The 144,179-nt window shown below is 36.1% G+C and overlaps 4 protein-coding genes, 2 long non-coding RNA genes and 4 other non-coding genes across 11 annotated transcripts in view; 5 read left to right on the top strand and 5 right to left on the bottom strand.

Moving 5' to 3' along the window:
• Positions 1-41,189: 41,189 nt before the first annotated feature.
• Positions 41,190-45,569, top strand: LOC136206102 (F-box/LRR-repeat protein 3). The gene is made up of 7 exons (XM_065997025.1): positions 41,190-42,104; positions 42,491-42,616; positions 42,686-42,790; positions 42,892-43,291; positions 43,417-43,546; positions 43,641-43,932; positions 44,961-45,569. The coding sequence occupies exons 1-7, from the start codon at positions 41,445-41,447 to the stop codon at positions 45,204-45,206; spliced, it is 1,959 nt and encodes a 652-aa protein (XP_065853097.1). The 5' UTR covers positions 41,190-41,444; the 3' UTR covers positions 45,207-45,569.
• A 5,570-nt stretch (positions 45,570-51,139) lies between these two features.
• Positions 51,140-55,706, top strand: LOC136205170 (putative pectinesterase/pectinesterase inhibitor 22). Its single transcript, XM_065995662.1, has 3 exons — positions 51,140-51,542; positions 52,706-53,254; positions 54,876-55,706. The coding sequence occupies exons 1-3, from the start codon at positions 51,140-51,142 to the stop codon at positions 55,544-55,546; spliced, it is 1,623 nt and encodes a 540-aa protein (XP_065851734.1). The 3' UTR covers positions 55,547-55,706.
• A 36,032-nt stretch (positions 55,707-91,738) lies between these two features.
• On the bottom strand, positions 91,739-91,812 carry TRNAT-AGU (transfer RNA threonine (anticodon AGU)). The gene has a single exon. It is a non-coding gene; the product is annotated as a tRNA-Thr (tRNA).
• Positions 91,813-92,106: 294 nt separating this feature from the next.
• TRNAT-AGU (transfer RNA threonine (anticodon AGU)) lies at positions 92,107-92,180 on the bottom strand. The gene has a single exon. It is a non-coding gene; the product is annotated as a tRNA-Thr (tRNA).
• A 270-nt stretch (positions 92,181-92,450) lies between these two features.
• On the bottom strand, positions 92,451-92,524 carry TRNAT-AGU (transfer RNA threonine (anticodon AGU)). Its single transcript has one exon. It is a non-coding gene; the product is annotated as a tRNA-Thr (tRNA).
• Positions 92,525-92,699: 175 nt separating this feature from the next.
• TRNAT-AGU (transfer RNA threonine (anticodon AGU)) lies at positions 92,700-92,773 on the bottom strand. Its single transcript has one exon. It is a non-coding gene; the product is annotated as a tRNA-Thr (tRNA).
• A 233-nt stretch (positions 92,774-93,006) lies between these two features.
• Positions 93,007-97,175, top strand: LOC136206556 (pectinesterase-like). Its single transcript, XM_065997653.1, has 2 exons — positions 93,007-94,058; positions 96,317-97,175. Exons 1-2 carry the CDS (start codon positions 93,038-93,040, stop codon positions 97,015-97,017), a joined length of 1,722 nt encoding a protein of 573 aa, XP_065853725.1. The 5' UTR covers positions 93,007-93,037; the 3' UTR covers positions 97,018-97,175.
• A 26,394-nt stretch (positions 97,176-123,569) lies between these two features.
• LOC136205290 (uncharacterized) lies at positions 123,570-125,976 on the bottom strand. Of its 2 annotated transcripts, XR_010675885.1 has the most exons (6): positions 125,740-125,976; positions 125,327-125,402; positions 124,805-124,906; positions 124,527-124,626; positions 123,991-124,272; positions 123,570-123,853 (listed from the first exon to the last, which is right to left on the bottom strand). It is a non-coding gene; the product is annotated as an uncharacterized lncRNA (long non-coding RNA). The 2 variants fall into 2 exon arrangements; XR_010675884.1 differs by lacking the exon at positions 124,527-124,626 and having other exon boundaries at positions 125,740-125,971.
• Positions 125,977-134,819: 8,843 nt separating this feature from the next.
• Positions 134,820-137,743, top strand: LOC136206219 (probable pectinesterase/pectinesterase inhibitor 20). The gene is made up of 2 exons (XM_065997186.1): positions 134,820-135,611; positions 137,056-137,743. The coding sequence occupies exons 1-2, from the start codon at positions 134,915-134,917 to the stop codon at positions 137,733-137,735; spliced, it is 1,377 nt and encodes a 458-aa protein (XP_065853258.1). The 5' UTR covers positions 134,820-134,914; the 3' UTR covers positions 137,736-137,743.
• A 4,260-nt stretch (positions 137,744-142,003) lies between these two features.
• LOC136205575 (uncharacterized) overlaps positions 142,004-144,179 on the top strand; it is a 2,286-nt gene continuing 110 nt past the window's right edge. Inside the window, exons 1-3 of the long non-coding RNA XR_010675998.1 lie at positions 142,004-142,136; positions 142,309-142,355; positions 144,153-144,179. The exon at positions 144,153-144,179 is cut by the window's right edge and continues 110 nt beyond it. This is a non-coding gene — a long non-coding RNA (uncharacterized lncRNA). The remainder of the gene's footprint in view (positions 142,137-142,308; positions 142,356-144,152) is intronic.

Genomic DNA, 144,179 nt, shown 5'->3' with positions numbered 1-144,179 from the left:
ATGAGTCTGGCGATATGATCAGTGTTGAGAGGGTTCATGTGTTCTGGAGAACACTTTTGATTATTTATGGTCAGACTCATGAAACTGAAGGGTGTCATGAACAGACAGAGGATCAGAGATATTTTAAATCCTTAGTCGACCAGGTCTCTAAAGGTGACCCAACCTTGCTGCGAAACATTTCAATACTTATACATGATCAACTACACCCTGATCAAGCACATTACACCGAACCTGATGTGAAAATTAACGTTCGAGGACGACCGAAGGCGGGTAAATCTACAAAATGTATGCCTAGTGCCTGGGAGTACAACGAAACTCGGCGTGGACGTGCTCGTTCTAGTAGTTCGTCTATGAGCCGTGGTAGAAGTGGTAGGAAAAGCTCTTCATCATCTGTCCATAATTTTGCATCCTCAGGTAATACAGTTTTGCAATATCTAATTCATTTACACTTAACATAAGTTATGTGCGGTTTACAATATCTTATTTCACTCAATGCAGATGGAAATACGTATGAAGTTAATGATTTCGTTCATTCTAACAAAATAATTGGGATCATTAAGCCCTACATTGAAACATATTGCGACGTAGTCGGTGATGGAAATTGTGGCTTCCGTGTTGTTTCTTCCTACATTTTTGGCACCGAAGAGAAGTGGCAATCAGTTAGGCATCACCTTAGGAATGAAGTAATTGCTAACCGTTCTCGGTATGAATCTGTGTTAATTGACGGTGTTGATACAGCAATTAATAGAATCAGTTGGGACGGTGGAGCTTGTTCGCAGGAGCATTGGATGCTCGCTTATGATGACTTGTTTCTGATTGCTACATTGTACAATGCTGTTGTAATGTTTTTCGGTTACATGGGTGGAAATAACTCTAGTTTTTGTGGTATTGTTTTACAAGTGTATGCCCCTTCCACTGCTACGAGACCAGAACGAGAGATCTGCATAGCTCATTTGGGTACGCACTGTCGCCACTATATTCGTTTAAATTTATCTCCTAATTTTCCAGTCCCCCATGTACTAGAATGGTGGAAACAACACCATGAACGTAGCGTTGAAGGGTGGGATCGCATTTATGCAGCTAGGACAGCACAATGGACAAGACTGGTTCAACTTAGATCCATTTAGCTTTATATATCCAGCTAGGACAGTCACTGTTTTGACTCATTTTTGTTCATTCGAGTTACAGGTTGTGTCTGTATTATGTCTGTATTGATTCTGTATTGATTTGGATTGATCCAGTTAGCTTTATATATGTTTCAGGTTGATTCTGTATTGATCTGGATTGATCCAGTTAGCTTTATATATGTTTCTGATTGATTTCTGTTTGATTCTGGATAATAAACAGTCACTGTTTTGACTCAGTTTTGTTCATTCGAGTTACAGGTTGTGTCTGTATTGTGTCTGTATTGATTCTGTATTGATCTGGATTGATCCAGTTAGCTTTATATATGTTTCTGATTGATTTCTGTTTGATTCTGTTTAACAAATAGCAATTAACAACGTACTTATAAAATTAAAGTACTAAAATACCAAGTACATAATAAAAGATATTATCTGAATGCCAAAAAGTACTAAAATGCCAACGTCCATATACTTATAATAAAAAGTACTAAAAACACAACCACAAACCACTTGGCCGAATTCCAAGCATCCAAAATCTGGTCGTACGACTGTCTCCATTCAGCCGCAACATCCTCATCAAGAAGGTTCATCGCGTCCAATGCACCTTCTCCCCAGTTAACCCAACGGCTAACCCACTAGCAAAAGAAATAACCCAAAATGAATAAATATCACTTCATTTAATATAATTTGATAATTGTAAATAAATTGATTAAAAATTAAATTACTTACCACTTCGCTATTCGAGCGAGTATGAATAACCGGTCCGGGTGTAGGCATATCCGGTAGTAGCTGAGGGTGTGAATGCAGGCAATACCACGGCATGTCCTGCTCTTCACAGTCCGAAGGAGTCCGTGCAAGAGTGAACCGAGACAATATAAGCATGCAAGCCTCGGGAAACGAGGTCCAAAAATCCTCCGCCATATCGGCGGGCACTTCTACCCGATACTTCAAGCTGGACCAAGGACGTACGGACTTCAACGGCCTCAAGATCGGTCGGGGTATGTTCTGCACGTAACTTAGCTGGCGAAGGCATCTCCCCGGTATGTACGGCTCGATCACATCCCTATAACGTATCCATCCGGCGTATATCATCCCAGGGGTATGCGTAATGACATCAGGACCATACGGCATCCACATCACCTACAGACGTATACAACAACATTAACATACAAATAATACAAGTAAATGAATTTGGTTTTTTTAATTAAATTGAAATTGTACCGCATCAGCAGTCAATCTATCAAGTCGGACGCGATATGATTTCAGTCGATCCCCACTCTTCTCCAACGGTATAGATGGCCACATGCAAGCCCTCGGCATCACTGGATCCAATGTGACTCCCTCCCGTTGAGGCCTGAAGCACGGGAAGTACTCATAAATCCATGCCTGAAGCAGTGTCAGACAACCCGTGATCTGCCCGCAGTCTCCTCTGCTAGCAATACCTAGATGACGGTATAGATATGCTAGTGCAGTTGAGCCCCACGAGAGTCCAATGGCTCCAGATACAGAGTCCTGTACCTCCAACAGACAAGAAGGTCGAATGCGGTCCCCATTCTTGTCCACGAACAATGTGCAACCGAGCATTAAAAACGTCCAAGCAGTAGCCTGTGCATCAGCAATCCGATCTCCTTGACAATAATCCAGGACTGAAGCCGCTCGTATACCGCCATTATAGTAGTGACCCTTCAGCAACTCCTCCCGAGTCATACCAAACAACTCCATCACATAAGATTGAAGCTCCTCAACACTCGCATCAGCAGTCACCATAGCCCCATCGATCGGGATGCGTAAAATCTGCCACACATCATGCAACATAATGCTCATCTCACCAAACGGCATGTGAAATGATGACGTGTCTGGCTGCCACCGCTCCACAAAGGCCGCAATCAAGGGCGCATCGATGTGGCCATACATGATATTAGGTAAATGGGACAATCCAGTTGACTCTATACGCTTCTGGATCTGCTGAGAAGCACCACCGTACCATACACACAGCTTCCCACAATATACTGATCATGTCTGACACCTGAGGAGGCCCCTATCCTGCCCGCTCCAGATAGCATTGGCAATATGTCCCAGGAAGCTCGGGATCACAAGACCATCAAATGGACCCCCAGGAACCGGGGTCTTCACGATCCAGTCATCCTCTCCATCACTCCTCGAGCGCTTGCTGCTACCTGAAATTACAGTAAACTCATTTATTATATTCGTATATTTTATAATAATCATGAATAAATCACATAATAATAATTAAATTTAAATTTCTCACCCGAAGACGACACTGCTGTAGAAGCAAAACGTCCGTCACGACCCCTCGGTATGGTCTTAGTAGGTACTCGCACAGAGGATGAACTCTGAGGAGGCATAGAGTCATCTTCGTCCATCTCCACAGCATCCGTCATCTCCTCAGGCTGTGCCCTCTGGGCATCCCCATCAATATCTGCTCCGCCCGTTCCCTCCGGGCAGAGGCAGTCACAACACGTGACCTTGTATGTCTCTGTCCAGAACGGACCTCAGTATTATCAGCTTGTAAAACCAAAAACATTTTACACATATAAGCAAATAACGTATTTTTATTTAAATATACTCAATTTCTCGATTTTCGGTTTTTTTAATAATTTTGCATTACTATAGGCCGGGTCGAACGAAGTTATTTAAAAAAAACAAAATTCCGGGCCCATTTTTGCCTAAACAGAGCGGCATGTCATTTTAGGTAGAAAGATAGAGAGGATTTGAGAGTTTTGAGTTTTTGAGTTTTTGAGTTTAAATTATGAGGAGGGAAAAATTGTCAAAAAAGTGCGGTAGAAAGTATAACCATGGCGGTATATAGCAGCCCACTTAAGTTAAAGTCATTTACTCCTTGCAAGCTCTTGTAAAAATTATCACTTAGATGAGCATGCAATGAAACGACCCAGAGCATTGACCTTGTTGTTGAGCTTTTGAACGCCATTTACTTTTTTCAGGGGCTAAGTCGATGATGGCCTAGATTTTATCTGAATTGGCCTCAGTTCCCCTTTTTGAGATCATAAATCCTAAAAACTTGTCGGAGCTTACGTCGAAAGTACATTTCTCTAGGTTAAACTTAAGCTCGTAATCTTTCAGGATCTTGAAGACCTTGTTAAGTTCTGAAGCGTGTTTCTCTACAGTCCTACTCTTGACAATCATATTTTCCACATAAATCTCGATCTTGTTGTTGATGAACTCCTTGAAGATCTTGTTAACCAACCTCTAACATGGGGTGTCTATATTCTTAATATTAGACGTAAAGGTTCATGAACTTTGACCCTTTATTACTAACATAAAAGTTCAAATTACCATTAATAATCTCAAAATAGAAAACCCAAAAATTAAAATTATTTAGAACTATTTTTCATGAAATCATAATTCTTAATTTTTCAAATTATTATTTTCAGAGTTTTTTCTTTATTGTAACCAAATACTGTTGAAACACATTTCCACAAGATTTTGATTTGATAAAATCATTTAAGTTTAAACCATGATTAAGAGACAATTAAATTTAAGTGCTTTGATTTAATTGTACTAATCCGTTTGTTCAATATTGAGTATAAATGCAAAAGGAAATAAAGATTAAGACAGGACAAAGTCAGCATGAGAACACAATACAAGCTGAGTGAAGAGTGACTCAGCATAAGAGAAGATAAGTCATGTTCAAAACAACAGCTCAAGAAAGAAGCTGATCAAAGAAGCTGAGTGGAACGGAACTCAGCATAAAAGAAGGTTGCTTCAGAACTAGATCTTGCAGAACGAAGCTGACCATGGAAGCTGAGTGAAAAAGAACTCAGTATGAGAATTGGTGACAATCAAAGACAATGACTATCGAAGTGAAGCTGAGTGATCTTCAGGACAGCATGAATGATCCGTTAGCTAAAAGACAAATTCGACAACTGTCTGCACCAATAATAGAAGCCTTGGAATTACACAAAAGCCAAATTTTGAGGTGTATGGGTCAACTGTTCTTTGGTATAAGACAAACTGCCGCAAGAAGACAAAGCCTGTAGGAAGAAGACAAGCCTGACATCTGAGGAAATCAAAAAACATGATAGGCCTGCACATCTGAAGCTGACCAGAAGCTTGTCCCCCAAAAGAGCTGTTTTGGATTCAACGGACAAATCAAATTCAAATCATTTGATCCTCAAAGATCAACTATAAAAGGACAAGCAATCCTCTTGGATCATTGCCGAATTACAGAATATACAAGAGAGAAAAATACAAGTTCAAAGCACTCAAAAACAAGAAAGAAATCTTACACCAACTTTCTATTCCTGTGTAAATGCTAGATTGATTGTTTTGTAATCATCTAAAGTGTTCTTTATCCCAAAAAGAGCAAGTTGTATCAATTGAGAATTGAGGGTGTTGTGCTGAGTGTTTGGTTGTAAATACTCAGTGGTAGAGAAATCTAGGTGCTGGGTTGTAGCACTTAGTAGGAGTTGAGTAGACGAATAGAGGAAGGTACTCTTGCATATTCAACTGCCTTGTAACCGGTTTGTGCTCTACCTTTAAAGAGCTCAGTATTGGATTTCAAAAGCCCGGAGAAGTCTGGGGACTGGACGTAGGCGGAGAGGCCGAACCAGGATAAGTGATACTGAGTAATTTCTAACTCTCTTAATATATATATATATGTGCATGTGTTGCTTGTTGTATCTACTCAACATATAAACTGTTTAAAGCTGACACTGAGTAAATTAGAGTGTTGAGTTGGAAGCTGACCACTAACGTGTCAATTTGCAACTCACAAGTGAAACAGTCTTAGTCAACATCTGACTAAAGCTGTCTTACATTAAGATCGGCCAAGCTGACCAAAAAGCTGAGTTAATAAACTCACCAAATTAACAAGTCAGCAAGATTAATTAAAAAAAAAGTTATATTAGTTCCTAACCCCCCCCCCCCCCCTTGGAACTAATCACACGGGACCAACAAGTGCTATCAGAGCCTAAGCTCACTACTCAAAGATATGACTATCTTGAGCTGATCCCGATAAATGGCTGAGAACAGCACTCGTTTCCTTCTAGGGAACCAAACAACTCAGATACTCCCAGAGGGATTATCAATTAGTCGGCCTCCCCTATTCTTTGGATCCAATTATACATTCTGGAAGAATAGGATGAAGAACTTTATTCAAGCCACAAACATGAGTGCATGACTTGCAATAGTTCAAGGCCCATATGTGCCATATAAAACTGTTAACAATGAGAAAGTTGTTAAGAGTGAAACTGAGTGGTCAGAAGATGACCTTAAAAAATTACAAAACAATGCTTCGGCTATCAATATGCTTCACTGTGCGTTAGATGCTGCAGAATACAATAAGATTTCAGGTTGCGAGTCAGCACAGGAGATGTGGAAAAAGCTTGAAGTAACCTACGAAGGTACAAGCAAGGTCAAGGAGTCAAAGGTGAACCAACATATGAGATTATACGAGCTGTTCGAGATGAACGACAATGAGGACATCTCCGGAATGAACGCTAGATTCTCCAACATCATAAATGAGCTAAAAAGGCTCGGCAAGAACTTCACTGAAGAAGAGCAGGTGAAGAAAATCCTGAGAAGCTTACCAAAGAGTTGGCAAGCTAAGAAACTGCCGTGGAGGAAGCTAATCGGATCTCTGCTGACTCATGAGATCTCTATGAAAAATTTTGAAGCAAAAGAAAAGTCAAAAGACAAGAAACAAAAATCACTTGTCATGAAAGCTGACTCAACCGAAGCTGATTCATCGGACGATGAGGAAAAGGCCATGTTCACAAGGAAGATGAAGAAGCTGTTCAGAAAGAATGAAAAGAACAGCAAGAGGCCATTCAGAAGAGGCGACAGGTACAAAGCTGAGTCCAGTGATAAATACAAAAAGGACAGCTCCAAATCTGTCACATGCTTTGAGTGTCATCAAACTGGGCACATCAAGTCAAGCTGCCCTAATCTGAAGAAGGACAAGAAGGGAAGCAAAAAGGCAATGGTGGCCACATGGAGTGATAGTGATGAGTCAACCTCATCTGAAGCTGATGCAAATGAAACGGCAAATATATGTTTCATGGCCGATGATGCTGACCGCACTTATTCTGAGCAAGCTGACCTCTCTGATGAAACTGACTAGGAGGAACACAATAATGAGGTAACATCCTTACTTGTGCTTAGAACTGAGATGATAAATGCCCTGAGTGATTTATATGCGCTAACTAAAAAGTGCAATAAGAAAGTAAAGGCACTCAGCAGGCGGTGTGATGAGATTGAAGAGGTCAAGCTGAGTGACCTCCGATATCTCCTCCAAGACAACTCAACCTTGCATAGTAACTTAGAACTTATGCATAAGTTTGTCTCGGAGGTCCAATCAGATTCAAAGAAATTGAAAAAGGATGTCACTACCCTACAGAGCCAAATAAGAGGCTTAAATAAAAAAATCCAATGCTGAGTACTCAAGTACTAGTTAGCATAAACAGTTCACACAGTGTGACTGTTACGGGAAAAAGGGGCACACAAGAGAAGTGTGTTGGTACAATAAGCGGACTGTCCAATGTGACTTCTGCGGAAAGAAAGGACATACCACTAAGATATGTTGGCACGCTCAGCACAATAATGCTGACCACACTCAACATCACCCTCAAAGGGTAATTCATTGTGACTTCTGTGGTAAAAATGGCCACACGATAAAAGTATGTCGTCATAAATTGAAATATGACTTTGCACCTGTTTATGCTAACAAACAAGGACCCAAAAAGAATTGGGTACCTAAAGATGAATAGTCTAAAATGCAGGTGAGCCTGAGATGCGTGGAGAAATCAAAACTGTGGTATATAGACAGCGCATGCTCAAGGCACATGACTGGTGATGAAACTCAGTTCATCACACTAGAGCTTAAACGAGGTGGAAGTGTAAGCTTTGGAGACAATAAAAAGGGTAAGATAGTCGGCTCAGGTACTATCGGAGGTAACCAAACTATTGAGTCAGTCTCCTTAGTTAAAGGTCTCAAATACAATCTGCTGAGTGTAGCTCAGCTTTGCAAGAGTGGCAGAAAGGTTGTATTTGATGATACTCAGTGTCAAATACTCGAGGGAAAAACAAACGAAGTGATTTTAACTGCCCCTCGTGTAGACAATGTATACATGCTGAGTCTAGAAAAACAGTTTTCTAAAAATATATGCTTAGTGTCTAAAGAGGATAACTCCTGGCTATGGCATAGAAGACTTGGTCATGTAAGCATGGACCTTCTTGCCAAACTAGCTAGAAAGCAACTAGTTGAGGGATTGCCCAAACTTAAATTTGAAAAAGATCAATTGTGTAATGCTTGTCAGCAAGGCAAACAAACTAAGAAGTCATTTCAAAGTAAAAATACTGTCTCAACCAAAAGACCATTGGAATTACTACACTTGGATCTTTTCGGACCTGTCCAGCCACTCAGCTTGGGAGGTAAGAAATTTTCCTTAGTCATCATAGATGATTTCTCTCGGTACACTTGGATCATCTTGCTGAGTTGCAAGGATGAAACATTTGAGATGTTCACCACATTGATTAAGAAACTTGAAAATGACAAAGACCTAAGAGTAGCTCATATTAGAAGTGACAATGGTGGAGAATTCAAAAATCAACAGTTTGATGAATTCTGTGAAACTAGTGGTATTGACCACAATTTCTCTGCTCATAGAACATCTCAACAAAATAGAACATCTCAACAAAATGGGGTTGTTGAAAGGAAGAACAGAACAATTGTCGAAATAGCCAGGACAATGCTGAGTGAAAATAGGCTTCCAAAGTATTTATGGGGTGAAGTTGTCCACACAGCATGCTACATTCTCAATAGGGCTTTAGTTAGACCTATTCTTAAGAAAACCCCATATGAACTTTGGAAAGGACGAAAGCCCAACATTGGCTACTTTCGTGCCTTTGGGTGTAAATGTTTTATACTCAACACAAAAGACAATCTTGCAAAATTTGATGCCAAAGCTGACGAAGCGATATTTTTAGGGTACTCAACTAACAGCAAAGCATATAGGGTGTATAATAAACGAACTCAGGTTGTAGAAGAGTCTGTCCATATTGAGTTCGATGAAGCTGACCCTGCAGGAAAGTCAACTCAGCTCGTTGAAGATGAACCAAGCTCAGCTTCCGCTGATCAAAATGGAGCCTCTGAGTCATCAATACAAGGGCTGACTAAAGGTAAGCAAGAAATTGAAATAACCTTTGCTGACCAATCTATTCCTGCAGAGATTGTAGAAACACATGTTCCAAACAACTCAACATTGCCCAAAGAAATAAAAATTCCAAGAGGACATTCGGAGAAGTCTATTCTTGATGCTGCTGACAACAAGCTGATGACAAGAGATCAGCTTAGGAAGTATCTCAGCAACGTTGCCTTCGTCTCAGTGCATGAGCCAAAGAATTTTGCCGATGCTGAGCACGATGAATATTGGATCAATGCTATGCAAGAAGAGCTTGATCAATTCACAAGAAATGAGGTATGGGATTTAGTGCCTAAGCCGAGGAATCAAAAGACCATAGGAACTAAATGGGTCTTTAGAAATAAATTAGATGAGCAAGGCAACGTAGTCAGAAATAAAGCCCGACTTGTAGCCCAAGGCTATAGTCAGCAAGAGGGCATTGACTATGGTGAAACCTTTGCACCCATTGCTAGGTTAGAAGCTATACGTATACTGTGTGCCTATGCAAGTTTTATGAACTTTAAATTATATCAAATGGATGTTAAGAGTGCATTTCTTAATGGCTTTATAAACGAAGAGGTATATGTCAGTCAGCCTCCAGGGTTTGAAGATCCAAAATTTCCAAACCACGTTTATAAACTCAAAAAGGCCCTATATGGGCTAAAGCAAGCTCCAAGAGCTTGGTATGAAAGATTGACCAACTTCCTGCTGACCAGGAATTATGTCAGAGGCAAAGCTGACACAACCTTGTTCATTAAGAAAAAGGGTAAAAATACCCTACTTGCACAAATTTACGTGGATAACATAATTTTTGGTGCTACTGACGATTCTATGTGCAAAGAGTTTAGTAAACAGATACAGACTGAGTTCGAAATGTCTATGATGGGTGAACTCAACTTCTTCCTTGGACTTCAAATCAAGCAAGGTAAGAATGTCATCTTCATAAGTCAGTCTAAGTACGCCAAAGAAATGCTAAAGAAGTTTGATATGGAGGAATGTAAACCCATATCAACCCCAATGGGTACTGACACTGTCCTTTGAGCTGACGAAAAAGGTAAGTCTGTAGACAGCAGGTTATATCGAGGTATGATAGGCTCTCTACTTTATCGTACTGCCAGTAGACCTGACATTCAGTATTCAGTATGTTATTGCACAAGATATCAAGCTGATCCCAGAGAATCTCACTTAATAGCTGTAAAAAGAATTTTCAGATATTTGTAGAGCTCAGTTAATGCAGGTTTATGGTATCCAAATACAAGTGACTTCACACTAATTGGATATACTGATGCTGACTATGGATGAGATAAGCTAGAACGAAAAAGCACTTCAGGAGGATGTCAATTCCTAGGAAGCTGTCTGGTTTCGTGGTTTAGTAAGAAGCAGTCATCAGTAGCCCTGTCTACAACTGAAGCTGAGTACGTTGCTGCTGGAAGCTGTGTGGCCCAAGTCTTATGGATTAAGCAACAACTTGAGAATTATGGTGTCAAAACAGAAACAATAGAAGTCAAATGTGACAACAAGAGTGCCATTGACTTATCTAAGAATCCAATCCAACACAGCAGGATGAAGCATGTCAGTATAAGACATCACTTCATCAGAGATCATGTACTCAAGGGTGAGATCAAGTTGACCTACGTATCAACAAATGAACAGCTTGCGGATATCTTTACGAAGCCCTTGGCTCGTGAGCAATTTAACATATTAAGGGAAGCTATCGGTATGTCTAACCCTCTTCAATAATTCTATGTGCTTAATTGAATGTTGAGTGATTACCATGCTGAGTGATTTGTGATAAATTAGTAACTGTTGCATGCTGAGTTAAAAATGACATAATATCACCATATGCTGAGTAGACATATATGCTGAGTGATTTTCCTAAGCTGAGTTACTAAGTCCACAAACAACCATCCTGCGTAAAACTGACTACACAGAATCACAAACGTTTGATATTCCTAATGCTGAGTAAAACCCATTTAAAACATTAAATGCTAGCACACGCATTAATAGCCACCTAGGATAACGTAAGCAATAATGAGAAAACCCATGCGCCGAACGTGTCATAAATGCCAGAATCTTTGTCGGTTGATAGTCTCGAGGTTAAATGGCTAGTTCAACGAATAGGATCAATTAGCACCTCTATAAATAGTGGAAGTATCCCCACTTATCACTCTTTACACTCGAAACCCTTGGCATTCAAATCTTTCTCTCTGAATCTCAAAATCCTCTCAAAGAATTCATAATCATGACGAAATCCCAAAATCCTTCCGGTGGTGGTAACAACGACGACCACACCGACGCAAACCCTAAGTCTCCTCCTCAACAAGGTCAGCATGATCAAACTCCAAACAAGAACCCTAAAACTGACCTCGCAACCTCTTCAAAGAAGAAGAAGAAGGACAAGCAGCCGAATGAGAAATTCTTCGTTAAGGTGTACCCAAGTGTCAAGAATCATGAGGTGCTCAGATGTCGATGGTTCTCTCTAAGCTTCATAGCACATGAGCAACCATTCTGTGAGTGGATTGTGAAAAACGAATGGGCTGGACTCTTTTCGCTTGCTGGAAGAACCTATCCTAGGTTAGTACGTGAATTTTACTCCAACCTCTGTGTTGATGGAAGTGATGCTGACCATCTAGTAACTCACGTTAAAGGTAAGAAGCTCACCATTACCCCTTCCTATATCGCAACCTTACTAAACCTTCCAAACACCGGAACAGAATTCAGGACCACTAAAGAAAAGCTTGACCACACTGTATCATTCTGTAAACCAGAAAGTCACAAAGGGGAAATACCCAGTACATGTATGGGTCAAAACCAAAAGATGGCTCACTATCTCCTCACTAACTTCATCTTTCCAAAAATCAACTCAGCATCATCAGCTTCAAATTTCGAGCAGTGCTTCATTTGGCACATGCTGACCTACAGCCCTCTCAACATGCCCGTATTTCTGGTAGGAGCACTCCAACGGAGTACTATCAAGCTCAGGCTGGGTTCTCTTATTACCAGAATCCTTGAAGATCACCAAATCGACTTGATAAATGAAACAGAAACCATGGGAACTGAAATTACGGCTGCGTTGTTGTTTGGGTTAGTATATGACCAACCTATCAAGCCCAAGAAGGGAAAAGGGGTCATCGAGGAAGCTCAGGGGGAAGCTCAGGAGGAAGCTGATGATGAGCAACCTCAGGAAGAAAATATCGTTGTAGCCGAAGCTGCTGTCCAAACTAAGCGAGATAAGAAACGCAAAGCAATCCAAACTAGCTCAAAGGATGTTGATGCTGTCCCTAAGAAAATTCGGGTTGTCTCAAAGGGGAAGAAAGTTAATGCTGATCAGGGTAAGTCAGCAGAGAAAAGAAAGAGGCAAGATGAGCCTGATGAATTGGAAAGTGAGGAAACCCCTCTGAAGAAGAAGAAGAGAACTTATGAGCTGAGTCCAGTTGAAGCTGTCCCTCTTGGCTTTGCTGTTCCTGATGATTCTCACTTCATCAGAAGCAAATAGATTGACCTTGAGCAAATTCCTGCTGATCAAGAAGCATAAGAACAAAGCAACAATGAAGGTCAGCATGATCATGATGAGGATGTTGAGCAACATCAAGAAGCTTATGCTGAGCAAGAACAAACAGAGAATGTTGAGGAAGTTGAAAGTCCAGCTGTACAGAATGAGACAGTTGATGATGAGCTCTCAGAACAAGAAATGGTCAATGAAGGACTCAACACTGATCTCGGCGTAGAATCATCTCTTGATTCCATTCATGCTGACCCGTCTCCCCCAAAGACCAAAAAGTTAAAAAGGCTTAAGAAGAAGGCCTACATATCTCCAGTTATTGACCTCCTGGGAGATTCGCCTCTGAGGGATGAAATAACAAACCTTACAGATACTCAATTTAAGTTCTTCTCATCGCATCCTGAGCCCTCTACACAGGAAAACCAAGCCTCTGTTACTCATACCGAGCAACATGCCAAGACTCCAGAAAATCCAAAACAAGCCGAGCAAGAGCTCGAAGTCCTAGATGCTCAAGGAGACAAGCACGCTAAGGAAAATCCTGCTCAACCTGAGGTGCCTCTCCCTGGACCAACTCAAGTCCATATTGAGCAGGTAACTATCTCTGCAGATCCACCTCCTTCCCATCCTATTTCGAAGAACATTGAGCAGTCAGCTCCTGCTGCTCATCAACATCAAAGTCCAGCTGCTGACCATACTGGCACTTCTACTCAAGGACAGCACCAAACACCTCCTCAATCAGGTGCTACTAGAATTCCGGCCACTAAGTTAAATCCTGAGGCATAATTTGCCTATCTTCATACAACTGAGTCCGGACGTCGCATCATTGACTCGGCTCAACATCTTTTTCAGGACTTAAACAATTCTCATGCCGATGCTGCTGGGTCCGTAAATGCTGAATCACAAGAGTTTTCGTCTGTCACTCAGCTTCTCAATGAGATCAAGAATCTCAAAGATTTAGTAAGTGTCATGACCTCAGTCCAAACCCAGCAACCCAAGCAAGAATCCTTTGTCAAGCTGACTGAGCTGATATTGATGATGGTGAATCACATGAATTCACTTCAAGGACAGATCAATGCTTTACCTACAGTCAACATGGGCTACACTACATCTGTTGAGTTAGATCATTGTTTTACCAAGTTGTCTTCTGAGCTGACTGGTACTCGTGACCTTCTCTCTTCATCTTCCCAATGTACGATGGATGAAATTAGTGAAGCTGTCCGTCTTCTGAATCTGAGTAAAGAGGAGATGGAAACTGATGTGGTCAAAACCAATACTATCCTCCAAACCACTCAAATCCTATTTCGCCATGTGCGTCACACAAACGCTCAGCGTGACATTTACGACAAGGCTGTACTTAGAATGTACCATCAATCTTATGCCCAGCTAGCGGAAGCAATGTCATGGCTAGCTAAGCCACAGGAATACATGCTAAGCATGATCAGCTCATCTATTCGCGTCTCATGTACAATACTGGATGATGGAGTTCCAGTGCTTGATGGGTTATTTGAAAGCACGAAACGTCTCAAGGCATATTCGGTCAAACTGACTCGTGCTGCTCTCAATGATACCTTCATCCCTCCTCCGCCTGATGGTGGAAAAACGGGGGAGAAAGCACAAGCTGATGGAACTCAGCCAACAGCAGGAGAAACTTCAGGTAGTCAGCAAAAGAAAGCCAAAGACAAAGGCAAAGGGATAGCTCAAGTCAATAAGAAATAGATTAGCCTTTAGCTTTAAAGATTGACTTGTGTATTTTGTGCTGACCATTTATATCAACTTAAGCATTTTTCATTCATACTGCTTTGTTGATAAGTAATGCTTATTTTTATACTATATGCTGATCTGTCTAAAAATTTGAACAAACAAATAAATTCAAAATATATATTCAGTACACATCAACTCTGATACATCTACACATAAACTCTGATACCAAAACTATTCATATATCAGACTGAGTAAACATTGAACCCTTCTGAAAGTTGACCTAGGTTCATCTGAATTAGATCTTAGAAAGTCTAGGATTGAACTAAGTCAGTATAAACATGTCTTCCCTAATTACTCAATTAAATCTTGAGAAGGTTTAGAGTTAAGCCAAGACAATATATGCAACCCTTACGGGGGAGTAATTTCAGAAGAATAAAATGTAATTCAATCATGGGGAATTTCAATACTGAGTTCCATAAACTAAATATTTTGCCAACATCAAAATGGGGGAGTTTGTTGAAACACCTTTCCACAAGATTTTGATTTGACAAAATCATTTAAGTTTAAACCATGATTAAGAGACAATTAAATTTAAGTACTTTGATTTAATTGTACTAATCTGTTTGTTCAATATTGAGTATAAATGCAAAAGGAAATAAAGATTAAGACAAGACAAAGTCAGCATGAGAACACAATACAAGCTGAGTGAAGAGCGACTCAGCATAAGAGAAGATAAGTCATCTTTAAAACAACAGCTCAAGAAAGAAGCTGATCAAAGAAGCTGAGTGGAACGGAACTCAGCATAAAAGAAGGTTGCTTCAGAACTAGATCTTGCAGAACGAAGCTGACCATGGAAGCTGAGTGAAAAAGAACTCAGTATGAGAATTGGTGACAATCAAAGACAATGACTATCGAAGTGAAGCTGAGTGATCTTCAGGACAGCATGAATGATCCGTTAGCTAAAAGACAAATTCGACAACTGTCTGCACCAATAATAGAAGCCTTGGAATTACGCAAACGCCAAATTCCGAGGTGTATGGGTCAACTGTTCTTTGCTATAAGACAAACTGCCGCAAGAAGACAAAGCCTGTAGGAAGAAGACAAGCCTGACATCTGAGGAAATCAGAAAACATGATAGGCCTGCACATCTGAAGCTGACCAGAAGCTTGTCCCCCAAAAGAGCTGTTTTGGATTCAACGGACAAATCAAATTCAAATCATTTGATCCTCAAAGATCAACTATAAAAGGACAAGCAATCCTCTTGGATCATTGCCGAATTACAGAATATACAAGAGAGAAAAATACAAGTTCAAAGCACTCAAAAACAAGAAAGAAATCTTACACCAACTTTCTATTCCTGTGTAAATGCTAGATTGATTGTTTTGTAATCATCTAAAGTGTTCTTTATCCCAAAAAGAGCAAGTTGTATCAATTGAGAATTGAGGGTGTTGTGCTGAGTGTTTGGTTGTAAATACTCAGTGGTAGAGAAATCTAGGTGCTGGGTTGTAGCACTTAGTAGGAGTTGAGTAGACGAATAGAGGAAGGTACTCTTGCATATTCAACTGCCTTGTAACCGGTTTGTGCTCTACCTTTAAAGAGCTCAGTATTGGATTTCAAAAGCCCGGAGAAGTCTGGGGACTGGACGTAGGCGGAGAGGCCGAACCAGGATAAGTGATACTGAGTAATTTCTAACTCTCTTAAAATATATATATGTGCATGTGTTGCTTGTTGTATCTACTCAGCATATAAACTGTTTAAAGCTGACACTGAGTAAATTAGAGTGCTGAGTTGGAAACTGACCACTAACGTGTCAATTTGCAACTCACAAGTGAAACAGTCTTAGTCAACATCTGACTAAAGCTGTCTTACATTAAGATCGGCCAAGCTGACCAAAAAGCTGAGTTAATAAACTCACCAAATTAACAAGTCCGCAAGATTAATTAAAAAAAAGTTATTTTAGTTCCTAACCCCCCTCCCCTTGGAACTAATCACACGGGACCAACAAATACCACCTATATGACCTTAAAAAAATTCATGAACTAAAATTGTTTAATACAATATTTTCATTAACTTTATAATTAAGATAGTAATGTTGACCTGAATCCTGAATGTCAAATGAATTTAGTCATTCACCGTTTGATCTAGGCTTATTAAATCTAAACCTTAGAATGTTTTGAATATTCACCCTATAATTATAGAATACTTTGAATTTTCACCTTATGATTTTAATAAGTATATATCAACGGTGATTTCAGGACCAGATAAACATCATTTACTAAAACGTTATTGTGCATCCTCCATTTGGGCTTCGGTTTCTAGTAGCTTGAAATTTGTATTCACCATTCTTTTTGGATTATTGGGCGAGCATCAAAGCTCTGTTTTTGGATTGATCGCTGGATTGTTCCTTTGGTTGCAGAGCGTTTGAATGTTCCAGAATGTCAGTCGCACCGCCTAAATGAGTCTTTATCTAATTTTTTATCGGATACCGATTGGTCTGAAGTTCTGCCTGTCCCCTCTGCTATTGCGGATTTTGTTCGTTCAATCTCTCCCGGGGATATTGAAGAGGACCTCTGTTCTTGGCAGTTGGGTACTTCTAGCAATTTCTCTGTTAAAGAGTGTTATAATAACATTAGCTCTTCTAAATCTCGTTCCGAGTGGCTTCTTTTTTCTGGAAGGAATTTCTTCCCTCATCACGGTCGATCACAACTTGGAAGGCAATATTCCTAGGGCGTCTTCCAACTACTGATCATCTTCAACATAGGGGAATCGTCATGGCTTCTCGGTGCTCACTTTGCCTTGATGATGTTGAAAGCCAATGCCATTTATTTGTATTTTGTCCATTTGCAAAGGCTATTTGGCAAGCTCTTACTGACATTTTTCAAATAAGACTTAACGTTTCTTCCACACTTTTAGTCGTCATTAATTCTGTTGCAGATCTCGATAGCCAGTTATTTATCCTTTGGCAGAGTGTCATTAACACTGCCGTTTGGGTTATTTGGTATATACATAATGAATGCATTTTCAATGACTCTTATCCTTAAATCGACGCATCTCTTTGACTCATTTGGCACGTTATTAGAGCTGTGGGAGGTTTTAAGATCGGGACGATGGCGAATTCATGGAGAGAGAGAGAGATGTCTTGAATCTCTTCTCCATTTCGGGATTCCGCGGCGGCCTAGGAGGGTCTGCTATGTAGTCTGGCAACCCCTTCCCCCTAATTGGTTCAGAGTTAACACGGATGGAGTGACCTCGGGGGATCCAGTTAGGGCTGGGTCTAGAGGGGATTTTTTATAATTGTCGTGCTTTTTTCTTTGGCTTGCTTTGCTCTTCCATTGGGTCCGAACTATTTATGCTATTCTAAAAGCGGGTGAGTTCAATTGGTTTCCCCTATGGATTGAAAGCAATTCTAATATATGGTTCACCTAGTTCAATCTCGCTCCAAGTTAGTCCCATGAGAGTTAATAAAGGACTGGCTCACTTGTTTACATATTCTCAACAGACGCGAATTTCAGATCTCTCATATTTATAGGGAAGGAAACGCCACAGCAGACAGACTAGCTACTTTTGCGGTCACCACCACCGAAAACACTTGGTGGTCATTCTTTCCTCCTTTTTTATTTTCATTGGTTTATAAGGATTTTAATCATACTGTTTGTTTTCGGTTGATTCGGTAGTTGATTTTCTGTGTTTTTTTCTCCTCTCTTATAAACTCTCGGAGTTTTTTTATTTTTTTTTATTGATTTATAATATTTAGTTTCATGTTTTTGACTTACTTTGATCTTTATCCTTGGTTTGTCTTGGTTCAGTCAATTCACCTTTACTTTAAAAAAAATTGTGGCTATTACAGTGATCATTTTAATTGAAAGTTATTTAGACTTTATGACACATAAAAAAAGCAAAATTTATAGTTTTATTATATGCGTTTTTTAGTGTAATAAAGAATAAAATTAAAAATTGATTGGTTGTGAATATAGTTTACCAAAAATCTTGTTAGCATCTTTTTTTATGAAAAAAAAATCTTATTAGCATAATATAATTAAAAAAGTGGGGTCCACTATCCACCATCAATCCCAGGTCATTACCACGTTAACGTTTGAACGGATATAGGTACGGTGCGGTCCGGACCGGTCCCTTTGGCCTTACCTAATCGTACGGGTCCCACCGAAAGCACTCCACCGTACAACTGATTGTATTAAATATCTTACGGCTTTCGTAGCTAGTGCGCTCTTTTATTCCGTACTTCTCACACCACACACTTATCTTTCTCTTTGCTTGACACGTGTCCTCTTCTGTCTTTTTCATCTTGATGTGTTCTCATCATGGATCAGTTAAACAGTGGTGGATCGGCTTTCTGTGATTGGTCTTGACTTTCTGCTCGGGTTTTACTTTCTTAGTTCCCAAAATACCCCTTTCTCCTTATTTGTAGGTAAGTTCGTAAAAAGGGTAGGATTACAAAAAGAAAATTAAGGTAAACATATTAATAATCATAATATATTAAATCTTTAACTATAATTAAATATAATAAATTAATTTAATTAGAACAAATATTATAGATTAATTATATTAGTGAAAATAGTAATTATCTTTTATTATAATTATTTATACAATTTTTCTATAAAAATTTTATACGAATTATTTTTTATACATAGCACGACAAGGGTGAAGTGATGATATCTGTTAGCTATCTTTTATTATAATTATTTATATAACAGTGTTAATGATTTGTTGGCCGATTATACACACGAAGCTGCTAGCTATCTTAAACGGTGTCATCTTTATCGATGATTGTGGATTCAAGCGGATAATGGTGATTTTATACTTCAAGAATGTTATCGTAGGCATTTTGGAAGCCATGGATGTTAATTGCACTAACATTGTTAAAGCTATTCTTGAAGCGACTTGTTTCTTCTTATCCTCGAGTAATAAGCTTACAATAATTTGAATGAGATAAGAACCTTCTTATTGATTTCAACAATGCAATGAGTCCAAACTTAAATAGGAAAAAATAAAATTGCTGAGCTAAGAAAGAGAAAACTAGAAAGCCGTAAAATACGGTTACAGAAAATGAGTGTGACACAAAAGATCTGTGTGGTTTTTTGATGATCTAATGACTTATATGTGACTTGTGTAAGTGTACAGTGAGATAGTGATGTTTGATGTGATTGGTAATTATAGAATAGTGTGGATTGATGAACTCTCATTTTTGCATCTTCATGATGTGTGCTTTCTTCTTCTGTATTTAAATCTCCTTCTTCTTTTAATCAAAAGTGCACATATTATTGATAACATTCGAAAAAATACCCTCTGGAGCGAAATCTAAAGAATCCGTGGATACAGGGATCAAATGACATAAAGTCACAAACTTAAGACCATATCCGCCAAAGTCAAAGAACGTGGCGTACATTGGAAGCTGATCTCATAATAGATGGTCTTATGGATACGCTTCAAGGATCTGATATGATCTGCCATCCTAGATAGATACGCCTACGCCACCATAACCGTTTTCTAGAAAATGGCGGTAATCAAGTGGCATTAATCAGTCTATTAAATGCTCTAATAGCCGAACATAAAGAATCTATATTAAATTCATATATTGTTAGACTAATTAAATTTATAAACATAAACGTCCTAGTGTATCAATAATAATTTGTTATATATATATTATAAATAATCTATTATATTTATTTTTTTTTTTGGTAAGAAGGGAAGAAAAAAAACAAACAAACAAACAAAAATCTAACCCGGGATCAGTCTAGGAAGACTGACCCCAATCCTATCCTCAAGAAGAGAAGGTAACAGAAAAGAAGGAGGAACGGAAAGGGTAGAAACACCTAACATCCCCCCATGCCCAGCAGCTGCCAAGCGATCCGCCACGCGGTTTTGCTCCCTATAAATATGGGAGAAGGTAAGAGAATCGAAGGCAGGACGAAGCCTCAAGATGGCTTTAATGAGATTCTGACTCTTAAGACAAACAGCCTGTCTATCCGAAATCCTGTTGATAGCCTCCAAATTGTCAGACTCCACCGATCTATTATATTTATATAATATAATATAACTTTTATTAATTATATTAGTAAAAGTAGTAAACTTCACATCTTTAGGGAAGGAAATAGAGTTACTGATGCGTTGGCTAAGTTTGGAGTCTCTTCCTCAATGATCAATTGGTGGCCTTCAGCTCCTGCTTTTTACCACAAATTTATCAATGATGACATTTGTAGTATTTCTCACCTACGTTTTTCTTGACTTTCCTATATTTTTCTCCTTCCTCCTTCTTTTTGTTTGTTCTCCTTCTTCTTCTCTTGTTCAAACACTCAATTTTTTTATATATATATATATTTCGGGTTTGTCAGTTCTTGGACCATGGTTGCTCACCCCGCTCAAGTTCTGTCTCGTCTCAATTTCTATTAAAAAAAAAAGTAGTAAACTATTTTTATTAGAATGACTTATATACATTATTCATAGAGTTTTTATACCTTTATAATGATAGATCATTCTTTTTCTACATAGAAATTTAAATTATAAATCTCTTAATATAATTACATATACAATCCCATATTTGTAAACACTGAATTTAATATTTATTAATAGGCTTAATACATTAATCACTCTTTGAACTTGGCTAGAATAATAGATTGGCTCCCTAAACTTTAAGTGTGTTTCCCTAAAATTGCTTATACTATAATAAATAGACACAAAAATCCTACGTGGCCTCTAATTACAAATCAAGTGAGATCAAACATGTATTTGGCGCGTGGTGACTATACTTTCCTATAAAATCTTCCTTTTCTCCTACCTTTAATTTATTTTCCAATTGAATAACCATTTAACCTCAAAACTCTCTGAAATACTTCCCTGGAAAATCTTCCTCTGTTTCTCATGATTACTGTGCTTAGCCCTAACCTTTCCACTCCTAGAAAAAAGCTATGCTTTATGTGCCTCCACCGTAAAGGATGCTCGTGGGTCTCTAAATTTTGCTGGAGACAACCCATTTGACAGAGCTATTGTCATTACAATGATGTCAATCCTGCTTTGGGCACTAATTCCGGAGAAGTGAGAAGGAAGCATAAAGATGATGGTTGAATCATATGTGGATTTTTCTTTTTGGGGGGAAGGGGCATACATCTGTGTAACTTAATTTTAAAGAAGAAAATAGATAAATTGTAGTTGTATGGGTGTTGAGAAATATTTTTGTTCAAGTGGGTTGCAGAGAATGGAAAAGAAATTGATGAAAAATAAAAAGTTAATGAAGTAATCAGTTTTATGTTGAAGTGAATGTTGAGAAATCGACTTTTCAATTGTTGAAGTATTCTACAGGGCAGAGGTAAAGATGAAGAAGATGGATAACATTTAAGTTTTTAATTTTAGGAATTTTCACCCTTTTTTAATATATGTGTTGCCATCTCTCAAGTTTATATTTGACATTAGCGCAAATGTCTTTCACTTCCTACGTACAGATGTGGTTTATGAGTTTTTGTGTTTATTTGTTATAGGTAAGTTTAGGAAGCTATTGAGACACACGTCAAGTTTAGGGAGCCAATCTACTATTCTGGCCAAGTTCGGGGAGCAACTAATGTATTAAGCCTTAATATCAAAAAGCTTGGATGAAAAATAATATTAGACTTGGTTTGGCCTAGATCCATTTAAACTCAATAAACTCATATATTATTGGACTAAACTTAAAATTTATAAAAATAAAATGCATTAATGTATTAATATTATATTTATATACAAAAAATTATATTATTAGTTATATGTAATAAATGAGACTACGTAATTTGCAATCAATTGCAATTTTAGATGGGATTTACTTAATTCTTCTTCTAAAAAAAGTCACAACTTTCCTTTTAAAGTCATAACATAATTGGCCTTTTGATCGTTTAATGTCTCAAATTGAAATCGATTTGATTTCTTGCTAAAACCCCCTTCTAAAACGACATTGTTTTATCCATTCCTTCGTTATACTCTTTTCCCTAAGAGTCATCTCACGCTTTCTCTTCCATCTTCCCTCTTTCATCGACATATTGTTCTCTCTTTCTTCTCCGCTTCAACAATGGACACAATTTCGGTGATATTTCGTTCTGATCAGAATTACAAGAAGGTATACGAATTCCGGTGGATTACAATCCTCAAGTTTATTTTGTACTTATTTTATTTTTCTTGCTTTCTAACCTAGATATTTTGGTTTCTGAGATCAGTTTTCAATAAGTGATGTTGATATCCCTTTATTCCGGGTAGGAGTGGCATTGGAATAAGGATTTCTTGAAACCGTAGGTATCCGAACTGACGGGGGTGGAGAATCACTGAATTTTTGGAGGTAGGGTCAGGCCGGAGAAATTTCACCTCCAAAGGCTAAATTTTGGTGAGAGTAGGAGTTACTACACCCGAATCATGGGGATCCCTGCCCCGCCCCGAAAACACCTGCATTGGGTCTCCAAAAAACCCTTAAATTATATTTTTTATATATAATATGAATAACTTATATATATATATATACACATATATATTCTTTACTTAGAAAAATTCAATTAATTTAAATAAAAAACCTTATCTTAATTAAAAATTCAATACATAACCCTTACTTAATTAGAAACCATTTCTTTATCAATCATCATGATTATTTCATATATTTTCTTAGAGCATCCATAATAGTTGGTTACAACCATTGTGGTTTTTTTAGGGTAAAAGTAACAAAGATTAGTAACACCTCACTAGAAAGGGGTTGTTATTTAAAATTTGAAAGGGTAAAAAATTAAATTAATTACTAATAGTGACCAAAACTATAATTCATCACAAACCAAATATGTTATTATCCACTATTAGAAAAAGCAAATGTTGGCCTCCACAAAGGCGCCTCACTCACCAGATCAAGCGCATGTCATCCAGCGACAGATCTGACGGTTCTGGCGCCTGTGGAAAGTCAAAATCCTCAAACTTTCGGATTCACAAGAGAAATAATTGGTTGTAACCTAAATTGGTAAGAAATTAATATTGGTTACACCACCTAAATTGGTAAGAAATCAATTTTTTATTTTTGACCAAGGGAAAAAACATTTGCTTTTCAAGCTTATTAGTTAATAACAATCGTGCAAATAGAAACCATGTGCTTTCAATTAGATGTGGCAAAATGACACACGACATGATTACACGACAGGAACACGACACGGATTTTTAGTGTTAGTGTTGAGTTTAGTAGGTAATGGGTCATTTTCGGGTCGTGTTCGGGTCAACCCGAAAACACAAAAATGACACGAAAAAGGTGAAATTACTTCAGTACCCTTAGGGTTTCATATTTGATTGAGTATAAATAATAAAAACCTAATTTTCTTCTCTTTTTATCCAACCGACAGATACAGGTTCTTCTTCTCTTCTCTTCTCTTCTCTCCCATTTCTTATGCATCCAAGGGTGAGAGAGAGATTTGAGAGTGAGTTCGAAACGGTCGGCCACCACCACAAGCCAGCCACCGTCTGAGTTCAAATCGATCGGCCGCCACTCCTTTCTTTCCATTTTATTCTATTTTAGTAACTCTTCAACTCTTTAATTTCAGGAATTTTCACCCTTTTTTAATATATGTGTTGCCATCTGTCAAGTTTATATTTTACATTAGCGCAAATGTCTTTCACTTCCTACGTACAGATGTGGTTTATGAGTTTTTGTGTTTATTTGTTACACGCAAGTTTAGGGAGCTATTGAGACACATGTAAAGTTTAGGGAACCAATCTACTATTCTGGCCAAGTTTGGGGAGCAACTAATGTATTAAGCTTTAATATCAAAAAGCTTGGATGAAAAATAATATTAGACTTGGTTTGGCCTAGATCCATTTAAACTCATATATTATTGGACTAAACTTAAAATTTATAAAAATAAAATGCATTAATGTATTAATATTAATTTATTATATATATATATATATATATATATATATATATATATATATATATATTACATATTAATATTATATTTATATAAAATAAAATAATATTATTAGTTATATATAATAAATGAGGATGAAAGAAACTACGTAATTTGCAATCAATTGCAATTTTAGATGGGATTTACTTAATTCTCCTTCTAAAAAAGTCACAACTTTCCTTTTAAAGTCATAACATAATTGGCCTTTTGGTCTTTTAATGTTCAAATTGAAATCGATTTGTTTTCTTGCTAAAACCCCCTTCTAAAACGACATTGTTTTATCCATTCCTTCGTTATACTCTTTTCCCTAAGAGTCATCTCACGCTTTCTCTTCCATCTTCCCTCTTTCATCGACATCTTGTTCTCTCTTTCTTCTCCGCTTCAACAATGGGCACAATTTCGGTGATATTTCGTTCTGATCAGAATTACAAGAAGGTATACGAATTCCGGTGGATTACAATCCTCAAGTTTATTTTGTACTTATTTTATTTTTCTTGCTTTCTAACCTAGATATTTTGGTTTTTGAGATCAGTTTTCAATATGTGATGTTGGTATCTTTTTATTCCGGGTAGGAGTGGCATTGGAACAAGGATTTCTTGAAACCGTAGGTATCCGAACTGACGGGGGTGGAGAATCACTGAATTTTTTGGAGATAGGGTCAGGCCGGAGAAATTTCACCTCCAAAGGCTAAATTTTGGTGAGAGTGGGGGTTACTACACCCGAATCATGGGGATCCCTGCCCCGCCCCGAAAACACCTACATGGGGTCTCCAAAAAACCCTCAAATTATATTTTATATATATAATATGAATAACTATAATATATATATATATATATATATATATATATATATAAAAGTAATAATAAATATATATATATATATTCTTTATTTAGAAAAATTCAATTAATTTAAATAAAAAACTTTACCTTAATTAAAAATTCAATACATAGCCCTTACTTAATTAGAAACCAGTTCTTCATCAATCATCATGTTTATTTCATATATTTTCTTAGAGCATCCATAATAGTTGGTTACAACCATTGTGATTTTTTGAGGGTAAAAGTAACAAAGATTAGTAACACCTCACTAGAAAGGGGTTGTTATTTAAAATTTGATAGGGTAAAAAATTAAATTAATTACTAATAGTGACCAAAAGACTGACCTGCGGGAATCAGTCAAAAGACTGATTCCCGGCCCCACAAAGTCACGATCGACCCCACGTCTTCCCACCTGCAAAAGGACACGAATTAGGTCAGAAAGAGGGCCCGAACCGCGTCTATAAATAGGAATTTCCAATTGTAAATTTATCATCTTTCATTATTGTAAATTACCTTAGCTTTTCACCCTTGAAGAATTCTCTCCACCTTCTCCATCTCCTTCAACCTCCATTGAAGAAGCTCCGAAGCTCCGAAGCTCCATCCACCGAGGATTATTCAAGGTCCGTCCTTAAGACCTAGGAAGCCGACTGCAGGGTAGACGGGTTCCCTGAAAGGGATTTTCGTATCATCTTTTATCTTACTATGTTTGTACCCTTTGATACAGTCTATGAATCCTAGGCTAATTGTATCCCGTGACAATATTCTTCGCCTTTAATGATATTTTAGTTCTTGTTTTGTTCTATGATTCATTTATTTAATCTTTGTCTTACGCTTTATTCAATTGGTTTAACTCATTCAAAAGCCCTGATAGGGGTATTTTACCTCTATCTTTTAGCGTGATTTACGGGTTGATTTTGGATAAAATAAATAAGTTTAGTTACAAAAATAAAGTGCTTTTGATAAAATAAAGAAATAAAAATAAATCTCGTACTTTCAGTTTATTTTCCTCGTTTTGATTAGTTTTGGAAATAAAATCGTCAAGCTAACTCGGCTCTCAAGTTTTGTATTTCAGGTACGAGAAAGGAGCAAAAATCCACTCCATATGCGGGGCGTATAATCCCCTACGCGGGGCGTGAAACATGGTGTCGGTAATGATTGCCTTATCCGCAGAAGCCATGTGGAACTGACTCAGCATACGCAGGGCGTATGCCACTCTACGCGGGGCGTATGACACATGTCCGAAATGATTGGCCTAATCCTGAAAGTCAGACTGCATTGTCTCCCAGAGTCAACTCTCCTTACGCGGGGCGTAAAAGGCAGTTCTTCAACGTAAAAAGATCAGAGACTCTTTTACGCGGGGCGTACTTCAGCTACGCACGGCGTAAAAGCTCCAATTCAAGCAATAAAACTCCAGAGACTCAAACACGCGGGGCGTACAATCCTTTACGCAGGGCGTGCTTGAGACAACAAGACAACGAATTGGTCCACATGCAGGAGATTTCTGACGGAATGGGCATTTACGCGGGGCGTAGACCAATTTACGCGGGGCGTATCATGGGATTTCTGCACCAAATAATGTTGCTCCATACTTGTGCTTTGTGAAATTACAAACTTGCCCTTGCTTGATGTCTATAAATAAGAAGCTCTTGAACTTCATTAGACACCAATTACATACTAGAGAGCTACACTATACTCTTTTCTTTCCTTGTAATTTAGATTCAAATTTTGTAAGTTAAACTCTCCCCCTCGAGAGCTTGTTCGTTGTTCCGGCGTTCCATTGACGCTCCGTTCCACCATTCGTCACCAAGCTCGAGAGTTCCACCTCCATGACCTAGGAGACGGCTTTGAGTCCGGTTAGCTAGTTCCAAGGGCGGATTCTCCCTTTTTACTTGCTAATTAGCTTGTACTCTTCCTATGTACTAGGCTTGGTTGTATTTCATCTAATCACTTTCCATATTTATAATTTATGATTTATAATCTCTATTTCTCTTTATGTGTTAATGTTTATTGCTTGTTTTGATATTGATAATTGATTATTGTGTAGGAGAACGCGATTACCGCCGCCATTCGGGCTATCTTTAGGGAGTTATATAGGTGTTGCCTTACCGGAAGTGACAAACCGGAAACCGTAGGAATTGACAAGCCACGGAACTTACGGGCCCTAGTTTCTAATTCCCCCGCGTTAGACACGCCTTGACTAGGAATCACGTAGTCTAAGTGCTTCACGGGTCGGTTCTACTACACTTGGTCGTCTTTGCAAGAGTAAACTATTATCCGTATACATTTAGAGTCATTATTTATCATGGTTATAACTTATCATACTCATCGCACTTCATAGAGTTTTAGCTACATAAATCTGTGTCGCTAATAGTGAGGAATAGTGTGTAGTTGTGTCTTACTTAACCCAAAGTAATTACCGCTTAAATAACATACGAAACCGAGTCATCTAATACTTGTAACTATAAATCCCGTGGATTCGATACCCGATCTTAACCGGATTATTACTTGATACGACGGGGTACACTTGCCCCTAAGTAGTCGTGACGTCTAGTAGATATAAAGCACTTAGAAAGACCACATCCATATTCGTAGCGCAAACATCATAATATACATTTAGTCGTCGTAAGAAAAACTCACACTAGGCGCCGCGCTATCAAGTTTTTGGCGCCGTTGCCGGGGATTTATAATTTCCTACAATATTAGACAAAAACGTTTTATTGTTAGTTTAAGCATTTGTAAATATCATTTTCTTTTTGTGAATAATTTATTTTGTTTCGTACTAATAATCTTTTCCATGGTATTATAGTTGTCATCTGTGGGACGATCTCATGGGTGACGAATGTTCGCACCAACAATCGTCCTCGCAATTCGATGTGGTAATCTCTATGCTTAATGATATTCAAGTGAGATTATCTAACAATGAGGCATATTGTAGGGATTTGGGAAATCAAATCACTAGATTGATGTCTCGTCTCGATTCAACCGCGGACGAATCAACTCGAGACACCAATCCGGGTGATCAGCATGTAGAGGTCGAGTTAATTGAGCCCTCTCAAGAGGAATCCCCAAATCATGTAGGTTGTCTCAACTGCGAGGAGCCGGAAATCCTAATCGATAAGCCGGTTGTGTGCGGACCCATGGAAATGACTCCACAACTAGAAGAGTTTGAGGTTCCTTCTACCTCGGGTTATTTCACTCTCTTTGAGCTACCCAAGGAGTCAAAGAGGGAGCAAACTAAACTCTTCAATAATTTCTTTAAATATAGTTTTTGGTTTTCATTAAATTTCTTTGAATCTAACAATCCGTTTTGTAGGTACGGATTGTTCATTCAAGAATTTGCATTTCTAACGCGAGAGGAAGCATACACCTAGGAGGAAACGCTAAGTCAAGCTCACCGACTATAACGTAGCGCTTCTTGGGAGGCAACCCAAGCTCGAATAAGGGAGTTTTTCTTTCCCAGCTTTTATTTTCCGCATTTCGTTTTCCTACCGACTTATGCCATTTCTTTTAAATAAATAAAAAAAAAATCGAAAGAAAAAAAAATCCCACTTTTTCCAAAAATAAGCCGTGCGGGACGTACTCCATTTTTACGCCCCGCGTGCCCACCGTTTTTCTTGTATAAATGGCTCAGAGATATAAACACGCGAGGCGCCCCTCTTCATGCGCCTCGCGTATTTGAGCCTCTGTCCAAAAACGGCTCAACATGCACCTCCTACGCGGGGCGCCCCTTTGGGCACGCCTTGCGTAGGACCTAACTCTAAGAGTCCTATTTTGTCCTTCTTTATTTTTGTTTTTGTTTTGTTTTCTTTTTGCGACGCCCTTGGAATAGGCGTCATTTTAAATAACGCGGAGGGACGTGCAACCCCGCACTTAACGTTTGTTTTGCACTACCAAAAACCAAAATAAAAATTTAATAACAACAAACTAATTTATTTACTCTTTTAAATTTTCCCGACATGCTATCCCTCCCTCGAAAATTAATTAAAGTTCCGTTATTTGTCATCAAAAATAAAAGTGTCGGAACATAAAGGAATGATTCGATTAAGAAATTTTAGTCTTGATCTTAAAATTAGGGAATTTGTGCAAAACCTAGGATTAGTACTAAACTAAGGCATTGAGTCTTAACCCAAATGTTACCTCCATAATAAACTTTAAAAAGGCAATAAAAACGGGATAGTTGAGAATTTAGCGAAAACTTGATAGTACACAATTTGAACCCGAATCTTTGTGAGGTATATTTGAGCCTAAAAGAGTTCGTGCAAGAACTCTAATTCTTTCACACTTTTTCGAGAGCTTTGACTTCACTCGACTCATAGAATTTGCATCTAATACCGGGTTAAGTACACTTATTGTGGTAAAAAGGCAATAGATAATAAACCGAACCCACTTAGGCTAATTTTTCTTAATTTATTTTTCTCATTTTCATTAAACATTAGGAAATCCCCTCGAGCCTATTAACCAACTTTTTTGTTAATACCCTCTTAACATTTAACCCTTTTTCCTCTTGTTCAAATACCGACATAACCAAGTTGCACCCGAATTACCCGAAATAAGTCACGACCTTAGCAAATGAGCACCATTAGCTCTCAAAATATTATTTTTGTGCCTCTATCAAAACAAAGGATACAATAAATAATAAGGCATTCTCAAAGCTCCACCCGAGCAATTTTGAAGTACGTCTTGTAAAATTCGCCAAGGCCAAAATAAGCAATGATACGGTGCAATCACAAAACGGTATTTTTGAACTCGAGTTTCTTTAAACTAACCACTAAAGAAGCCACCCACATTACAACCCCCCTCCGGGTTCATTTTTAATATTGCCTAACCATATTTTAGGAGGAAAAACCCGGATAAAACTGCAAATTCAACATGATCTCGAGTAAGTGCAAAGAAGAGCGATAAAACACCGACCCACCTAAAATTGAGCGTAAGAGCGAAATCCCTTGGTGAGGTACTATCGGGTTCTCAAAAGATAATCAACCCCCGTTAATATTGCCTATTAAATCTTGATCATGGAGGTTTCAAACAAGTTTTTATACTCAATTGTTTGCGTAGGTACTTACCGAAACCTTTGCACAAAACCATAACTTTGAAATCACGCACTTGGCAAAACCAACCTTCGGTTTGTTTCCTAATTTTCTCAATCCCTTGTCTTTCGATTTCTTTTACTTGAGGACAAGTAAAACTTTAAAGTCCGAGGAGGTTTGATAGGGGTATTTTACCCCTATCTTTTAGCGTGATTTACGGGTTGATTTTGGATAAAATAAATAAGTTTAGTTACAAAAATAAAGTGTTTTTGATAAAATAAAGAAATAAAAATAAATCTCGTACTTTCAGTTTATTTTCCTCGTTTTGATTAGTTTTGGAAATAAAATCGTCAAGCTAACTCGGCTCTCAAGTTTTGTATTTCAGGTACGAGAAAGGAGCAAAAATCCACTCCATATGCGGGGCGTATAATCCCCTACGCGGGGCGTGAAACATGGTGTCGGTAATGATTGCCTTATCCGCAGAAGCCATGTGGAACTGACTCAGCATACGCGGGGCGTATGCCACTCTACGCGGGGCGTATGACACATGTCCGAAATGATTGGCCTAATCCTGAAAGTCAGACTGCATTGTCTCCCAGAGTCAACTCTCCTTACGCGGGGCGTACCACCATATACGCGGGGCGTAAAAGGCAGTTCTTCAACGTAAAAAGATCAGAGACTCTTTTACGCGGGGCGTACTTCAGCTACGCACGGCGTAAAAGCTCCAATTCAAGCAATAAAACTCCAGAGACTCAAACACGCGGGGTGTACAATCCTTTACGCAGGGCGTGCTTGAGACAACAAGACAACGAATTGGTCCACATGCAGGAGATTTCTGACGGAATGGGCATTTACGCGGGGCGTAGACCAATTTACGCGGGGCGTATCATGGGATTTCTGCACCAAATAATGTTGCTCCATACTTGTGCTTTGTGAAATTACAAACTTGCCCTTGCTTGATGTCTATAAATAAGAAGCTCTTGAACTTCATTAGACACCAATTACATACTAGAGAGCTACACTATACTCTTTTCTTTCCTTGTAATTTAGATTCAAATTTTGTAAGTTAAACTCTCCCCCTCGAGAGCTTGTTCGTTGTTCCGGCGTTCCATTGACGCTCCGTTCCACCATTCGTCACCAAGCTCGAGAGTTCCACCTCCACGACCTAGGAGACGGCTTTGAGTCCGGTTAGCTAGTTCCAAGGGCGGATTCTCCCTTTTTACTTGCTAATTAGCTTGTACTCTTCCTATGTACTAGGCTTGGTTGTATTTCATCTAATCACTTTCCATATTTATAATTTATGATTTATAATCTCTATTTCCCTTTATGTGTTAATGTTTATTGCTTGTTTTGATATTGATAATTGATTATTGTGTAGGAGAACGCGATTACCGCCGCCATTCGGGCTATCTTTAGGGAGTTATATAGGTGTTGCCTTACCAGAAGTGACAAACCGGAAACCGTAGGAATTGACAAGCCACGGAACTTACGGGCCCTAGTTTCTAATTCCCCCGCGTTAGACACGCCTTGACTAGGAATCACATAGTCTAAGTGCTTCACGGGTCGGTTCTACTACACTTGGTCGTCTTTGCAAGAGTAAACTATTATCCGTATACATTTAGAGTCATTATTTATCATGGTTATAACTTATCATACTCATATCACTTCATAGAGTTTTAGCTACATAAATCTGTGTCGCCAATAGTGAGGAATAGTGTGTAGTTGTGTCTTACTTAACCCAAAGTAATTACCACTTAAATAACATACGAAACCGAGTCATCTAATACTTGTAACTATAAATCCCGTGGATTCGATACCCGGTCTTAACCGGATTATTACTTGATACGACGGGGTACACTTGCCCCTAAGTAGTCGTGACGTCTAGTAGATATAAAGCACTTAGAAAGACCACATCCATATTCGTAGCGCAAACATCGTAATATACATTTTGTCGTAGAAAAGCACTACTAGCGATGCGCTATCAAGCCCCAAAATCTAGTAGGCACATATTGTGAGCTGAATCTGACCTAGTCAGAGCCTAGGAGATTGACGATCTCTTAGTTGATTAAGCCCAAATTGCTGAGCCTTAGACCTAGTTTCGGCCTTACAAGGGAATCACGCACTAGGGACTTCAGGAGGGTAAGTAGGGTTAATCGCCTTGAATACAAGTGACTTAGATTAGGTTTTTAATCTATTGACCTAATAATCTATCTTCATCATTATTGTTCATACCATGTTCCTTCGGGTAATTGCATTAGTGAAAGATCACCTAGGAGTAGTTTAACTTAATTAGGAGTAGAATAACTTAATTAGGAGTAGAATAACTTAGTTCGAATTAGAATAACCTAGCTAGGAGTAGCATAATTCAACTATGAGTAAATTAACTTAAACAAAACCAACTCAAAACCCACACAGCCTAGATAACACCTGAGACCAAGTAGCTCGATACTTGTAGTAAATAAATCCTGTGGATTCGATACCTAGACTTTCCAGATTTATTACTTGATAACGACGGGGTACACTTATCCCTTAGTCGGCCTCAGCGGTGACCGATGCCGCTGATGCGCGTCAAGCATCACCCACAACAACATCATACATGTAACTAATCAGCTACATGCCCAATGAATATTCATACACATACTCAATCAGTTCTAGCTTTCTAAACAGAACATAAAACATAAACATGCTTCATACACATACACATACATATACCCAATCAGTTATAGCAGTATAACTCGTAGGTATAAGAGTATTCCCATATCACAATGAACATTCATAGCTTTAGACTATGCTTAATCAGCTACATGCCTAATGAACATTCATACACATACTCAATCAGTCTAGCTTCATAAACAGAACCTCAAACATAAACACATGCTTTATACACGTACACATACTCAGCCAGTTCTAGTAGTATAACTCATAGGTATAAGAGTATGGCCAATCACAATGAACATTCAAAGCTTAAGAGTATGCCTAATCAGCCACATGCTAAATGAACATTCATACACAAACTCAATGAGTTCTAGCTTCCTAAACAGTTCTATCTAACCAATCAGTTCATACCAATCATTTCATAGCAATATAACTCACATTCATACCAATCACTTCATGCATGGTTAAGGTATTCAACCAATCAGTTAATAACAATGCACATACATAACCCTTTATAATATACTTGCCACTTGGATTGTACTCATTGAAAAGTAAGCACAGTGATGAAGTTTGCAATGCTCTAACCACAAGTTCATAATTTATGCTGATAGCATCGAAGACCCATCACCATTTTGAATGGTTTCAGTCAGATAATAAGCCAAGTGGAAGATATATAGTAAACCTATTTCAGCATCACCCACAACAACATCATACATGTAATCGTTTAGTTCAAACCAACATAACAATATATATACTCAATGAGTTCTAGCTTCCTAAACAGAACATCAAACATAAACATGCTTCATACACATACACATACTCAACCAGTTCAGTGTGGCCAAGCACAATGAACATTCATGCACATACTCAATCAGTTCTAGCTTCCTAAATAGAACATCAAGCGTAAACAAGCCAACATGCTTCATACATGTACACATACTCAATCAGATAACAAGCCAAATGGAAGATACATTGTAAACATATCTTAGCAGCATCACCCACAATAACATCATATATGCAACCAATCAGTTCAAACCAACATAACAATAATATATACACAATAAGTTAAAGAAATCTTCCCATATGCTAAAGGCATGAACTGATTGAAAATCTCTTTAGTCAGCCTTCCCATGTACTTAAGCATTCTTACTATCCCTACAAATATCATGTTCAAATAAAAAAGGAATAAGATGAGTTCATAACATTTTCAGCATCAGGCACTATATTGCCCTAGGTTAAAAAAGATAAAGACCCAAGCTTTTCATCAGTGAATCTAACAATGAATACAATAAAATCAGTGTATCTAAGCGAGAGATCTAACCCTTTCAACGATAGGTCTGAAAATCAATAGATCCTTATCCCAGCTGCTGAAATCCACATACACAAGAGTAAATCAGATGAGGAAAAGATAGAGTAAGGAACAATGAAACTCTAATACATCCAGGAACGAAGAAAATATGGCTTACCAGTACCGTGTTTTGAGCTCACTCCCAGTGATTGCATATAGAAAGAAACCATGGAGATAGAGAGGGATGAAGATTGTGTAACCTAAAATGGGGTTTGGGATGAGAGATGAGTTTATATATGAGCTGAGAACTTTAGTCAAACGATCGAGCGCCTAAATTTGGTATATGGCCGCGTAAGTGAAATTTTATTTGCCGCTTTTTAAACAATGACAGTCATTTATTATAGGTGTCATCTGATGAGCAAGTAAATTTTAACGAAAACGCGTGTTTTCTTTGGATGACAAGATTGTGTCATCGGAAGGCCACATGTGAATCGAGCGCGTTTTTAATTAAGCTTTTAGATGATATAATTTTAATATACTGTCACGAAAAATAATCAGACGATATGAAAATAAATGTTTGTCATGTATCTTGTGTCATGTGAAAGGGAAAATATCGTAGTGTTTCTTTGAGGATGTATTTAGCATTGATACAATTTTAAAACACAAACTTAACATACGTTGCAACTAATTACAACCATTAGATAAATATTAATGATTGATTGTCATTATTATGTCAATATGCTTATGTATTACTCTCCCTGTTTCGAATTGTTTGACGTTTAAGGAATTGATTATAGTTTCATAATGTTTGACGTTTCACACGAATCTAGGCTTCTTAATTTTTATTTCTTTCTCTATAATTACCTAGGAATCCATGAATATTCAAACACAAATGATAAAAAGTAATTAAGAGGCCTATATTCATGTGAAACGTAAAACATTGTGAAACTACAATCAATTCCTTAAACGTCAAACAATTCGAAATAGAATGAGTATTTTTATTTATGAAACACCTTCATTAATCACAATTCTTAATTTGTGTGTAAATTCTTTAAATGTCAAATAATATGAAATGGAGGGAGTATCTACTTATAAAAGCTGAAACCCATGGATTTTAAAAACTACCACATAAACACAAAAAAACCTATGTATAAAAAAATTAAATAAGTGGAAAAACATAAAGACTTTTAATTATAACTCTTTTCTTGTTCTTCGAATCGAATAAAAAAAAGAGGGAAGACTTTTAATTGTAACATTTCCTTCCTCTTAATATTTATATCCTTTTAAATGCATTACAAATTTTTTCTTCCTCTTCATATTCCTATCTAGGAACGAATCTAGAGGGGGCCAGGAGAGGAGGGGACTTGAGCACTCATAAATTAAACCTTTGTATAGAATTTTATTTTATTTTTACAAAAGCATCCAAATGATATTATTTGACCAACAAAGAGCAACATATATTATGGAGGAAAGTACCAAACGGAAAAGAACAACAACGACATAACACTTTTGCTGGTTTAGTGCTGGAGGCGACGTTTAGGGTTGTCAGGCTACACTTAAATATAATAGTTTTGGGGAAGAAGAAAGGTGGGTTAGGATTTTAGTTTTGTTTTTTAATTTATTCCATAAAATGTTGCTATTTGCTCGTAAAATTTAAATGATGTGATTAATAACTCTAATTCCCTTCAACCATACAAAGCACGTGCTGCCCTTCTCCTTGCCGCGCTTTCTTCTCGTTTTGTCTTCTCATTTGGGCGACTCTCTCAATCCTAGCTAGAGAAATTAATGCAACTCTAATGATTGGGGTCTCTAACAAATTGCAATGTGGTCTCCCTAACCATATCACTAAAGTTGCTCTAATAAATCTGTATTACTACTAACGACCATTTAAATTCTAATTAAAATAAAAAGAGAAATAATTAAAATTATAAGAGGAAATAATATATATATATTTGAAGTAAATTTCTATAAGAAGTATACATTTTTATTTATTTCTTTTCCAAATTTATGTTAAATTATATTTTTAACAGTTATTTGATAAAAAGATGATAGTTTTTTTTTACACAGAATATTAAATAAAAATATGTTAAAAAAATTACAATTTTTTTATTTATATATATTATGAAAATGGACTATTATATTTATATATATATATATATACACAGAATGAAGTTCAAGAGAAGCTTGATCGAAGCCTTTGTACAGAAGCGTGGGGGAGGCGTTTTCCTGGTAATTTTTGTGTTAATTCTATTTCTCCCACTTCAGATCACTCCCCAATAATCTTACATACATCAACTGATTTAACTGTTCTCAAGCAAAAACAGTTCAGATTCGAGCAACGATGGCTAAGGGATGAGGAGATTTGGAATGTGATTAAGGAGGCATGGGGATCAGATAGGCGAATGGCACTGAGTTCGCGGTTAGCGCATGTGGCAGAGGTGCTTATGAGATGGAGCAGAAGTAGTGATGTCAACTTTCGTCAGAAAATTGAACAATTAAAAGCAAAGTTAATACAACTACGTGATCTGGGAGGTCCAAATAATAGTGATGAGTATGAGTCGGCCCGAGCTGAGTATGTGAGAATTATGGTTCAAGAGGAAGACCACTGGAAACAGAGAGCAAAAGTCTTATGGCTTCAGGAGGGAGATCTGAATACTCGTTTTTATCATTCTTTTGCTAATGGAAGGCGGAAGCAGAACAGTTTAACAGGGCTCAGGAATCATGCAGGAGACTGGATTGATGATAAGGATGGGATGGGGCAGATTGCAATACAGTATTTTGAATCGATTTTCTCTGACAGTAACAGTGAATGGAGTGAAGTGGTGGATTTGATGCAGCCACGCATCACTGATCGAGACAATGAGCAATTACTACGACCACTTACAAAACAGGAATTCAAGAGAGCTTTATTTGATATGCATCCTGATAAGGCTCCAAGACCTGATGGATTTAATCCAGGATTTTATCAAAAATTTTGGGACATAATTGGAGATGATATCTTCACTGCTGGGTCAACATGGTTTCATCAAGGTATGTTCCCCTCTGAGCTTAATAATACTATCATTACTCTCATTCCAAAGTGTGAGAATCCTGTTATTATGACTGAACTTCGTCCAATAGCACTGTGTAATGTTATACTCAGAATTTTCTCCAAAGTCTTAGCAAATAGATTGAAAATCCTTTTGCCTGGGATTATCTCTGAAAATCAATCTGCTTTTATTAAAGGGAGGACTATTCATGACAATGTTTTGATTGCATTTGAACTTATTCATAGCATTAACAATAACGTTGCTAAAAAAGTAGGTAATGTGGCACTAAAGGTTGATATGAGTAAAGCATATGACAGGGTGGATTGGAATTATCTAAGAGAATTGATGCTAAAGTTGGGGTTTGCAGATAAATGGGTGAATTTGATAATGCATTGTGTATCTTCTGTGCAATATATGGTTAGAATAAATGATCAGTTGGTTGGTCCTGTTTGTCCAAAAAGAGGGCTCCGCCAAGGTGATCCACTATCACCGTATTTATTTCTGCTGTGTGTTGAAGGGTTGACGTCATTATTGGTGGCAGCTGAGAATAGGGGGTTATTGCATGGGTGCCGAGTTAAGCGAGGGGCGCCGGCGATTTCACATTTGCTCTTTGCTGATGATGCATTCTTATTTTGCCAGGCTACCATATCTGAAGCTAGAGTGTTAAAAAAATTACTCAGATCATATGAATTAGCTTCGGGGCAAGCTATAAATTGTCAAAAATCTGGAATCATGTTTAGTAGAAATGTGGCAAATGACCTGGCTATGGGAATTTCTAGCATTTTGGGTATTACTAGTCCGTTGAATACGGGAAGGTATCTAGGTCTTCCATCGTTGGTGGGCAGAACGAAACGAGCAATCTTTGCACACTTCAGAGATAGATTATGGCAGCGGCTACAACGCTGGAGAGGGAAAGGAATATCAAAAGCTGGTAAGGCTACACTTATTCGAGCAGCAGGGCAAGCCATCCCAATCTATTTCATGAGTGTATTCTTGCTCCCTATATCAACGGCTGAGGAATTACAACGAATGTTGAATTCGTTTTGGTGGGGTAATAAAAAGTCAGGTGAGAGAGGACTAAATTGGATGGCATGGGACAAATTATGTGCTCCAAAATTAATGGGAGGACTGAGTTTCCGAAATTTCACAGCCTTTAATCTTGCTATGTTGGGAAAACAGGGATGGCGGTTATTTACCAATCCATCTTCGCTTGTTAGTAAAGTTTTCAAAGCTAAATATTATCCAAGAGGGGATTTTATGGGGGCCTCATTGGGGCATTCACCAAGTTTTATATGGCGAAGTATCTGGAGTTCTCAACTAATCATTAGAGAAGGAATTAGATGGAAAATTGGAAACGGTCAATCAATAAATGCGTGGAGTGAGAGATGGTTACGTAATGAGGATGATGGCTATATACGAACCCCTATGGTGGAAGGTTTGGAGTATTTGAAAGTTAATGATTTGTTTATCCATAATTCCAGGGATTGGGATGAAGAGCTGTTGGAGGAAATTTTCGAGCATAGAGATATTACAGAAATTCATAAACTGGCTATTGGTACGTTGAGTAGTGAGGATCGGTTAATATGGAAATTTCATTCTTCGGGATGCTACACAATGAAAAGTGCTTACCGGTTGGCTACAACGATGGAAGCAGGTGAAAGATTTCATGTTCAGGGAGCCTGGAAAAAATTATGGTATGCTGAAATTCCACAAAAGGTCCGGCATTTTGGTTGGCAATTAGCACGCAATTGTCTCCCAACGCGTGTGAATCTTCAATTTCGTGGGTTACAGGTATGTAGTAATTGTGTGATATGTAATGAACCTTGGGAGGATGGATGGCATCTTTTTATTGAATGTGCAGGAGCTATAAGAGTGTGGCAGAAGGCGGGACTTCTGGAACGAATTAATGCGGAGGCGGCAGTGGCTGAGAACCTGACAACATGGTTTCATAATATAATTAGAGCAGCATCGGAACAAATTGTAAAAACATTTTTGATGCACCTCTGGAGTTTATGGCAGGCTAGAAATGCCCGTCTTTGGCAATATGAGATTCGCACATCAGATCAAATAGTGGCTCAAGCTTGCACAGTACTTAATGATTGGTCAGAAGCAAATGCCTTGAGGAATCAGACTCGTACGAGAGAACAGTGGATCGGAAATACAGTAGCAGGAAATATTTCATCTGCTGGTTGCACGGCTTGGCATCCGCCATCAGAAGGATTTCTCTCGTGTTGTGTTGATGCCGCATGCTTTAACGCTGATGGACGTGCAGGGATGGGAGCAGCAGTACGAGATGCAAATGGACAGTTTGTAATGGGGAGATGTGCGGGTTTGTTATGTTGTCCGACAACACGAGAATGTGAGGCTGAAACTTTATTACATGCTATGCAATGGCTAGAAGTTGATGGAATAAGGAATGTGGTCTTCGAATCTGATGCTAAACAAGTGATTGATGCAATAAACTCTAGTTCTATTGATGATTCTGAATTTGGGGATAGAATTACTCAAATACGATCGATCCTAACATCAAATGACTCTTACTCAGTCAAATGGATACGGCGGCAAGCGAATGGGATGACACATGTGTTAGCACGGTCTTCTCGTTTATCCACTTGCCCTTCTTTTTTTAATTTATTACCGAGTTATGTTTCTGATTCATTGTTACAATTTTGCCATGATTTGGCTCATTAATCCATTGTTTTTTTTATTCAAAAAAATAATATAAAAAGTTTTATTATAAAAAAATAAAAAATAAAAGATATCAATTACTGTTACTACATATTTAAAAGAATAAAGCAATAATCTAAATTTTATCCTAAAAAAATAACAAGAAAATTATAAAAACTAGTACAATATTTTAACCAATAGTAGTAAAAATAATTAAATAATATTATATATTTGGTGCAACATGTTGATATTCTACTATGTTAATATGTTTAGACCATCCCTATTGAATGTAATATCCTTATGATTTTAGGTAAAGAAGTTGTTACTAATCACTAGAGTGGTTGTCACAAAATGCAGTATGTCATATATTTAAGTAAGAAAGTATTCTCTCCAAAAAGTAAAAAGAACAATTCCCTTGGCCGGTATAAACACGCATACCTCCGATTGCATGTTTATACATATGTTGGGAAAGACATTGAATACAATATGCATTCATGTTATTTTATCTCTTAAAAAATAGTAATATTATGTTTGCTGTAGATAATAAATTGTATTCACTATATTGTGTGGTTTACCTAACACAAGATTTACAGCTATGTGGTAGAGCCATTCATATAATCTCAAACTCGATTTGGTCAAACATATATAACAATATTTTGGAGCCACCAACTTTCATGGATGATTATTGTGAAATATTATGCTATTTTATCGTATGCAATCTGTGTTTTAATTGATTAATAATAATTATTGCAAAAGTGGTTTTATAATTATTTTTTATTTTTTATTCAATTAATAAATAATTAATCAATCAATCAATATTATTTATTTATTTTTATTAAAATAATAATATTTATTGAATCAATTATTTTGTTGAATAAATAATTTTTATAAAATTAATAATAAGTATTGAATTGATTATTTTATTATGTAAGAAGTTATTAATTATATATTAATTGAGTTTATGTATAATATTTTATGATAAGTGAGTTATATTAAAATTGAAAATAACAATAAAGGTAATATTAATATATGATTATAGAATGCTGTGGTAAATAACAAAATAATAATAATCCAATAATATTTCTGTCAGTGAAACAAATGGCCGTCAAGGATATTATGGTCATTCAGCAGATCAGGCGTGTTGATTTTTGGATTTTACTTTAGCTTGAACCCGAAATCCACTCTAAAACAGCTCTACATTTCTCAAATCTACCATCCAATAGAAATATTCCACGTCATCTGAGAACATGAAAAATAGTTTACTATAATACACCTGTATGTATGATATAATCCCACTTTGTTCTCCTCTTCCATCTGTCTCACCTTCTTTCACTTAAAACAGAGTCATCTCTGCAACGGAATCATTTAACAAGTGCAAATTTCTCATTTTGGCAAACCGGTTTTCCGAAACAATGAAAAATCGGATCCGAAACGGCGATATCGTTTTGTATCGGAATCTCTCAAAACGCATCCATCATCCTCTGCTTCATCTCCGTCTCCTGTTCTTGTTCGTCCCTACCTGAAGTTTTTAACCGGAGTTCCGATTGCCTTAGTTAGTATATGCAAATCGTTAAAACAACAGAAAATTCAATGTCGTCGGAATCTATGTTCTCGGCCTTAACTGAGGATTTACTCATTCGGATCAATGACAAACTCCACGACGAGTCAGATCGGAAAAAATGGCGGCTCGTTTGTAAAGAGTTCCTCCGTGTGGACTTACTAACTCGGAAAACTCTGCGTGTCCTCCGTGTTGAGTTCTTGTTGCCGCTTCTCCACAAGTATCACAACATTGATACTCTGGACCTCTCTGTTTGTCCGCGAATTGACGATGGGACGGTGGCGCTGTTGCTGAGCCGGGACTACGGAGGATGGGCGCGGAGGCTGGTATCTTTGAACCTGAGTAGGGCCACCGGGCTGAGATTCTCGGGACTGGAGATTCTGATACGCGCGTGTCCTTCGTTGGAGCGGATCGACGTGTCGTATTGTTGTTGGTTTAGGGACAGAGAGGCGGCGGCTATATCTTGTGCCGTCGGATTGAAGGAACTGACGATGGATAAGTGTTTGGGAGTGAGTGATGTTGGATTGGCGAAGATAGCTGTCGGATGCGGAAGATTGGAAAAGCTTAGCTTGAAATGGTGTATGGAGATTTCTGACCTTGCTATTGATCTTCTGTGCAAGAAATGCCTTCGGATTAAGCATCTTGATTTGTCTTATCTAAAGGTTTGTGTTCGATTGCTATTTTTTGTATATCTTCCAGAATTATGGAATGATTTGTTTGGTATGGACTGTGGACTGCTCTTTTTTTGTTTGAAACATAAGAAAATGATACGGGCATTTAAGGTGATGGCAAGAATTATGAGTTTGAAGGTCCATTTTGATAGGTTGTAGTACACTGGGGTTTCAATTCGGATTATCTGTGTCAAAATATGTGTTATGTTATCTATACATGATACAATGCAAGAAAATAATTGTCACGTTTTCCCTATTTTGGGAAGCAAAGGAGCTTGAAAACTATCGATTGGGTGGATTTTAGGATAAGTTATCTAATGGGTGGCTTATATTTAGACGTTTGAATTGAAATTTGATACGTGTTGGGGTGGTTTTAGGTGACAAGTGAATCACTCCGTTCAATTGCTTCCTTACCAAAGCTGGAGGTTCTGGCTATGGTTGGATGCCCTCTTGTTGATGATGTTGGATTCCAATTTCTTGAAAACGCATGTCCTTCACTACAGGTAAGTTACATGACTTTTGGAGTAATAAAAATTGAATTGTATGAGATATTAATATGTAATTCATTGCAGGAAATTGATGTTGCAAGGTGTGATTATTTGGGTTCCACTGGCCTGCTTTCCTTAATCAAAGGACATAGTGGACTTAGGCAGATAAGAGCTGCTTACTGCTTTTCGGTGAGTAATTCTAAATATAATCTATCTGGTGTATTTTTTAGATGCAGCTATCTTTTTATGTTTGTCTAATTCAGTTTGAATTTTGTGTTTTTTACCTCAAGGGAATTTCACCTGCATTTCTTGACTACGTAAAGGACTTGAAGAATCTGACCAAGATTGTTATTAATGGGGCTCGAGTTTCAGATGCTATTTTCCATAACATAAGCAGCTATTGTAGGTCTTTGTCAGAAATTGGGTTGAGTAAATGCATAGGGGTGACTGATACGGGCATTGCAACACTTGTGTCTGGCTGTGTCAATTTGAAGAACTTAAATTTGACATGCTGCTATTCCATAACTGATGCTGCAATATCTGCTATAGCATGCTCCTGCAAGCTTCTTGTGTGCCTTAAGCTAGAGGCTTGCAATATGCTCACTGAAAAGGGTTTTGAGCAGCTTGGATCCAACTGTATACTGCTCGAGGAGCTTGATCTCACTGATTGTGGTGGCCTAAATGATAGGGGTGAGCTTTGAACAGATGCAGCAGTGTACATGCCAATTTAAAACGTGTTTATTATTTGTAGTCCTGATTCACACAATGTTTTGTTGTCTCTTGCTCAATTTGATCTCAATTTGATTCTCTTGCAGGACTTGAATGCCTCTCGAGATGTTCCAGGCTTATATCCTTAAAATTAGGACTTTGCACGAACATATCAGACAAAGGTTTATCATATATTGCCTCGCACTGCCCAAAGCTTCATGAGCTGGACCTATACCGGTACATATAATGCCCTATTGATTCATTTGATATGATCCCAAGAAATTATTTAGCTGTGGTAACATGAGTTAATTCATTCTTTCTTGAATTTTAGCTGTTCCGGAATTGGAGACAATGGTTTAGCTGCTTTATCAAGTGGTTGCAAGAAGTTGAGAATGCTCAACTTGTCATACTGCAACCTTATCACTGATAATGGGTTGAAATGTCTTAGTTTCCTAGAGGAGCTCACTGATTTGGAACTGCGAAGTCTTGACAAAATCACTGGTGTAGGTTTGACTTTTATAGCCAAGTGTAAGAGACTGTCAGATTTGGACGTGAAACATTGTGTGAAAATTGATGATTCGGGATTCTGGACTCTTGCGTATTACTCACAAAATCTGCGTCAGGTATTTAATCATCGAATTTAGTTATTTTACTATTAATATCTTATTTGTGAAATGAGAATGCTACTTGTAGAAATCTTAATTCTAATCTTAGAACTGTAGCTTCTGGCACCGGCAGCAATTGTATGAACAAGGTATATCTGCTGAATTAACAGCATTGACTAGATCAAGATCATGATCTTGTTCATGGAGACATCATATACCTATCACAGTGACCAAATTTAACACCCTTTCACTCCATTATTATTCCCATCGTGGAACCCCTCTTAGATTAGAAAGACATCAGTATGATTTGTGCTTAAAACAGGCAGTTTGTTGACCAAGAATCCCCTTTGTATATTAGATTGAGTCAAGTGCTACTACTGTCAAAAGATTGAAAAATTATATATCTTCTATTGGACCCATAACTATGGTGCTATCGTTTTGGATATACAGCTACTCTTCTGCCATATAGTTTAAGATGATTAATGTTGTTCATGGTTCACATGGAAGTATTTAATAGTTTCTTGTTAAAAATGGATGAACATCCTTTGTTTAGAGAAAGGAAATACTGTATTAACTGGTGAGACGAATAAAATGCATCTACTATCACTGAAGTTTTTGTTTTGTTTCACAAAGGTCATTGAACTTTATTTTCTTTCAATAATGCATTGAACTTTATGACAAATGTGGTAGCCACGTGTGTACCATGTGGCATATCCTAAGCCACAATTTCTTTTAAGAAAAAAATTACAACCTTGTCCGACATATCGCTTAGTTGGCATATAGTCAATTATTTTCTGCATCCCCTCAACATTTGGTGGAATGACTTTATTGAAATAAAATGTGAAGTTAAATGATTTTATTGAAAGAAAATGAAGTAAGTCTCCTTTGTGAAATAGGCCCAAACTTTACTGACCTTCGGTGCAATTTAGCCCTAGGATTCTGTCTCATTTTCCATGATTGTATACCACCTTGTTTCATTTTGATCTTCTGCTTTTGGGAAAGCAAATACACACATAAACACTGATTTAATTCCTTGATGTTGGCAGATAAATTTGAGCAACTGCTCTATATCAGACATGGCATTATGCATGATAATGGGGAACCTCACACGCTTGCAGGATGCAAAACTAGTTCACCTCAATAATGTTACTGTGGAAGGGTTCGAGCTTGCGCTTAGAGCTTCCTGTGTCCGGATTAAGAAGGTTAAGTTAGCTGCTGCTCTCAGGTTCATTCTCTCTTCGGAAATACTTGAGATTTTGCATTCCAGGGATTGCACAGTTAGATGGGATTAAGAACCATGTCTAACTTTTATGTAACAAACTACATTACTACTACAAAATAGGGTTAGTCGCATCAATGGAACGGAATTGTTGATTTCAGGTTAGAAGAACAAAAATTAAACGGGAAGGGGTTTCTCGTTAAGAAGCGAAAGAGAGAAATGATAATTCTGTTCCGTTTCTGATAATGGGAGGACTATAGGTATAATAAGGTTTTGGTTACCGAGTAGCAGAGGGAGCTACAAAAGTTGTCATCCTAGTCATGCTTGTGTTAGTCTTTGTGGCTGGAAATTCTGTACTATCTATGTATGAACCTCTGGTTGGTTGCAAATTAACTAACTTCAGTTTCATAATGCTAATTAATCCTTAAATTTGAAATGTTTGTTACTTTATGTTTTTATCTCTTTTATCTCAAATGGCACTTTCCAATCTTGTAATTTATAGGTTTATGGGCATAAGATAGGAATATATGCCTAGTTGGCACTTGTGGTATCCAAAGTCTTGTTTTTTTTTTTTTTTTTTGAAGGAGGTATCCCGAGTTATTCCCATAGCTGACATTTACCCATCTCGGATGAAAAGTTAAATTGATTTGTTAACTGTTATTACATGACATAATTTTCGACACATGCCATGTATAAATGATAATTGTTTTAATTTTTTTTCTATATGCCGCTCTTTTTTGAGAAATTCTATATACTTATAAATAAGAAAAAAAAATTATTTATTTATTTATTTATATATTAAGTCTATAAAATTAAAACAATTGCCATGTGTACGTGCGGCATGTTGTGTCATGTGCAAAAGTTAAACAAATCGGTTATTTTTTTAATTAAAATGAGTTAAATGTCACCTATAAACTAGCAATCCGTTACTCCCTCCATTCCAAATTATAAGTCATTCTAGGTTGTTTCACACAGATTAAGAAATGTAATTAATGTGGAGTGAAATTAATGAATTTATATTGATTAACTAAAAAAATTTCTCTCATGTAATGGTTGGTGAATAACTCTTGTAATTTTGAAAAACACATGGATCAAGATAAAATATTTAATGATTGGACCGTAAAACTATACTAAAAGTTCTTGGAAAACTAGAAAGACTTATATTTTAGAAAAAAAATTCAATTACTAGAATGACTTATAAAAAGGAATGGAGGGAGTATTTTTTTTTTCAATTAAAATAGGTTAAAGGTCATCTAGGCAAGGCTTTGTTGTCAATGTCCTATGGTAATTTTCGAGCAATTTCAAAATGTTTTCTTGGATGGCTAGAGCAATTAATGTAATGCTAGTTAGCAACACGTTAATAATAGGGTAATTAATTTATTAGTCCCTATATTTTAACAAAACATACTGTTTAGTCCTTGTATTTTTAAAAACACACGGTAAAGTCTCTAACGTTTTTCTCTGTGAACTGTTTAGTCCCTAACGTTTTTCTCAGTGAACTGTTTAGTCCCTGCCGTTAGATTCTCATGAACTGTTTAGTCCCTGACGTTTTTCTCGGTGAACTGTTTAGTCCCTGCCGTTAGATTCTCATGAAGATTATGTTAGTCAATTTGGATTTGCGTTCTTCTTTTCCTTTATTTTCCTTTCCTTTAAACTCTAATACATCTGAAATCAACTTTGTGTGTTATTCTTCTTGATTTTTTTCTTAATCGTTCAAATTCGTAAGCATTGGATTTGTTCTTTTTCTTGTTCTCCATATAAATAGTTTCTTCTTCTAAATTGGATTTCCTCTTCTGAAGTTTGAAGGTAAATAGTAAAGGGTAATTTAGTCATTTCCGAAGTCATAAACGGTAAAAATCTAATAAACATGCAGAAGGACTAAACAGTTCACTGAGAAAAAGGTTATGGACCTTACCATGTGTTTTTAAAAATATAGGGACTAAACAATGTGTTTTGTCAAACTATAGGGACTAATAAACTAATTACCCTTAATAATATGAGCTGATTATATTTCTTCAGATGATGATCCATATCTAAATAGGGCCACGTATCAAGCAAATTATTTAGAGAATTTAAAGCATGAAGCAAATAATTTAGAAATTTTAAAATTTATTGATCTTGTTGCGTGGTGCTGATTTGGCAATTTCCATGAAGTAAAAACATTTTTAAAACGCAAAATTGAGACATCCGATAAAATTGGATTGTATACAAAGAAGATTAGCATGGCCTGGATTTAGCAGTGTCTTTGTGCAAGGATGACGCCCATATGATTGATTGAGAACGGTTCAGGAATAAAATGTCTGAGCGTATTCCTGAGCAAAAAAATGGTTCTAAAGGATGTCAGCACGGTTAAGAATGAATTGGATCCTAAGGGCTTGTTTGGATGGGTTAATTAAAGTAAAGTAGGGTAAGGTAAAGTAAGTGAGGTTTATAAAATAATTATAGTATTTGGATGGAAGGTAAAATAAGTGATGGTTAAATAATGTAATTGTGTTTGGTTTGAAGGTAAAGTAAGGTAATGTTATATACCAAATTACTTTTATATCCTTACTCTTTTAACTAAGGTAAAAACTACCAAAATAAGCTTATTGTTTTTAGGAAAGCATCAATTTAGGCTTAACGTGCAAAATAGCACCAATATAGGTTTAACGTTTAAAAAAATGTATCAATTTAAGCCTCGATAACGGATTAGACATGTCATTCACATTACTCCGTTAAGTTCTGATTTCTCTTTCCACGTACAATTGACAGAACTTAATGGAGTAATATTAATGACGTGTCTCGTTCTGTTATTAATACTTAAATTAGTACTTTTTTTAAATGTTAATTAATTAGTTTTGAAATTAAGCATTAACTTTAATTTAGTTTTTTTTTTATGAAATTAAGCTTTAGTTTTTTTTTTTTTTCTAAATCAAGCATCAATCTTTTAGTTTTTTTTTTTTTAATTGAGGTGCAGAAACATAAGATTTTTTTTTTATTACAACTGAAGAAAAAAGGACAGCAAAAACAAAAAGAAGAAAAATTTCATATACAGAAAACATAATTAGCTTTCTTAGAAATGAAACATAAAAGAAATGAGGGTAATTTTGTAAAAGAAAATATTTAACCATACTTCACCTCCAAATTGGGTTGTAAAGAAAAAAAGGAAATATTTACCCTCACATATCCTCACCTAACTTACTCTTCAATTTACCTTCAAAACAAACAAGATAATCTCAATACACTTACTTTACTTTCATTAACCCTCATCTAAACAAGCTCTAAAGTGAATTCCGGGTAAATTACATACGTGGTGTACAACGTTTATCTCAAATCACACTTTGGTGTACAACCAAAATTTTATCACACTAAACCGTACAAACTTCAGGTGACCTTCCACTAAAGTGTACAGCCGGTATTTGTGACCGGTCAACGCAAGTCAACGTTACTACCTCAGCACTTTTAACCTCCTAACAAATAAAAGTGATCCTACCTAATGGGAAAGGACTAATTTACCCTTAATTATATATTTTTTTTCATTGAATACCTAATTCTCTCTCTCACCTAACTCTCTCTTCTCTCAACATTCAATCGACTTTCATCCCAGCAAGATGAACAATCTTTTTTAGCTTTAGCTAGAAACATGTCAAGCAATCTTTATTCTTTTCCTTTTCTTTCTTTTTTCTGTTCTGAATTTTGATTCTTCTCTTTTCCTTTTTGCAACTAATCAGTACATAATCGAGAACCTCAAATTCTGAATTTTGATTTTAATTTATATATACAGCAACTGTAAATTTGAATGGAGATCGAAAGATGGGTTGTACTCGATTGAAGAAGCCATCTCTCGCTGTAAAGATCAGAAGCCGTCTCCCCCGCTTCTGCCCCTACCGAATTTCTAGAATACTGTACCTTTGCAGCGAGCAGTGATCAAACCGAAGACGAAATCGAAAATGGAAGATGAGGAGTTGGAGTTTGAAGATCAGGATAATGAGATGAAGTCGATAGATCTACCTGAATGTTAAGAGAAGAAAGTTAGATGAGAGAGAAATTTAGGAGAGAGAATATGGGTATGGGATACTCGGAGCTTTCGGATGGTTTGGGAAACTCGGTTGAATCTGAGATTGGAAAATTTGAATCTGATATTGGAAAATATTGAAGAGAGAGAAAGGAGTATGGGTTGAAGAGAGAAAGGAGAACAATGGAAAAGAGAGAAAGGTGTAAGGAAGAAGAGGGTAAAATAGAGAATAGATAAATTGTAAAAAATATTTAAATGAAATAAAAATAATTATTAATTTGTGGGTTCTATTATTAATTTTTTAGAAGTTGAAAAATGATGACGTGGTATAGTTGACATGCGTTGACTGGTCATAAAAACCGGCTGTATATTTTAATGGGAGGTCACTTGAAGTTTGTATAGTTTAGTGTGATAAAATTTTATTTGTACATCAAAGTGTGATTTGGGGTAAAGGTTGTACACCACGTATGTAATTTATCTAGTGAATTCCACATCACATATTGTAAAGCCGCATGCCCAATACTTAGATCTGGGCCAAAATAGATAAAAAAGCCCAAAGTATCCTGTTGCACTTTTGGGCTTTGGCTAGGTTACATAAATAAGCTGAAGAATTCCTGCCAATCAGCTTCATGAACATCTCTAACTGTAGTTTCTAGGGAAAATTAAACACAAATCACAACTATCGTTTTTGCCCTTAGGGCTATTAATTCCTATCACAAAAAAAACATGATTTACAGATAAAACTTTCTTGAAATTATAATCCTTTAAACGAATTTAGGACCCGTTTGTTTTACCTACTGTTTGCTGTTGTTGTTTGGTGTAAAAAGCTGCTTTTCGGGTGTAAAAGACAAACAGAAGATCACCAACCAAACACCTAATACTACTTTTCAAATGTAAAAGGCAAATAGGAGATCACTAACCAAACACATACAACTCTCCATTTTGAAGTGAAAAGGCAAAAAGGAGCATGAAAAGGAGCAACCAAACACCCCTTAGTCTTCACATATAAAACAATGTAATATTATGTTTTATTAACGAAAAAACTCATCTTCAGTTGATGAGGATTGGAATTGCATTCCCTTGTAAACAGTAGGGTTAAACTTTTACTTTTTTTTATATTTGGAGGCTAAATATACACTTTTCTAATAATCATACGACTAAATTTATCTGTAAAATATATAGCTTATATAACAAGATTACGATGCGACAACCCGTTTTGGTATTTCCTAACTAGTTTTGCTGCTTATAAATAGGGATGTAAACCAGACAGGATTACATTCTCATCCCCATCCCGACCTATCGGGGATTTCTGGTCCCCGTCTTTGAAACCTAAATGGGAATTTTTTTGTTCCCGATCTTGTAGGAATCTGCATTCCCCGTTTCATTATGTTGTTTTAATATATATATAATTTTTTTTCATCTTCTTAGCATAGTATAGTAATAAATAATAAGATTAAGTTTGAGTTGAGACATAACCTAGTAATTTTAAAAAGAATCACAAAAAATATATATAAAAAATAAATGTTATACCGAAAATTAATCAGCGAATCAACAGGATCCCCGTGGGGTCATATTGGGCAGACGGATACAGGGAATTCCCACAAAATCGTCCCCGCTTTCGGGGAACAAAATAACCCCATTCCCACCCCACAAGAATTCTAATCTGGGATTTCCCGTCTCTGTCGGAGTGGATCTCCGATGGGAACCGAGAATCCGGCCTCCTTTACATCCCTACTTATAAACCCGGCAGACATGCTTTAATTTAACTCAGTGGGAAATCAAATCAACTTTCTCAACAATTAAGAAACAAAAACAGAATATCAGACCTTCCTTGTTCTCAGAAGAAAGCATAACTCTCTCAAAAGAAAAGATAAAAAGTCAGAATCAAGCAAAACAATTTTCTAACCCAAAAAGAAAAGTTCATTTCTTTGTAACCAAACAATCCAAATTCCTTCGCTATAAAAAAAATTCTTTCTTTTTAGAACAATTTCATAACATCATACCCAAAAAAAATGACCTTTCTTAAATTTTTATTCATTCTAATCCTATCCCACATCATAAAAGTCTTTTCCAATGAAAACCCATCTACCCAACAAACTTTTAGTCCACAATCTTTGATTCTACAAGCTTGCACGGGTATCGAAAATATGGATTCGTGTTTATCGAATACGCAAGCTGAGTTCGAGAGGAGACGTTATCGTAATACAACCTCGGTTGTGAGTGCTGCATTGCAGAATACTCTAAATGAAGCGAGGTTTACTGTTGATATGATGACGCGGTTCAATTCTTTGTCCATTAGCTACCGCGAACAGGTAGCGATGGAAGATTGCAAGGAATTGCTTGATTTCTCCATCTCAGAACTTGCTTGGTCGTTGGCGGAGATGGAGAAAATCCGTGCAGGTGATAACAGTGCAGGTAAGGGTGACAATTTCTGACAGGATAACACTATGTATAGAAATAATTATATTTTCATTTTTCTTGCATTTATATCATATATAATCATATGAAACATATAAATAATATAACACGATTTTGACACGATAACTCAAAATTGGTACAATATTTCTACATGATTTTCACTATTTTATGCATAAAGTTCGTGATTATAGTAATTTACAACATCGAGAGGTTCTCCATAAAATTTATATTCAATCCATAAACTTTGTTGTTTTATACGTAAGACCCGTAATAAAATTATTTTCGACATTAATCGGCCTCTCATTAACATTTTCTTTAAGATTATGCTTCACATTCCGTTAAAGGCGCGTGAACAGTATTTTGGACTGTTGCCTTAGATTTTCTTTTTTTAATAGAATATATAGCACAATCGCGACAAAACTATTAGTGAAAAACCAATTAATATCAAAAATAAGCTACCGTGAACAAGTAGCGATTGAAGACTGCAAAGAACCGCTTGATTTCTCCATCTCCGAGCTTGCTTGGTCATTCGTGAAGATGGAGAAAATCCGAGAGGCAAGCAACGTTGTAAAAACGCTAGGTTCTAGTCAGGCGGATATGACCATCGAGGATTAATCAAAGATTAGTTGGAGACTAATCGGGGATTAATCAGATTTTTATTTTTGTATTTTTAATTTGTTAATCAACAAATTATTATATAAATTCAATTAAAATACATATTATACTATAAAAGTATTTAATATAGAAAAACACATATATTTGTAACATATATCTTTCAAAATGTACAAACATCGACATTTCAACAACAAATATCATTGAAACAACTCAAAAGTGAATTATAACAAAGCAACAAATAAATTCACAGTAAAAATATTCTTTTCATCGATGCTTAGGCGGCTAAAAATCACCTAAGAGCAAAAAAAACGTCCAGAGGGACTAATTGGAGAAAATCGGAATAGATTTTCGATTTTAAACGCCTAAGCTGGCCTCACATGACCTTTTTTTTTAACGGTGAGTGCGGCAAGGGTGAGAATTCCTAACATTATAATACGATTTACATAATCAACCTGATTAACACGATCATCATTTTGTTTTTTGTATTTATATCATATATAATCATATGAAACATATAAATAACATAAGCCGTCATTCCTGTGCAGGCTACCAAGGCAATCTAAAAGCGTGGCTAAGTGCGGCATTGAGCAACCAAGACACATGTCTCGAAGGCTTCGAAGGCACGGACCGACGTCTCGAAAACTTCATGAGAGGAAGTTTAAAACAAGTAACACAGCTAATCAGCAATGTACTTTCTCTCTACATCCAACTCCACAGCATGCCATTCAAGCCGCCTCGACACCGAAGCACCGTAAAGCCCGAACCAGAGTTCCCGAAATGGATGACCGAAGGGGATCAAGAACTACTAGGAAAGGGTAAAAAATCTCATGGCCATGGTGTTCATGTAGATGCCATTGTGGCATTAGATGGAAGTGGTCATTACAGTAGCATTTCAGATGCCATTAATGGAGCTCCGAATTACAGTAAGAGAAGGTATATTATATATGTGAAGAAAGGGATTTATAAGGAGAATATTGATATGAAGAAGAAGAAGACTAATGTTATGTTGATTGGGGATGGAATTGGGAAGACTGTTGTGACTGGGAATAGGAATTTTATGCAGGGTTGGACAACGTTTCGGACTGCGACTGTGGGTGAGTACTTCATTCTCTACTGTCACGAAACCAATTGAATTAAAAGTTTAAGCTGATAGTTAGGGTAAATTAGATACGCGTGTACAATCTTTGTCATATTTCACACTTTGGTGTACAACCTTCCATTTTACACACAAAACTATACAACCTTTTGGTGACTTCCCACTGAAACGTAAAACCAGTAACTATGACCTGTCAACGTGAAGTCAACGCACCACGTTAACAATTTGACCTCACTAAAAGTCAAATTGACTTTTAGGGAGGTCATATTACTTGGCACACAAAACTGTACAACATTTTGGTGACGTTCCACTGAAGTGTACAACCGATAATTATGATTGGTCAACGCGAAGTCAATGTGCCAAGTAATATGAACTCACTAAAAGTCAATTTGACTTTTAGTGAGGTCAAATTGCTGATGTGGAGCGTTGACTTCGCGTTGACCAGTCACAATTACCGATTATACACTTTAGTGGGAACTCACCAAAACGTTGTACAGTTTTATGTGTAAAATTGAAGGTTGTACACCAAATTGTGAAATTGGGCAAATGTTGTACACCGCGTATGTAATTTATGTGTGTAACTGCATTATCCCTAGACCCTATCCCTAAGCGGAGGGTTGTGTGGAACCACCCTTTTCTGGGTAGATTTTGGTGACCGAATGTGCTAATTACATTCACAGGCTTAAACTATAATGCTATTAATATTGTAGCGGAGGACGGTCTCGAATCACCCTTCCCTGGGTAGATTCTGGTGACCGCGGGTGCAATTACATTCATGGCTCCTAAACTACAACACTATTAAAGTTGTGGTTTATGGATTTCATTTCTTGACATAAAAATTATTGAACTTTACATTACTATATAATGTGGAATCACGTAAGGTTTAACAAATGTAGCAATTTCAAACATTGTTAATGGAAAATGAGTTTTTTCTTTTCATTAAGAGAAAATGTACAATTTCAAGTGGCGAGAATAGGAAAAGATTAGAGGATAGTTAGAACATGAAATTACACAATAAAAAAACTCATTCTATTAACGAGGATTGAAATTTCTACCGTGCTTTAAATGTTAAGTCTAAAGATTATATTATTTTATACAAAGAGACTAAATTCGCTCTCATCCACGACATGCTAAATTTGTACCTTATCCCTTCTAACATTAAGGTCCAAGTAGATGAAATCTGTTGAAGATTCAATGGAATGTTGATTTGGATAACGTTATTGATTTTTTTTTATCCATGTCATCATAAATTATTATTATATACCTATTTCACTTCCATATATTAAAAATTAGGCGAGCGAAACTTTAATAATATAAAGTGTAAAAAAGAATTATACAAGGGCAAAATAGGTATTTAAACATAATTTATAAATGATGATATGGATAAAAAAAAATGTAGTTAAATTTGTTTAGGTCATTATTTCGTCAATATTTCAAGGGATTTTCGTTAATTTGGACTTTAATGTTACAATAATGTAAAGTTTAAAGATTTTTATGTCAAAAAATTGAAGTTTAGGAATCATAATTTAATAACCCTATAGTTTAGGGTCATATCTTATAATTTTATGGCATTTGTGAAAAATGTCATTTTTAATGTGTCTTAACTTTGTACTTTGTAGCTGTGTCTGGGAGAGGATTCATAGCAAGAGACATGACATTTCGTAACACAGCCGGACCCGAAAACCATCAAGCGGTGGCGCTTCGTGTCGATTCAGACCAATCGGCTTTCTACCGGTGCAGCATGGAAGGGTATCAAGACACCCTCTATGCTCACTCTCTCCGCCAATTTTACCGTGAATGTGAAATTTACGGAACCATAGATTACATATTTGGCAACGGTGCAGCCGTTTTCCAAAACTGTAAAATCTACACTAGGGTCCCATTACCACTTCAAAAAGTCACCATAACGGCGCAAGGCCGAAAAGACCCTCATCAAAGCACTGGATTTTCCTTTCAAGATAGCTACATTTTGGCGACACAACCGACTTATTTAGGCAGACCTTGGAAGGAATATTCTCGAACAGTTTTCATTAATACTTATATGAGTGGTTTGGTTCAGCCTAGAGGTTGGCTTGAGTGGTTTGGGAACTTCGCGTTGGGCACTTTATGGTATGGTGAGTATAAGAATCATGGGCCCGGGGCTAACTTATCGGGCCGGGTCAAATGGCCTGGGTATCACATTATACGGGATACTTCCACAGCCAAATTCTTTACCGCGGGACAGTTTATTGACGGCATGTCGTGGCTGCCGCACACCGGTGTAAAGTTTACGGCAGGTTTATCCACCTAAGTCATGATGTAGATGACAATCTATATGTATGTATAGTTAATTTTGAAGCCATTTGTTAATTTATTAATTTAGATGTTAATAAATTATTTTATGTGTATATAATTAAACAATTGGACTGCTTATTAAAAGAAAATATATGTACTGAGTGTTACATATCAATATGCTGTTAATCAAAATTAATTAAAAGGTTAATCAAACAATTGGAGTAAATTACGGTCACTGAAGTTTGGGATATGTTTTATAAAAGTCATTTAATTTTATAATAAAATCATTAAATTTTATATTTAATTTCAGTAAACTCATTTAGTGTATAAATCAGAATATTGATGTAACATACAAAATAGTTGACTTTATCGAAAGTTATCAACTAAATGTCACGTTGGATAAAGATTTTTTGTGGTTCAAAATGTGCAATATGAATTTTAAATCAAATACGAGAAAAAATATAAAAATAAACTTTATGATTGTCCGGTTTACAAATATAATCTCATGGTTAAAACTTATAAATAGAGGTTTGAGATTTATTAAGTTTGCAGTTAAAATATTTGCGAATCAATTTTTCAATCAAACAATACTTATGATTTAGTTAATTTGTAAATTGAAACCTTATATATGTAGTAATTGTAATTTACAAAATTGGGGTTTTTAATTACTGCAAATCATTAATTTTCAGGGAGTATCTAAACTATACAAATTTAAAATCTTTGCAACCTACGTATCCTCTTTATAAACTTTTAAATCACAGGTCTGTTTTTATAAATTCGTTAAATTAGAGAGTATTTTTTTCTATACTTTTCTCATTATTTCATTAAATAAAGTTCAATGACTTTGTGGGTTAAATTACATTATAGCTCCTAAACTTACATTTTATTAACATAATGACTTATTTTTATCTTTAATCAAGTTAAAATGATTGATGTCGATCTCAAAATGAAAAAGTTAAAAAATTTAAATTGTTTAAAACTACATTTTTCATAGAATCACCATTTTTTTATTTTCTAAATCACCATTTTCAAAACTTTCTCTCTCTAAACAATCCATTTCTTTTTCTTAATCAAACAACACATAAATGATCTCAAAACCAAAAGTTTCAAAAATTAAAGTTTTTTAGAATATTATTTTCATTAACTCTATAATGAAAGGTTATCCGCTATTGGAGTGGTTATTTTAATCAACATTAAAATGAGCCATTATTTTAATAAAATGCAAAGCCTAAGGGTCATAATGTTCAATTTTGAAATTCACAGACCATAATAAAAGTAAAAGAAAATTTTGGAGTCCATAGGTGTAATTTACCTTGACTTCTGTGACCCAGGTTCTTAACTTTAATGAATATTCGTGCATTTTACTCTGTTAGGTCCGTTTATTTGCCAGAAAATATTATGCAGGAAAACATTTTCCTGAGTTTTTTTCGTGTTTGTTTGTTTAAGGAAATAAGCCAATGAAATTTTTTATGTCAGTCAACAGAAAAGTTTATGAATAAAGTAAAAAAAATATTTTACTCAACTTTTGGAACTCTATTTCATTATTTTTTACCATTTTGAAAAAAATAGCCGCTAATTGCTTATTCTCGTTTTCCAGTCTTGTAGTCAAAAACAGAAAAATATTTTATTTTCTAATACAAAATTTTATGTTACCCAATATTTTTTAAAACACAATATTTTCAGGCAAATAAACGGAATTTAAAATAAAATAGTTTTCCTATACTTTTCAAGAATATAAGAAATATGAAGTCTCAATTTTGATTTTTTTATAATTAAATCATACCATAAAATTCTTTACTTTATGAATATCTATATATTGTAAAAGAAAGTCACATAATCTAACATATTGTTCTACAAAAAATCTCTATTTTATTATATTATAATCAGAAAATGCTTGAGAAACATTGTCTTGGAAGATAAAAGGAAGAGGATATGTTTGTCTTGAGGGGTGAAAGGAGGGATGGAAAGGTATGGGAAGATGGGTGAAAATCAATCCATAGCTTCCCTTTTTTGTTCTGAGATTTTTGTTCATCCCAAAATGGAAGGATTGTGTGAAAAAACTAGAAAGAAAAATGGATATTTTTATTACTTTACAATTTTATTGCTTTTATTTAACTAATAAAATGACAAGGGTCAACTTTGTCATATAAAAGGATAAGGTTGTGCGTCTGAAATGAGAGCTGAGATTTACATGGCGATCAGTCAGTGGTACCGCTGTCAACTACAAACGGTTGTAACGGCTGCATTTGTGATTCTAGAAATCACAATGTGTGATGCGGTTATGAATAATGTGCATGACCTCGAGATCTCTTTTAACTGGTCCATATGGTTTCGATAGTTATTGTTAAAAAATGAGTAATCTCATTGGTCCACGTGTAATATGATTAGTTGCATGATAATAACAGCTTCATTATTATCGATACATGTGTCCCAATTCCATTGTCTCATACTTGGCCAAAATGATTAAAGGCGTCAGATCTCCTCTAACAGAATGTCATTAGTCCTCTGACACGCGGACCAATAATGATGACTTCAAGTCCTATTTGAACTACATCCCGTAGAACTCGCATAAGATCTAGGTAGTCCACCTCCAAGTAGAACACGAGCTCATCCTCCATACATCCAGCTGTCATCCAAGATGATCACGGACAAAAGCTCCATATAAATACATCTCAAACCCTAAAAGCTCAAGTACATGCTCGCATTCTAAAAAAGCATACATTAAGAGCCTCATATTCGCCGAGGGATTTATTTGACTTTATCATTGGAGTGAGGCCGCGTGTCAACAACATCTCTTTGACATTTTCTCCGTCTTATTGCATGTATCGGAAGGTCCACATCAATCCTTAGAAAACTCGTAAACAGAATTCCAGTATCCATGAGAAAATTTCCCTTTCAAGAAAGTTAATACTGATAATAAATGTCATGTTTTTACAAATTGAAATGTTTCAGTTCTAAAGACAGATCAAAGTTCTCCATCATCAATGGACCATCTTGATTGCATTTCATCTTCTTTGCCAACAAATGCCTAAGCCTCGACTGTTTGGTCTGAGCGGCTCTGATATCTTGTCAAAAAAACTAATTGAACTAAAAACTTAAGTTGATAGTTAAGGTCTAAAAATAACTTTTATTATTATCTCTGACAAAATTGACAGGTATAACGATAGATTAATGGCTAAGGATTACAATTAGGCTTTTCTTAGCCATTGGAGCTGCAAACAACTATTAATACATCAAATTAATATAAACAATGCGTATTTACATGACATATTGGATGGAGATATCTATCTGGCCAAGTCAGGACCTAAACGCGGAATGAAATAAACTGTATAAAAAAATTAAATGTTATTTCAAAAATTAAATGTGGGGTTTTACGGCGGGACTGGAGGGTCGGTCGACCCTCCCTACCCCGTCTGGCTCTGCCCCTTCTACAATAAAGGTGTTGACAGCCAGTCCCTTTGTAGATTTAATCAAGCTGGTAGATAGTGACATAAGGAAATATCAAACAAGCTGTTTGAATATGGCTTTACAAGATATCACAATGATCATTGCTTATTTATTCTACAAATGATGCAGCTAATTTTCTAGCAATTATCATCTATGATTGAGGATGTTGGTCTACAGTACCTGTTTTAAGTCTTATTTCACATGGTCTTATTACACGAGCTTTAATAGTATATTCTACTCGTAGTCGCACAACGCAAACTGACAGAAAAATTTAAAACATAGAAATATATATATAATAAAAAAATTAATGAAATATATATAATAATTAAAAAATAATCGAGATTATTCGGAAGCTTTCGAGCCGAATCTAAAGAAAATCAGGCTCAAACTCGTTAATGTTCAAGCCGATCCCAAACTCGAGTTAAACCCTATTGAACCGAGCTCGAATAGTTTGCGAACTACTTAAGACTCGTTGACACCCAACAGTGATGCTGACTGAGGAAGTAGAAGACAATAAGAAGATCTATATCAAGAAAACATTCAAGTTTCATAAAAAAAAAAAAAATAAAGGTATCAAAATAGACCTATGTTTTTTTTGGAGAAGTATCAATTTAGACTCCACGTATAAAACAATACCAATGTAGGTTTACGTTTGAAAAATGGTAGTATTAATTTAGGCCTCGATAACGGATTGGACACATCATTTTTATTACTCCGTTAAGTTCTGATTTTTCCCTCCACGTACAATTGACAGAACTTAACTGAGTAATATCAATGACGTGTCTTGTTACCAGTTTTTTAAACGTTAAGTCTATATTGGTACTATATATGTTGAACTAATTCCTAAAAAATCATAGACGTATTTTGTACCTTTATAAAATACCTTTATCCTTAAAAGAAGAAGAAAAACAATCTTTCTTTTCCAAATCCCTTCAACTAAACAATCTAAGAAAAGATACTTTATCTATCCTTATTATTTTCTACCCTTTCTATCTAACTTTATCCATTTTCCCTAAAATCCAATCCCTCTTACAGGATGTACTGTTTAGAATAATACATCTAAATAATATATATTACTTTGGGCTGGGCCTGAACTTTATATAGAATTTTAGGGTAATTACACAGGTGACCACTAAATTTTATTCAATTTTGCGGTATCGCTACTAAAATTTAAAACGTAACATAATAGTGAATCGATTTTACACTTTTTAACACTATAGTCACGAAACTTCAATTAACGCCTCAAAATGACCTGAAAATAGAAATTTTTAAAATCTGATGATATTCTAAGCACTTTAATTATTCAAAATTTCGTTTTGAGGTCATTCAGATGTTGTTTGGTTAGGAAGGAGAAAGTGAAGTTTTAAAAAGATAAAACTCCAAAAATGATGATTTAGAAAATAAAAGATATAATTCTATGGTAAAGGTAAATGTGGTTGTAAACAACTTTAGTTTTTAAACTTTTCTATTTTGAGATCGGCAATAGTTATTTTGAGGCTTTATTTGAAATTTAATGATGATAATATTAGAATATGTAAAGTTAAGTGATTTTTTATGATATATTTTAAAATTTAATGACATACCATGAAAATAAGTAAAACATGTATAATTTTAAGTATTAATTGGTATATTTGGCCAAAACACATGGAGACCTGTCAATTTCCATTATTCTATATATAGTTTTGTTTTTTTTGGTATATAGTCTTTATTAAAATTATTTTATGTTCGAATTTTCATCGTTTTATGTATGAGGCTCTCCATGTAAAATATTACAGGATAAATTAACTTTAACGTTTGTTTTAAAAGAAATGTAACGTATGAAATAATATAAATTTAATGTTAATATTTTTTATTAAGATCAATTTTAGTTACATTTTATTAAAAATTAGAAAAAAATTGCTTAACTGATATTTAACTGTTTCTAAACCTTCTAAATATTAATTATGTATAAGATATTTAGTATATTATTAGTAAAATTATAAATTTTTTTTATTAAAATGTTAAAAACTAAATCTGTTATATAAGTTAATGACAACTTTTTTTGTTAAGTTGTCTTAAATATTTATGGTGTTATTAATATAGTTACAAAAAACCAACAAAAAATGTACGAAACTACTTCAATTTATCAACAAACTTATTTGGAAGGTCTGATGTGACAGTTGAATAATAGTCAAACTAGTCTTTTCAAATTTTCGATAGCACATGACTGAAGTGATCTTGCTTGAAAATGTTAGGGTTAAATTTATACATTTCATACGTCAGAGCTAAATCTTCACTTCGTTTGAAACTTTAAGGTTAAATTTGACCATTATCCCAATATTTTACTATATTAAGCCCCTAAATTTTTGTTGTTTTATGCATAAGATCGCTAATCAATTATTTTTTATATTAACGGGCTTCTCATTAGAAGTTTCTTCAAGATTATGCTTCACATTCCGTTAAAGTTATGTATGAGTTTGGTAAATAATCATAATATAGTTGTTAATATATCAAACATTCTTATAGTAAAAATCTAGTTTCATAAAATAACTTCATAAAACTTAGGGTGAAGAGATTGCTAAATGCGAACGGGGAGGGGTAATGGATAATAATGGGATGACTCAGATTGCTTTTGACTACTTTACATCCTTATTTTCAAATAGCAATGGTAATATTCAAAAAGTGGTTCCTCTAATCTCTCAAAAGGTAACTGATGATGATAATATGAGACTTCTTACTAGCCTATCCAAGGATGAGTTCAAAGAAGCTTTTTTTTCAAATGCACCCGGATAAGGCACCCGGTCTGGAAGGTTTTAACCCAAGCTTTTATCAACAATTTTGGCCCATTATAGGAGATGACATTTTCAAAGCAGGGGTTCAATGGTTTAATCAAGGTACTATGGGTTTAAATGATTCGATAATTTGCCTTATTCCTAAGTGTGTTGATCCTCAAACTATGAAAGATCTTAGGCCAATTGCTCTTTGCAACGTCCTAATAAGATTTTTTCTAAAGTGTTGGCAAACGGGCTCAAAAAGCTTCTCCCTTCTTTGATTTTTGAATCTCAATCGGCCTTTGTTAAAGGAAGAAATATTACGGATAATGTTCTGATTGCTTTTGAGGTCATTCATTGTATGCGGAGAAATGTTAACAAAAAGCAGGGTGATGTCGCTTTGAAGATCGACATTAGCAAAGCATATGATCGGGTTGACTGGAATTATTTGAAAGCGGGTATGTTTAAGTTAGGTTTTTCCAATCACTAGGTTAAATTGATAATGCTTTGTGTTTCCATGGTTCGTTACTCGGTTAGAGTCAATGATCAATTGGTCGGACCCATCTCTCCAAAACGGGGTCTGCGTAAGAGGGATCCTTTATCTCCGTTTTTATTTCTATTTTGTGTTGAGGGGCTGACGGCTTTGATTTCCGAGAAAGAAAGGAAGGCAACAATTCATGGATGCAGAGTGGGAGGGGGGCATCGGCAATTACTCATTTGCTTTTTGTGGATGACGCCCTCTTATTTTTTCGACCATCAATTGGGGAGTGTAGGTGAAGAGAATTTTGGAACATTATGATGAGGCATCGGGTCAGGAGGTGAATTATTTAAAATCGGGCTTTATGTGTAATAACAATGTTGCATCTGAACTTCATATGGTTGTTTCGGCTTTACTTGGGGTGGACAAGCCCATTGATACGGGGCGTTATTTAGGACTTCCTTCTTTGGTGGGTAGAAAAAAGGGTTATTTTTGCTCATCTTCGAGATAAACTGTGGAACAAATTACAACTTTGGAGGGGTAAAACAATGTCAAAGGCGGGGAAGGCTGTGCTTATTAAGGCGGTTGCTCAAGCTATTCCAGTTTATTATATGAATGTTTTCATTTTTCCTGTTTCTACTGCTGATGAGTTGCAAAGGATGCTTAACTCTTTTTGGTGGGGTTCGAAGAAAGAGGGTGAACGTAGTTTAAATTGGTTGAGTTGGGAGAAGTTATGTATTCCAAAGAATAATGGAGGACTCGGTTTTCGTGATTTCACGGCGTTCAATTTGGCAATGTTGGGGAAGCATGGATGACATATGTTGTCAAACCCAAATTCTCTTGTAAGTAGAATTTTTAAAGCAAAATACTTTCCTTGTGGGGATTTTCTTCAAGCTCGTTTGGGTAATTTCCCGAGTTTTGTATGGAGGAGTCTTTGGAGCTCTCAATTGTTGCTAAATGAAGGTTTTAGGTGGAAGATTGGAGATGGAAAATCCATTAATGTTTGGAAAGATCCTTAGCTACGTGATAAAGAAAAGTTGAAAGTGGAAACGCCAATCATTAATGCCCTTAAAGACTTGAAGGTTGGTGATTTGTTTATTTATGGAACTACTGACTGGGATGTTGAGATGTTAAGGGAGTTATTTTTGGAGAGAGACGTTAAGGAAATTCTTAAACTTCCTCCTCGAGTTGGAATTGCTTCAGATAATCCAATTTGGAATGAAAGGAAGTCGGGTCTGTATACGATAAAGAGTGTTTACGCATTGGCAACGGAGGTTGTGGCTCCGAATGATCATCTGATTGTTATGGGTGATTGAGATAAAATTTGGATGACAAATATTCCTTATAAAATTAGATTTTTTTTGTGGCGTCTGGTTAGAAATTGTTGCCATTGCGTTTTAATTTGTGCAGGAAAGGATTACTGATCCCGGTGGATAGATGTGTTGTGTGTGGTAATGATCTTGAAGATGCTTGGTATCTATTCATTTTATGTCCTTTTGCTGTTAATGCTTGGCGGGATGCGGGTTTATTGTTGCTTTTGCAACCTTTAGCGGAGCGGCTGATAGTTTTTTGGATTTTATTTTTGCTGCTATGACTTGTTTATCTAGGTTTAATGGGGAGGAGTTTATGGAGAAGCAGAAATAAAAAGTTGTGACAGAACGTAACGGAAAGTTCATTCCAAGTTATCACTGTGGCTGCCGAGGTTCTGAGGGACTGCAGAAAGGCGAGAGTTGCTGCAAGGGGTGGTAATTTGGGGGCTGCTGTGGGTTTTTCTGAAGTTCAGTGGCGGAAGCCGTCTTCGGGTCTAAAATGTAATATGGATGCGGTGTGTTTTGGGGATACCATGCAGGTTGGGATTGGCGTTGTTTTAAGAGACGAGGCTCGGAGGTTTGTTGCAGCAAGAACTGCAACCGTTGTCGGATTACCGTCGGTGCAAGAGTGTGAGGCTTTGGCACTTTTGTCGGCGTTGAAATGAGTGACGGAGGAGGGATATAGCCAGGTGATTTTTGAGTCGGATGCGAAATCGGTGGTCGATGCTATTAATTACAGAACTAACGATGTATCGGAGTTTGGTTCGTTGGTGTCCTGTTGTCGTTCTCTTCTTCTTAACAACAATTATTCTGTTTGTTTTGCAAGGCGACAAGCGAACAGGGTGGCTCACTCTTTAGCAAAGTCCTCTCGTTCTTATTCCTGTCCTATTTCCATCTTTTTTGCAAACTGTACTTAACATTGATTGCCCGGTAAAGGCTTATTAAATGCATTCTTTTCAAAAAAAAAAAAACTTATACTATATATTCTGATAACTCAAAATCGCAATAATCTGATTTCCCTAATACATTTATCAAAGCTAATTGTCTTCTTATACCTTGAAAATATTCCATTTACTCAAAATTTGTTTAAAATAATATATTGATCCTCTAAAATCCATGTGGTAGAGCAATATGAGATTTTGGACCAGTTGAAGTGCGTATATTTTAGGTTAATTCAGAAGTCAATAGATCATTGTAAGTAAGTTCAGAGCGATTAGATCACTTTCAGAGAGTCAATACGCCAATTTAAGAAGTGCACGAGGTAAATAGAACGTTTTCAAATATTTGGGTTCAGTTGACTGTTTTGGACAAGTACATGCACTAAAAATGTATTAACCAAACTGATTTTTTATAGGGTACAAATTTAACCATATGATTATTGGGGAAGAACATATTTAGCATCCACATACAAAGTAATATTAAACATAATATTTATCAGATGATGCAATTTAAGAGTAAAAAGTATCAATGATCACTTAAGTTTGGCCGTTGTCACAACATGATCATTAAATTTAAAATAAGACAATAAAATCACTAAAGTTTTGCTTTGGTTATAATAAAGTCACAGTAGCCAGTTTAGATCCAAGTGGCACCAAAATGATGATGTGGACAATTTGCAAGGAAACTCTTTGTCGCATGTTAGCCACACATGTATTTTTTTTCCATGTGGCATATAACGTGCAATGTATTAAAAAAATTAACTATGGTTGTTAATTCAGGTAAAATAAAATTATCGGTGATTTAACCCATCTAATTCCACAAATTATAAGAATCTTAAGTACGTACTATAAAATTGATTTTGTGAATCATCCATGTTATTATTTTGACTTTATATGGATACAAAACCTGTCACTGCGACTTTATTGTAATTGGAGCAAAACTTTAATGATTTTCTAATCGTATTTTAAAGTTTCATGACTATACAATAAACAACGATCACACCGTGAGTGTTTTTTACCTTGCAATTTAAAGATGAAAAATAATTCTTTTGTTTGTGTGAAATTTTAATTTTATAACGTATATCATTTTAGCTACTCAATATTCTTGAAATCACACATCTTCTATTAACGAGGAAAACTCATATTTCATTAATAAAAAAAGCTTGAAATTACACCGTCCGATAAATATTAAGATCGCGATTACACTATTTTAAACATAGAGAATAAATCTGGAAAATTGTATCATATTTTGTTTTCAAAACATAGTGTGGACAATATTCTCGCACCTGCTACATGTTCTTGGAACTAGATCTTCACCTTGAGATGATTTATATTCTAACTTCTTAGTCGTCTAATAGGTATAAAGTCTTTACAGGAGAAGAACTTTCATAGGAAGATCACATTACGCGTTCAATAAAGGATGGAATAGGCTATGACTCGAAAGTGACTCAACTTACGTGGTTTCAATCTTCCGTTCGCGCTCATGCTCGGTTCCGTGGGTTCTAATCAATGAATGGAAAAAGTGCATCAGGATGCTGAATCAGATGCAAGTGGTTGCAACCCATGTGTTCCGTGAAGGTAACAAAGCGGTTGATTGTCTTGCTTCCCTGGGTCGGCTTAGTGATACGGAGCAATGGTGGGACTCGGCGCCCGCTGTTTGTTTGCCTTTAATCTTTGAGAATGCGTCTGACCGAGCTGTTTTTCGGTTTCAGTAAACTTTTTTTTTTTTTTTACTACTTTGTATGATTTTCCTTTTTCTATTATTAATAATATTAGGTCGCGGGTCAGCAGTTTGCAGGGGTGCCAATCTAGTTGGGATGTCCTGCTCTGTTCTTCCCTCCGCCTCACTTTTACTCAAAAAAAAAGTTTTAATTTGAAAAAAATCCATCCAAAAAGTACCAAATGGACATCGAATCGAGAAATCAAATAACTATTAAAAAATCCGGTACCGGGGTAAATCCAAACATAATGATATTTTTTTTTTTTTGGTAAGAAGGGAAGAAAAAAAACAAACAAACAAAAACCTAACCCGGGATCAGTCTAGGAAGACTGAAGAAGAGAAGGTAACAGAAAAGAAGGAGGAACGGAAAGGGTAGAAACACCTAACATCCCCCCATGCCCAGCAGCTGCCAAGCGATCCGCCACGCGGTTTTGCTCCCTATAAATATGGGAGAAGGTAAGAGAATCGAAGGCAGGACGAAGCCTCAAGATGGCTTTAATGAGATTCTGACTCTTAAGACAAACAGCCTGTCTATCCGAAATCCTGTTGATAGCCTCCAAATTGTCAGACTCCACCGAAAGTCTTTTAACACCCATGCGAATGGCGAGTTTAATGCCAGACAAGATCCCCCAGAGCTCTGCAGTAAAGGAGGAGCCCGTACCTAAGTTATGGGTAAACCCAGCCAGCCAGGCGCCACCAGCATCCCGAAGAACTCCACCAGCAGCAATTCTGCCATTACTAAGGCAGGAGCCATCCGTATTCAACTTGACAACCCCTTCCCTGGGCTTCCTCCAACCAACTAACTGGACCTCTTTAATCGGGGAGGGGTGAACCAGGGGCTCTCCTTCAAAACTCTTTGTAATAACAGAGAGTTTTTTCGAGAAGTAAAACTGGAGGTCAGGAATAAAGACAGTCTTCTCAGCAAATAACTCTTCATTCCTCCATTTCCACATTTGGTGACAAATAATAGCGAAGAGAATAGCCCCGTGCTCCATACTGGCCAACAAATTCCCATTAACGCCTTCAGAGAACCAGTCAATATCAGAGAACCCCATAAAGGAAGGAAGGATGTGGTGAGGAAGGACCCCTTCCCAAACCTTTCTACTATTCGGGCAATCCCTCAAAGCATGGCACAATGTTTCCACATGGTCGTTGCATCTGCTACAGGCACCAGATACAGCCAAGTGCCTTCTGTGTCTATCTGCATTCGTGAGGAGCCTGTCTTTGACTCCCAGCCATAGGAAACTCCTAATGCGGTAGGGGACTTTGAAGGCCCAAATGGAATTCCAAATTTCCAAAGGAGGATCAGCCCTATTAGGGGTAAAAGCTTCATAGGCCGATTTGCAAGAATAAGAACCATTATTAGTCAAGGCCCAGCAGTGTCTGTCCTTATCCTCCTCTTGATTACTAATCTTCACACTTCTAATATTAAGGAGGGTCTCCAGGCTAAGAAAGGAGTCGAACTTAGACCAGATCCAGTCTCCCTCCGAGTCCACCACATCAGCAATTCTCCAGGAGAGGAGATCATTCGGCGGAGGGGCGATGCACACCTCAATCAACGGTTTGTCACCAATCCAGGTGTCATACCAGAAACTAATGGATCTCCCATTACCCACCTCCAAGCCAATCCCCGTACAGAACTCAGCAAAAACAGCACTAAGCCCTTTCCAGAGGAAGGAACAGCTGACAACCCTCTCCTTCGGGCCACCAAAGATTCTATCTTTCCTATACTTGCCGCACAGAAGACGAACCCAAAGGGAGGAGGGGGATTGCCACATTCTCCAAAGAAGCTTCATTAACAGGACTTTATTATTGTCCTTAGCTTGCCTTATACCAAGACCCCCCCTGCTCTTAGGCTGGCAGGCTTCCTTCCAAGGGACCAGGTGAATCTTCCTCCCATCCCCAGACTCTCCCCACAGAAAACGCCGATTAATTTTATCAAGGTCGTTGAGGACCGGCTCAGGGAGCTTACAGGCTTGCATGATGTGATTTGGAGCAGCGCAGTTGATAGACTGGATTAAAGTAAGGCGACCTGCAAGGGAAAGAGAATTAGCTTTCCAGCTAGCAAACAAACCGTTAGATTTGTCCAAAATATCTTTAAAAGAGGCTTTGGACACCCTGTCACTATGAAGAGGGACCCCAAGGTATTTCCCAAACGATTGAGTCAGGGGAATGCCAGACATCTCACTCAGTCTTCTACACAAGCTATTATCCATATTCTTGGAACAAAGCATACGGGATTTATGGATGTTAATCTTCTGGCCAGAAGCCTCACAAAAGCAATCGAGGATATCCATCACAGCCTTAATTTGTTCCTCATTACCCTCCACAAAAAGCATGACATCATCAACAAAGAGTAAATGGGTAACAGGGGGGCAATGTCTGTTGATGGAAACAGGGTGGAGAGTCCCTTTGCTCACCGCCTCTTGGATCAGGTGAGACAATCTTTCCATGGCAATAACAAAAAGGAAGGGGCTCATAGGATCCCCTTGACGAATACCCCTGGATGGAGAGAACTCATCCGACATATCCCCATTGATCATAACCTGGAAAACAGGAGAGGAGATACACTTTCCAATCAAATTCCTCCAGTTCTCCGGGATACCAGCTTTGGCTAAACTATCCAGAAGAAAGCTCCAGTTCAACCTATCATAGGCTTTCTCCAGATCCAGCTTGAGAGCCACGATCCCTTTCTTGCCTTTCTTAATCTTCATAGAATGGACAACCTCCTGGGCAATAACAACGTTATCCATCAATTGTCTTCCAGGAACAAAGCTCCCTTGATTTTGGCTGATAATATCCGAAAGGATCTTCCGGATTCTATTAGCCACAATCTTAGTAATAGCTTTATACAAGACATTACAAAGACTGATGGGTCTCATCTGGAGAAAGGAAGAAGGCTTGGCAACCTTAGGAATCAAGACAATGAGGGTTTTATTAACCAAACTGATATCGTTCAAACCACCAAAGACACCTAACACAAAGCTGTATATACCCTTTTTAACAGTGTCCCAGTGTTTATGATAGAAACTAGCGGGGATACCATCAATACCAGGAGCCTTAGTGGAACCGATGCTGGAGAAGGCCAGATCAATCTCTTTAAGCTCAATGGGATGGAAAGCATTATTAATAGCATCCTCCCCCAAACGAGGAAAGGAAATGCCAGAGTGGGCACTCTCTAGGTCCACAGCTTCCTCTCTGAACAGGTCCTTGTAGAAATCAAGGGCAAGGCGCCGAATGTCCTCCTCCTCAAAAATCCACTCACCACTTTCGTCTTTAATAGCCTCGATCCTATTTCGCTGTCTCCTAATGATCGTTGAGAGGTGGAAAAACCTGGTATTCCGGTCCCCGTCTTGAATCCAAGCCTTCCTAGATTTCTGGAACCACAGAAGCTCTTCCTGTCTAAGCACAGCTTCCAACTCGTTCTGAAGAGCTCTTAGGTGACCATTCAGGCTATGATCAAAACGAACCTCCAAGCAACGCTGAACACCTTCCATTCTCCTCAAGAGTTTGTTCTTCCTCCTGATAATATGACCAAAAGTATTTTTATTCCAAACAGCCACATTCCTCCTGAATTCCTCAGTAGCGAGGAGAACATCAGAGTGGGGATGCCAATTGCTTTTAACGAAATCCTTAAACTCGGGGTGAGACTCCCAAGCCACCAGATACCTAAAAGGTCTATTACCTTTCATCCGATTTCCTTTGACCAAATTAATGAGGATAGGGCAATGGTCTGAGTGACGGAAAGGGAGATTAAGTACCTTGACCTCAGAAAACCTATAAATCGCTGCAACATTAGCGTACACCTTATCCAACCTAACAAACACATTATTCCTTTTCCAGGTAAATTTGTGGCCAGCAGCACCCAGGTCCGAAAGCCCACACATATCCATACTTTGCTTATGATTAAGACACCGGTTCACATAATGATTACCCCCTCCTCTCTGATCACTCAAGAGGGCAATGTCATTAAAATCCCCGGCAACCAACCACGCCTCCACCATGTTAGAGCTAAAAGAATGAAGGATCTCCCACAGCCTTCTTCGGTTAGTCGAAACAGGATCAGCATAGACGAAGGTAATAAAGAAGGGTTTATTACCCGGGTAACACACCTTACTATGGATGAATTGACTGTCCATAGTAACAATATCAATATTGACTTGACCTGGCTTCCAAAAGAGCCAAATCCCCCCTGCCCGGCCAGTAGCCTCCGACCTGACGCAATTCCAATTCTTAAACTTTCTAACCACCTCATCTGCTTTGGCTCCACTAACCTTGGTCTCAAGAAGGACAAAGCAGGAAGGGTTAAACTGTTTAATGAGATCATTGACATGAATGCGGGTAGCCTTGCTCGCCGCACCTCTAACATTCCAAACGAAGAAGTCCATCAGAGGGGGAGACTACAGACGCAGGCCCAAACCCTAGATCAGGTATTTGTTTGGGGCTCCGGAGAGCCTAGAGGCGGTCCTAGAAGGACCCCTTTTATCCAAAGAATTCAAACCATGAAGGTTCTTTTTAGGTTTCCCTTTGGGATTCTTCATGTTTAACTTACTCACTCCTATAGTCTTACCAATAGGAGCATCAACAGGAGGATGTAGAGTACTCGCCTCCCTACTCAAACCCTTCCCAGCTGACAGGATAGACTGGGGAATCTCTTTGCCTTTAGCAGAAGCATTAGAGACAAAGAGAGGATTAATAGAATTACCCAGACTAGAGGCATGCTCTACCGACTCCAGACCAGGCATGCTTAAATCAATCTGCTTATCAGAAGGATCCGAGTCTTGATCTTCCTCCATAGACAAAACACCGAACCTTGACCCGGAACCCGAAGCTGAGTCCACTCCAGTCTCAATCCCCTTCTTAATATCCGGGGGTCTGACCTTGATCTCAGGAGCAATCTGGAGAGTAGTCATCTTCGTACTGATATCTGGTGAATGATTAGCATTAACATTAGCCTGTGGCTTCCTTCTCACTGGTCTCTTGGCAAGCATCCATGGGCCAAAGCTCCTTACTTCCCCTTGACTCTTCTCAGCTTCGCCTATAATAGGTTGCACCAACTCCTCCACGTCCTTCCTCCTCTTAGGACAACCCTCAAGGGTATGGCCAAACATACCACATTCATAGCAGATGTTGTGTATACCTTCATATTCAATATGATAGACCTTGTTTTGAGTACAGAACTGAGAAAGAAGAGGCTTAGCGAGATCAATATCGATACAGACCCTGGCAAACTTGCCTCTCACTGCCCCAATGGTAGTCTTATCAACATGGTGGACTTTCCCAACAAGGCTACCAATCTTGTTCAGGAACCTATCACTGTAGTATTCAAGAGGTAGGCCCGGGAACCTAACCCAAGTAAGGATCCTGTTAACAGAGCAATCATGGGGATCAAAATTTGGGACCCAAGGTCTTAGAGCCAACACATGATTGGAGATAATATACGGACCACCATTCACAACAGCATTGAAATCCTCAGCCCTTGTGAATTTAATGACATAATAGTCATTTTCAAGGTCTGTGATAGTAACCTTTCCTTTCTTTGCCCATTGAGCCTGGATCCTCTGGGCAAAATAATTGAAACTGATCCTTTTCCCCAACACAGTGACGATTAACGCCAATTTCCACTTCGATCTCATGACCCGCTTGTCATCTGAGGACAGCCGGATCCTAGGACACAGCGGGTTATCAGGCTCTCCATCCTCAGAATCGGAATCAGAGAGAAAATCCCCGGAATCATTCTCAAAAGCATCCACCTCCATCATGGGATCCTCCTCTGACACCCCTAGCAACTTATCCCTCCAGGAGGGCCCTCCCAAATCCACGGAAACTTCCGCTTGAGCGGCTTGCGTAGTCTGTGCGGCTTGCGCGGCCTGCGCGGCCTGCGCGGCCAACGAAAGTCGCACGGCATGCTCATCCTGCTGGGGAGAGACGGCCCGTACTCCCTGTGGCCCAAGCACCGGAAGCGGCCCTCTAACTCCGGAATCATACGCGTGTCCCTCCGCGAAAAACGAGTCCAAAGCCGCGGCCGCGGCACCAACACCTTCCAGCCCCCGATCGGCCGCCGCATCCCTAGAAGCCCCCAACGACACCGACGCACCCCTAGCACCCCCCGTCGAAACCGCCGAATCTGCCTCCCCACCATCCACCCACTCCGATCTACTCCTATCCCTCGACCGATCCCTCCGAATCCCGCTGCTCCGCCTCCTCCCCCGAGGAGATCCCTCGGATCTCCCATCATCCGCCGCCGCCCACGCCTCATCGATCCCGGAGCCATTGCCCCGCCCGCGCCCCGCCACCACCAGATCCGACACAGGCCAGCCGCCTGCCTTCACCGACCCATCCCCCTTAACCTTCACGATCGCCTTGGTCATCGCCGAGAGAGAGAGAGAGAGATTTACTTTTCTTAAATTCTACTATTAGTTATAGTTAATTTAGTTATAACTAATTGAGAGAGAGAGAGAGAGAAAATTGAGTTATAAAATTGATCCTGTGTTTTAGAGAGAGAAGAGAGATCTGAAAGAGAGGAGATAGATCTAAAAGAGAGAAATAGATCTGAGAGAGAGAAGATAGATCTCAAAATTCTCCATCTTCATAAAAATTCTTCACCATGACAACAGATCTGAGAGAGAGAAGCCAGATCTGAAAAAGAGAAGATAGATCTAAAAGAGAGAGAAAGATCTAAAAGAGAATAGATCTCAAAACTCTCAATCTTCATAAAAATTCTTCACCATGACAACAGATCTCATAATGATATTTAACATTCCTAAATACCGTTTATGCCACTTTCTTGAATATAAAATAGAATTAGTGAATTGTTTAAAAATAGTGTTAAAAACGACGAGAGTTTAATTGAATTGCATCATGTGCTGTCTCTTCTCGTGCGTTGTCGGTGTCCGGTCCACTAGATATTAATTTGAAAGAAATTTTTGACTTTGTCTTTGTCAAATCTTCACTTTCTTCTTTGTTTTATCAACATTTTATATTCTCAGCTCTAAACTTATTAAAAAAATGCAATTTGCTGCAGAATTTTTTGGAGTTCTTGCTCTCTTTGATAGGTGTTAATAAATAAAAAATAAAATTATAGGTAATCAGACAATATTTAGGACAAACCAAAATGAAATAATGACTTATATTTTAATACCCAATTGTTTGTTAGAAGTTGAAATGATTGTTGATTTTATAATAAATTTGATATAATAATACATTATGATAAAAGATAAATAAATCAACACCCCACGTGAACCAATCACCATGTCCTAGTTAATAACAATAGTCATTTATAACAGCTATATGTATATCTATAAGTTTTATACATAAGTTTCCGTTTGTTTTACCTACTGTTTGTTGTTGCTGTTTGCCGTTACGGCTTGCTATTTGTTGTTGATGTTTGCTGTTTGCTTTACGTTTTGCTGTTTGCTGTTGGGAAAAGCAGATTTTCCAAAAAGCAGAGATTCTTTGCTTTTGTAAAAAACTGCTTTTCAGGTGTGAAAGGCAAACATGAGGTCACTAACCAAACACATAATGTTGTTTTTCATATGTAAAAGGCAAACATGAGGTCACTAACCAAACACCTAAAACTCTCATTTTTTAAGTGAAAAGGCAAATATGAGTATGAAAAGGAGCAAACAAACACCCCCTTAAACAAAAGACACGGTAAATCTAAAATCTATCGATTCCTATAAACATGGTTTACAGTTAGTGCACGCCGAATCTGGTTAGACCATTAGAGGATTATGCTTTCATTGTTATTTCTACATGTGTCTTGAGTAACGATTAGAGCATAAAAACTGACAAACTACGGAAAGGTCATTCACAAAACCCTAGAATTCTCTTATTCTTTATTTTCATTCTCTCAAAGTCTATTAACTCAAGAATCACAATGTCGCCGTCTCTCATTTGACTCACTCTTATCTTATTTCAGGAGATTATCACCATAGATTACGTAACAGGAGTTTTTCCTCCAAATTTCTCACATCAAATTGCTACAGTGAACATGGATCGAACCTCGCCTCCATTGCTCATGTAAAAAAACCAAAAAATCCTGCTAGCCCTTCTATTATCTTAATCCCGCAAAGAAAATTCCCCTTGATCCAAAATCACTGCTGGAGCCCAAAACAATAGTAGATGCTAGTGGAAATCCTATCACCTTTGAAACTATAACCCTCGAGCTAGATCAATGCCTAAACGACTATTTCGGCTCCTTGGATCCAGAAAGGAGGAAATTCATCGATGGTCTCACTAAATAGGTGGTCTACAATGTGGATATGGTCCAGGAAAGCATGCATGAGATAAGCCAAGACCACACTACCGAGATGGATCATGTTTAGACCTAGATTTGAGCTGTTGAAGCAGCCATTCACTTGAACAAAGAAGGCTTCGTAGCTTGCTCCATGGGAGATCACATCATCCAAACTTACACTAACAAAAGAGGTCTCACAGACATCAAAACATGCATACTTAGGAAAAAGATCCAGGGAATGAGAGCGTAGCCTCAACTCATATAGATGCCATCGCTCTAAATGACCTCCATCACCCTCAAGTGAAAGTAGCTGGAAAGAATCATCGGAGGAAGTATGTTCCACCTAGAGGAAACATGCACTTGGGAGAAGCTTTGTCAAGATAAGATCTCCTCGAAGTAAAGTTTTATATCGGAGAAATGATATCGAGCCAAGGTCTCCTCGAGATCGATGTTTATACCAGAGAAACTCTATTGAGCTAAGATCTCTTCGAGGCCGGCGTTCACCCCCGTAGAAAAACTTACCCCAAAAGCCATACAACTCATAGATATCCATGAAGAATGATGATATATACTGTTGGTCCCTTATAACGTGACAAGTTAGTTCCAAGGGGGGGATAGGAACTATTTAAAATTTTGTCCGTTAAGGCTGACTTCTTTTCGTCTGAAAAGGTTTACACAGCGTGACTAAGTAGTTTGAAGACACAAGCTTAGTCAACTTGTGACTAAGTCTGTTTCTTTCCTTGAGTCAGGAAATAGCACTTAGAGTCTATTCCTGAACTCAGCTTTTTAGTATACTTGACTCAGCGTGAGCTCGTTACTTAGTCAGTTTTATAGCAAGCAATATGTAAAGGAGTTTAAGGGTTAGAAAGATATTACTCAGCAGACTTATCCTGGTTCGGCCTCTCCGCCTACGTCCAGTCCCCGGAACTCGTTCCGAGCTTTTTGAATTCTCTACTGAGCTCTTTAAAGGTAGAGCACGAAACCTTTTACAATAGAAGCTGAGTATACAAGAGCACCTTCCTCTATACCTCTACTCACTCCTATATCTACCGCTGAGTACTATAACCGAGTACTCAGCCTCTCCTTTCTATTCTTCTAGAAATGATGAAGTGTTTGTCCTAAACAATAATTGCTAAGACACTTTAGATGATTGAAAATCACTCTAGACTTTTACACAATAATATGGGAATTGGTGTAAGGTTTTTGCTTTGCTTTTCTCACAGAACTTCTTGTAGAAATTTAGTCAGCGTTTTGACTAGTTGAAGATCTACATCGATTGAAGCAAATGGATGGCCTTTATATAGTGACACTTGAGGCACCTGGTCATTTCGAATTTCGAAATAACCGTTGGAGGGAAACGGCTTCCTGTCGTTGTCACTCAGTACGCGCTCAGTGTCGTTGGCCAATGAGATTCATGCATCTTCTGTCCACGGCAGTGCTCGGCAGCTTTTCGTCTGGCAAACAGAATGTTTCGACATTTTTGGCAAAGTCTTCCAGACAGCTTCCTGCGCCTTTTGAATCTTTACCCAAAGTAGAAATACTTTGTCTAGAAGTTGATCCTTGTCTGCCGCTGTCCTGACTGCTTGTCGCTTGACTCAGCAGCTTCCTCTTGAAGCTTTTGCTAGAAGGCTTCTCGATCCTTCTATACGCTGAGTCGTCGTTTTGCTTGAAACGGCTACGTTTCATCTTCTTGGGCCGTGAGGTCTTTGATCATGTTGACTTGGGCTTGACTTCCACTCATGGGCTTTTAGACTTTAAAATCTTAATGTCTTATAGATAAATAAACTCAACATTGAACAAACACATTAGTATAAAATAAATCAAAGCATTTAAATTTAATGTGTTAGAATATTTTTTATCAATTACTTAAATAATTTTGTCAAATCAAAATCATGTGGAAAGGTGTTTCAACAAACTCCCCCATTTTGATGTTAGCAAAAATATTCAGTCAAGAACTCAGTGTTGAGCTCCCCCATGATAGTTGACCTTATCTTACTCAGTATACTCCCCCGTAAGGGTTGAGCGACTGACTTAGATTTACTTTAAACATTTCAAGGTTTAATCAAGTAAGTCTAAGGTCAGTTTTCAGAGTTAGGTCAGCTCATGGAACATATTCTATTTAACTCAGTTTATGCGGAAGATTTAGATATCAGAGAGCGCTGAGTATTTCTTTGTTCAATGTGTTTAAGAAGACATGTAAAAGCGGTCAACATATTGATCAACACAGCATGCAATCATAAAGCACTGTAGACAAATAGCACAGTTGATTTAGTGAAGATGCGTTTAACTATTAAATACAAAACATAAGTAAGCATCAGATAAGATTGGTTAATTGAAAAGGATAGATGCATCAAAGTTTTGTATTCAGGGTCAGCACAACAAAAGTACATAAGGGAAAGACTACAAGTTTTAACAAAATGACATCTAGTCAATCCTAGTAAAGCTAAAGCTATTTCTTCTTGTAGTTGATTTGGGCTTCATGCTCTTTAGCTTTACCCTTTCCCTTTTGTCTTTGCTGACTACCTGAAGCTTCTTCTGAATGTTGGGTTCTTTGAGCTTGAACTTTCTCCCCCGTTTTGCCACCATCAGCAGGAGGAGGAATGAAAGTGTCTTCAATGGCAGCTTGAGTTAGGTGTTTTGAGAATGCCTTTAACTTTCGTGTGCTGGTATTTATGCCATCGAAAATGGGAACACCATCACCCAAAATATCCTGTGGAATCCTGACATCAGCAGCACTCAGCATACTCAAAACATATGCTTGAGACTTTCCAACCCAGTGTATGCTGTCAGTGAGCATTGCAAAAGCTTGATGAAACATCTTTAGCAAAGGCGAATCAAAATACTCACGCTGAGCATTGGTGTGTCGCACGTGGTTGAAAGTAACGCGAGAGTACTTCAGGATCTCGTTTGTTTTGAGCTGGTCAGTTTCCATCTCTTCCTTGCTTAAGTTTAGCAGGCGGACAACCTCGCTAATTTGCTCAATGGAGCATTGTGAGGAGGAAGAGAGTTGGTGATTGGTTTTCTCTTGCTCAGTATGAAGCTGGTTGAATAGATGATGAACTTCGACACAAGTTGCATACATTGAGTTCGCAGTTGATAATTGATGAATTTCACCCTGTAGAGAGTTTATGTGGTTTACCATGGTCAGCTGGAGTTCGGCCAGCTTCGTTATAGAGTCATGTCTGGGCTGTTGAGATTGTAATGAAGTCATGACACTCAAAAGATCCTTCAGACCTTTGATCTCAGAAAGAAGCTGAGTGACAGATGAAAGCTGAGTAGGCTCAACATTAGTAGACCCAGCGGCATTGGTGTTTGATTGATGAAGGTCCTGGATAAGAGCTTGAGCTGAGTCAACGATTCTTCGACCAGACTCAGATGCATTTAGATAGCTGAAGGCTCCATCATTTGTTGGCCCAGATGCCGGAGGAGGAGTAGAACCGAATGAAGGATGTGTTTGGTTCTGCTCAACATTTGAAGTGCCAGCATTATCAGCGGCTGGTCTTGAATTAGGATTTCCAGCAGAAGCTGACTGGATTGTATTCTGCACTTGGATTTGTGGAAGAGGAGGATCGGCAGAATGTGTTACTTGCTCAGGGTCAGGCTGAAGCTGACTAGATTTCGGAAGCTGAGGAAGTTCAGTGTTCACCTGAGCAGGTAATTCCTTAGCTTGCTCAACGTGTTGAGGAGCAGGGTCTTTGAGCACTTGCTCGGCATCATTTTGGCTGGGAGTAGCAGTTAAGTCGGCATGTTCCTTCGGCTGAGAAACAGAGGCTTGATTTTCTTGTTTCTCTGGTTGAGACTCAGGAGGGTTAGAGAAGAACTTAAGATGTACATCTGTAAGGTCAGAGATCTCATCCCTCAGTGGTGAGTCACCCATGAGGTCAATGACGGGTGCTCGAAATGCCTTCTTCTTTCTCAGTCTCTTTAGCTTTGGAGGAGTAGGGTCAGCAGGAATGGACTCAATGGAGTCAGTGGGTGAAGCTTCCCTTTGAACAGCGGGATGATTTGTCGTTGGCTCATCGTCTTCTTCATCAACCAACTCAGTGTTGATCGGTTCATATTGCTCATCATCAGCTGTCTCCTCAGTGTCATCCTGACCACCCAGTTCTTCTTCTTCTTCAAACTGACCATCCAATTGGTCTTCTTCTTCCTCTTCTTCAAACTGACCACCCAATTGGTCTTGTTCTTCCTCTTCTTCTGACTGTTGTTCAGCGTCAATGTCTTGACTTTGTACATAATGTGAGTTAGGAGGAACGACAACGTCAGTTGGAAGGGCATCGATAGGTCTTAACTCAGAGGAGAGTTTCTTTTTCTTCCTTAGTGGTTGCTCAGCAGCGTCCACTCTTTCTTCTACCTCAGGCTCAGCTTGCCTTGGTCTTTTCTCAGCTGACCTTGGTCCACCCTGACCTTGCTGAATTTGAGGCTTGGTTCCTCCGCATACAGATTTGAGCTTCTTTAGTGTAGAGGCAGCTCCTTTAGAGGTGCTTTGCACAGCTTTCCTCTTTCTTTGCGTTCTTCCCTTTCGAGTCACTGTCCCCTCAGTTTCCTGGTCAGCAGCCCCTTTCCCTTTCTTGGGCACAATTGGTTGGTCATATGCCAGGCCGAACAGGACAGCAGCGGTAATCTCGGTTCCCCAAGTGTGGATTTCCTCGACCAGGCTTACCCCTTGATCCTTGAGGATTTTGGTGATAATGGAGCCTAGCCTAAGAGTTCCAGTGCTTCTTTGAAATCCACCGATTATGAAGACGGGCATGTTGATCAGCATGTAGGTCAGTATATGCCATATGAAACACTGCTCGAAGTTTGTCGCTGAGTTGGTGCAGTTAATTTTGGGGAAGAGGAAATTGGTCAGTATGTAATGGGCCATCTTCTGATTCTGACCCATGGAGGTACTTGAAATCTCACCTACATGACCAGGAGGTTTACAGAACTCATGGACGTAGTTGGTTTTGTCTTGATCACCCGATTTACGAAGAATTGCTCCTTCGTTTTTCAACTTGAGTAGTGAGGCAAAGTAAGCGGGGTTGATGAGGATATCCTTCCCCGAGACCTTGGTGACCATATAGTCCCGGTTATCATCCGCGACCTTTAGGTTAGCGTAAAATTCCTTAACCATCTCTGGGTAAGTAGCCTCACGAACTGAGAATAGCTCGGTCCAGCCGTTGTTCTTGATCCAGTCACAAAAGGGTTGCTCAGCCTCCACAAAACCCCTTGAAAACCAACGCGAGTGGTCAACCTTATACCCCTCACGCTCTCGTAAACTTGAGAGTAGGTGCGTTCCACGATCTTCTTGCCTTTGTCCTTTTGCTGTTTTCCCTTCGAAGAGGCAGCTTGGTCAGCTTTGGTGTGCTTGCTCGGTGTAGTGACCTTAGAGTGGTCACGCTGGGCAGTAGATGAAGGATTTTCATCGGACCGATTAACGGCACCGGAGATATTCTGAGAATCTTTCGTCATGATTCTTAGAGAGGTTTGAGAAGTTTGGGAGATTTTAGAGAGAATATGAGAATACCAGAAATTTCTAAGCGTAAAGAGATAAAAGTGGGAAATCATCCACTATTTATAGAGGTGTCAAATTGATCCTACGCGTTGAGGTGGCCGTTTGACCTCGAGATACTCAATCGAAAAATATTCTGGCATTTATGACACATTCGGCGCATGTGTTTTCTAATCATTGCGCCTACGTCATCCTAGGTGGCTATTTAATTCGCGTGTTATGCATTAAAGTTTGCAACGGATCTTTACTCAGTGTTAAGGATCTCAAACGTTTAAGATTCTGAGTAGTCAATTGTTACGCAAGGGAATAATTCTTATGCTTAGTTTCTCAGCTTAAGATAAACACTCAGCATGTAAATCTACTCAGCATGTGATAGTAATTGTTTTAGTATAGATCATTCAGCATGGTAATTCACTCAGCATGCATACTATACTTGGAATTTATTGAAGAGGATTAAACATACCAATGGCTTCGCTAAGTATGTTGAATTGCTCACGAGCCAGTGGCTTTGTGAAGATATCAGCAAGCTGCTCATCCGTTGGGACATAGGTCAGCTTGATCTCTCCTTTGAGTACATGATCTCTGATGAAGTGATGCTGACATGCTTCACCCTGCTGTGCTGGATTGGGTTCTTTGATAAGTCAATGGCACTCTTGTTGTCACATTTGACTTCAATTGTTTTAGTCCGAACGCCAAAATCTTCAAGCTATTGCTTAATCCATAGGACTTGAGCAACACAGCTTCCAGCAGCAATGTACTCAGCTTCAGTGGTTGACAGGGCTACTGACGCCTGATTCTTACTGAACCAGGACACAAGACAGCTCCCAAGGAAGTGGCATCCTCCTGAGGTGCTTTTTCGTTCAAGCTTGTCTCGTCCGTAGTCAGCGTCAGTGTATCCAATGAGTGTGAAATCATGAGTATTGGGATACCAGAAACCTGCATTCACTGAGCCTTGCAAATATCTAAGGATTCTTTTTACAGCTATGTAATGAGACTCCTTAGGGTTAGATTGATATCTAGCACAATAACATACCGAGAACTGAATGTCCGGCCTACTAGCAGTTAAGTAAAGTAGAGAACCAATCATACCTCGGTACAATTTGCTGTCTACTGACTTACCATTCTCATCAGCGCATAGGACAGTGTCAGTGTCCATTGGGGTAGATATTGACTTACAATTCTCAAGTTCATACTTCTTCAATATCTCCTTAGCATACTTAGTTTGACTGATGAAGATGCCATTTTTCCCTTGTTTGATTTGAAGTCCAAGGAAGAAATTGAGTTCTCCCATCATTGACATTTCAAACTCAGTCTACATCTGCTTACTAAATTCCTTGCACATTGACTCGTTAGTGGCACCAAAAATAATGTCATCAACATATATTTGAGCCAGCGGGGTATCTTTACCCTTCCTCTTAATGAATAAGGTTGTATCAGCTTTACCTCTGACATAATTTCTAGTCAGCAGGAAACTGGTCAGCCTCTCATACCAAGCACGTGGTGCTTGCTTGAGGCCATACAGAGCCTTTTTGAGCTTATAAACGTGGTTTGGGAATTTAGGATCCTCAAACCCTGGAGGCTGATTAACATAAACTTCCTCGTTTATAACTCCATTAAGGAATGCACTCTTAACATCCATTTGAAACAATTTAAAGTTCATATAACTTGCATATGCATATAAAATTCTAATAGCCTCTAGCCTTGCCACTGGGGCAAAGGTCTCACCGTAGTCAATACCTTCTTGCTGACTGTAGCCCTGAGCTACAAGTCTTGCTTTGTTTCTGACCACGTTCCCTTGTTCATCCAACTTGTTGCGGAAGACCCATCTTGTTCCTATGGTCTTCTGGCTTCTTGGTTTTGGCACTAAGTCCCATACTTCATTTCTTCTGAACTGATCAAGTTCTTCTTGCATTGCATTCATCCAGAATTCATCATACTCAGCTTCAGCGAAATTCTTTGGTTCCTGGATTGAGACGAATGCTACATTGCTGAGGTATCTCCTGAGTTGATTTATCGTCATCAGGGTGTTCTTAGCGGCATCAAGAATGGCACTCTCTGAGTGACCTCTTGGTATTCTGATCTCTTTTGGTAGATTGATGTCTTGTGCTGGTTGTGTTTCAACAATCTCTGCAGGTGTAGATTGGTCAATGAAAGTAATTTGAGTTTCACTTTTACCTTTGGTCAGCCCTTGAGGCAATGACTCAGCGGCTGTTTCTTGGTCAGCGGGAGCTGAGTGTGGATCATCCTCAGTCAGCTGCATGTCTCTTCCTGCAGGATTAGTTTCATCGAACTCAACATGTACTGACTCTTATAAGACCTGAGTTCGTTTATTGAAAACTATGTATGCTTTTCTGTTTGTTGAGTAGCCTAAAAAGATAGCCTCGTCAGCTTTTGAGTCAAACTTAGCTAGGCTGTCTTTGGTATTCAAGATAAAACATTTACAACCAAAGGCACGAAAGTATCCAATGTTGGGCTTTCGTCCTTTCCAAAGTTCGTAGGGGGTCTTCTTTAATATAGGTCTAACTAGAGCCCTATTAAGAATGTAGCACGCTGTGTTAACAACTTCTCCCCAAAAGTACTTTGGAAGCCTATGCTCACTCAGCATTGTCCTGGCTATTTCAACCAAGGTTCTGTTCTTCCTTTCAACAACCCCATTTTGTTGAGGCATTCTAGGAGCAGAAAAATTGTGGTTAATGTCGTTGGCTTCACAGAATTCAACAAACTGTTGGTTCTTGAATTCTCCACCATTATCACTACGGATGTGAGCTAACTTAAGGTCTTTATCATTTTCAAGTTTTCTTACTAAATTTGAAAACGTCTCAAAGGTTTCATCCTTGCTACTCGGCAAGATGATCCAAGTGTACCGAGAAAAGTCATCTATAATGACCAAGGAAAATATTCTTCCACCCAAGCTCAGCGGCTGGACTGGACCGAAGAGATCCAAGTGTAGTAACTCTAATGGACGCTTAGTTGACACAATGTTTTTACTATGAAAAGATTGTTTGGTTTGTTTTCCAGCTTGACAGGCGTGGCATAATTGATCTTTTTCAAATTTAAGTTCTGGCAGTCCCTCAACCAATTGCTTTCTTGCTAATTTGGCCAGGAGGTCCATGCTTACATGACCAAGTCTCCTGTGCCATAGCCAGGAATTTTCTTCCTTTGACACTAAGCATACAGTTTTTGAAAACTTCTTTTCTAAGTTCAGCATAAAGACATTATCAATACGAGGGGCAGTTAAAATTAACTCATTTGTTTTACCCTCGAATATTTTACATCCAGTGTCATCAAATATAACTTTTCTCCCATTGTCACATAGCTGAGCTACGCTGAGTAAGTTATATTTGAGTCCGCTGACTAGGGAGACAGACTCAATAGTAGGATTACCACCAATGGTTCCTGACCCTACTATCTTACCCTTTTTGTTATCTCCAAAACTTACACTTCCTCCTTGTTTACGCACAAATGTGATGAACTGAGTTTCATCACCAGTCATATGCCTCGAGCATGCGCTGTCAATGTACCACATCTTTGACTTCTCAGCACACCTCAGGCTTACCTACAATATAGCTAGTTGCTTTTAGGTACCCAATTCTTTTTGGGTCCTTGTTTGTTAGGTTCAACAGGTAAAGCATCATATTTCATTTTATGATGACATACTTGGACAGTATGTCCATTCTTTCCACAGAAGTCACAGCTGACCTTCCGTTTAGGATGTCTCGCTGACTGGTCAGCACCCCAGTGCTGAGCGTGCCAGCACACCTTTATGGTGTGTCATTTCTTCCCACAGAAGTCACACTAGACATTTCGCTGAGGATTCCATCTCTGCTGACTAGTACTTCGGTACTCAGTGTTCAGAGGAATATTTCTTTTATTCAGAACCTTAAGTTGGTTCTGAATAGATGTGACATCCTTTCTCAGTTTCTTAGAATCTGATTGGACCTCAGAGACAAACTTTTGCATAATTTCTACATTACTATGCAAAGTTGAGTTGTCCTGGAGAAGATATCGAAGGTCACTCAGTTTGACCTCCTCAACCTCGTCACATCGCCTGCTGAGTGCTCTAACCTTTTTATTACACTTTTTGACAAGTGTGTAGAGGTCACTCAGGGCATCGACCATTTCATTTCTGAGCAAGGGTAGTGATATTACCTCAGTTGAGTGTTCCTCATCGTCAGATGCAATGGAGGGGTCAGCATGCTCAGAAATACAAGGCTCAGCAAGCTCATCTGCCATGAAGCAGATCTTTGCTGACTCAATGGCATCAGCTTCTGATGATGATGACTCATCACTATCACTCCAGGTTGCCACCATTGCCTTCTTGTCGTTCTTCCTTTCTTTCCTCAGCGTGGGACAGCTTGACTTGATATGGCCAGTTTGATAACATTCAAAGCATGTAATGGGCTTTGAGCTGTCCTTCTTGTACTTGCTGTCGCTGGACTCAGCTTTGTACTTATCAAACTTCTTGTAAGGCTTCTTAGAATATTTGTCATTCTTTCTGAACAGCCTTTTCATCTTTCTAGTGAACATAGCCATTTCTTCAATGTCTGTTGAGCTCCCATCATTGGAGTCAGCTTTCATGACAAGAGACTTTTAGTTATTGTCTTTAGACTTTTCCTTCACCTCGAAGTTCTTCATTGATATCTCGTGGGTCAGCAACGAGCTAATGAGTTCATCATACTTATAGGTGGTTAAGTCTTGAGCTTCCTCAACAGCAGTTTTCTTTGCTTGCCAGCTTTTAGGAAGAATCCTAAGAATCTTCTTGACTTGCTCTTCCTTAGTGAAGATCTTTCCAAGTCTCTTGAGCTCGTTGATTATGTTTGTGAACCTTGCATTCATGTCAGAGATTCCTTCATCATCATTCATTTCAAACAGCTCGTACAACCTCATGTGCTGGTTGACCTTGGATTCCTTCACCTTGTTGGTTCCTTCATAGGTGACCTCCAGCTTCTTCCAGATCTCCTGCGCTGACTCACAACCTGAAATCTTATTGTATTCTGCAGCATCTAACGCACAGTGAAGCATGTTTATAACCGAAGCATGATTTTGTAGCTTCTTGAGATCATCTTCTGTCCATCTAGTCTCAGCTTTAACAATCATTTGGCCGTCAACAGTTTCAACAGGAACAAATGGGCCTTGGACTATAGACAGCCATGCACTCATATTTGTTGCCTGAATGAAATTTTTCATTCTATTCTTCCAAAAGGTATAGTTAGACCCGAAGAATAGAGGAGGCCGAGTAATGGACAGCCCCTCAGGTAAAATCTGAGTTGTCTGATTTCCTGGGAGGAACCGAGTGCTGTTCTCAACCATAGTGGGGATCAGCTCAAGGTAGTTAAACCTTGCACAGTGAGCTTTTAAGCTCTGATACCACTTGTTGTTCCCTTATAACGTGACAAATTAGTTCCAAGGGGGGGATATGAACTATTTAAAATTTTGTCCGTTAAGGCTGACTTCTTTTCGTCTGAAAAGGTTTACACAGCGTGACTAAGTAGTTTGAAGACACAAGCTTAGTCAACTTGTGACTAAGTCTGTTTCTTTCCTTGAGTCAGGAAATAGCACTTAGAGTCTATTCCTGAACTCAGCTTCTTAGTATACTTGACTCGGCGTGAGCTCGTTACTTAGTCAGTTTTATAGCAAGCAATATGTAAAGGAGTTTAAGGGTTAGAAAGATATTACTCAGCAGACTTATCCTGGTTCGGCCTCTCCACCTACGTCCAGTCCCTGGAACTCGTTCTGAGCTTTTTAAATTCTCTACTGAGCTCTTTAAAGGTAGAGCACGAAACCTTTTACAATAGAAGCTGAGTATACAAGAGTACCTTCCTCTATACCTCTACTCACTCCTATATCTATCGCTGAGTACTATAACCGAGTACTCAGCCTCTCCTTTCTATTCTTCTAGAAATGATGAAATGTTTGTCCTAAACAACAATTGCTAAGACACTTTAGATGATTGAAAATCACTCTAGACTTTTACACAATAATATGGGAATTGGTGTAAGGTTTTTGCTTTGCTTTTCTCACAGAACTTCTTGTAGAAATTTGGTCAGCGTTTTGACTAGTTGAAGATCTGCATCGATTGAAGCAAATGGATGGCCTTTATATAGTGACACTTGAGGCACCTGGTCATTTCGAATTTCGAAATAACCGATGGAGGGAAACGGCTTCCTATCGTTGTCACTCAGTACGCGCTCAGTGTCGTTGGCCAATGAGATTCATGCATCTTCTGTCCACGACAGTGCTCGGCAGCTTTTCGTCTGGCAAACAGAATGTTTCGACATTTTTGGCAAAGTCTTCCAGACAGCTTCCCGCGCCTTCTGAATCTTTACCCAAAGTAGAAATACTTTGTTTAGAAGTTGATCCTTGTCTGCCGCTGTCCTGACTGCTTGTCGCTTGACTCAGCAGCTTCCTCTTGAAGCTTTTGCTAGAAGGCTTCTGGATCCTTCTATACGCTGATTCGTCGTTTTGCTTGAAACGGCTACGTTTCATTTTCTTGGGCCGTGAGGTCTTTGATCATGTTGACTTGGGCTTGACTTCCACTCATGGGCTTTTAGAATTTAAAATCTTAATGTCTTATAGATAAATAAACTCAACATTGAACAAACACATTAGTATAAATAAATCAAAGCATTTAAATTTAATGTGTTAGAATATTTTTTATCAATTGCTTAAATAATTTTGTCAAATCAAAATCATGTGGAAAGGTGTTTTAACATATACAACCTCATTAACGAGAATGTGAACTAGAAGCTGAAAAATGTTATAATGGATGATGGAATTGACACTTGGATCCTAGAGGTCACAGAAACCAACTCCACTATCTTTATGCACACATCACATAAGAGCCAATGCCTTTTGGTTTCAATTACCCTAACTCAAGGAATACAATGGGTTGTGATATCCCACTATGTATGTCAAGAACTTTAGAAGATCGCTAGAAACGACGACGACCACTGACACTATCATATGCTAGTTGTTCCCCACCACTCTCTAAGTGTAAAGACCCGATCCAGAGTGGGTGGCACCAAGGTAGAAGGTCTGATCAAGGAACGACCTTAAAGGATGATGATGGGGGCGGGAATGAATTGAATCCCATATCGAAAATGGAGATAGTGATTGAGGCTTATTGGTAAGATGAGAATCTAATACATGCAGACGCGTTTTAAAGCCTAGAGGTCCAATGAGTTGGATTTGGGTCAAAACGGACAATATCTATATGATATTTGATCATACTGTTACACTAAGAGGCATCGACATATTGGTACGAGTAGCTCCCACCAGGGTCCATCCGGAGCTTTAATCAAATGACAATAGAGCATAAGACCATGTAAGACCTTAACTACATGCATAAAAAAGAGAGTGAAAAACCCTAAAAAAATGGGTGGAGAGATTTTCGAAGATAGGTATATAGGTGTGACATCTCAATGTGGATGCGACAATTGATGCCATGGCAAGAAATTTCCGAAGCAAAGATCTGTCTAAAGAACTCACTACACGATGGTCCTGATCTTTCCCATACCTTATATGAGGAGCTAGGAACTTTGTGACGTGGGATGAACATAAACTTAACTCATTATTGCAAGACAAATATCTATTCAATAGTTAGAAACATCAACATCATATTGTATGGGAAAGAGATCGGAAGAGATCATGGGAGCGAATAGAGCGAGATTTTCATCGCTCAATGCACCTTAAAAGAAGGTTTTATACTAGGCCGAAAAGAATCGATGACCTATCAAATAGGACATTAGAACTCTAAAATTTGTAACTCTCAAAGAAGAAAGTCAAGAAAGAGGAGTAGAAAGAAATGAACTGGACATCTCCCCCTTTTATAGGCTTTCAAGACTAAAAAATCAGAATGACAACTTCAGTGGCATCATTACACAAGCTCGACGCTCGAGAACCCTCGATTAATGTGGTTATTTAATGCAAAATAAATTCTTCACTTCTTGCCCCTTTGTAATGGTAGCACACTCACGACACGTGGAAATGATCCGTAAGTGGTATGGACTGATTTGGAAAGATACTGGCAACGATTCACATGCCCTGTCAGTTATCCTCCATATTTCGACTTTAGCCAAACCTCAAACCTCAGAGAAGAACCTTCGATTCTCCGAACCACTATGATGGCAGACTTAGACCGAAGCTCTGAAGAACTTCGACCGACCAGAAGGGGAAAATTTGATAACAGGTAAATAAACCAGTAGGCTATATGAACTAATAAATACGTCCAGATTAATAGTAATAGTGATGCATAACTGCCGCAGACACGAGAGCTAATAAAAAAGACACACTAACCCTAAAAGTTATCAATTTCTATAAATACGGAATACATTTAGCACACGCCAAATTTGGTTGGACCCACTAGAGAATATACTCTCATTGTTATCTCTACACGTGTCTTGAGTAACTATTAGGACGCAGAAACTAACAAACCGCCATAAATGTACTCATCATCTTATAAATAGAAAGAATAATTACGCAGTCAGGGTACTTCATCACAAAACTTTAGAATTATCTTATTCCTCATTTTCATCCTCTCTAACTCTGCTAACTTAGATATCAGAATAAGATCGTCGGATCCTAATTCCTCATTTAGCATCTTTCTTGTTGCAGGACATTATTATCATAGATCATATACCATGGAGTTCTCCTCAAGATTTCTCGCATCACAAGACATAAAATTAGATATGTAATCATAAAACCGAAAATTTGCATGATTCAATTATTAAAATTATTATAATTAACAATTCAATTCCAAACGCAATACAATTAATTTGTTAATAACAATCTAGGCATTAGATGATAAATTAAGAGTACAAAAAAATTTCTAAATCTTTTGATTGAGGAATCAACTTATAACTGAAAGATAAACTTATTCTTTACTTTACTTTGTTTTTTTATTGAATACTGAGTGTTGATCGATCTGCTCTATATTATCGTTTCTCTTTTATTTAAAGTTTATTTTGCTTTCTCCCTATATGAAAGTGCATGTTCTATCTCTCTTTATGGGTGTAATTAAATTTTCATTCATGGAAATAGAGAAGATCTTTTTATCTACACTATATATAGATCTGACTCATTAAACGATCACGAAGTCATTCCTAGAAATATATTAAACGATGAAAGTCGATTTTGGATGGAACGCTTTTTCCACCGCTGTGCCAAAAACAGTTTAAGTACTGTCTACTATTACACTATCACGATCTATGAATTTGAGATGTAATTTTGAATTGTAATTTTTTTAATTACTTTCATCGAGATATACTATTTTTCTATGAATAAAACTATTTTTTTAAAAGTAAAAGAAATGTTAAAAAAATATTACTTACAAATACCAATTAAGGTTGACTTGAGTGATCAATGTCTTTAAACCGTTTAAGCTAGATTTCTACTTCCTAACGTACACAAAAAAACTTTAATTAGGACGTAAAATATGTATGACGAGCCTTGAACCGAAAAAAAAAATATTACATATAATATTTGACCGCTATAGTATATTTAAAGCATATATATTGATAATGTTTTCCATTCAGATTATTTTAGTGGTTACTCCATTCACACATTATTGATCAATCTATGAATGATTAAATTTTAAGAAAAATAAAAAGTCAAATTTTGTAAAAACACATATGCTACAAAAAAAAGTCAATATTTCTTAATACGAATTACAGACAACCTCTTTTTCCTCCATTATTTCACGTGCATGTGCACCAATTAAGTAGATCAACGCGCTTTTACAAAAGATTAATAATACAACCTGATTTTTTTTTTTTAAATAATGCAACCTGAATTCATAAATAAATAAATAATATATATTTTGGATTAATATATGTTTTGTATCTTTATATTTACGTATCAAATAAACAGACAAATATATCATCGTAATTACTAACGAAAAAAATCTACTATTATTTGAGTAGTATTATCATAATTCTGTTACTCTAGTTATCGCACCACTAAAAGTATATTTATTTATCGTTAACAATTATGAAAAAATGTGGTGAAGTTCTTAACCAGTTGGTTGAGAGCTTACCTATGACCCTAGAGGTCATGGGTTCGAATCACATGGATGAGATGGGTTGAGGGTTTTCTTTTATCTTTAATGTAATTTTCCTTTGTTTAAATGAAGTGCATTACGCACAACTTTTAAACAAAACAATTATGAAAACATATTTAAGGCATATGCCGGGGGTGCGGCCGCCCAGACCCAAAATTTCTAATTTTATTGAATATATACTAACTTTTTTTTGTTATAAATGTAGTTATAATACTCATTCAGGTTTAAAGATGGATCAGATAATACGATATTTTAGGTCTAAAATGAGTTCAAATTTCTATTTTAGATTTTAAATACAATTTAAAGGTCCATCATCTCTAATTTCATCTGGGGTTCATAAAATGTCAGGACCAATTCTATGGGTAGCAAGTAGATGGAGGTGATATGAAAACATCAAATATTGACCGTTTATTTAATATATAAATATATATATATATATATATATATAGCAATACCGACAAATATAAAGTCATATATGTATTAGCTCTTATTTTCTTTTGTACATATATAATTGGACTCAAAATATAAGTCCAAAATAAATTTTATTATTATGTCTGCCATACATAGCTTCCTTTTTCCTGATTTGAAAGCATATAGAACATAAATTTATCTTGATATATATTAAAATTTCATTTTCAATATTTTAAATTTCGGCTATTTAATCTAAAAACTGTGACAAAATAAGAAAATATACATTAGACTCAAAAAGTTTAAGCTTATAGTTAATTTTTAAGAATAATTTTTGTTATTATATTTAACGCATTCTCGTATATAATATTTTTATTTTTAGACTTACGGAGTATATAACACATCTTATTTTTATTATATGTTAATATTTTACTAATAAATGGAGATGTAGGAATTTGAAGTTCCGGCTACTTAGAAGTCGTTCTATTTCGTTTTCAAAACAACTTTTAGTTTTTTCGTTCTAAAAAGCAAACTTTAAGTAGACCTATTAAAAAAACATCTTTTAGCATTTTTAATGGAAAAAATAATTATTATTTAAATTTTTTTCACGAAAATAATATTTTAGAATTTTTATTAATAAATATTTTGTATTTATTTAATTTTAATAAAATTAACATTTTTATTTTTATTTGTTGATTTAAAGTATATATATTATTTATGTACATAATAACAACACAAGTCATCAAAAGTTGTTAAATAATGTTTGTTAACAAAAAACTTAAGGATAGGAGTGGTATCTCGAGTCTAAGGGTCTGCTTGTTTTAGGGTTAAAGGAGGTTAATTAAAGGGAGGTTATTTTCCCAATCTTGCTTGGAAATGAGTTTAAATGGAGGTTATTTTTCTAACATTGCTTGTAAATAAGTTTAAATTGAGAGTAAGGTTAAATGGGGGTTAAATAAAGGTTAAAAAATCTTGAAATAACCTCAATTTCAGTCCCACCAAATTGGTAGGATCTGAAGGTTCTCTAAATAACGTTCCCTTCCATTCTTTCTCCTCCCTTTAATGAACCTTATAAAACCTTGATCCAAGCAGATCCTAAGAAAAATCTAAGGCAATAAAAGACTTATGAGGTGTGGCACAATGACATATATATTATTTCATCTCTATAAACTCTAATAACGACATCGAAAATTGAAAAAAAAATTTACGATGTGGTTTATATGTCAATTCACCTATGTGAACTCAAACAACAACAGTGAAAATTGAACAAAAAAAAACCCAACTCCCTTGCAAAGTTCAGGAGCCAATCTACTATTTTGGACAAATTCAGGGAGCTGGTGATGTATTAGGCCTAAATAAAATAAATATGCTTTCATTAAGAGTCGAACTCAAGACCTCCCGCTTACTAAACGGGTGCTCTAACCAACTGAGCTATGAAAGCTTATTTTTTCAAATGAAAAGTAACCATTTCATAAATAACCAACCTGAACTCTAAAAACGAAAATAAAAATCTTTATAAAAAAACGAAAATAAAAATCAAACCTATGTCACAAGAGACGTTTTCTTATGGTGGAGCCCAAAAAAAAAAATTTACGATGTGGTTTATATATCAATTCACCTCTGTGAACTCAAACAACGACAGTGAAAATTGAACAAAAAAAAAACCAAATGCCAATCTACTATTTTGGACAAATTCAGGGAGCTGGTAATGTATTAGACCTAAATAAAATAAATATGCTTTCATTGAGAGTCGAACTCAAGACCTCCCGCTTACTAAACGGGTGCTCTAACCAACTGAGCTATGAAAGCTTATTTTTTCAGATGAAAAGTAACCATTTCATAAATAACCAACGTGAACTCTAAAAACGAAAATAAAAATCAAACCTATGTCACAAGAGACGTTTTCTTATGGTGGAGCCCAAAAAAAAATTTACGATGTGGTTTATATATCAATTCACCTCTGTGAACTCAAACAATGACAGTGAAAATTGAACAAAAAAAAACCAAATACCGATCTACTATTTTGGATAAATAAAATTCAGGGAGCTGATAATGTATTAGACCTAAATAAAATAAATATGCTTTCATTGAGAGTCGAACTCAAGACCTCCCGCTTACTAAACAGGTGCTCTAACCAACTGAGCTATGAAAGCTTGATTTTTTAAATGAAAAGTAATCATTTGATAAATAACCTACGTGAACTCCAAAAACGATAACAAAAATCAAACCTATGTCAAAAGAGACGTTTCCTTCACAGGCTCAATAAATTAAAATCTAAGAGACAATTCCTTTGAGTCCGCCCTAATAATTTAATAACATTAATGAATTTGCTTTCATTGAGAGTCGAACTCAAGACCTCCCGCTTACTAAACAGGTGCTCTAACCAACTGAGCTATGAAAGCTTGTTATTTTTACACAATTATTTCATAAATAACACATGTGAACTCCAACAACAGCAACATGAGACGCTTTTTTACTTCCAAATCCGCCCTCACAATTTAATCAATTATAATCTCACCACCGTTATCTAACAGTCGAACCAAACAGCCCTTTAATCTTTAAAAAAAAAAAAAAAAAACTCCAACACCATATTAAAATAGTATTTGACCCGAAAATTTAAGCTTATATAACATTTGATTTCATTACTTTAGCATTGATCAATTACCATGGCTTCAAATCTACCAATTTACACCATTTCTCTCTTCCTCTTCATCTTCTTCCTCTTCTCTCCCTCCTCAATTGCTACCACTGATTTACCTTCCGAGTCAACTCAGGGCAAACCAGAAAAATTCTGCAACTCAACACTTTACCCTAAATTCTGCAAATCTTACTTCCCCTCAAACAAATCTTCAAACATTCATAATTTAGGAAGAATCTCCATCCGCCAAACCTTACGCCAAGCCATAAAGTTTCAATCTTTAATCGATTACTTACTTTCTCCTGATTTTCCCCCAAATTCATTCTCTAAAATCACCATTGGAGCTCTTCAAGATTGCAAGTTTCTCTCTCAACTCAATGTAGATTCCTTATCCTACACCCTCAAATCCATAAATCAAACAGACACTCTTCAAATCTTCAAAGCCAGCGATCTCCAGACATTACTCAGTGCAACCCTAACTAATCTCCAAACATGTCTAGACGGGATTCGCGCCTCGAAACCCGAGTCGGATATGCTGACCAAAGTGATTACCCCGTTGCAAAACGGGACTAAACAATGTAGTATCTCCCTCGACTTCTTTAACCGCGGGTGGGTCCCGCGGAAAAAGAGAGGGAGGTTTTTGATTGATGATCATGAGATGAACAATGTGTTTTCGGGGTGGGGGTGGGGAAGGGGGGAATTGCCCCTTAAAATGTCGGAGAGGGACCGAAGATTATTTGAGACGGTGAGCGGGAATCGGGTTTTGGAGATTGATGGGAGTGTTGTGGTGAATGGGATTGTGATTGTGGATAGGAAAGGAAAAGGGAATTTTTCTAGCATTAATGAGGCTGTTGAAGCTGCTCCGAATAGTAGTGTTTCCGATGGGTATTTTGTGATTTATGTAGTGAAAGGGAAGTATGAAGAGTATGTTTCGATTCCGAAGAATAAGAATAGGTTGATGATGATCGGAGATGGGATTGGCCGGACTGTTATTACCGGTAATCGGAGTGTTGTTGATGGCTGGACTACCTTCAATTCTGCAACATTTGGTAATTTTCTTTTATTGTTTCGATGCATATGTTGGATTGGTAATTTTGTTAAAGTTTTCAATTTTAAAAGGGGGAACTGACACATTTTTGGCCAATAACTAAATATTTTTTAAGTTTAATTTAAAAAAAATGTCATGTACTTTCACGTTTTTATAGATCAGTATGTGTAATTATAAACCGAACTCTCGTGTAGTTTTCAAAATTTTTATTTTTTATTGACTTTGTAAAATTTGACCGATAGCAATCTCAAAATGAATTTTTTTAAAAAATTAAATGATATTTTAAACAACTTAATTCGTCATTTAAGTTTGTTTTTTATGAGAGAGAAAATTAATATTTAGAGAGAGAGAAAACTCCAAAAACGATGATTTTGAAAAATAAATGTGGTTCCATAATAAATATAAAACAACTTTAATTCTTAAAAAATTTCTTTTTGAGATCGTTATCGGCCACATTTAACATGGTCGATAAAAAATGAAAATTTTACAAAACACAAGGTTCGGTTTGTAAAAAATGTGTAAACCATTAATTAATCCTATTTTTTTATTTGGTTGTTTTTTGAGATAAAGGTTTTTGACACTTAAGTTTTCGAGGAAATGCATATTTGTATTTAACGTATATCGTAATGTTTTCAATTAAGATCAGATTACGAGAATTTAAAAATATTGGTTTGACTATTATTTAATTATCGAATCGAATCGGCATCAATTATGTCTACGATATATTTTTTTAACAATATGTCTACGATATCTAGTGTTTTATTTTATTTATTTATTTTTGGTAAATATGTAGGGTGTTATGATACAGTTAAAAAACATTAAAATGTTGATATTTAGTTCTACTACCAGTTAATAACAATTTTTGTTTATTAAAGTGTTTAAAATATTTAATGTATTATTAATATAGTTATAATTAACTAACAGAATATGTACGAAATTGTTTCAGTTTCTCAAAAAACTTGTTTAAAATGTTTTATTAAAATGTCTAAAATATTTAATATGTTATTAATATAGTTACAAATAACTAACAAAATATGTATGAAACTATTTCAATTTATTGACAAAGTTGTTTGAATGTTCGACATTTAAATAATAATTTTTTAATTAAAGTGTCTAAAATATTTAATGTGTTATTAATATAGTTATAAATAACTAACAAATTATGTACGAAACTGCTTCAGTTTATCGACAAACTTGTTTAAAAGTTCGATAAGACGGTTAAATAATAAATTTTTTTATTAAAGTGTCTAAAATATTTAATGTACTAATAATATAGTTATAAATAACTAATAAAACATGTACGAAACTGTTTCAATTTATGACAAACGTGTTTGGTAGGTTCGATATGACAGTTAAATAGCTGTCAAACCAGCTCGTTCACATTTTCTATTAGATAGGGGTTAAAATTGGTATTGTTTGAAAATTTTAGGGGTAATTTGTGTCATTTCATACGTTAAGGTCAAATCTGAACTTTCTGATCGAAAACTTTAGGATCAAATATATCTCTTATCTCTTGTTTTTTGTACAAGATCTAAATTTGTGTCTATTATTTTTGGGTAAATATAAACTTACCCGCTAATATATGAAATGGTAGAACTCTACCCTAACGCTGCCAATCAAAATCAATGTAATCCCTATCTAACGAAAAATTTAAACGAGCTGATTTAACTGTTATTTGACTGTTACATCGAGTCTTCCAAACAATTTTATTAATAAACTGAAACAGTTTCTCGTATTTTGACATGTTATTTGTTAATAGTTAATAACACAATAAACATTTTGGATACTTTTGTAGTTTTGTGATGAACTATGATAGACTTTGTTATAATTTTATTTTTTTGGCATAATACATTAAACTAAGCTTTCAAAGTCAATTAAGCCCTAGAACTATTAAAATCATTAATCAGATCCCTGAAATAACAAAAAATCATGAATCGAGTCTCTATTTTAAACAAAATCATCAATTGAGGTCTCATTGAAAATCATTCGATTGAATAGTTTCAGATTTTCTTTCCCAAACTTATTTTGAACCAACACAAAGATTATTACATCTTATATCAAATATTCACTGTTTCTGATTTTAGGATAGAATAATGATTCAATTAATGATTTTTGTTAGTTCAAAAACCTGATTGATGATTTTGATAGTTTAACGTCCTAATTGACTTTGAAGCTTTAGTAACGTGGACTAGATGTAATGCCTTATTTTATTTTTTATAGTTACAGTTTTAATAATATTAATATTTATCTTTTCTGCAGCCGTTGTTGCGCCGGGATTCGTTGCAGTGAACATTTCCTTCCGAAACACCGCCGGACCAGCCAAACACCAAGCAGTAGCCCTTCGAAACGGCGCCGACATGTCCGCATTCTACCAATGCAGTTTCGAAGGGTACCAAGACACACTATACACTCACTCTCTCCGCCAATTTTACCGCGACTGCCAGATCTACGGCACAGTCGATTTCATCTTCGGCAACGCCGCCGCAGTTTTCCAGAACTGCAAAATCGCATCAAGAAGGCCAATGGACGGCCAGTTCAACGCCATAACCGCACAAGGAAGAAGCGATCCAAATCAAAACACAGGGATCTCGATCCAAAATTGCAGCATAAAAGCGGCCAAAGATTTAGCAGAGAGTAATAGTACGGTTGAAATTCAAACTTACCTAGGGCGGCCATGGAAGGAGTATTCGAGAACGGTGATTATGCAATCTTATATTGCGAGTTTTGTTAATTCTTCTGGCTGGTTTCCATGGATGGGAGATTTTGCTCTTGATACGCTTTATTATGCTGAGTTTAATAACTCGGGAATCGGATCGAGAACCGGTGAGAGAGTTACTTGGCCGGGGTTTCATTTGATTAATGCTACTGATGCTGCTAATTTTACTGCTACTAGTTTTATTGATGGGAATTTCTGGTTGCCGGCGACCGGAGTTCCTTTTTCTGGTGGTTTGAATTTATGAACTTAGATTGGGTCTTTTAGTTACTGATAATTTTTTTAGTGATGACTCACTCAGACTGGAGTTGATTATTTATTGTTAATACTGTCTTTGTTTTTTTAATATTTATTTCAATTGTTTTTGACATGATTAATAATATTAATATTGATTTCTTTTTTTTATCGAGTGCTTATGATTTTTCTATTCTATGGAATCAATAGCGTTCATCTGGATTCTGAATAACCAAATTCACCGTTGAGTTTATATTTAATGGTGAATTTGGTCTTTCAGGTCCAGTTAAACGCTGTTATCCCAAAATAATATTTCCATTATGATCTATTTTAGTGAGTGATTATTTAACAATAACGTTCATCTCGACTCTGAATGATCAAATTCACCGTTAGATCTAGGTTCATTATAAACCTAGATCTGACGATTCATTCAGGATTCATGTGAATACTACTGCCTTGCCTCAGAATAATATTTCCGTTACAATCTTTTCAAGTGATTGATTATTTAACAATTTATTTCAAATATAATCTTGATATTGTCTTAACTAGTGTTTACATCTTATAGTAAGTTCATTTTCTTAATCAAGTTTCGATTCCATAATTATTTATAGAGATAAGGTGCAAAAATGCCCCTAACATTATCAATCAAGAATAATATTACCCCTAATGTTGGAAATGGTACGATTAAGGATCCAAGGTTAATAATTTAGTCCAATTTTAGACTAACCCTATCAAATTCACTGACACTGTTATGTTTCCCTAAACTACTGTTAAATACTCAATAATCTTCTTCTTTCTTTTCCAATGAGCACTTTTCTCTTCTTCTACTGCTTTGGTCTTCTTCTTTCTTTTCTAATCGAGCGCTTCACCAAAGCTCTTCTAATTCCTCCTCCAATTCACCATTATTGTCTGAAGTAATATTCAATTGCGAAACCGACCCGAAGCATTGTCTGAAGTAATATTCAGTTGCGAAACCAACCCGAAGCATTGTCTGAAGTAATATTCAACTGCGAAACCAATCTGAAGCATCCCATGTTTCTCAAACATGTTGAAAATTGCAAACAGATACATGAACTGAAGTTTAGGAGACATCTAACGGTGTTAGTGATTTTGTTATGGATGTCCAAAATTGGACCAAGTTATTAACCTTAAGCCTTTAATTGTACCATTTATGACGTTAAGGGTAATAATATAACATCCATAAACCCTAACATATACATCTTCCCACATTCATATATGTTTTCATGATTGAATACATACATTTTAGATTCATCTCATTGGCATCGGAAGTTTCGTATGCATAATGCGATTATCATGCGATTAGTAGACGATTAGTGTGTCATTAAGATGTAACGATTGGTTAATTGAGTTAGGACTTAAATGAATGAATGAACATGTCCTTAATTGATTAAATTAGACTTGTGGAGGGCTGGAAATGAGTTTGTGAACAAGCACCTCACTTAAGCATGATGTTACCCAAGATTGAGACAAAATGCACCTCTTCATTTCAAATGGATGTACACAACTCATTCTTTATGCTTTCCAGCCACAATTTCGACCAAAGCTTCAGCAAATTTTCCCTTTTCATACCCTAACATCCTCCAAAGAAAACTCTTCCAATTTCTTCCATTGTCAAGCCAAACAAGTTAAGTTAGGAAGCATACTAGGTGATAGACACAACTTGAAGGTTAGTATGTTGTTTTAGCTTGTTTTCTATGAGTTTGAGATTATGAAATACCTAGGTATGATGATAGGAGTTGTTGTGTATGAGTTATTATTGAGTTTGTTGAGTTTTGGTATTGTTTGAAGTGGTTATAGGCTGTCCAAATGAAAGATATGTATCAAGTGCCCTAAATAGAAATCTAGGGTACTGCTTTCCGTCATTTTGGAGCATGTTTTTCATATTGATATTGTTCGAATTTGCAGATACATAAAGAATAAAATATGTTCCTATATGTGTTATGAAACCCTCTGTAAAATATGGGACTTTAATTCCATATATAGAGGAAGAAAACCTAGATGGATCATGACTGCCTCGAAATTGAATGTCATGTGAGGCAGCCATGTTGATGTAGCATTTTGAGGACCTTAGAGTCATAATTTGGGAAAGTTTATTTATAAAAAAGTGTTCCTAACTACTTGAAGCATATGTCTGTAAAAGGATTTAGCAATCCATTGTGTTTAGTGTGAGATAGGTTGAGTGAATTATGGTAGATGCAAATTTGGATAGTCTGTTTCTTGGCTGGAAACAGGATAGAATCATTTTGCATGCCATATATTGTGTAGAAGTGATCTTAATATGAATTTTGGATATGTTATACCCATATATGTCTAGTTTCAGTAGGTTCAAGAAACAGGGCATTTGGATTCATATAGAGAAAGTTATGGCAGAATGTGTGCAAGTAGGTCATGTGATGATCTAAGACAAAAGGATTAGATTGCATGAACTTTGTGGAGTTAGTGTCTTGTAAATCATATAGCATTCATTAGTTTATATTTTCATTAAGTTTATGTTAAGTCTAATTGTATAAATGTTATGTGACATTAGGAGGACAAGGTGCAATTGAACGCACACCCGATCGTGTTGAATAGATCGAACCAAGTGCGACGGTAAGCATATTGCTTATATATGTGTATGAATGTATTGTGCCTTGTGACTTGTTGAGTGTGAGATATGGTTGAATCTGATGTGAATGATGTGGATAATGTTTGAGTGTTTGTGATATGTTATGATTGATAAGAAAGTGATATGATTGAGTATGTTGCAGTGTTATGAGTAAATATGGCAAGTTGAGCCTTGTGCACATACTGGAACTGGATAATGGTTGGATTATAAATGAATATGAGCTTGCTTAGATGGATATGTGAAATGGTCCAAGTTGAGAGTGCTATCCGAATATTGTGAGCCGGAAGCACATGTGTTGAGATATATGAGTACGTGAGTTGAGTGTAACTCCTCCGTAGCACAGATGATTGTATTCCGAATTTAGTGAGCCGGAATACAGATTGGGCCCAAGGACCATTTTATATATATTGTCTAAGTACAGCAAGACCTTTCTAAAATAAGTATTACTATAATAAATGAAACAGGTGAATAAATTCTAACTTGGTACTGATGATATATTTTGATTTGTGCTCTTTACATTACTTTTGTATATACATATATGCGTAATATGTTTAATGAGTAGGCAGCTCACCCCTTGCCAACAGATTTTACAGGTTAGGTGGAGTTCTTCTTGCTTAAGGTCGCACCAGCAGTGTCAGTCCATTCTCATCTAGGCATTTTGGAGTCTTGTGATGTACTTTTGTTTTGTAAATCCTCTATGCAGGATAATGACTTAAACGTGTATTCTAAATGCTTTCTCTTATGTATAATCTGTAAAGTTTATATGAGATTGAAGTTTATATGATTGAGTATTGAAAGCATGTCTATAACTGATATTGTGTGAGATATCATCTGATCCAAGTGAGGGGGTTACATTTAGTGGTATCAGAGCGGGTCTACTTTCCTAGGGATTAGGTTGTGTATGACTTGTTTTGGATTCCTAGGTTAAGACCACATAATCATATTTTCTTATGCTAAAGCATGTTGACATGGTCATGTTTCATGTAGGGTTATGGAGTCTGATGGTGAGAATGGACAATCCGGTAATGTGTCTAGTCATGGTTCGGTTGATCATGTTCATGAGTCTGGGGGCTCAGAACATATAGGAGCTTCAGGACATGCAGGTTATCCGCAGGGTTACAACCAGTTTGAAGAAATGATGGGAATCTATTTGGCTCAAGGTCAGCCTCAACCACGTGTTCAAGCTCGTCGAGATGCGCCAATCTTTGATAAAAATTTTGAAAGGCTTAAAAAGATGGGTGCAACAGAGTTTGAGGGTAGCACAGATCCTGATATAGCTGATAAATGGTGGGCCAAGATTGAAGATGTACTTGAGAACATAGAATGTCGACTAGACTCAATGGTCAACTATGTTTCTAATCTTTTCACTGGAGAAGCTTTAGAATGGTGGAGATCTATAAAAAGGACAAGAATTAGAACTGAAATAACATGGGATATTTTCAAGAAGTTGTTCACTAATAAATACATGCCAATGATATATAAAGATAGGAAACAAACAGAGTTTTTGACCCTTATGCAGGAGGATATGTCTGTGGCTGAATACGAGCTTAAGTTTAACACCTTAGCCAAATATGCACCTGCAAATGTGGCTACAGAAGAAGCAAAATGTCGTAGGTTTGAACATGGTCTACACCCAGATGTTAGAATGGGGATTCATGCACATGAAACGAGCTTTAGATTGTTAGTAGAATCTACACTCAGAGCTGAGGAAATTGTGAAAGATAAAGAACAACTTTTTGTAACCAAAAGGGCTAGATTTGATACAGAGGGTCAGTCTAGCAGGCCAACAAAGAGAGGTGGATTCTCAGTTTCTTCTAGAGGCTATTCTCAACAATTTAAAGGTAGTAGTAGTATCCATCGTGGTGGGACTAGATCACGGGGCGGATTTTGAGATGTTTTGAGTAGTGCTCCATCCGTGGGTAGTAACAGATTTTCAGGTGGTCGGTTTAATAGTGGGTATAGAGGAGGAGCGAGAACAACATTTTTTCCAGCTTGTCAGACATGTGGACGGGTACACAGAGGTGAGTGTTGGGGACCTTCCCTGGTTTGTGGCAGATGTGGCCGATCTCACACAGGAGAGTGTTATGGTTCATTTAAGAAGGGCACATGTTTTGAGTGTGGAGAAACAGGCCATTATCGTAACAATTGTCCCTTATTAGTTGATAGAGGAGAGAGAGTTCAACCTCAGTCTAATATAGGAGGTGGTGCAGCTGGAGTGGATAGAGGCAGAGGCAGAGGTCGAGGAGGAGGTAGAGGGGGTAGACATGATGCTCCTATGGGTGGACAGACGCAAAATTTACCACGAAATAGAGCCTTCTATATGACGAGGGGTGAAGCTCAAACAGCACCAGAGGTTATATCCGGTACAATTTCTATCCTTGATACCTTAGCTTTTGTTTTGATTGACCCTGGATCCACTCATTCATACATAACACCTGAGTTTATATTGAAAATAAATGGGAAGGTAGAACCATTAGGATATGATGTGGGAGTTATCCTGCCAGTTGGGAATAATGTGATTGTAAATCAGGTTCTGAGAGATTGTCCTATAAAAGTGAGGGGAAGAGAGTTCCCTATAAATTTAGTAGTTATGGGGTTTAGAGAATTTGATATTATTTTGGGGATGGATTGGTTGTGTAAATATGAAGCTAAAGTGGATTGTTGTTCAAAGGAAGTTGTGTTACATTGTAATTCAGAATCAACTGTGTTATTTGTTGGGGAGAGAAAGGTTGTGCCATCTTGTTTAATATCTGCAATTCAAGCAATTAGATGGATTAGAAATGGGTGTGAGGCATATTTCGCTCATGTTGTGGATACTAGGGAGGATGGAGGCAAATTGGAGAATATTCCAGTGGTGAGAGATTTTGCAGATGTATTCGTAGATGAACTACCAGGATTACCACCTCATAGGGAGATTGATTTTCCTATTGAGACCATGCCAGGAGTATCTCCTATATCAATTGCTCCATATAGAATGGCTCCAATGGAATTACAAGAATTGAAGAAACAAATAGAAGAACTACTTGAAAAGGGGTTTATACGACCCAGTACTTCACCGTGGGGAGCACCTGTATTATTTGTGAAGAAGAAAGATGGAAGTATGGGATTGTGTATTGATTACAGACAATTGAACAGAATGACAGTGAAAAACAAGTATCCATTGCCTCGAATTGATGATTTACTAGATCAACTTAGAGGAGCTCGTCATTTTTCAAAGATTGATCTAAGATCGGGCTATTGGCAGTTGAGAGTTGCCGAAGCTGACATACCTAAAACTGCTTTTCGTACAAGGTATGGTCATTTTGAGTTTCTTGTGATGCCTTTTGGCTTGACTAATGCTCCTGCAGCTTTCATGGCATTAATGAACAAGACTTTTCAGCCATATCTAGATAAGTTTGTTGTGGTGTTCATTGATGATATCCTAGTGTACTCAAGAACTGTGGGTGAGCATGAACAACATTTGAGAATTATTTTGAAAATTTTAAGAGATAATCAGATGTATGCAAAGCTGAGCAAATGTGAATTTTGGATGGATGAAGTTGTATTCCTTGGTCATGTGGTGTCAGGTGAAGGGGTTCAACCCGACCCTTCCAAAATTAAAGCTATTGATGAATGGGAACCGCCAAAGAACGTTACAGAGCTTAGGAGTTTTCTTGGGTTAGCTGGTTATTACAGGAGATTTGTAGAGGGTTTTTCTCTGATTGCAGGTCCATTAACTAAATTACTGAGAAAGGGAGTTGTATTCCAGTGGAATGATAAATGTCACCAAAGCTTTGAGGAACTAAAGAAGAGATTGACTTCCGCACCAGTGTTAGTGTTACCTTCTGAAGGTGGTGGCTTTGTTGTTTATACAGATGCCTCGGGACAAGGTTTGGGATGTGTTCTAATGCAAAATGGGAAAGTTATTGCATATGCTTCTAGGCATCTGAGACCTCATGAGATGAATTACCCCACACAAGACTTAGAGTTGGCAGCAGTCATCCATGCATTGAAGGTATGGAGACATTACCTATATGGGGAGACATTTCAGATTCTCACTGATCACAAGAGTTTGAAGTACATCTTTACACAAAAGGAGTTGAACCTAAGACAAAGGAGATGGATTGAGCTATTAAAAGATTATGATTGTACAATAGATTACCATCCAGGAAAGGCTAATGTGGTTGCAGATGCTTTGAGTAGAAAGAGTGTTGATATTGTGGCTAGTATGAAGAGTTATAGTTTGAATTCACTAGTGGAGATGCGAGCCATGGATGTGCAGTTAGAAGTAAATGAAGTAACAGGTTTGATGGCTACACTACGAGTAAAACCAGATTTGAAAGAAAGGATCCAAGAAGCACAATGGCATGATCCTTATTTACAGAAAATGCGAGATCATGTACAACAAGGTAAAAGACCTGATATTTCTGTGGAAGATGATGGAACTATGATGATAGGTAGTCGATTATGTGTTCCAGATGTAGCAAATTTAAGATCAGAAATTCTACAGGAAGCACATAATTCTCCTTATGCTATGCACCCAGGAATGACAAAGATGTACAGAAATTTGAGACCTTTTTACTGGTGGCCTACAATGAAGAAAGATGTATCTGATTTTGTTTCCAAATGTTTGACATGTCAACAGGTTAAAGCTGAGCATCAAGCTCCCGTGGGAAAACTAAAACCTTTAACCATACCAGAGTGGAAATGGGAGAGGATCACTATAGATTTTGTGATGGGATTACCAAGAACAAGGCGTAGACACGATAGTATATGGGTTATGAAACCCTCTGTAAAATATGGGACTTTAATTCCATATATAGAGGAAGAAAACCTAGATGGATCATGACTGCCTCGAAATTGAATGTCATGTGAGGCAGCCATGTTGATGTAGCATTTTGAGGACCTTAGAGTCATAATTTGGGAAAGTTTATTTATACAAAAGTGTTCTCACACAATATCAGTTATAGACATGCTTTCAATACTCAATCATATAAATTTCAATCTCATATAAACTTTACAGATTATACATAAGAGAAAGCATTTACAATACACGTTTAAGTTATTATCCTGCATAGAGGATTTACAAAACAAAAGTACATCACAAGACTCCAAAATGCCTAGATGAGAATGGACTGACACTGCTGGTGCGACCTTAAGCAAGAAGAACTCCACCTAACCTGTAAAATCTGTTGGCAAGGGGTGAGCTGCCTACTCATTAAACATATTACGCATATATGTATATACAAAAGTAATGTAAAGAGCACAAATCAAAATATATCATCAGTACCAAGTTAGAATTTATTCACCTGTTTCATTTATTATAGTAATACTTATTTTAGAAAGGCCTTGCTGTACTTAGACAATATATATAAAATGGTCCTTGGGCCCAATCTGTATTCCGGCTCACTAAATTCGGAATACAATCATCTGTGCTACGGAGGAGTTACACTCAACTCACGTACTCATATATCTCAACACATGTGCTTCCGGCTCACAATATTCGGATAGCACTCTCAACTTGGACCATTTCACATATCCATCTAAGCAAGCTCATATTCATTTATAATCCAACCATTATCCAGTTCCAGTATGTGCACAAGGCTCAACATGCCGTATTTACTCATAACACTGCAACATACTCAATCATATCACTTTCTTATCAATCATAACATATCACAAACACTCAAACATTATCCACATCATTCACATCAGATTCAACCACATCTCACACTCAACAAGTCACAAGGCACAATACATTCATACACATATATAAGCAATATGCTTACCGTCGCACTTGGTTCGATCTATTCAACACGATCAGGTGTGCGTTCAATTGCACCTTGTCCTCCTAATGTCACATAACATTTATACAATTAGACTTAACATAAACTTAATGAAAATATAAACTAATGAATGCTATATGATTTACAAGACACTAACTCCACAAAGTTCATGCAATCTAATCCTTTTGTCTTAGATCATCACATGACCTACTTGCACACATTCTGCCATAACACTAAATGTAACCCCCTCACTTGGATCACATGATATCTCACACAATATCAGTTATAGACATGCTTTCAATACTCAATCATATAAACTTCAATCTCATATAAACTTTACAGATTATATATAAGAGAAATCATTTACAATACACGTTTAAGTCATTATCCTGCATAGAGGATTTACAAAACAAAAGTACATCACAAGACTCCAAAATGCCTAGATGAGAATGGACTGACACTGCTGGTGCGACCTTAAGCAAGAAGAACTCCACCTAACCTGTAAAATCTGTTGGCAAGGGGTGAGCTGCCTACTCATTAAACATATTACGCATATATGTATATACAAAAGTAATGTAAAGAGCACAAATCAAAATATATCATCAGTACCAAGTTAGAATTTATTCACCTGTTTCATTTATTATAGTAATACTTATTTTAGAAAGGCCTTGCTGTACTTAGACAATATATATAAAATGGTCCTTGGGCCCAATCTGTATTCCGGCTCACTAAATTCGGAATACAATCATCTGTGCTACGGAGGAGTTACACTCAACTCACGTACTCATATATCTCAACACATGTGCTTCCGGCTCACAATATTCGGATAGCACTCTCAACTTGGACCATTTCACATATCCATCTAAGCAAGCTCATATTCATTTATAATCCAACCATTATCCAGTTCCAGTATGTGCACAAGGCTCAACATGCCGTATTTACTCATAACACTGCAACATACTCAATCATATCACTTTCTTATCAATCATAACATATCACAAACACTCAAACATTATCCACATCATTCACATCAGATTCAACCACATCTCACACTCAACAAGTCACAAGGCACAATACATTCATACACATATATAAGCAATATGCTTACCGTCGCACTTGGTTCGATCTATTCAACACGATCGGGTGTGCGTTCAATACATTTATCAGCTATATCAGGATCTGTGCTACCCTCAAACTCTGTTGCACCCATCTTTTTAAGCCTTTCAAAATTTTTATCAAAGATTGGCGCATCTCGACGAGCTTGAACACGTGGCTGAGGCTGACCTTGAGCCAAATAGATTCCCATCATCTGTTCAAACTGGTTGTAACCCTGAGGATACCCTGCATGTTCTGAAGCTCCTATATGTTCTGAGCCCCCAGACTCATGAACACGACCAACTGAACCATGACTAGACATATGACCGGATTGTCCATTCTCACCATCAGACTCCATAACCCTACATGAAACATGACCATGTCAACATGCTTCAGCATAAGAAAATATGATTATGTGGTCTTACCCTAGGAATCCAAAACAAGTCATACACAACCAAATCCCTAGGAAAGTAGACCCGCTCTGATACCACTAAATGTAACCCCCTCATTTGGATCACATGATATCTCACACAATATCAGTCATAGACATGTTTTCAATTCTCAATCATATAAACTTCAATCTCATATAAATTTTACATATTATACATAAGAGAAAGCATTTATAATTTACAATACACGTTTAAGTCATTATCCTACACAGAGGATTTACAAAATCACATTATTCCCAACTGGCAGGATAACTCCCACATCATATCCTAATGGTTCTATCTTCCCATTTATTTTCAATATAAACTCAGGTGTTATGTATGAATGAGTGGATCCAGGGTCAATCAAAACAAAAGCTAAGGTATCAAGGATAGAAATTGTACCGGATATAACCTCTGGTGCTGTTTGAGCTTCAGCCCTCGTCATATTGAAGGCTCTATTTCGTGGTAAATTTTGTGTCTGTCCACCCATAGGAGCATCATGTCTACCCCCTCTACCTCCTCCTCAACCTCTGCCTCTGCATCCTCCAAAGAAAACTCTTCCAATTTCTTCCATTGTCAAGCCAAACAAGTTAAGTTAGGAAGCATACTAGGTGATAGACACAACTTGAAGGTTAGTATGTTGTTTTAGCTTGTTTTCTATGAGTTTGAGATTATGAAATACCTAGGTATGATGATAGGAGTTGTTGTGGATGAGTTATTATTGAGTTTTTTGAGTTTTGGTGTTGTTTGAAGTGGTTATAGGCTGTCCAAATGAAAGATATGTATCAAGTGCCCTAAACAGAAATCTAGGGTACTGCTTTCCGTCATTTTGGAGCATGTTTTTCATATTGATATTGTTCGAATTTGCAGATACATAAAGAATAAACTATGTTCCTATATGTGTTATGAAACCCTCTGTAAAATATGGGACTTTAATTCCATATATAGAGGAAGAAAACCTAGATGGATCATGACTGCCTCGAAATTGAATGTCATGTGAGGCAGCCATGTTGATGTAGCATTTTGAGGACCTTAGAGTCATAATTTGGGAACGTTTATTTATACAAAAGTGTTCCTAACTACTTGAAGCATATGTCTATAAAAGGATTTAGCAATCCATTGTGTTTAGTGTGAGCTAGGTTGAGTGAATTATGGTAGATGCAAATTTGGATAGTCTGTTTCTTGGCTGGAAACAGGATAGAATCATTTTGCATGCCATATATTGTGTAGAAGTGATTTTCACATGAATTTTGGATATGTTATACCCATATATGTCTAGTTTCAGTAGGTTCAAGAAACAGGGCATTTGGATTCATATAGAGAAAGTTATGGCAGAATGTGTGCAAGTAGGTCATGTGATGATCTAAGACAAAAGGATTAGATTGCATGAACTTTGTGGAGTTAATGTCTTGTAAATCATATAGCATTCATTAGTTTATATTTTCATTAAGTTTATGTTAAGTTTAATTGTATAAATGTTATGTGACATTAGGAGGACAAGGTGCAATTGAACGCACACCCGATCGTGTTGAATAGATCGAACCAAGTGCGACGGTAAGCATATTGCTTATATATGTGTATGAATGTATTGTGCCTTGTGACTTGTTGAGTGTGAAATGTGGTTGAATCTGATGTGAATGATGTGGATAATGTTTGAGTGTTTGTGATATGTTATGATTGATAAGAAAGTAATATGATTGAGTATGTTGCAGTGTTATGAGTAAATATGGCAAGTTGAGCCTTGTGCACATACTGGAACTGGATAATGGTTGGATTATAAATGAATATGAGCTTGCTTAGATGGATATGTGAAATGGTCCAAGTTGAGAGTGCTATCCGAATATTGTGAGCCGGAAGCACATGTGTTGAGATATATGAGTACGTGAGTTGAGTGTAACTCCTCCGTAGCACAGATGATTGTATTCCGAATTTAGTGAGCCGGAATACAGATTGGGCCCAAGGACCATTTTATATATATTGTCTAAGTACAGCAAGGCCTTTCTAAAATAAGTATTACTATAATAAATGAAACAGGTGAATAAATTCTAACTTGGTACTGATGATATATTTTGATTTGTGCTCTTTACATTACTTTTGTATATACATATATGCGTAATATGTTTAATGAGTAGGCAGCTCACCCCTTGCCAACAGATTTTACAGGTTAGGTGGAGTTCTTCTTGCTTAAGGTCGCACCAGCAGTGTCAGTCCATTCTCATCTAGGCATTTTGGAGTCTTGTGATGTACTTTTGTTTTGTAAATCCTCTATGCAGGATAATGACTTAAACGTGTATTGTAAATGCTTTCTCTTATGTATAATCTGTAAAGTTTATATGAGATTGAAGTTTATATGATTGAGTATTGAAAGCATGTCTATAACTGATATTGTGTGAGATATCATGTGATCCAAGTGAGGGGGTTACATTTAGTGTTATGGCAGAATGTGTGCAAGTAGGTCATGTGATGATCTAAGACAAAAGGATTAGATTGCATGAACTTTGTGGAGTTAGTGTCTTGTAAATCATATAGCATTCATTAGTTTATATTTTCATTAAGTTTATGTTAAGTCTAATTGTATAAATGTTATGTGACATTAGGAGGACAAGGTGCAATTGAACGCACACCTGATCGTGTTGAATAGATCGAACCAAGTGCGACGGTAAGCATATTGCTTATATATGTGTATGAATGTATTGTGCCTTGTGACTTGTTGAGTGTGAGATGTGGTTGAATCTGATGTGAATGATGTGGATAATGTTTGAGTGTTTGTGATATGTTATGATTGATAAGAAAGTGATATGATTGAGTATGTTGCAGTGTTATGAGTAAATACGGCATGTTGAGCCTTGTGCACATACTGGAACTGGATAATGGTTGGATTATAAATGAATATGAGCTTGCTTAGATGGATATGTGAAATGGTCCAAGTTGAGAGTGCTATCCGAATATTGTGAGCCGGAAGCACATGTGTTGAGATATATGAGTACGTGAGTTGAGTGTAACTCCTCCGTAGCACAGATGATTGTATTCCGAATTTAGTGAGCCGGAATACAGATTGGGCCCAAGGACCATTTTATATATATTGTCTAAGTACAGCAAGGCCTTTCTAAAATAAGTATTACTATAATAAATGAAACAGGTGAATAAATTCTAACTTGGTACTGATGATATATTTTGATTTGTGCTCTTTACATTACTTTTGTATATACATATATGCGTAATATGTTTAATGAGTAGGCAGCTCACCCCTTGCCAACAGATTTTACAGGTTAGGTGGAGTTCTTCTTGCTTAAGGTCGCACCAGTAGTGTCAGTCCATTCTCATCTAGGCATTTTGGAGTCTTGTGATGTACTTTTGTTTTGTAAATCCTCTATGCAGGATAATGACTTAAACGTGTATTGTAAATGCTTTCTCTTATGTATAATCTGTAAAGTTTATATGAGATTGAAGTTTATATGATTGAGTATTGAAAGCATGTCTATAACTGATATTGTGTGAGATATCATGTGATCCAAGTGAGGGGGTTACATTTAGTGTTATGGCAGAATGTGTGCAAGTAGGTCATGTGATGATCTAAGACAAAAGGATTAGATTGCATGAACTTTGTGGAGTTAGTGTCTTGTAAATCATATAGCATTCATTAGTTTATATTTTCATTAAGTTTATGTTAAGTCTAATTGTATAAATGTTATGTGACATTAGGAGGACAAGGTGCAATTGAACGCACACCTGATCGTGTTGAATAGATCGAACCAAGTGCGACGGTAAGCATATTGCTTATATATGTGTATGAATGTATTGTGCCTTGTGACTTGTTGAGTGTGAGATGTGGTTGAATCTGATGTGAATGATGTGGATAATGTTTGAGTGTTTGTGATATGTTATGATTGATAAGAAAGTGATATGATTGAGTATGTTGCAGTGTTATGAGTAAATACGGCATGTTGAGCCTTGTGCACATACTGGAACTGGATAATGGTTGGATTATAAATGAATATGAGCTTGCTTAGATGGATATGTGAAATGGTCCAAGTTGAGAGTGCTATCCGAATATTGTGAGCCGGAAGCACATGTGTTGAGATATATGAGTACGTGAGTTGAGTGTAACTCCTCCGTAGCACAGATGATTGTATTCCGAATTTAGTGAGCCGGAATACAGATTGGGCCCAAGGACCATTTTATATATATTGTCTAAGTACAGCAAGACCTTTCTAAAATAAGTATTACTATAATAAATGAAACAGGTGAATAAATTCTAACTTGGTACTGATGATATATTTTGATTTGTGCTCTTTACATTACTTTTGTATATACATATATGCGTAATATGTTTAATGAGTAGGCAGCTCACCCCTTGCCAACAGATTTTACAGGTTAGGTGGAGTTCTTCTTGCTTAAGGTCGCACCAGCAGTGTCAGTCCATTCTCATCTAGGCATTTTGGAGTCTTGTGATGTACTTTTGTTTTGTAAATCCTCTATGCAGGATAATGACTTAAACGTGTATTGTAAATGCTTTCTCTTATGTATAATCTGTAAAGTTTATATGAGATTGAAGTTTATATGATTGAGTATTGAAAGCATGTCTATATTTACAGAGGGTTTCATAGCACATATAGGAACATAGTTTATTCTTTATGTATCTGCAAATTCGAACAATATCAATATGAAAAACATGCTCCAAAATGACGGAAAGCAGTACCCTAGATTTCTGTTTAGGGCACTTGATACATATCTTTCATTTGGACAGCCTATAACCACTTCAAACAACACCAAAACTCAACAAACTCAATAATAACTCATCCACAACAACTCCTATCATCATACCTAGGTATTTCATAATCTCAAACTCATAGAAAACAAGCTAAAACAACATACTAACCTTCAAGTTGTGTCTATCACCTAGTATGCTTCCTAACTTAACTTGTTTGGCTTGACAATGGAAGAAATTGGAAGAGTTTTCTTTGGAGGATGTTAGGGTATGAAAAGGGAAAGTTTGTTGAAGCTTTGGTCGAAATTGTGGCTGGAAAGCATAAAGAATGAGTTGTGTACATCCATTTGCAATGAAGAGGTGCATTTTGTCTCAATCTTGGGTGACATCATGCTTAAGTGAGGTGCTTGTTCACAAAACTCATTTCCAGCTCTCCACAAGTCTAATTTAATCAATTAAGGACATGTTCATTCATTCATTTAAGTCCTAACTCAATTAACCAATCGTTACATCTTAATGACACACTAATCGTCTACTAATCGCATGATAATCGCATTATGCATACGAAACTTCCGATGCCAATGAAATGAATCTAAAATGTATGTATTCAATCATGAAAACATATATGAATGTGGGAAGATGTATATGTTAGGGTTTAGGGATGTTATAGTTCTTCCCCCCTTAAAGAATTTCGTCCCCGAAATTCACTTACCAGAAGCTTCAAATAGGTAAGGATATTGTGTCCTCATATTTTCTTCTACCTCCCAAGTTGCCTCATCAAGTGTTTGATTATGACTCCATCTCACCTTAACCATTGGAATTTCACGGTTTCTGAGTCGTTTCATTTCTCGTCCCAAAATCTCTAAAGGTTGCTCACGAATAGTCAAGTCTGTGTTCACTATTGCAATCTCTGGTTCAGTAATCATATGACTTGGGTCTGATCTATATCTTCTTAATACTGACACATGAAATACATCATGTATTAAAGACAATTCTGGTGGTAAAGCTAACCTATAAGCCAATGGTCCAACTCTCTCAATGATCTCATAAGGCCCAATGTATCTTGGATTCAACTTCCCTCTTCTACCAAAACGAACTATTCCTTTCCATGGGGATATTTTTAAAAACACTTTATCTCCAACTTTATATTCCATCTCCATTCGGTGCTGATCCACATAAGCTTTCTGACGTTCCTGTGCAGCTTTTAAATACTTCTTTATGACATTGATCTTCTCAACAGTTTCCTGGACTAACTCAGGTCCTTCCAATTGCCTCATTCCTTCAACATCCCAACATATAGGGCTTCTACACGGTCTTCCATATAATGCCTCATAAGGTGCCATGCCTATACTTGAATGATAACCATTATTATAAGCAAACTCCATAAGAGGTAAATGTATATCCCACTCACCTTGGAAATTAAGAACACAAGCTCTCATCATATCCTCTAAGGTTTGAATACATAAGAGAAAGCATTTACAATACACGTTTAAGTCATTATCCTGCATAGAGGATTTACAAAACAAAAGTACATCACAAGACTCCAAAATGCCTAGATGAGAATGGACTGACACTGCTGGTGCGACCTTAAGCAAGAAGAACTCCACCTAACCTGTAAAATCTGTTGGCAAGGGGTGAGCTGCCTACTCATTAAACATATTACGCATATATGTATATACAAAAGTAATGTAAAGAGCACAAATCAAAATATATTATCAGTACCAAGTTAGAATTTATTCACCTGTTTCATTTATTATAGTAATACTTATTTTAGAAAGGCCTTGCTGTACTTAGACAATATATATAAAATGGTCCTTGGGCCCAATCTGTATTCCGGCTCACTAAATTCGGAATACAATCATCTGTGCTACGGAGGAGTTACACTCAACTCACGTACTCATATATCTCAACACATGTGCTTCCGGCTTACAATATTCGGATAGCACTCTCAACTTGGACCATTTCACATATCCATCTAAGCAAGCTCATATTCATTTATAATCCAACCATTATCCAGTTCCAGTATGTGCACAAGGCTCAACATGCCGTATTTACTCATAACACTGCAACATACTCAATCATATCACTTTCTTATCAATCATAACATATCACAAACACTCAAACATTATCCACATCATTCACATCAGATTCAACCACATCTCACACTCAACAAGTCACAAGGCACAATACATTCATACACATATATAAGCAATATGCTTACCGTCGCACTTGGTTCGATCTATTCAACACGATCGGGTGTGCGTTCAATTGCACCTTGTCCTCCTAATGTCACATAACATTTATACAATTAGACTTAACATAAACTTAATGAAAATATAAACTAATGAATGCTATATGATTTACAAGACACTAACTCCACAAAGTTCATGCAATCTAATCCTTTTGTCTTAGATCATCACATGACCTACTTGCACACATTCTGCCATAACTTTCTCTATATGAATCCAAATGCCCTGTTTCTTGAACCTACTGAAACTAGACATATATGGGTATAACATATCCAAAATTCATGTGAAGATCACTTCTACACAATATATGGCATGCAAAATGATTCTATCCTGTTTCCAGCCAAGAAACAGACTATCCAAATTTGCATCTACCATAATTCACTCAACCTAGCTCACACTAAACACAATGGATTGCTAAATCCTTTTACAGACATATGCTTCAAGTAGTTAGGAACACTTTTGTATATATAAACTTTCCCAAATTATGACTCTAAGGTCCTCAAAATGCTACATCAACATGGCTGCCTCACATGACATTCAATTTCGAGGCAGTCATAATCCATCTATGTTTTCTTCCTCTATATATGGAATTAAAGTCCCATATTTTACAGAGGGTTTCATAACACTTATAGGAACATAGTTTATTCTATATGTATCTGCAAATTCGAACAATATCAATATGAAAAACATGCTCCAAAATGACGGAAAGCAGTACCCTAGATTTCTGTTTAGGGCACTTGATACATATCTTTCATTTGGACAGCCTATAACCACTTCAAACAACACCAAAACTCAACAAACTCAATAATAACTCATCCACAACAACTCCTATCATCATACCTAGTTTTTTTATACAAAAGTGTTCCTAAATACTTGAAGTATATGTCTGTAAAAGGATTTGGCAATCCATTGTGTTTATTGTGAGCTAGGTTGAGTGAATTATGGTAGATGCAAATCTGAATAGTCTGTTTCTTGGCTGGAAACAGGACCGAATCATTTTGCATGCCATATATTGTGTAGAACTGATATTAAAGTGAATTTTGGATATGTTCTACCCATATATGTCTAGTTTCAGTAGGTTCAAGAATCAGGGCATTTGGATTCATATACAGAAAGTTATGGCAGAATGTGTGCAAGTAGGTCATGTGATGATCTAAGACAAAAGGATTAGATTGCATGAACTTTGTGGCATTAGTGTCTTGTAAATCATATAGCATTCCTTAGTTTCTATTTTCATTAAGTTTATGTTAAGTCTAATTGTATCAATGTTATGTGACATTAGGAGGGCAAGGTGCAATTGAACGCACACCCGATCGTGTTGAATAGATCGAACCAAGTGCGACGGTAAGCATATTGCTTATATATGTGTATGAATGTATTGTGCCTTGTGACTTGTTGAGTGTGAGATGTGGTTGAATCTGATGTGAATGATGTGGATAATGTTTGAGTGTTTATGATACGTCATGATTGATAAGAAAGTGTTATGATTGAGTATGTTGCAGTGTTATGCGTAAATACGGCATGTTAAGCCTTGTGCACATACTGGAACTGAATAATGGTTGGATTATAAATGAATATGAGCTTGCTTAGATGGATATGTGAAATGGTCCAAGTTGAGAGTGCTATCCGAATATTGTGAGCCGGAAGCACATGTGTTGAGAAATATGAGTACGTGAGTGAGTGTAACTCCTCCGTAGCACAGATGATTGTATTCCGAATTTAGTGAGCCGGAATACAGATTGGGCCCAAGGACCATTTTATATATATTGTCTAAGTACAGCAAGGCCTTTCTAAAATCAGTATTACTATTCTAAATGAATAAATTCTAACTTGGTACTGATGACCTATTTTGGTTTGTGCTCTTTACATTACTTGTATATACATATATGTGTAATATGTTTATTGAGTAGGCAGCTCACCCCTTGCCAACAGATTTTACAGGTTAGGTGGAGTTCTTCTTGCTTAAGGTCGCACCAGCAGTGTCAGTCCATTCTCATCTAGGCATTTTGGAGTCTTGTGAATGTACTTTTGTTTTGTAAATCCTCTGTGTAGGATAATGACTTAAACGTGTATTGTAAATTATAAATGCTTTCTCTTATGTATAATATGTAAAATTTATATGAGATTGAAGTTTATATGATTGAGAATTGAAAACATGTCTATGACTGATATTGTGTGAGAGCTAAAATGTATGTATTCAATCATGAAAACATATATGAATGTGGGAAGATGTATATGTTAGGGTTTTGGGGATGTTATAGTTCTTCCCCCCTTAAAGAATTTCGTCCCCGAAATTCACTTACCAGAAGCTTCAAATAGGTAAGGATATTGTGTCCTCATATTTTCTTCTACCTCCCAAGTTGCCTCATCAAGTGTTTGATTATGACTCCATCTCACCTTAACCATTGGAATTTCACGGTTTCTGAGTCGTTTCATTTCTCGTCCCAAAATCTCTAAAGGTTGCTCACGAATAGTCAAGTCTGTGTTCACTATTGCAATCTCAGGTTCAGGAATCATATGACTTGGGTCTGATCTATATCTTCTTAATACTGACACATGAAATACATCCTGTATTAAAGACAATTCTAGTGGTCAAGCTAACCTATAAGCCAATGGTCCAACTCTCTCAATGATCTCATAAGGCCCAATGTATCTTGGATTCAACTTCCCTCTTCTACCAAAACGAACTATTCCTTTCCATGGGGATATTTTTAAAAACACTTTATCTCCAACTTTATATTCCATCTCCCTTCGGTGCTGATCCACATAAGCTTTCTGACGTTCCTGTGCAGCTTTTAAATACTTCTTTATGACATTGATCTTCTCAACAGTTTCCTGGACTAACTCAGGTCCTTCCAATTGCCTCATTCCTTCAACATCCCAACATATAGGCCTTCTACACGGTCTTCCATATAATGCCTCATAAGGTGCCATGCCTATACTTGAATGATAACCATTATTATAAGCAAACTCCATAAGAGGTAAATGTATATCCCACTCACCTTGGAAATTAAGAACACAAGCTCTCATCATATCCTCTACGGTTTGAATAGTTCTTTCTGATTGTCCATCTGTCTGTGGATGAACAGCTGTACTGAAATGCAATTTTGTTCCCAAGGAGTGTTGCAAACTGCCCCAAAATCTAGATGTGAATCTAGGATCACGATCTGAAACAATAGATATAGGTACTCCATGCAATCTCACAATTTGTTCCACATAAAGTCTAGCCAATTTATCCATCGAGTCTATCTGTTGAACCGTAGCACAGATGATTGTATTCCGAATTTAGTGAGCCGGAATACAGATTGGGCCCAAGGACCATTTTATATATATTGTCTAAGTATAGCAAGGCCTTTCTAAAATCAGTATTACTATTCTAAATGAATAAATTCTAACTTGGTACTGATGACCTATTTTGGTTTGTGCTCTTTACATTACTTGTATATACATATATGTGTAATATGTTTATTGAGTAGGCAGCTCACCCCTTGCCAACAGATTTTACAGGTTAGTTGGAGTTCTTCTTGCTTAAGGTCGCACCAGCAGTGTAATACAAAAGTAATGTAAAGAGCACAAATCAAAATATATCATCAGTACCAAGTTAGAATTTATTCACCTGTTTCATTTATTATAGTAATACTTATTTTAGAAAGGCCTTGCTGTACTTAGACAATATATATAAAATGGTCCTTGGGCCCAATCTGTATTCCGACTCACTAAATTCGGAATACAATCATCTGTGCTACGAAGGAGTTACACTCAACTCACGTACTCATATATCTCAACACATGTGCTTCCGGCTCACAATATTCGGATAGCACTCTCAACTTGGACCATTTCACATATCCATCTAAGCAAGCTCATATTCATTTATAATCCAACCATTATCCAGTTCCAGTATGTGCACAAGGCTCAACTTGCCATATTTACTCATAAAACTGCAACATACTCAATCATATCACTTTCTTATCAATCATAACATATCACAAACACTCAAACATTATCCACATCATTCACATCAGATTCAACCACATCTCACACTCAACAAGTCACAAGGCACAATACATTCATACACATATATAAGCAATATGCTTACCGTCGCACTTGGTTCGATCTATTCAACACGATCGGGTGTGCGTTCAATTGCACCTTGTCCTCCTAATGTCACATAACATTTATACAATTAGACTTAACATAAACTTAATGAAAATATAAACTACTTGGTTCGATCTATTCAACACGATCGGGTGTGCGGTCAATTGCACCTTGTCCTCTTAATGTCACATAACATTTATACAAGTAGACTGAACATAAACTTAATGAAAATATAAACTAATGAATGCTATATGATTTACAAGACACTAACTCCACAAAGTTCATGCAATCTAATCCTTTTGTCTTAGATCATCACATGACCTACTTGCACACATTCTGCCATAACTTTCTCTATATGAATCCAAATGCCCTGTTTCTTGAACCTACTGAAACTAGACATATATGGGTATAACATATCCAAAATTCATGTGAAGATCACTTTTACACAATATATGGCATGCAAAATGATTCTATCCTGTTTCCAGCCAAGAAACAGACTATCCAAATTTGCATCTACCATAATTCACTCAACCACTTTGTCATTCCTGGGTGCATAGCATAAGGAGAATTATGTGCTTCCTGTAAAATTTCTGATCTTAAATTTGCTACATCTGGAACACATAATCGACTTCCTAACATCATAGTCCCATCATCTTCCACAGAAATATCAGGTCTCTTACCTTGTTGTACACGATCTCTCATTTTCTGTAAATAAGGATCATGCCACTGTGCTTCTTGGATCCTTTCTTTCAAATCTGGTTTTACCCGTAGTGTAGCCATCAAACCTGTTACTTCATTTACTTCTAACTGCACATCCATGGCTCGCATCTCCACTAGTGAATTCAAACTATAACTCTTCATACTAGCCACAATATCAACACTCTTTCTACTCAAAGCATCTGCAACCACATTAGCCTTTCCTGGATGGTAATCTATTGTACAATCATAATCTTTTAATAGCTCAATCCATCTCCTTTGTCTTAGGTTCAACTTCTTTTGTGTAAAGATGTACTTCAAACTCTTGTGATCAGTGAGAATCTGAAATGTCTCCCCATATAGGTAATGTTTCCATACCTTCAATGCATGGATGACTGCTGCCAACTCTAAGTCGTGTGTGGGGTAATTCATCTCATGAGGTCTCAGTTGCCTAGAAGCATATGCAATAACTTTCCCATTTTGCATTAGAACACATCCCAAACCTTGTCCCGAGGCATCTGTATAAACAACAAAGCCACCACCTTCAGAAGGTAACACTAACACTGGTGTGGAAGTTAATCTATTCTTTAGTTCCTCAAAGCTTTGGTGACATTTATCATTCCACTGGAATACAACTCCCTTTCTCAGCAATTTAGTTAATGGACCTGCAATTAGAGAAAAACCCTCTACAAATCTCCTGTAATAACCAGCTAACCCAAGAAAACTCCTAAGCTCTGTAACGTTCTTTGGTGGTTCCCACTCATCAATAGCTTTAATTTTGGAAGGGTCGGGTTGAACCCCTTCACCTGACACCACATGACCAAGGAATACAACTTCATCCATCCAAAATTCACATTTGCTCAGCTTTGCATACATCTGATTATCTCTTAAAATTTTCAAAACAATTCTCAAATGTTGTTCATGCTCACCCACAGTTCTTGAGTACACTAGGATATCATCAATGAACACCACAACAAACTTATCTAGATATGGCTGAAAAGTCTTGTTCATTAATGCCATGAAAGCTGCAGGAGCATTAGTCAAGCCAAAAGGCATCACAAGAAACTCAAAATGACCATACCTTGTACGAAAAGCAGTTTTAGGTATGTCAGCTTCGGCAACTCTCAACTGCCAATAGCCCGATCTTAGATCAATCTTTGAAAAATGACGAGCTCCTCTAAGTTGATCTAGCAAATCATCAATTCGAGGCAATGGATACTTGTTTTTCACTGTCATTCTGTTTAATTGTCTGTAATCGATACACAGTCGCATACTACTAACATATCCAAAATTCATGTGAAGATCACTTCTACACAATATATGGCATTCAAAATGATTCTATCATGTTTCCAGCCAAGAAACAGACTATCCAAATTTGCATCTACCATAATTCACTCAACCTAGCTCACACTAAACACAATGGATTGCTAAATCCTTTTACAGACATATGCTTCAAGTAGTTAGGAACACTTTTGTATAAATAAACTTTCCCAAATTATGACTCTAAGGTCCTCAAAATGCTACATCAACATGGCTGCCTCACATGACATTCAATTTCGAGGCAGTCATGATCCATCTAGGTTTTCTTCCTCTATATATGGAATTAAAGTCCCATATTTTACAGAGGGTTTCATAACACATATAGGAACATAGTTTATTCTTTATGTCTCTGCAAATTCGAACAATATCAATATGAAAAACATGCTCCAAAATGACGGAAAGCAGTACCCTAGATTTCTGTTTAGGGCACTTGATACATATCTTTCATTTGGACAGCCTATAACCACTTCAAACAACACCAAAACTCAACAAACTCAATAATAACTCATCCACAACAACTCCTATCATCATACCTAGGTATTTCATAATCTCAAACTCATAAAAAACAAGCTAAAACAACATACTAACCTTCAAGTTGTGTCTATCACCTAGTATGCTTCCTAACTTAATTTGTTTGGCTTGACAATGGAAGAAATTGGAAGAGTTTTCTTTGGAGGATGTTAGGGTATGAAATTGTGGCTGGAAAGCATAAAGAATGAGTTGTGTACATCCATTTGAAATGAAGAGGTGCATTTTGTCTCAATCTTGGGTGACATCATGCTTAAGTGAGGTGCTTGTTCACAAAACTCATTTCCAGCCCTCCACAAGTCTAATTTAATCAATTAAGGACATGTTTATTCATTCATTTAAGTCCTAACTCAATTAACCAATCGTTACATCTTAATGACACACTAATCGTCTACTAATCGCATGATAATCGCATTATGCATACGAAACTTCCGATGCCAATGAGATGAATCTAAAATGTATGTATTCAATCATGAAAACATATATGAATGTGGGAAGATGTATATGTTAGGGTTTAGGGATGTTATAGTTCTTCCCCCCTTAAAGAATTTCGTCCCCGAAATTCACTTACCAGAAGCTTCAAATAGGTAAGGATATTGTGTCCTCATATTTTCTTCTACCTCCCAAGTTGCCTCATCAAGTGTTTGATTATGACTCCATCTCACCTTAACCATTGGAATTTCACGGTTTCTAAGTCGTTTCATTTCTCGTCCCAAAATCTCTAAAGGTTGCTCACGAATAGTCAAGTCTGTGTTCACTATTAAACGTGTATTGTAAATGCTTTCTCTTATGTATAATCTGTAAAGTTTATATGAGATTGAAGTTTATATGATTGAGTATTGAAAGCATGTCTATAACTGATATTGTGTGAGATATCATGTGATCCAAGTGAGGGGGTTACAAATAATGTTCTTGATTGATAACGTTAGGGGTATTTTTGCACCTTATCCCTTATTTATATAATCGAGATGGACTTTGATTTAATTATAATGTTATAATAATTACCTATTATTTTATTATCATGGATGGAGTCTAAACTTATGAAATTAATTCGATAATTAATTAGGAACACATGGATATACATGTTCTCTCTAATAATCCCAAAAAATTATATTTTTTATTAGTGTGACTGAACATTTCCATGTGTTTATAGTTATTTTTGTAGCGAAAAGTACAAAATAATGCCAGTGATTTTCCAATTTGTAAATAGAGGCTTGTGATTTAAAAGTTTATAAATAGAAGTCTATGGTATAATTTAATTTACAAAATAAGGTATTTCAAATTATACTGTTAGGTTCTGATTACAATCAATAACATTTTTATTTTAAAAAAAATATTTTTACATATAGACAAAACACGGTCCCTAAAACGCAGTTCTCTAAATCGAAACCATAAATCATATAGTGGAAATTTTACGTTTTTTTACTAATTTTACAATTTATGAACTAAATTAATATTTAAGTTTATTTTACACTGCTGCAGTAATTTTTTTATGTGATTTATCAATATGTAAATATAATTTAAAAAACAAAATAAAATGCAATATATTTATAAAATATATATAAAATTTTATAAGCCCATCAGCCCGCGCAACTAACTCCTTAAGCCCGTCAACCTGTCCAACTAGTATATTTATATAAAAAAAATTATGCAAATATATTTATATTTAAATTTTTTTAAAATTAAACTAAAAATTATAAATAATAAAATACAATAAACTAAAAATTATAAATAATCCTCAACAAAAATCTAAATGGCTATTTTATCTAAGTTGCAGTATTGGTTTCCTTAATTTAGTAATGTAGAATTCTAATTTCTCATATTGATTTATAAGCTTCAATGAATGTAAATGGAACTTTTATTTTGTTGATTTAGTGATTTCAGCTTGATTTTGTTTGATTCATATAATTTCCTATTTGTGTTTTGTTTTACACATCATGATTGATTAAATTTACTGTTTATACAGATCTTTGAAAGCGTTTTGTCGTTAGAATGCTTTCTAATAATATTCTTTGTCTGTACACATTATGTGAGATACCGATTATCCAATGTCGACACTCCAATTTCTAAATTAGTATAACATTTAAGAATAGTGAAAACAATTAAGGTTAGGGTTTTAAGCATCTCTCGGAGATTGTTTTAAACCTATATTTATAGGTTTTACACAGTTCTCTTAAATCTAAGTTTGATATATTGTAACACGTTTTGTGAGTGCTGCAATAGATATGTGAAAATTGTAACATTTTGTAATTAACATGGATTTTATATGGAATATATTAAAAATGACATTACCAAAAAATAAAATAAAAATGACAGCCATGAACAAGTGATTTTATATGGGGAATCCAGTTACAGAACATATCTAGACGTGCCAACGAAGATTTGGTATAATTGTTGAAAAAAGTGCAAAAAATGGAAAGTAGAATATTTCCTAAAAAAAAGAGAAAAATATTTTTTTTAATAGAAGTCTCAAAGAATGAGATTACATTTCCACTCGTGTGAGAATAAAATTTTGTTATAATTTTGCAATTAATTATATAAAATTTGATTAATTTGAAAATAAAATAACATCTAGAACCATATCTCTTGTTTAAGGAAAAACAAAAAATGACAAGTGAATTTTATATTAAAATGTCAGGTGGATTTTATATGGAATATATATGGTGATAGAATACATTGACAATGAAGATTTGACTCTTTTAATTACCAAAAACTTGGTACATGTTGAGTTTGGCCCAAGAATTTCAACTAATTTCTAATTGATCTTATAAGTGCAATGAAGGAAGAAAAAGAAGACCTTGACAGACTCATATAATTTCCAATTAATCTTATAAAAGCAATGAAGGAAGAAAAAGAAAACCTTGAAACATGTTACACATAAGATCCAACTCGAAGATGAGCATAAAGGCTTACTATCTGTTCTAACTTTATTAATCTCACTAGATCATATCTCCCTTCAAAATTTGTACTATTATCCACAAAGCAACATGTTACACAGTATATATATTTTTTTAAATAAAAATTTAGAAGCAAGTAAAAAGATGAAAAACATAGAAACAGAGAAATGGAATTAAATTTCGAGGAGAAGGCTCATGAATTAAATATACATATATATCCTATTTACATGAATTAAATTGCATATATCCTATTTACATGAATTAAATTGCATAATTAATTAGGATGAGACCACATTATGAACAAATGAAAAGACGAACCTTTGGGCAATATGTTCAATATACTCCTTAACAGTAGGATCATGGAACCCAGCCACGTAGCTATATAAATCAGCAGACACAACATCGGGAACATACGAATTCATGGCAAAGACCATGGCACCACCTGCAGCACCGATAGCAGCAGCCCACCCAAAGCCAAATTAAGCCATAAACTTATATCATAAAATTAAGATGTAAGATTAAGAGCCATAGTTCAAATAGCTTAACAATACAATTGAAAGATGATTGTGAAGAAAATACCTTCAAAACAGAGGATTTACTCCTGCTCTTCAACTTCTTCAAAATGCCTTCTCCATCGGTCCCAATCCCACTCTTATTTAGAAGAATTTAGGAATGAAATTGTACTCATTGCGAAGCTACAACACACTAATCTTGCCAAGCTAGTTGGGGGATGTATTCAGAGAGAAGAGAAGATTCTGATCTATAAGTTCATGGAAGATGAAATCTTGCTTTTCTCTTTGGTTGGTGGCCTTGAAAATTTTCTACCTTCCTCCTCTAGCTTAGAATAATTGTATCTCCTAACTTAAAATACAAATAAAGCACAATTTTAATTCCTTTTTGGAGCAAATCTTACTCAAAAGAACTTATCTGACTGGAAAAAATGTCTCCCACATCATAGAAGGCATTTCTCAAGAAAATTTTTACTTTCATAAATATTCAAGATTGACAATAGTTCATAGACTTGAAATTAATTAGAAATCAGATGTCTATGTATAATTAATTCTTGAGGAATTATATATAGTGAAAATTCTACCATGGAGAGAAAGTGTCTTTACATAGAGAGTGAAAAATGTAATATCCACATCGAGGGAATGCTTGAACTTCTCATATACACAACATCAAGTCCATAAATTGTCCCACTCATAAATGTTCTTCCTATTAATTATTCACCAAATTTCAAGATCACAAGGTTCAATGTTGCAAAAAGAGAAAACAATATGAACACTGAAATATATAGCTTTTATCAAGTACAAGAGAATAACTGAGATTAAGAAAATTTGTAAAAGGCCACAATATATGTTATGGCATAAGACAAGAGAAGAGGAGATGTTACCAAAAATATTGACAGATTGAGAAGGAAGGAAGAGCCCAAAATCGTTTAGAGCTTCCTTGTCAGTGGTGGAAGTGACAAAATGAGCCCTAAACTGGAACCAACCTATTTATATAAATCGAGTGTGGATGTTGGGTTAGGATCAGTCGCTATGTAGAAGATTGCAATAGAAGCAATCACTTTGTCAACAGTATATTCTATATCAACAGAGTACTTAACAATAATATTAATACAAAATTATAATAGATCTACAAACTTTTATTATCAGATCAAGAGCAGGTAAAAGAGTGAAACTATATTAGGGTATAAAAAATGCATTTTTGATCCCTAAAGTAAGAAAATTGTTCAAATAATGACAAAAGAATAAGCATATTGCAGCATAAATCTGATACTACTAAGATTTCAAGAAAATAAGAAGAAATATCACACATGAAGGGGGAAAATGATGTAAAAGTAACTCATCTATGAGGTTGGGGATAAATGTGCTACATCTATAGGGAGACTGAAGTGGTTTTGGTGGCTTACTTATATAAAACCGCCGCACTATCATGTTGCTGCTTCAGGTTCCCAAACCCAAAATGATCCAGATGCAATTTTAATTCTGCAGAAAATTCACATTTGCATAAAAATAAGCAGTCACAAAAATAAAAATCCAATAAGAATGCTATTGCTAAAGAAAAAGAGACAGCAATTTAAACATATAGCTCATATAGGAGTTCTACCATTGTTATCAAGAAAAGGACCTTTCCATCATACCTCTCGGCATATATTTAATTATTAAGATAAGCTAATTCAAGTTCTATTGTCAATTAACTGTAGAAAACCCTAACCAGTCACAAATTCAATATTAACGCCTCCCATTGCAACAGAAACCACAGAGCAGAGCCAAATGTTCCAATAATTAGAGCAGATGAAAGTAAAGAGGGAAGAGTGCTTACCAATTATTGTTTGATTCAATTGGAGTAAGACAGTAGAGGTTGACTTGACTCGATTGGAGTAAGGAGATGGTTTACGACGCTAATCAATTAGAAAGGTGGGAGGGATGGAGGAACCGCGTTCGTAAAGTAAAGAGATAAGAGCGATAGAAATTAGGTCGTGACAGCGAAGGAGGAAGAGAGCCGCGAGATAGATAAACCAAAACCCTTTTCCCCCTTCTTTCTAAAATTACCGCCAAACCAAAACCCGTTTCCCCCTTCTTTCTATATTTTTTTATTTTATTTTTAAATCATTTGGCATATGTAAATTGTAATTAAAACAAAACAATTTATTTTATAGTGTTAGCGACACTCATTTAAAGTTAGATTGATTTAAGAAATCTACTACTACAACACTTCATAAATAAAATTGTAATAAAATGCAACATTGAACCTAAATAAAAGAAAACATGGTTGAATTTCTTAATACGGGAACAAAATTAAAAAGCTTCAAATTAAAAAAAAAAACCTTAATAGGCATAAAATTGAACATGTTTTAACTTTTAAAAATACTGTCACAAGAATTAAAAGCGTCATTGAATGGTTATAAAAGGTGACACAAATTTAAAAATGTGGTTGAATTTTAAATACGGGGATAAGAATATAAATATATTCAAATATAAAAATACCGAGACACTCATTCACGACGTAATTTTAAACCGTCTTTAATTTTGAGAAAATGCCGATGCTTTTTTTAAAAGCGTAGTTACTTTTCTAAAAATGCCAACATATAATAAAAAGTGTCTTTAAGTAACAATACAAACCGACACAAATACAAAAGTGTGGCTAAGTTTTAATATATAGAGACACATGCTAAAAAGCATCGTTATAAAAGTGTCGTAATAGACCCTTTTTTTTGTAGTGTCCATAACAAACCAAAAAAAAAAAAGAAAAATTAAGATTCACTATAAAAAAAAATTAAAAGGTGAATTTTATATGGAATGACAGAACATGTTGATAATGAAGATTCAGTGCATGTATTTAAAAATTAAAATCACCAACCAACCATGTATAAATATCACCAGCTCTAAAAATATCGTCAGACCATTTTCTCTGAAATTCACATAGTTTTAGAAATAAAAAAGGCGAAATTTTCCTTCATTGAAAATGATTCGGCCAGAAAGGCAACTTTCAAAGCAAAGAAGAAGGGTTTACTGAAGAAGATCACTGAAATTAACTACCCTCTGTGACATTCCGGCCTGGACAATCATTTACATCCCTTATGATTCTCAACCAGAGGTGTGGCCGTCGGCGTACGGTGTTCAATAAGTTGTTGGTCAGTTCAAAATGATGTCGGGAATGGTGCAAAACAAGAAAATGGTTGACCAAGAGAGTTTTTTCGGGCAAAGAATCAGCAAGGCCATTGAGCAGTTGAGGAAGTAAAGAGAGGAGGACTGAGAAAACGTGTCAAGTATTTTTTTTTTCGGTATGTTCAATTACAAATCCTTAAATTGGAAATCTCTAAAAAAATTCAATTTAATTAAAACCCTTACATATCACATTATCAATTACGAATCCTTAAATTAGAAATCCCTAGATTCTAAATTAGAAATTCCTAACTTTAACAACAAATTAAAAACCCTAAATTAGAACTCCCTAAATGAGAAATTATTAAATTAGAATCCCCAACTAAACAACATATTCGAAATCCTTTAAAAAATTCCTAAATTAGAAATCCCTAAATTCGAAACCCCTAAATTAATTAGAATCCCTAAATTAGAAATCCCTAATTTAAAACTCATACAAAAACCTAGAAATAAAATAAATAATAGAAAATAGACAACTTACTTAGTTTGAATAAGAGTAGAAAAGAAAAGGCTTAAGTTTTTTTTGGTGTAAATATAAATTTATAAAAAATGTGGGGTTTGGAGAATATTCTTCTACTTTAAGCTTCTCCTTCTCTTTTTTTTTTCTTTATGTGTTCAAATTGAATAAAGAAAAACAAGGTGAATGAAAAGCTTCAAAATTAATTTTGTCTTGTCTACCTTTTCATCCATCCATTTATTTAAGTTAGATGCGGCACAAAACCACGTTGTTTTGTGCAACATCTAACCTAATTTTTTTTGTTTTTGCATTTACGGCGGCCCTTGACGGGACTAGGGAAGAAAACAATTCTTTGCAGTTTTTTGGTGGGGGCAAGGATACAAGCAAAGTTTCACTAAACTAAAAAAGATTAGCTTTTAATTTTGAAAAATCAACACGCACGCACATTACTTCGAACTCGAAGGCCATAATGTATGACTCCATACGCCGTCTTCCAATTGTATAAGGAGGTAACTTATTCATGGTTCAAAACAAACAATTAATGCATATAATAAGATTGTCAGGACTTAAACCCTCGATTGGTTGGTTTTTTGTGTTTCCACATACCATTCTCGACGAGGTCAACCGAATATTTTATAGTATTCTAAGTTCTTTAAATTGGAAAAGCAACTGAGCAACCCAAAAGCTAAGAATCATAGTTGCTCCAAACCCACGAAACAACTGCTTGAATAACCACTACAAGCAACAAATTTAGAATGCCAACATATATATACAAACTTTTATTATTATTATTATTATAGTTACGTTCACATGGACCCTGATGACCACGTAAATTTGATCATTCACGGTTAGATCTAGGCGGATTAAATATAAACTTTAGGATGTTTTGAATCTCTACCTTAGAATTTTAATCCGACTAGATCTAACGGTGAATGACCAAATTTACGTGGTCATCAGGGTCCATGTGAACGCAACTAATTATTATTATTATTATTATTATTATTATTATTATTATTATTATTATTTTGTCAATTTATGAAGTCAAATGATAAACTATTATATTTTATTTGCTCATATGTCAACTTATGATAAAATTATATCTCCTTATGTCCAAACGACTTTTAGTTTACTCTCTAAAAATAATATAAATAATTAACTCATAATATTAACAACACTTCTTATATTCACTCCTTATTTATTATTTTAGCATTAAAATTATTAATTATTGTTATATTTACCAATAGTGAAAGGGGAGAGACTCTTTAATAATAAATTATTAATAAAAAAATGAAGTAAGGAGCCACTAAGAGGTGGAGAGAGACTCTCTATTAATAGAGATGATAGAGAAGCTATTAGTGATTTGAAAAGCCACTAAGCTAATGTTGGAAATGATTTTTAAATCTCCCTTCTCAAATTTTAACTTAAGAGCCAAAATAAGAGGTTGTTGGAGATGCTCCAAGAGACTGGGACTTGGTCTTTAGTTATGCAAATTCCAATATTTATGTTTGGTTTATTTTTTATATTAAAAACCAATAGTGTATATATCATATTTAAGCTGTGAAAACTTATCTTATATGTCACGTAACTGAAAAATAACACAGTTAATCGGTGAAACCACATGATTTTTTTTTTATGATTTCTTCTCTCATAGGATGTGATGCAGCGGAAATAAACAGACTTTCGTTCTAAACACTTGCTCGCGCACGAACAAAGCTTAAAAACCGTCAACTATCGTTGAATCGCGCACGACTAACGAAAATTGGAAGAAAGAGAGTAAACTCTGAAATTCTTATTAATCAATAACTGCCTTACATAAGGTGGAGGTCGAGCCTTTATATAGGCTGACAAAATAAAAACCTAATCCGAAACCTAAAAGGAAAAGGAAAGCAACAAAAATAAGAAAAGTGCGCTAAAACACAAAAAGGCCGATTTGAGGCCCTAAACGACCTCGGATGGCTAAAAAACACGTCCACCATCGGTCTGTTGACCGATGGGTTTGATTTCAATGGGCCGAATCCAACAAAATTAGGGCCGAAATCGCTAAATTCCAACAACCCGTTTTATCTTCAAAATCTCAGTTTCGGGTCCGCTTTCTCCAAATAGTTTAAGGCCCGCTCCACTTCATCAGGATGTTGGCAAAATAGCAGAATCACGTATTATCGTATTATTGTGATTGTTAATAAATTTTATTTCTGCATCACTAGTAGAAAACTGACACTAATAACGTTATTTGTAATTAGAATTGTTATAGGTGTCGATCTTTAACTTTAAACCGATGCGAAAAGGGGTTTTAGCGACAGTCTTTTACTTTCTACATTAACGCAGTTAATAATGACTTGGTGAAAAATGTTTGCTAGCTGAAGTTTAGTGTCAATATACGAGGTGTTTAATTTCGTGAAGTTGTACAAGAGGTGATTTCTTACAACACGATAATTTATATCATGATGTTTGGTTCTCTTATGAAATACTACGTTTGCATTAATATGTATGACAAATTACTTATCACAATGTAGTGGAATTGGTGGAGAAATGAGAATTTTGAATATCTAAGAAAAAAAACGAATTCCAATTCATAACTTGTTGTAAGTTGTACTATTTTGATTCAGCGGAAGATTTGCTAACAATATTTTATTATTATTATTATTATTATTATTTGTTTTCATGGGACGAGTGAGGTACCTACGAAGATATAACATGTGACGGAACTAAAGTAAAAATTCCGAGGGTCAACGAACAAAAATATTAGCAAGAATAACTTCTAGGGATTATCAGTGACGGAATTTCATCGCCAATGCCTTGAAATTAGCAAGAAAATACTTTAAGTGTTAACATTTGAAAACAATTTGGATCTGATTGGAAATATTTGACTCCGCCCGTAAGTGGAAATTGGTCGAATTAGAGTTATATGAGTACAGTAAAACCTCTATAAATTAATAATGTTGGGACCATAGAATTTTATTAATTTAGAGAGTTATTAATTAATGGATAAATTAATAATTATTAATTTATTGAGTGATTTTAATTTTTTTTTTTAAATAAAGTTTAAATTACTAATTGAAATAAATAAAGTTTTTGTCTAAAATCAATGAACAAATAAGATTAAATGTGCATTATATAATTTATTTGAACTTGGAAGTTCATTTATGTTAAAAATATTCAATGTATCTGTTAGCGATATTTTGCGAATATGCTAATTTCAACCTTGTCACGTGTGGTTAGGGTGCGGGCGTGCCAGAGAAATTATTTCTCAATTATTAAAGTTGGTTAAGTTTATGGATTTGCGTGCCAAAACTTGAATTCTAAACGAAACGATTGGCGAGGGACGCAAGGATTGAAAAAGTCCCTCTTGGGTCTCTAGCGCCGTTATAGAAACTTTGCTAGATAAATTGTTTTATTTAAGCTAATGCAGGTAAATTGAAGACGAGAAAATAAAGGAATTTAAAGTGCGAAAATTGACACGAAATTTGGTGAAAAATCGGTATTTTATTGATGTAAATCAAGGTTTGAATACATGTGTTTGAGGTAAGCATAAAATTAAAAATGAATTACAATTGAAGAACTTCTATACTAAACATATAGCTAATTCAATTGAAATGGAAGAACAAATCAAATACAAGGAATTGAAATGCAATTAAAATAAATTGGAATTCAACAACAAACTCGGAGCCACAATAGCTATCTCGGATTGATGTTGAATTTTGGTGTCGGCTGGAAGTTCTTGGAGAGTTGCAACCGGTCGGGCCCGTACGGTATATGATCTTGGCAATAGCAAAACGTTGGTAGGCAAATGGGGCAGATTTAATCTTCAACTTTGGAAGGCTCGTTTGGGCGTTTAAGAATACGGAATTGGACGAGTAAACAGGCTAAATTTAATTTCGGAATGTCAGGAACAAACTTTTATAAGGGATCGAAGGCTAAAACGGAATTTAAATAGACGTAATTGAGGATTGAAAATGACTAGTCGAATCTGGAAAAATCTGGAAACAGAATGTCTAAAATGATTCGAGGTGCAAAGATCAGCTTGTAAATAGAGTTTCTAGGCACAGAATTGGAAAAGTAAATACACTAGATCAAACTTCAGAACGTTAGGAACAACTTTGTCGAAGGGATTGAAAGCAAAAAATGACTTTAAATGGACAGAATTGAGCTTTGAAAAAGGATGGACGAATATGGAAAATTACTTTAGAAAGGAAATTCTAATTGAAACTTGAACAGAGTAACGACTTAAAAACACTAATTTGAGTCGAGAAACTTGAAAAGAGGCTTTGGGACTTGAATTGAAGCTAAAGGAAGCTAAATGAGGGATTAAAACTAAGAAAAACGAAGAACGAAAAGAAGAATTTAGAAGAACTTGAAGAACTAGGAGCTAAGAGCTAAGAACTAAAAAGAGAGCATTAAGAGTAACCTTTAGAGAGGGGTTTTGTTGTGTGTTGAGTGTGATTTTTTATGAAGGGGAGGGGGTCTATTTATAGTATTTTGGAGTGGTATTTTGGTAATTATTCAGTGGCATTTTGGTAATTATTCACCAACTAACTCAACTAACTCCAACTAACTCTAACCAACTAACTTAACTTCCTCAACTTCCTCCAACTACCACTAACCACCAATGCCACATCATCCCACTACCTCAACTTCCACAAACTGCTGTTGACTCCTTCCAACTGCTGCCGGAAGAGACGATACGCCCCGCGTATTCTTGGTTACGTCTCGCGTAATGTTGATTACGCCCCGCGTAGTGCAGCTTCTAGAGTTGGCGCGTTTTGTTGATGGTGCATACGCGTGGCGTACTTGGCATTACGTCCCGCGTAAGGAAGTATGTCCTGCGTATGAGAATGGACGCCCCGCGTGTTGGAGCTTCTGATCTCGAAACGCCTTGTTGCCAAGTTTTACGCATGGCGTCTCTGAGGTTACGTCCCGCGTATTGGAGCCTCTGAAGCAGACCTTCTCTGGTTGCTTGATCCACGCCCCGCGTATTGGAAGACACGCCCTGCGTAGTGCCGGACTTTCTCATCGGTTGGCGGTTAGTTTACAAGTGTATTTTTCATTATTTTCTAGACAAAAATAGAAACTATACCCTAAATTAAACATAAGCTTTCTATATACAAAAAAAATAAAATTTATTTTATTTTGGGCCAACAGTATCATAGTTAATGAATTACTATATAAATTTATATGGAATGTTGTTTCAAATCATACCAAAAATAGACTTCTTATGAATCTTCATGAACTTGAGGGAATGATTGGTCAGCTTGGTTACCGCAATCCAATGGATGTCAATAAAATATTGGATTATCTAGGTGAAAACAATGAATACTCAAGTTTAGAAGAAATTGTGTCGAGCGTTAAGCAAAATTCAATTGAGGATGAAGCTGGGGATGATTCGGTACTCTTGAAACCAGTCACAAGAAATGAAGCAATTATAACATCATCAACTTTTTACAATTTTTTGTTACAATTTGACAAGGATACGCTGGAACTTTTGAATGCACTGAGAATAGTTAGAGATGAAATTCAACTAGATTTAAATTTTAAGAAAAAACAAAATACTATAGATTCATATTTTTACTAAATTATCCTAAGTATGTATATTTATATATATTTTGCATATGTATTTGAGAAATTATTAATTTATAGAGGTAATAATACAATGTATTTATAAAAGGTTGTTTCAGAAAATTATTATCTTATTAGTTTTTTAAAATCGATCATTTTTTGAACTGGTCCAAGTCGGACCAGAAGAAACTATTATTTTAAAGAGTTTATTAATTTATCGAGTATTAATTTATAAAGGTTTTACTGTAATTAGATTATGACCCCAAGTACTAGCTATATGAACATAGTTTCATGACCCTAAATCATAAGAAAACTTAATGCATCTTTTAGAACATCTTTAATGAGGGACACGGACAAATTCAGGGTGGGTTTTATGGGGCCTTAAGCACCAACTCATCCTCAAAAAAACGTCTAAAATTCTATAAAAACTATGAATGGTGCTTTAATTTTTTTTTTTATGTAAAAATGCTAAGGGTCCGTTTGGTATGCCGTAATGCAATGTAATGTAATTAAGGTCGTAATGTAATCAAAGTTATAATGTAATGGAATGGAATAGTGATTCTATTACCATGTTTGGTTGACAATTATGATGTAATGTAATAACCATTACAATACTTATATTTTCCTAATTAAATGCAATCATAAAATTTTATTTACATAATTAAAATCAACGAAAAATGTGAAAAATCGAATCGAAATCAAATACAAAATTAGATCAACCGAAATCAATAAATTAGTATATAGTTTTTCGCTTTTTCATATTTTTTTACATTTTTCTCGTTTCTTTTAATTTCCATTTTCAACATTTTTCACCGTTTTTCTATTTTCTCATTTCTCCGGTTTCTCTTTTTTTTTTCATTTTTCGCTTTTTTTCGGTTTTTCGTTTTTTTTTTTCATTTTTCTCGTTTTCAATTTTCATGTTTTTCTACTTTTTGCGTTTTTGACAAGAATGAGAGGTGAGATTTGAGAAATTAGAGGTTAGATGACAACGTAATGAGAATTCAAGTCATTTTCCTATGTAACGGGGATTACAAGGTTTCTTCAACAAAATTTAATTCAATGTTTTCTCATTCCATTACAATGAAATTGTAACATGCAACCAAACATGGTAATGAGCTTTCAATGTAATGGCCATTCCATTACGAATGTCATTACATCTTACCAAACGACACCTAAAAAAATATCAATTAATACACATAAATCAAGATAAGCATCATCCTCTCAGTAAATTCTGAATCCATCACTGATGAGATGTTAATGATAAGTACTCTCCTCTAAGTAAATTCTCCCATTTTGAAAAAAAAACCTAGTTAACATTAATCAACTATCGAATTGATAAACAACAAACACCTAACAGAAACAATTGAACCACTTGGTTTTAAAAAAAAGTTGAACCACATTATTTTATTCCTTTGTATACAAGATAGACTTTAAAACATTCTAATACTTCATTATACATATCTAATTATGTATCATACAATTAATTAAATACATCTACTAATTCCTCTTATACTCCCTACACGTAAGGTGCCCAATTGATTAATTGAAGCCTAAGTAAATACCATACACGTTTTAGCTTCATCTTTACAATACCCAAAAACTCTATTTAAACCCATAATTTAATTTAATTTTCATAATCATCCATTAATTAATCATGGTTCCCATAATCATCCTTCTAGTTTTCTTTTCTTCCTTTGCAAATTCATTACCAATCTTTAACACACCAGAAATTCCTTGCAATTCCACACCTTATCCATACTTTTGTAAATCTAATTTGCCTTATAACAAGCCTTGCACAATTCAAGATTACGCCAAGATTTCGATGAGCCAATCCGTTTCAAATGCGAGAAATTTCTCGTCGCTAATTCAACACTATCTTAATCTCCCATCTACGTCGTCCGAATCGACAATTCGAGCCCTCGAAGATTGCAAGTTCTTAGCCGAATTGAACATTGAGTTCATTTCACAAGCACTCAACACCGTGAATTCGACTGAAATTGACGATGATAGTGATGGAATTAATGATTTACTAACATTGATTAGTGCTACTTTGACTAATCAAGAAACGTGCGTCGAAGGGCTTCGATTGACGGATTCAGCTTCGGGTGTTTTGGATGAGCTTTTAACCCCTATTGGCAATGGGAGCAAGTTTTATAGTACTTCTCTTGCTCTTTTTTGCGACGGATGGGTTCCCAAGGGAATTAGAGGAAAGATTTTGTCGCAAATTGACTTGCCGTTTTTAGAAAATATAACGACGAGGGGAATTTTTGTGGTGAATCAAGACGGAAATGGGGATTTTACGACGATTAGTGATGCGGTTAATGCTGCGGCTAATAATACGGTTAGTAGCGACGGTTATTATGTGATTTATGTGACTACTGGGATTTATAATGAGTATGTTTCGATACCTAAGTACAAAAAGTATTTGATGATGATCGGAGATGGGATTGATCAAACAGTGATTACGGGCAACCGGAGTGTCGTGGATGGGTGGACTACGTTTAACTCTGCAACATTTGGTAAGAGTGATAACTATTTGGTTTTTCATGAAAAATTTCAATATGGTTATTGTTAGACCACTTATAGATGGGTCCTATTTCATCTAAAACAATTTAATTCAAACAAAAATTCAATTTGGCTCAAAGGTTCAAATTTTTTCAAAATTTAATTTTGGGTATTAATTTGATTTTTTAAAATTTTGCATTTTTATGCTAAAATTAGTCTAGAATAATACACGATAATATTAGAAATTGAAATGAATCAAACAACTACCAATCATATGTTAATACGTGTCACTTTTATGTTAATTAGATAAAAAAAATAAACAAAACTAAACTAAATAACAGTCTTGTTTAATAATCTTAAAAATCATCTTTTTATGTTTGAAAAAAATATTAAAGGAGGCTTAATTTAATAGTTTAAGCATTTATTTATGTTAAACATGTTTGATAATTGTAATGATTTAACTATTTAAAATGTTCAATTATGATAAAAAATTACTTATTTTAATAAATTAAAATATTTTTTCAAGAAAAAGTCAAAATATATAGGCCATGTTTGGGAATTAGTTGTTAGCTGTTAGCTGTTAGCTGATTACATTAGCTGTTAGCTGTTAGCTGATTATATTAACTGATTTGACTAGCTGATTTGATTAGCTGTTTGTTAGATCTGTTTGGTAAAAATTAGCTGATTGATAATAGCGGTTTGTGCAAAAAGACAAATAAGGGCATTAATTTTGGCGCAGGAGAAGAGAGAGTCTATTTATTGGGGTCAAAAAAGTCCATTAATTTTAATATCTCAAAACGCTAATTGAAAAAGCTCCTAAAATGAGCTTTTTCAAAATTAGCGTTTTCATCCCAAAACGCTCTTCCAAACCTCTCTCCACCAAACACTCCAATCAGCGGTTTCAGTGGTCAAACCGCTAAAGTTGGTCAAAAACGCTCTTTTTATCCCAAAACGCTCTTTGCCAAACAGGGCCATAACTTACAGTATTAAACTAAACATTATAAGATTTTTATATTCAATACTTATTTTTAGTATTTATCAAACAGTTACAACATTTATAGCTTCATTTTGCTTTTCTACTGTAAAGAGTATAATATAATTATTTGGTTAAAATTAGAAATATATGCCGATAGTTATTTTGGAAGGAAAATTAGCTAATATATACCAACAAAAACAAACAACTAATAATAACAGTTGAACTACGTGTATATATCCAAAGTTTTTTACGCCGATTTGATCACATCAAGCAAATTATAGAGCCAAACAAACATTCTAGCCGCCATAATACGGAACGATTCCACCTAATTTCTCACATGATTTTTTATAAGAAATCTTAAAATTTTTTTATAGTGAATTATAAAGTCTCTTTATCTATCAATTAAATTCGTCTTAAAAGAGTTTTAAATCGTTTAAATTAGGAATTTAAAGTAAATTTAAAATATATTTTTTTTGGTGTAGCCGTTGTTGCGCAAGGTTTCGTCGCCATAAACATAACATTTCAAAACACCGCCGGAGCAATCAAGCACCAAGCAGTAGCACTAAGAAACGGAGCAGATCTATCAGCATTCTACACCTGCAGATTCGAAGGATACCAAGACACACTCTACACTCATTCTCTCCGGCAATTCTACCGCGACTGTGAAATCTACGGAACAATCGATTACATATTCGGCAACGCCGCCGTGGTTCTCCAAAACTGCCAGATCTACTCCAGAAAACCACTCTCCGGCCAATTCATCGCCGTAACAGCACAAGGAAGAACAGATCCAAATCAAAACACCGGAACTTCAATTCAGAATTGCAGTATTGTAGCAGCAGAAGATCTCGGCAGCACAAAATCGTACCTCGGTCGGCCGTGGAAGGAGTATTCTAGAGTTGTTGTGATGCAATCGTTTATCGATGGTTTGATTGATCCGGCGGGCTGGTCGGTGTGGAGTGGAGATTTTGCGCTTTCTACACTTTATTATGCGGAGTTTGATAACAGAGGAGCTGGATCGGAGACGAGTGGTAGAGTTACTTGGCCTGGTTTTCATGTGATTACTGCTACAGATGCGGTGGCTTTCACTGTGTCTAACTTTACTCAAGGGGATTTCTGGTTGCCGGCGACGGGAGTTCCTTATGTTGGTGGTTTAATGTGATATGGATTTGTACATTGTGAATATTTAAAATATTTCTTAATCAAAATTTCTCCACATGTAAAATAATAAATAAAATATGTATATAGTTTCTATTTTATATTTTACGCATGGAAATGTTCTAATAACTTGTGACTTACATGAATTATTATGGATATAATTATATTTTAAAGTTTATTGGCTATATCGTGAAAAAGGACAAAATTCAGTAATCATGACTATAATTTACCATTTCTTTCAACTAGAAGTTATTCATATTACTGGATTGGTCTTATTAGGGACAATATGTAGAGTCGGCCATCGTTCCGTTTCACTTAGCTTCTCACTTTTTCTAGTTGTATGAACTTTGATTTTTTCTTTTCTTTTAATAATATCTGGGTCGGAGTTTTCAGGGAGGTGCCAACCTAGTTGGGATGTCCCTGCTCCCTCCCCATCTTTAATAAAAAAAACTAGAAGTTATTCATGTTACTCGTGTCAGTTACAACCATAATCCTTCAAGTATAAAAAATGGGATACTAATTCCATAAAACTTAAATTTTTAACATCAAATCATCTAATTTTAATTTGATTTCTTCTCTAGTCTTTTGATGGTCACCGGAAGGACATGTAAAACATATTTTATACATGGATTTAAAAATAATAATAACATAGATCTCACTAAACCTAATGTAAATATCACCAAACCTAATTTCATTCACTCATCCCTTTCTATTTTTGACATCAACAGAACCTAGTAAGACCAAACTATATATCTATTATTATTTTTTAATACACGTGAATAAATCTAGCCTCGTATTCTTTTCGATGACCGTTATTGCTAGAATCTGGAAAAAAGACTAGAAGAGAAATCAAATGCAAAGTTGGATGATTTTGATGTTAAGAAATTAAAATTTATAGTATGGGGTTTCATTCCTAATATTTGGAGGACTATGAATAACTAGCCCGAAGTTACATCCTTTGTTTCATAATAGATGTCTTTTTAAAGAATTTTTTTTTCATAATACATGACGTTTTGATTCAATCTATACACATTAATTGTTATTTAAGTGAGTAATTTTCAATAATCTATACACAGTAATTTTCAATAATCTATACACAGTATTACAATATTGTGATATTGCTTTGTGAAAATTGACTAATTTCCCTTTCAATCTTGTAGGTTACTAGACCCTTTATATCTCCAAAATTTTGCATAAAATCTTTCCATAATTGTCTAGAATTAGATGCATACCGATGAATTCAATAACCTAAATGTAACCAAGCTATCATACTTTGACCATAGTCAATCCTTCTCTAGGAATATCTTGATATCTCAACACAAAATCACTTCTTTCTTTTACTTACAAAGCATAGATTATATAGATTGATTCCATGCAAGATAGTTATTATGAATTAATTGCAGATTAAAAATTGAAATACATGGATTATCAAGATGATTATCCTGAATATGAGATATGTGATACATTTCATCTTATTTCTCTTCTTCAAATGTTACAATGTTAGAATTATCTTCTAGAAACTTCCTATTTTGATTGTTTCTTCTTTTTCTCGCTATAAGACCTAATCTCACTCTCAAAAGGTGAATACTGCCTCATACATATAAAGAGTCATTTAGTTCCATTGTTAAACAATGTAGAATATTTAACACTTCCCTCTCACATTCAATTCATTTGGAGTGTGAAGCTAATATCAACGAAGGATCCAACATTTAGTTCTATTTATTAAGCAATGTGAGATATTTAACATTCCCCTCTTCCCGTCTTCATTTGGTGCATAAAGCTATATTAATTGGGGACCTAACATTGAACTAAGGTTGTAACCCCCTTCTAGAGTCACATTAAATATACACATTATCCAAATTATTTGTTCTAATTCAATTCTCAACACCAATATCAACCAATAAAGTCAACTATCATTTACTAATGTCTATCAAAATCTCATAATCAAATAACCAAACTAAATTTAATGTAACCAATTAATATTATAGAGAAGGCAGTCATACACTAGTTAACGAACTTCGCAGGTTCTTATCTCTTAAGTCATTATGAGTTTGATGCGCCTCTTGTAGGCTTCTAGAAATTCCTCTCCGCTAATACAAAAGGATTATTGTTTCGCCGAGTTGTTCGGATATAATTTTTTATTTGTTTTTTCTTTCCCATAAGCCTTGAGCCTTCCTTATCTACCAAAAAATATTAAATTAATTCTATAAATAATAATGTATTATTGATGTGACGTGTTTATTAATTGTATAAATAATTCTCTATAAGCATCATCCCAAGATCATAAATTTGTGTCATGTATTCATTACCCATCACATAAGATGAGCTAGACACAATCAATGTAGTGTTATAAAATACTTCTAGAAAAGGCAACAAAGTTCTAACATACGTAGGGGTGAGCAAAAAAACCGGTAACCGATAACCGAACCGAAATCTTAGTTTGGTTCGGTTATTTTAATATTCTGGTTCGGTTCGGTTTTAATTTTAGCTTAATTTGGTAATCGGTTATCGGTTCGGTTATTGAAAAAAAAATATCGGTATAATCGATAACCGACCGAACTTAATATATAAATATAAAAAATATAATTTTATCTTTATATATATATATAAATAAAAAGTTCAATCCTAAAAAATACATTTTTTTATCTTTGTATATATATATATATATATATTGGTTTGATAGCCTTTAATTTATTCAATTGTAACTTTTGTACCAGAAAACTAATTAAATAAAAATATACAAAAATTTAAATATTTCGAGTTTTCGGTTATTCGGTCGGTAACCGAACCGAACCGAAAATTTTCGGTTAAATCAAATTCGGTTACCAAATTTATTCGGTTACCAAACTTATTCGGTTCGGTTCGGTTATGAAAATAGAGCAAATTTCGGTTCGGTTAACCGACAGTTTGGTTCGGTTAGTAACCGAACCGAACCGATGCTCACCCCTAAACATACGCCCAATCTCTATCACTAGGTATAACATGTTTACTTCTAAGATCACTAGCATATTTAGCATAAGTAGATATCAACTATTCAAATGCTTTTTCAAATTTCAAAGCACATTCTAACATCAAGTAAGTGGAATTTCATCTAGCTTTTCACATCTAAGCATAAAAGTTTGTTGATATCTAATTTCTCTTGAAGTTTTAAGTTTTTGCAATCTAGAAGGAGAAGATCTCACATACTTAACACAAGAACGAATCCTTCCAATAGAATCATCTACTTCAGACAAACCATCTTTGACAATCAAATTCAAAATATGAGCAGCACATCTCACATGCATGTATTCACCATTCAAGATACTCCCTTTCCAACTATACAATCTCCTTTTCAAGTAACTCACACCAACATCATTTGTTGTTGCATTATCAACAGTTATAGTCAAGACTCTCTCAATTTCCTATTCAAGTTCTCAACAGACTTACCAATCACCTCACCACTATGACCAAAAATTTATAATTCTTGTATGCAATTTCCAATCATCATTAATAAAATGAAGAGTGAGACACATATAACACAAATTTTGATTGGAAGTCCATGAATTAGTAGTAAGACAAACCATTGAATACAAATTCTTTAAATATCCTTTCAATTTCAATTTTTCTCCCTGATAGCAATTGTAAACATCTCTAGCTATTTTGGTATGCATAAAAGGATAACAAAAGTGGTTGCATTACACGACAAAAATCTCTAAACCCTTGATCATCAGTACAGAAATGGCCTTTGGTGATGGCTCATTGACAATGGTTTGTAAACAAAACTGACACCAAGTCTTTAAGGTCGGTTTTTTAAAAAACCGACCCCAAAAATACTTTATTTGCCACGGTTTATTTAAAAAACTGATGTGAAAGACTTTTGACATCGGTTTTATTAGGAACCATTGCGAATAGTATTATTATTGAGGTCGGTTGTTTTAATAAACCGATCCAAAAAAATTATTGGCATCGGTTGTTTAAAAAACTGATAATAATAATATTATCTTTGGGGTCGGTTTTTACATAAACCTACCCAAATTTTTTTTATTGGCATCGGTTTTAGTAAAAATCAATACTAATAATATTATCTTTGGCGGTGGAAATTCTATTATTATTAGGGTCATTTTTTCAAAGAAACTGACCCTAATAATTTTTGGTCTGCCATCGGTTTTCCTAAAAACCCACACCAATTTTAAATCAATTAACCTAGCAAAACAATGCAGTCATCATCTTTCCCGCCTAAGAACTCAACACAGTTCACGCTGTCATCATCTTCCCCCCTAGGAACGACTCAACACAGTTCAGGCAGTTACCCAGTTCTAATAGTTCATCAGTTCTTCCGACTCGTTCCAATTTATCTTCTTTTTCTCCAGGCAAACAAATCCATTACCATATACTCAAACAAATCGATAACCTACTTCAGATCCAGGTATTCAATCTCTCTTCCTTGTCTAATTTCTTCTTTGTTTTCTAATTTCTCAAGTTTAAAGAAGACGCAAACTTCTAACGAATAATGATAGTTGCTAATTCAGTTTTCAAAGCCATCGAGTATACTTCTTTAAGTCCTTTCTTTACTAATTTCTTTTGGTATTTCGGATTAGGTTAATTTTGTTTTATTTGTGGCAGTAACCGAAGAACAACTCTCAATGTGAGTAGAATTCACCTACTTTCGTTTTTCAATTAGTTTTATTGTTACAACTTATAAATGGTAAGAAGTTTGAGAGAGCAAGCAACTAGGATATATAGTGGATTAAAGAAGAGTCAATAGGATTTCTAGTCAACCCAGTTCAGGTTCCTTGTAGTTTTTTGCTTTGTGTCTTTAATTTATGTTTGAAATGCTTTTCAGTTTTCAGTTAATTATGGGATGTAGATATTGTGTCTTGAAATTGCTTCAGCTCCTTGCAAATGCCTTTTGAACCTTAAAGATTTTAGATAAATAGCACTTGAAAAGCTCTACATTAGTGTTATGGATCTATATATGATCATGGGTTATGTGTCTGCAGTAAATATTATCACTAGGACTCAATTAGAATAAAGATGTCTGATAAAATATCTTCAGCTGCTATGAGAATGAGAGAAATATATTTCTGATGGATTGGTTAAGTTGTTGAATTTTTCTTGTAAAAAGAGGAGGAGGAGACATGGGGTTGATAGTGAGTTCAATTTTTGTAGCTTCACGGATAATAAGATAATCTTCCTTTACCACACTTGTAAAGGAAATCAGCACCTAATTATAAGGGAAATTCACGGATAATAGGATAATCTTCCATGTCTATCGTTAGAATGATACCCAAATCACCTATTTGTTCCTATAGAATAAGCTTAAAACAGTAAGAAAAGCTTCTTAGGATAAGAGAGTGAAAGACAGCAAAAAAGGCAAATATGATCTCTTTCTCACTCTCTCTGTTGAATTATTATGAAAGTAAACTAGAGAAAAAGGTAAATATGGTTGAGGAGGAGGAAGAGCTTAACCTCTCTTATTATCTTTGAAACGCAATACATCCCCCAATAGAATATGAATATCCAAAGTTTCTTTATGTTTTGTAGTGGGAGTGGCCAGCTAAGCTGAAACTGGTGCCCATTCGTTTCCTTTCATGATTCTAAAAAGTTTTTGATGAAAATATTTATGATGGGTTTTGTGGTAGCATTGAATTGTAATTTAGCTACTATGCTACACTTTCCTTTTACCATTTTTAATGGACATAATTGAGCTATGCAACCATAAATAGAATTTCAATCATATTACTTAAATTTAACAGACAATAGTTTAACCATGTGCTGTTGATGCATGTAACAACTTACAAATTTGTCTACCAAAGGCCAAATATAACAAAGCTGAAATACAAATATGAGAGGCTAAATTTCAACTTTTGCCAATTTCATTTTAATATCAGACGCGTGAGTCATGACTGACTGACAACTTTTGATATTAGCTAAAGTGGAATCTTGGTAAATTTACTGAAAATAAAAGTTCAATTGGAGGACAGACACATCTTTATATATTTGGGGTTACTTGCTTGAGCTATTTTTATTTATTACGGATAAAGAATCTTTAAGAAGCGATAATTTAGTCCTAATTGTAATAAATTCATTCAATTGTCGCTTTGAATTTGAAGTTTTTGATTTTGTTTTTCCTCTGTTTGGTTGCTGAGAAAGTGTGGTAAGTTTATTTAAATTTTTGAAACTAAGGTAAATTTGATTTTGAAATTGAACTTCTTACTTAGTTTCACTAGTTTTTTATTCCTTAGTTTTTGAATTTGTCAGATTTGTATGTGTCAGTTTTATGTAGATTTTACCTTAGTTATATTTAGGAGATATCTGTTTTATAGAGGAGACTCTGCTAAATTTTCTGTAGAACTTATAATTGAATAATATATTGTAGCTACATATGATGATGAAAACTTATAATTTAATAATTTATTCAATTAAAATTCCAAACACGCAGTGCACTCAACAACTTGGATCAGATGCG

The sequence above is a fragment of the Euphorbia lathyris genome, chromosome 9 (genome assembly GCF_963576675.1).
Source record: "Euphorbia lathyris chromosome 9, ddEupLath1.1, whole genome shotgun sequence".
NCBI lineage: Eukaryota > Viridiplantae > Streptophyta > Magnoliopsida > Malpighiales > Euphorbiaceae > Euphorbia > Euphorbia lathyris.
The sequence above is the reverse complement of the archived record's forward strand: the minus strand, read 5'-3'. Positions and strand labels throughout refer to the sequence as shown.

Bases quoted from the DNA above. Each gene is read 5' to 3' on its own strand.
- LOC136206102 (XM_065997025.1), top strand. From the start codon at position 41,445: ATGCAAATCGTTAAAACAACAGAAAATTCAATGTCGTCGGAATCTATG. The intron at 43,547-43,640 runs GTACATATAATG...CTTGAATTTTAG, and splicing joins CATGAGCTGGACCTATACCG to CTGTTCCGGAATTGGAGACA. The intron at 43,933-44,960 runs GTATTTAATCAT...TGATGTTGGCAG, and splicing joins ACTCACAAAATCTGCGTCAG to ATAAATTTGAGCAACTGCTC.
- LOC136205170 (XM_065995662.1), top strand. From the start codon at position 51,140: ATGACCTTTCTTAAATTTTTATTCATTCTAATCCTATCCCACATCATA. The intron at 51,543-52,705 runs GTAAGGGTGACA...ATTCCTGTGCAG, and splicing joins TGCAGGTGATAACAGTGCAG to GCTACCAAGGCAATCTAAAA. The intron at 53,255-54,875 runs GTGAGTACTTCA...TGTACTTTGTAG, and splicing joins GTTTCGGACTGCGACTGTGG to CTGTGTCTGGGAGAGGATTC.
- LOC136206556 (XM_065997653.1), top strand. From the start codon at position 93,038: ATGGCTTCAAATCTACCAATTTACACCATTTCTCTCTTCCTCTTCATC. The intron at 94,059-96,316 runs GTAATTTTCTTT...TCTTTTCTGCAG, and splicing joins CTTCAATTCTGCAACATTTG to CCGTTGTTGCGCCGGGATTC.
- LOC136206219 (XM_065997186.1), top strand. From the start codon at position 134,915: ATGAGCCAATCCGTTTCAAATGCGAGAAATTTCTCGTCGCTAATTCAA. The intron at 135,612-137,055 runs GTAAGAGTGATA...TTTTTGGTGTAG, and splicing joins GTTTAACTCTGCAACATTTG to CCGTTGTTGCGCAAGGTTTC.